This window comes from Oryctolagus cuniculus, chromosome 17, assembly GCF_051225735.1.
Source record: "Oryctolagus cuniculus isolate XC-2025 breed Fujian yellow rabbit chromosome 17, ASM5122573v1, whole genome shotgun sequence".
Classification (NCBI taxonomy): Eukaryota; Metazoa; Chordata; class Mammalia; order Lagomorpha; family Leporidae; genus Oryctolagus; species Oryctolagus cuniculus.
The window spans coordinates 60455177-60572684 of NC_142883.1; the positions used below are offsets into that span (position 1 = coordinate 60455177).

The 117508-nt window shown below is 42.6% G+C and overlaps 1 protein-coding gene and 1 non-coding gene across 3 annotated transcripts; both read left to right on the forward strand.

Annotated features, from left to right (window-relative positions):
- Positions 1-7617: 7617 nt before the first annotated feature.
- Positions 7618-93183, forward strand: AKAP10 (A-kinase anchoring protein 10). 2 transcript variants are annotated; one of them, XM_008270671.5, is made up of 15 exons: positions 7618-7921; positions 14896-14943; positions 24804-24986; positions 27433-27990; positions 46361-46459; positions 52820-52904; positions 53649-53772; positions 54804-54940; positions 57425-57569; positions 60770-60943; positions 67801-67910; positions 72242-72324; positions 79422-79474; positions 80111-80206; positions 86103-93183. In XM_008270671.5, exons 1-15 carry the CDS (start codon positions 7834-7836, stop codon positions 86106-86108), a joined length of 1989 nt encoding a protein of 662 aa, XP_008268893.3. In that variant the 5' UTR covers positions 7618-7833; the 3' UTR covers positions 86109-93183. The 2 variants fall into 2 exon arrangements, with proteins under 2 accessions (XP_008268893.3, XP_089174615.1); XM_089318489.1 differs by lacking the exon at positions 53649-53772 and having other exon boundaries at positions 7672-7921.
- A 2420-nt stretch (positions 93184-95603) lies between these two features.
- LOC127484554 (U1 spliceosomal RNA) lies at positions 95604-95767 on the forward strand. The gene has a single exon (XR_007911617.1). It is a non-coding gene; the product is annotated as a U1 spliceosomal RNA (small nuclear RNA).
- The last annotated feature ends 21741 nt before the right edge of the window (positions 95768-117508 follow it).

Below are 117508 nucleotides of genomic sequence, written 5' to 3' on the forward strand. Positions count from 1 at the left end.
TTCCCAACTTGACTCTCACTGGGATTAAACATGACAATAGGTCTGATCTGATTTCATCATCATTTAAAAAAATCATCTATTATTTTTCACTTTATGTTTCTGTGTGGGAGCAAACTGTTGAAATCCTTACTTAATGTATACTAAGCTGATCTTCTGTATATGAAGATAATTGAAAATGAATCTTGATGTGAATGGAAGGGGAGAGGGAGTGGGAAAGGGGAGGGTTGTGGGTGGGAGGGACGGTATGGGGGGGAAGCCATTGTAATCCATAAGTCGTACTTTGGAAATTTATATTCATTAAATAAAAGTTAAAAAAAAATATGTATAGGAAACATAGATTTTTTTTTTCTAGTTAGACTGGGTACCATCCCCAAGACATCTCATTGTATATAGAAATATAATCCAACATTCAAAGAAGTCAAATCTGAAAGTCTTTGGTCCCAAATTTCTTATCCTAAGGAACAAGGATGTTCAGCTTCTATTGGGAAGCAGAGTGGGACCAGCCTTTAGAGTTCCTTGACCCACAGGGATCTGGAGAGACAGCTGATGGATCCAGGTGTTCCCAGTAGGAGAAAGACAGATAACCAATTGGGGCACTCTCGATATTACATATTAAAAATAAAATAAAATAAAATAAAATAAAATAAAATAAAATAAGGCAATGGTCCATGAGCAGAAGGCTAATGTCAGCTGTCACAGTGGAAAATCACATTCCCTTCCAAGTTCCCAGATGTAAGACAATTCACAGGCTCAGAGTTCGTTGTTTGAAAAGGAAGCCAGATCCTCTTAAGTATACACAGTAAATATTTCCCCAGTCAATCCTGGGGAAGAGCTGAGGTCAGTTTTCAGGGTAACTGAGCACCAGAGAAAAGAGAATGCCCAGCATTCCCAAGGACTGTGTGATACAGGATCTGAGCTAAGACTGACGGAAACCAGAGCACCCAGCGGAACATATTTTACACTTACAACACATCTTCACTTGACTAGCCACATTTCAAGGACTGAATATTCAGACAGGATAGGTCTGAAGAATGCTTGATTGTTTGGACATTCCGTATAGCATCATCCTGGGGCTCTGTGTTGATGATGTCATGCTATTTGTACCTAGCGAGCAAGCAATGGCATGTATTCCAGATACATTGACAAGACACATACATGCCAGAAGGTGGGAAATAAGCCCTCCCAAGATTCAGGAACTTGCTACACTGGTGATGTTTTTATACTTGTTAAGTATTTGTATAGAAAACAACTTAGCCCTATGCCCAAAGAGATATCTGACTTCTACTGTTGACCACTTGGAAGTGATCTCTAGCCCTTGAAGTATCACTCCTAAAATGAGTGTTTCTGTTTTGACTATGGGTCTTGGGCCAACCAAATAGCAACAACGTGATTTGGGTTGGGGACTTTGGGTCAGGCTGCATCAGTGGAAATCCCTGGAGGGGCTGGAATCCCTGATCAGTCCCATGGGCAGTCAGCCATGCTTGCATGATGGAATCTCAATAAAGACTTTGGACTCCAAGGTTTGGGTAAGCTTCCCTGGTTGGCAATACTCCACACTGGGTACCAACCCTGTCCTGGCTCCACGGACAATTGGAAGGTCCCCATTTGCAACTCCCCTGGACTCTGCCCTGTGCATGTCTTCCTGTGGCTGATTATAATCCATATCCTTTATCTGTAACAAATCATAAGTGTGAGTGTAACATCTTTCAGTGAGTTTTGTGAGCCCTTCTAGCAAATTATGGTATGAAGAGTAGTCGGGGGGATTCCTGAAGTGAGGCTCTCTTGCGTGGACTGTGCTCCCACTAACTTCATAGTTATCGTTCACAACATTGTTATTGCTCTTTGTGATCAATGTGTATTTCTATTAATTCACATATGTATCACTTTCTTCATTCTTTAAATTTTTAAAAAATGCAAACAGGATCCTCTTGTTTTTTGAATATTTTTACTTACTTGCAAGGCAGAATTACAGACAGAGGAGGAGAGAACACAGAGAGCAAGAGAGATCGTCCATCCTCTGGTTCACTCCCCAAATGGGTGCAATGGCCAGAGCTGGGCCAGGCCAAAGCCAGGAGCCCAGAGCTTCTTCTGGGTATCCCAGATGGCTTCAGAGGCGTAAGCTTCTTCTGCCACTTTTGCAGGTGCATTTGTAGGGAGCTGTATCAGAAGTGGAGCTGCTGGAGCTTGAACTAGCTCCTATATGGGATGCCAGCAGTATGCTGCAATGCCAGCTCCCATTCTTTAAATAAAAAAAAAATTATTAGAAAGGCAGAGAGACAGAAACACAGAGAGATCTTTCATCTGCTGGTTCACTCCCCAAATACCCTAATAGCCAGATCAAAGCCAGGAGCCTGGGACTCAGTTCAAATCTTCTAGGTCTCCCATTTGGGTGACAGGGACCCAAGTATTTGGGTCATCACCTGCTGCCTCCCAGGGTGCACATTAGCAGGAATTTGGAACAGGAAGTAGAGCTAGGACTTGAACACAGGCACTCTGATACTAGATGCAGGTGTCCCAAGCAGTAGCTTATCCACGTCACCAAATGCCTCTCCCATGTTCTTTGTTCTTTATGTACCTTTCATTACTTTCCATCTTATATTGCCTTACTTCTGCCTGAAGTAAATCCTTTAGAGTACCCTTTAGTGAAATCTGCTGCTGAGAATTTTTCTGTTCATGTCTGAAAATGTCTTATTTTGTGACATCCTTGAAATATAGGCTTTGTGGGTATAGGATTTCAGGTTGATAGTTACTTTTTATAGCACATTCAAGGTCTATTTTTAGTCTTCTGGTTTTTATAGCTGTTGTTATAAAAAACAGCTGCTTAAGCATTATTTCTTTGAAAATAATGTTTCCCTAGCAGTTTTTAATAATTTGTTTTATTTCATGAAGTCTTGTTATTAATAATTTATGTACATATTTCTTTTGATTTATTTTGCTTGCAATTTATAGTGATTCTTGAGTTGATCTGGTTTCATTTATAACCTCAAGAAAATTTTCAGCCATTAGTTTTTCAAATATTTCCTTTACTACACTCTATTCTTTCCTTCCAGTACTCTGATCAAACACATGATAAACCTTACACCCTGCAAGTTTCATTTGAATATTTTCTTTTGGCCTGTCTTCCATTTCGTACATTCTCTCATCAGCTGTAGCTCTTCTTAACATATTATATAGTTTTGATTTCAGCAATCTTTCATTTCTTGAATTTCTAATTGCTTCCTGTCAGTTTTAATAGTTTCCAGTTCTTTGCCCAAATTTTCAATCTTGTCTCCTTGAATATAGTAGGAAGAGTTATACTGAAAGCTATGCCTGGTAATTCTGCTATGTAGGGATCCAGTATGACTGCCTCTATTGTCTGCTGTTTCTCTTGGCTTTTGTTCCTTTTGTCTGTGACTAAGTGCTAGACATATGAGAAAAAATGTTGAAAAATTGGATTGCTTGGATGATGTTATCCTATTCCAAGAGGATTTGCTTCCAGCAGGGACCCTGGGAAACCAGAGTATAGCTTTTCTTAATTTATTCTTAGGGATTAAGATTTCAGTCACCCAGATGACTGAAGCTGGGTCGCAACCATTTAAACAGTTGGTCTACTTAGGGTATAGTTTTCTCAGAATCACAGCCAAAAGCACACCTTGGACCTCAACTTTTTTCTTCTAGTTTGTGACACTATCAACAGCATCACTCAACTTTTCAATGTTTTTTTCATGAACAGCAAAATTTCCCAATGCAAAAGGTCCTAAAGAAGGGACTTGATTTGATTATCTGGATTTTGTTTTTCTTCTCTTTCTTCCCCCAGCAATTGATTCTTCTTTACCTTCTTATTGCCACAATGTCAATTTTTTTTTTCAAATTTTGGAAGCAGGGACAGAGTCCCCATGTGCTGATCCACTCCCCAGATGCCCACGACGGTTAGGTCTGGGTCAGATCGAACCTGGAAGCAGGGAACTCAATCCAGGTCTCCTATGTGAATGGTAAGGAAGGACCCAACTTCCTGAGCCAATACCTCATGTTCTGCACTAGCAAGAATCTGTAATCAGGGGTCCTGAACCCAGGTCTTTCAATGTGGGACATGGACGTCTTAACTGCCATGTACACATGCCTGCACCAACTCCCAAAGTCTTTCAATGTTTTATTCACCTTGTTATTTATTTATTCACCTTTTTAAAAGCATTCCTTAGCATGTGGTTACTCCAAAATTCCTACTCCACTGATAGGAATAGTGGAAATGTCTATTGTCCAAATTTAGGAGATTATAATCTCCTGGCATCTTGTTTTGAGGTTTTTTTTTTTTTTTTTTTTTTTTTTGGACAGGCAGAGTGGACAGTGAGAGAGAGAGAGACAGAGAGAAAGGTCCTCCTTTGCCGTTGGTTCACCCTCCAATGGCCGCCGCGGCCGGCGCCGGCGCACCACGCTGATCTGATGGCAGGAGCCAGGTGCTTCTCCTGGTCTCCCATGGGGTGCAGGGCCCAAGCACTTGGGCCATCCTCCACTGCACTCCCTGGCCACAGCAGAGAGCTGGCCTGGAAGAGGGGCAACCGGGACAGAATCCGGCGCCCCGACCGGGACTAGAACCCGGTGTGCCGGTGCTGCAAGGCGGAGGATTAGCCTAGTGAGCCGCGGCACCGGCCTTGAGTTCTTTTGAAAAATGTGCAGTAAACTCCCACTTATCGAGCACGATTACAGAAACTCTAGAAGTAACTAATTTGATTAAGGTAAAAAAAATCAGAAGCCACTTTTATTTTATTTTATTTATTTCTTTGAAAAGTAGAGGGGGAGAGAGAGAGATCTTCCATTTGCTAGTTCACTTGCCCAAATGCCTACAACAGCCAGGGGCAGGGGCAGGGGCAGGGGCAGGGGCAGGCCGAAGCCAGGCGTAAGGAACTCCACCTCAGTGTCCCATACAGGTGGCAGGAGCCCAAGTACTTGTGTTTTCACCTGCTGCCTGTTAGGCACATCAGCAGGCAGCTGATTGGAAGCAGCAGTGGGGCTTGACCTCAGGCACTCTGATATGGGCTGTGGGCATTCTAAGCAGAGTATTAATGTGCCACACCACAGCACCAACCTCCCAAAGCCATAACTTTTTAGAGACAAATTTCACAAAGTTATTGATGCCAATGCTTTTGACAGTGTAAACAATGAGTTAAGAATTAATCTTTCCTTAGACAGTGATGAAAATTTTGTAAAGATCAATATGTTTTTGAGGTAAATGTGACCTTATAGCTGCTTATTAAAAGGTAACAAGGAGGGCCGGCGCCGTGGCTCACTAGGCTAATCCTCCGCCTTGCGGCACCGGCACACCGGGTTCTAGTCCCAGTTGGGGCGCCGGATTCTGTCCTGGTTGCCCTCTTCCAGGCCAGCTCTCTGCTGTGGCCAGGGAGTGCAGTGGAGGACGGCCCAAGTGCTTGGGCCCTGCACCCCATGGGAGACCAGGAGAAGCACCTGGCTCCTGCCTTCAGATCAGTGTGGTGCGCTGGCCACAGCGTGCCAGCCGCAGCGGCCATTGGAGGGTGAACCAACAGCAAAGGAAGACCTTTCTCTCTGTCTCTCTCTATCTCTCTCACTGTCCATTCTGCCTGTCAAAAAAAAAAAAAAAAGGTAACAAGGAGGGACAGGCACTGTGGTACAGTAGATTAAGTCTCAGCTCATATAAGAGAGCCTGGATGGAGTTCCAGCTCTGCTTTTATTCAGCTTCCTGCAAATGTGACTGGGAGGCAGCACATGGCTGCCTAAGTATTTAGGGTCTTGTTGGGGGGGAGGGGTACCAGCAGGGAGTTGTTGACTCCTGCCATTGGCCTGGCCTAGCTCCAGCTGGGTGGGCATTTGTGGAATAAACTAATGGATAGATCTCTCCCTCTCCTTCTGTTTCAGTCACTCTGCCTTTCAAAAAAAGAAGGAACTTTCTTTTCCTATATAATAAATATAATTTTTTGCAATAGTTTCCTTTGGATTATGAATGATTGAGCTAGAAAGCTATTTTTATAGAATGTTTATTGTAGAATACTGTTCATTACTTTGTAAATGGTATTTGTCATGGGAGATTAATTTTACTCACAGACTTTGCTAATTAACAGATTTTACCTCACTGATTTGTTGTAATTAATACAACTGGTATTAAGAAAAACCTGCGAGGATTCCCTTAAAGATTAGGAACGTAATTAAAGGAACTCCTGGTAAAAAAAATTTAATTTTACATATAAAGTGACTCTTACAGATTAATTTGAAAAATCCAACGCAGAGTATCAGTTTGCCACAACTGGTTATTCAGGCCGGTGGAATACTCTTGTTTTTAAAACTCTTGTTTATTTTTAACTTTATTTATATGTGAATCATCAAATTTCAAGAGATTAAAACGACCTACTCTTAACAGGGAGCTTCCCTGAGCAAACACTTTAATGGATGATGATTCAGAAAGAACCAGAACCTCAGGCTTGCTGGTCCTTGGGAGGGAGAGGGGGCAGGACCCGCGGAATCAGTGGCCACAGCGGGGTGCGGTGCCCCGGGGCGCAGACTGGTTTTCAGACGCATTTCCCACCCCGCATTTCCCACCCCGGGGCCCGGGGAGATGGGTGGTTGCTCAGGCGCCCAGCAGCGCACACCCGACTCGGGCATCCAAACTCACCCCCAGTCCGTCTGGCTCCTGCCCAGCCAGCGTTCCTGCAGGCACTCTCTCTACCCAGAGGAAAATCAGGTCTGGAAAGCCAGGCTTCAAACCTAATTAGTCTGTGATCTGATGGGGGCAGGCGGCTTTTATTTTTCTGTGCCGTTTTTCCTTTCACCCAGACCGACCGGCTCCAAGGGCTATCACTAAATCCGCAGGGTTCAGCAAAGTACTTGCGCAGGGCACGTTTCCAAAGAAACGTCAGCTCTGCTCATCTTTCAGGCACCTGGAAACAGCCCCCAACACGAATGAACCCTGCCATAGACGTGATAAAACACACAGCAACCTGCGAACATCGGTTGCGTTGTTACTATCTTGGCGCTGCTCCAGGTTCAAGCCATAGCATCAGCACCCAGGCGCTGAGCGCACCGCGGGGTCCCCAGGGGCACCCAAGGGGCGGCGGGGAGGCTTGCTTCATTCAGCTTTCGAGGTGGAGAGAGAGTATTACGTGGCTTTCCCTTTCAAATTTAAAATTCGCACTTTCCCCTTTTCATTCCCGGGTTCTCCTCAGGGTTCGGGTTCGTTTCGAACTTACACGCCGGGGGCCACCTGCTCCTTCGGGGACAGCAAGGGCTGGGTAGGGGAGTGGGGGTTTCAGGGTGAAGCTTCTCAGGCTGGCCCAGCATCTCAGAGCAAACTCGAACCGAGGGGCCAAGCTAGAGCGTGGAGGAGTTGACACCCCGACTTTTTTGGAAGCGCACGCTCTGCAAGGCGCCTATCCGCCGAGGGCTCAGGACCCGAGGCGCCACATTATATAAACTGCTGGGGAGGGGGGAGGGTCTCCCGCTCCAGTCTGCAGCGCTCCACGAGGAGCCTGCTCCGGTAGCTACAAAACTGCAGCGGGAATCGCGGCCATGTGCAGGTTACCAGGGTCACGGGACCCGGCGCAGGCCGCACACGCCCAGGGTCACGTGGGAGGCGGCGGCGCGCACTCTTCCACCCACGGGAGGAGGCGGAGAGGGAGAGAGGCAGGGGGCGGGGCCGGAGGCTGGGCCTCCCGTGAAGCCTCGCGCGGGGAAGGACCGGAACTCCGGGCGGGCGGCTTGTTGATAATATGGCGGCAGGAGCTGCCTGGGCATCTCGAGGAAGCGGTGGGGCCCACACCCGGAAGAAGGGTCCTATTTCAGGCTAGTGCAGCGGCCCCTGCGGGCCCGGAAGTCCGGGCCGGTTGCTGAATGAGGGGAGCCGGGCCCTCCCCGCGACAGTCCCCCCGCGCCCTCCGCCCCGACCCGGGCCCCGCCATGTCCTTCTTCCGGCGGAAAGGTAGCTGAGGGGGTGCCGGCGGGGGAGCCAGGCCGGGCCTCAGGGGTTGGCGGTGGGGCAGGTGGGCCTGCAAGGGCTTCCTCCCGGGCGGCGACGGGGCCCTCCGTGAGCCTCCCGGCCTCCGCGCTGACGTCCCCGAATGCCTCCCACTGCTCCGGGTCTCTGCAGGGAGGGAGTAGGTGGCCTCCTCGCGCGAGGTCGCGGCGGAATTGTCGCGCTGGTCCCAAAGTGGTTGCTGGAACTCTTGGAAGTGAATGCTTGTTTGCTTAAGAATACCTCTTTGGGTGTTTTTGGTTTCTTTTTCTTTTTCTTTTTTCTTGTGTGTGTGGTTTGCTGGGGGGGGGGCGGGGGGAGGCTGTGGCTCAAGCTCAGGGACATCCCTTTAGTACCTTATTACGGAAGCCTCGGATTTTTCCAAATATTGAGGATTTTATGTCTAAAAGCAACACATGGAAAAACTGCTTTCTTCAACTAGTGCTGTTTTCCAGTTTCCTCTGTAGGGGGAAGGGAAATTGCAGTCTTTAAAAATAAAATGACTTACTGCTGAAGTTCCCCTACGGAGCAAGGTTGCTTGTTTTGATGACTTAGCACATTCACTAACTGCTGAAACCCTAACTTCAGATAGAAAGGAACTACTTCTGTGTCGGGTTTTCGGTGGTGGTAACTGCCCAGTTTTTTAGTAGAGGGCAAGGCTGTGGATTTCATGAAGAGTACCTATCCGAAGTGAACGAGTGTGAGTCTGTCGTGGATGACAGTGGTTTTGTCCCTATTACTAAAAAGAAACCGGACCGGACAGAAACAGGTTTTCTGAAAAAGCACTAAGCCACATCAGAGCCTGGGGTTCACATGCCATCTGAGCTCCCAGCCGTGTAACCTGCAGCAGGCCAGTTAACCCGTTTCTCTTTCTTTGCTCTACTGAGAATTAGATTATTCCAAAAGGCCCCATTCAACTCCAGACGACTAAAGAATTCCTCTCAATAGGTGCAGGATTTTAGTAACTGATAGTAGGTGGTGAATGAATGAAGGCTGGCAAAATGGTAGTAGGAAGCTTTGTTAGTAAAGGATGTAAGTATAGTTAATAGCTCTCTAATGTGTCTGACAGGGTTAAAATGTTTAGCTTGCCTTTTTTTTTTTTTAAGGTAAAAAAGTTTTCTTAGTAAAGCTAGTTACACAAGACATGACCATTCACCATGTACTTCTGAGTGCCTACAGTTTGCCAGGTACTGTGCTGAGTCCTTACCATCCAGCAGTACAAGACAGAGTCCCTGCATCCATGGAGCTTATTGCCTGCTGGGATAGACAATAAATAAGCACACAAATGTCTCTGTGTGTGTGTGTGTGTATTTGGTGTGTATTCACAAACTGAGTAAAGTGTAATGAAGGGGAAAAAAGACCTTGGTTGAATGTTAGAGGAAGGTCTCTGCAGATGACCTTGAAACTTAGATCAGCAGGTGGTATCTTGACAGAAACCAGGTTAGAGCACTACAGGTATGGGGAATGCCACGTTCAGAGGACGTGAGTTGATGACTGTCTAGAAGGGAAAGAAGGCTACTGTGGATGTGGCAGAGAGGTTGGCCAGTATCAGATGATTGAAAGGTTTTAGACTATTGGTGGGTTTTGTTCCAAGTTGAGAGAGACTATTTAAAAAAATATTTAAAGTGGAATGATCTTAGCCGGCACCGCGGCTCAATAGGCCCAAACTCTGCCTGTGGCGCCGGCACACCGGGTTCTAGTCCCGGTCGGGGCACCAGATTCTGTCCCGGTTGCTCTTTTTCCAGTCCAGCTCTCTGCTGTGGCCCGGGAGTGCAGTGGAGGATGGCCCAAGTACTTGGGCCCTGCACCCGCATGGGAGACCAGGAGAAGCACCTGGCTCTTGGCTTCAGATCAGTGCGGTGCGCTGGCTGCAGTGGCCATTGAGGGGTGAACCAACGGAAAAGGAAGACTTTTCTCTCTGTCTCTCTCACTGTCCACTCTGCCTGTCAAAAAGAAAAAAAAGTGGAATGATCTCATTTTTATGTTTCTTTTTTAAAGATTTATTTATTTATTTGAAAGTCAGAGTTACACAGAGGAGAGGCAGAGAAAGAGGTCCTTCATCCCTTGGTTCTAGATGCTTTTTGGAGGTTTAGGTGTGTCAGAGGTGGAAGTTTATTTTTATTTATTTAAAAAAAAATTTTTTTTTTGACAGGCAGAGTGGACAGCGAGAGAGAGAGAGAGAAAGGTCTTCCTTTGCCGTTGGTTCACCCTCCAATGGCCGCCACGGCCGGCGCGCTGCAGCCGGCGCACCGTGCTGATCCGATGGCAGGAGCCGGGTAGTTACCCTGGTCTCCCAAGGGGTGCAGGGCCCAAGCACTTGGGCCATCCTCCACTGCACTCCCTGGCCACAGCAGAGAGCTGGCCTGGAAGAGGGGCAACCTGGACAGAATCCAGCGCCCCGACCAGGACTAGAACCTGGTGTGCCGGCGCCGCAAGGCGTAGGATTAGCCTAGTGAGCCGTGGCGCCGGCCCAAGGGTGGAAGTTTTAAATATGACCTGTATGTTGATGATACCCAAATTTATATCTCCAGCTTGCATCCTATCCCTTGAATTTAGATTGGTCTATCCAGCTGTTAGTCCAATTTATTAACTCCAACTTATTAACTCTGAAACCTGTTCATCAGATTTTTGGCCTTTTAGTTAATTGCTCAGGCTACAGTTTTAGTATATCCTTGAAGTTCTCTTTCTTTCTACTCTGTATCTGATCCTTCAGCAAATGTGTAAGGCCTACACCAGAATATGTCCACTTCTACCCACTTCTTACCACCCCCTTACCAAGTTAACACTTTGGATTAGGCAGTTACCTCTGTTTAGATTGAGTGGTTAAGGACATCCTCCAAGGAGATGTCACAGAAGTCAAGAAGTCACAGAAGTCAAGAGGGAGCTGGTTTTATGAAGATTGAGGAAACAATGTAATTTTGCTATAGCCTTCCATTTGGTTTCCCTCTATTCTTGATCCCTGTGATATGTTTTCAAAATGAATGCATAGAAACAGACCTAGGTATATACGGAAACTTTATAAAAAAAAGTTTCTAGTCCTTTGAGAAAGGATGAACTAGTTGGTAAAGGATGTTGATTATCCATCTGGCAAAGGAAAAAAATTAAATTTCCTATCTCCTGTCATACACATTAAGAAGTCAGAAAGGTTTTTCTTGAATGGACCAGATGTTTTTTGTCACACTCTCCTCTACCTTTGTAACTGTGAAAAGTATGTAAGAAAATGGGCATGGCTATATTACAATAAAACTTTATTTATAGAAAACTGATATTAGATTGAATTTGGCCCATGGGGTATAGTTTTCAATCCCTGATAAACAGAAATAATTTCCAGTTACATAAGAACCCACAACATGAAAAAAAAACCCTTAAAATTATATAGAAAATGCAGGGGCAGGGTGAGATTCTGATCTTGGGGCAGTGAGGAATTTTTTGAAAAAGTAGACTGGCATTGTGGTGCAGTAGGTTAAGCTGCTGCTTACGATGCTGGCATCCCATATTGGAGTGCCAGTTTGAGTCCTGACTGCCCTTCTTCCTGCTAATGTGCCTGGGAAGGCAGTGGGAAATAACCCAAATACTTGGGCCCTTAACCCAAGACAGTTTCTGGCTCCATGCTTCAACTTGGCCCAGCCCTGGCTGTTGTGGCCATTTGGGAATTGAACCAGTGCATAGAAGGTCTTTTGTCTCTCTCTTCCCCACTTCCCTCTCCCGTCTTTGTGTCTGTCTGTCCCTGTCTCTGATGCTCTGCCATTCAAATAAATAAACCTTTAAAACACAGGAAAGTAGAACCCATGTAATCTTAATTTGACTACATTAAAATAAAAATGCAATAAAATATACCTAAGATATTTGTAACACAATGAAATATTAGTTTCTAGATTATAGTGTGTGTGTGTGTGTGTGTATATATATAAAGTTTCTGCAAGTAGCAAGTAAAACACAAAGAATGTGAAAAAGGGCTTCATGAAAGAGGAAACCTAAATGTTTTCTAAATATGAAAGAATGTTTAGGGGCTGGTGCTGTGGCACAGTGGGTTAAAACCCTGGCCAGAAGCGCCGACATCCCATATGGTCGCCTGTTCTAGTCCCGGCTGCTCCTCTTCTGATCCAGCTCTCTGCTATGGCTTGGGATAGCAGTAGAAGATGGCCCAAGTCCTTGGGCCCCTGCACCCACATGGGAGACCCAGAAGAAGCTCTTGGCTCCTGGCTTTGGATCAGCGCAGCTCCAGCCATTGCGGCCATCTAGGGAGTGAATCAGTGGATGGAAGACCTCTGTCTCTACCTCTCTCTGTCACTCTTTCAAAATAAACAAAATAAATCTTAAAAGTTTAACCTCAAAAAAAAAAAAAAAGTTTAACCTCAAAGGAAACAAGGTGATGAATCTGAAACTTCAAATAGCATTTTTTTCAAAGATTTATTTATTTACTTGAAAGGCAGAGTTATAGAGAGGAGAGGTAGAAACAGAGAGAGATCTTCCATCTGCTGGTTCACTCTCCACTTGGCCGCAATGGGTGGAGCTGGGCCAATCTGGAGCCTGGAGCCAGGAGCCAGGAGTTTCTTCCACTGCTTTCCCAGGCCATAGCAGAGAGCTGGTTTGGAAGTGAAGCAGCTGGGACTGGAAGTGGTGCCCATATGGGATGCTGGCACTGTAGGCAGTGGCTTTACCTGATATGCCATGGCACTGGCCCCTCAAATAGCATTTTAAAACTACTAAACTGGCAAAAATTAAACATTCCAGAGATGAGATTATACAGCTTATCTATAGGAGCGTAAATTGACACAGTCACTTCCATTAAGAAGGTACACAATTTGTTACCTAGTGATTCCATTTCCAGGGACTTATGCATATATGTATAGGAAGACTGAACTAGAATCAGATGAATGTTTGTAAGTGAAAATTGGGGAAGAAAGTAAATGTTCATTAATAGGAAGATGGATTAATAAAGGCATATTTAAAAAGGAATTAAGTAGCTAAAGTGAATAGAGCTAATTGAATAAACCAGAAGTGCGTCAGTATAGACACTGAATTACTGAATGGAAGTCACGAGTATGTATAAAGTATCATTTGTGTAATTTTAAAGATGTGCAGATACCATGTTTTCATTTTTTATACATTTATAGTTGTTTATGGTAAAAACAAAAACTAGTATACCAAGAAGACATGTTATTTAGGGTTAGTATTTACCTGGCAAGGGAAGAAGAGCCAGTGGAGTCAGGTAGAGATTCATAGGGACCTTGACTATATATTATAAAATAGGGGACAAAAAAATGCTATCATTTGATAGGCTGTTGTACATTTTTATGCTTGAAGTATTACATAGGAGTCCTGATTAGTAGGACAATGGTTTAAGGCTAACAGAAGTGAAACTGGGGAGGTAGAATCAGTTGGTCTTAAGTGGTTTGTGTTGGAGGCAAAATATTAAGGATGACTCCCAGACGTTGGCCGGAGTAACTGATGATAGAATCGCAGGAAGATGAAGACTGAGGTAGGGACAGGATTGGGAAAAGATACATTCTGTTTTGGAGAAATGGAATTGAAGATGGGTATGGGTGACTGTATGAATTTGAGATTTAAAAAATTTAGAGTGGAGATACATGAGTAAATGTAGGAGACACAGCATACGTATGAAAGCTTTAAGAATGGGTCAGGTCAGCCAGGAAATATGTATAGTGAACAATAAAAGAGGGGCCTGCCATTTTCCTGTGAAACCCAGCAAACCAGAGGTCAGGGAGGTGGGGGGTTACCAGAGGAGGGCTAGGGACCAGGAGAGGGAAGCGCTGTGGTAGCTGAGACTGGGTAATGTTTTCAGCTGCAGTTGTTTGGCAGGTGCTGCTGACGTGGCCGCAGGTGCTGTCAGCCTGCCACATTTTCATATTTTATCTTCACGATGCAGTGATCGGCTCCTGAGATGTTATTTCTTCATTGGTTCCCATTTGGCCTCCACGTAGTCGAATGTAGACTTGAAGGGAAGATGCTGTCTTCTGAAAAGCCTGGAGAGTGGCACATAATTGTGCTTTCAAATAGCTGTTGATGAATGGACTTCAGGGAGCTACTCTGACACCTAGTTATTTCCTGTTTCTAGCCTTTCAACTTCTAATATTGAAAAGGGTTAAGTAGACAGATGCGCATGCTGGGAGATAGCTTATTTTGAGGAATCGGAGATTAAAGGAAGTTTAATATTGAAAGAAACCAGAAAAGTAGAGGGTTAAAAATCGTCTTAGGTCAGCTCCCATAACAGTGTTCACGCTTGACTTAAGCTGGCTTGCACCTTCCTTCCTTGGATGTTATATTTTAGCTTATCTGCAGTAGAATCTTCGCTGTTTTGTATAATAGAGGAGGGTGTATGGTTATTTTAGAGACAAATTGTTAAGGCTTGAGTGTTAGGAGTTTACAGTGTTCGTCTTTGATGCCACTGGGGACAGGGCTAAAGAAGAAATCAAGTGATACACAACTAAAAACTCTTTCTTCATTCTTTCTTTGTATCTAATAGTAATAGCCAGTGTAGTGGGTAGCACATGGTAATAATATTAATGTTGATCCTAAATTTATTCCAAATCTATGCTAGTTACTGTTCTGTGCCCTATACAGATGTTTGGTTTTAGCTTTTTTTTTTTTTTTTAACCAGTAACCCTCTAAAGTAGACCTAATTGTATAAGGCAAGGAAATTAAGACCCGGAGCAGTAAATTATCTTTTCCAAGATTGCTTGGCTAATAAATGAGAAAGCCAGAATTTGAACCCTTGTATTATGACTACATTGTCTGCATTCCTTATGTTTTTGAATGCCATTCAGAGGTTACTTCCTTAGAGAAACCTTTTTTAGCTGACCTGCCTTGCCCCGCTCTGATCTTTGAATACTCATCTGTTAGAATAAAACTTGTCTCGTTTTTACAATCTATAAAATGTGTCTTTCAAAAGTTGGTCATAATGCTCCTTTGTCTTCTAGTGAAAGGCAAAGAACAAGAGAAGACCTCAGATGTCAAGTCCATTAAAGGTGAGTTCAGTGGCATTCATGGCACTAAAAAATTTTGTGTTGTGCATTTATGAGCTCTTTAATCCTGTTACCTTGTTCTTTCTTTCAGCATTAATCTTTTCTGCCTTATTTTGTAACTATGATCGTGACTTATTTCCCTCTTTAACCTGTATGGTCTTAAACACTTAGCACACCATGAGCTTTAATTTCCTTTTCCAAAATTTATTTATTTGACAGGCAGAGTGACAAGGAGGGAGGCGAGGAGGGAGAGAGAAATTTTCTGTTCATTGATTAACTTCCCAAACACCTGCAAGAGCCAAGGTTGGGCAGGCTGAACCGGGAACTCCCATCTTTGTCTCCTGTGAGAGTGGCTGGAACCCAGCTATTTGGGTGATCATCTGCTGCCGGCCAGGCGCCTCAGCAGGAAATCTGGGTCTTCTAGAAGCATGCAGTAGTTCAGACTCAAACCAGGCACTCCAATATGGGATACAGGTGTCCCAAGCAGTGGCTTGACCCACCGCACCATGCTGTCCCTGGATAATGAGATTTCTGCTGGGCTTTTGTTGGCTGTACTGTCGATAACAGGGAGCTAAGTCCCTCCCTAGCGATCCCACATTTGATTGTTTACTAAAAGTAATTAGTTGACTCTTTTTAATAAAAGACCAAGAATACCTGTAACTGAGCAGTCTGGTAATGGACTGCCATTTATCCAGAAGTGTGGATGCTCGTGGTTTTCACTGCTTTATTACTTTGCATGGCCTTAATGTAAGATTAGTCAGGGTACTTTGTTGGGCCCAATACATTGTCCTTATTTACAGGTTGGAACATTATTTTTTTAGATAGTAATCTCTGCTGTGTTTTTGAATGATTTAGTTATGTCCACTGTACAGAGATTGGAATGGAAAAGTTATAATGGAAATTTTTTCTATGGTCATTATGTATACATATACGTGTTTATATACATGTATGTGTTATAAATGTAATTTATTATATCAAATCTACAGATAGCTGCTTACTAGATTTTTCTAATATTTTTATATTGTATAGCTAACACTTAGTATTTACTGTATATGCCCAGTTTCCCAGAGACTAATTATAACTTATTTATTTCTGATAATTTACAGCCAGCTGGGTTCCACATTAGTTCAGATTGCCTCCTTTAAGCAAAATTTGCTTGACAGAGAAGGCTTAAAACCCTTAGCGAGTAGAGTCTTGTAAAGTCTAGATCTGATTGTAGTGGAAGGAAGGAACTTTGTCTCAGGCAGTCAGAATACCAGCTTCCACTCTGAACCTTGGCTACTGACAGTATGACCTAGGTAAGTCAGGGAGCTTCCTTCAGCTTCTTCATTTGTAGAATAGGGACATTGGCCTAGCTAATCTAAATCTCTACCATGCTTACACTCTATGATGGTACATGATCTGTGCCTATTACTCACTGACTTAACCTTAGGCTGGTATAGAAGCAGTTACAGGAAACAGTGCCTCAGAAAGATTACAGTTTGATTAGAAAGACAAACTTAGGCACAGAATAGTAGCCACTAATAATGGCTACCATTTACAGAACGCCTCTTGTTCTAGGCATTAGACAAAAATTATGGCTATAACAGTGAACAAAAAAAGACTTGAATCCTGCCCTCATTGAACTTACAGATTGATAGGGGAAAGGAACAATAATCAAATAATTCCACAGAAGACCTGGATTAGTTATTAATTATGCAAAAAATTAGGAGGCAAAGTGTATAGAACTCTGTGACTGATTTAAATACAAGGTGTGAAGGAGGAGATAAAGTTTGATACCTACCTTTGTGGCTTGCCTAACAGAACCAGATAGGAAATTAGATGTTCAGTTTTGGTATGTTGGGTAGAAGGTACTTTTCAAAAACATTTTTAATAACAGTAATTATGCATATTTATGGGCTACAGTGTGATATTTCAATATATGTATACAGTGTATTTTGATCAAAACAGGATAATCAGAATTTCCCCTTCTTTGATATTATTTTATGGTTGGAGGATTAGAGCTTCTGTTTGTTCGTACAGTATATACTAGCTTATTGTGAACTATAGTCACCCCACTATGTTGTGACTTTGACTCTGATTTGGTACCTATGTCCAGCTCCCTCTGTCACCCCTCCCAGTCTCTAGTAATCACCATTCTCTGTTCAGATTGAAGGTTTTTTTTGTTGTTGTTGTTTTTTAGCTCCTATATTTGAGGGTATTTTTCTGGGTCTGGTTTATTTCATTAGCAAGATAACATCCAGTTCCAAGCATTTTGCTGCAAAGACAAGATTTCATTCTTGGTAAAGGCTTTTTAATGACTGAGTAGTATTCCCATTATATACTTACATAATTTTTTTATTCATTCATCTGATGATGGACACTTTGGTTGATTCCATATCTTAGCTGTTGGGAACAGTGCTGTGGTAACCATGGTAGAGCTGGTATCTCTTTGATATAATGATTGAGATATTCTGAATATTAAACCTTTGCTTATAGATAAGTAGCTTACAGATATTTTCTCCTATTCTGTTGGATGTATCTTCACTCTATTGATTATTTCGTTTGTTGTGCAGAAGCTTCTGAGTTTGATATAATCTCATTTATCTAATTTTGCTTTTGTTGCCTGAACTTTGGGGTGTTGTTCAAGAAATAATTGCTGGGGCCAGTGCTGTGGCTCACTAGGTTAACCCTCCGCCTGTGGCACTGGCACCCCAGGTTCTAGTCCTGGTTGCTCCTCTTCCAGTCCAGCTCTCTGCTGTGGTCTGGGAGGGCAGTGGAGGATGGCCCAAGTGCTTGGGTCCTGCACCTGCATGGGAGACCAGGAAGAAGCACCTGGCTCCTGGCTTTGGATCGGTGCAGCTCCCGCCATTGCAGCCATTTGGGGGGTGAGCCAACGGAAAGAAGACCTTTCTTTCTGTCTCTTTCTCTCACTGTCTATAACTCTACTTGTCAAATAAAATTAAAAAAAAAAAAATCATTGCCTATACCAGTGTCTTTTTTTTTTTTTTTTTGAAAGATTTATTTTATTTATTTGAAAGAGTTACAGAGAGAAGTAGAGACAGAGAGAGCGGTCTTCCTTCTGCTGGTTCACTCCCCAGATGGCCGCAATGACTAGAGCTGCACCGATCCAAAGCCAGGAGCCAGGAGCTTCTTCTAGGTCTCCCACATGGGTGCCAAGGACTTGGGCCATCTTCCACTGCTTTCCCAGGCCATAGCAGAGAGCCGAATCAGAAGAGGAGCAGCCGGGACTAGAACCGGTGCCCATATGGGATGCCAGGGCTTTAACCCACTATGCCACAGCACCGTCCCCTATACCAGTGTCTTGAAATATTTTCCCCATGTTTCCTTCTAGCAGTTTTCATAGTTTCAGGTCTTCCATGTAGATCATTGATCCATCTCAAGTTTATTTTTGCATATGGTAAGAGATAAGGATCTAATTTCATTGTTCTACATATGTAAATCTAGTTTTGCCAGCACCATTTATTGGAAAGACTCCTTTCTTTGTGTTCATGGTACCTTTGACCAAAATCTGTTAGCTGTATATACATGGATTAACTTCTGGGTTCCCTATTCTGTTCCATTAATCTGTGTGTTGGTTTTTATGCCAGTAATACCCTGCTGTTTTAATTGTCCTAGTTTTGTGGTATGGTTTGAAATCAGGTATTATGATTCCTCTAGCTTTATCTTTTTGATTAGGATAGCTTCGCTGTTCTGTGTCTTTTGTGGTTCCATATGAGTTTGGAATTTTTTTTTCTATTTTTATGAAGAATGTCCTTGGTATTTTTATACTGAACCTATATTGCTTTCAGTAGTATGGATATTTTAATGGTGTTAATATGTTGTCTTCTTTGTATGTGTGTCCTTGATGATTTCTTTTATCAGCACTATATAATTTTCATTATAGATATCCTTAATGTCTTTGGTTGAATTATTCCTAAATATTTAACTTTTTAGTAGCTATTATGAATGAGTTTTCTTTCTTTTTTGAAAAAAGATTTATTTGTTTGAAAGGCAGACTGTGAGACAGAGGAAGAGAGCGAGATCTTCATTTGCTATTCACTCCCCAAATGTCTGCAACATCCAGAACTGGGCCAGACCAAAACTGGGAGCCTAGAACTTCATCTGGGTCTCCCACATGGGTGGCAAGGGCCCAAGCACCTCCATCTTCTGTCGCTTTAATAGGTGCATAAGCAGGGAGCTGGATTGGAAGTGGAGCAGCCTGGACTTGAACATGTGCCCATATGAGTTGCCAGCATTGCAGGTGGCTGCTTAACATACCGCAACACTGGCTATATACTGAATTGTCTTATTGGTTCTAACAGCTTTTTGGCAAAATGTTTATAGATATTTCTGTGTATAAAATCATGTTACCTACAAACATGGGTGTTTTGACTTCCATCTTTCCATTTTCAATGCTTGCTTTGTTTCTGTTCCCTGGTTGTTCTTGCTAATATTTCCAATATATGTTCAAAAAGAGTGGTGAAAGTAGACATTCTTGTTTTGTTCCGGGTCTGATGAGAAATGCTTTCAATTTTTCTTCATTCTGTAAGATATTCACTGTGGGTTTATAATATATAGTCTTTATAGTTTTAAGATATTTTCCTTCTAAACTCAATTTGTTGATAATTTTTATCATGGGAGGGTGTGGAATCTTATCAAATGCCTTTTCTGCTTCTATTAAGATGATCATAGTTGTTTTGTTGATGTGATTTACTATGTTTATTGATCTGTAAATGTGGAATCACTTTTACATCCTTAGAATGTGTCCCACTTGATCATGATGTATGATCTTTTTGATGTAGTGTTGGATTCAGTTTGCTGATATTTCATTGAGCTTTTTTGCATCTTTGTTCCTCAAGCATATTGGTCTATGGTTTTCTTTTGGTGTTGTATCTTTGGTTTTGGTGTCAGAGTAATATTGGCCTCAGAAATTTTGTCAGAATTCCATCCTTTTCAGTATTTTGGAATACCCTGACAAGTAGTCGAGTTAGTCCCTCTTGAAATGTTTTGTAGAATTCAATTGTAAAGCTGTCAAGTCCTAGACTTTTCTTTGATAGAATATATTCAATCACTGCTTCAGTCTCATTATTTATTGGTCTGTTGAAAATTTCTATACTTATTGATTAATCTTGGTAGATTTTATGTATCTAGGAATTTATCCATTTTTCCAGGGTTTTCCAGTTTATTACCATGTAGTCATTCATAGTAATTTTTTATCCTTTTGTATTTCCATGTAATGTCTCCATGTTCATCTCTAATTTTATTTATTTCAATTTTTGCTCTTTTTCTCTTTGGCTAAAGATTAGTCTATTTTGTTTATCTTTCTTTAAAAACAACTCTTTGTTCTTTTGATCTTTTGCTATTTTTTAGTTTCAATTTCATTTATTTCTGTTCTGATCCTTATTAGTTTTTGTCTCCTGCTAATTTTGGGTTGGTTGGTTATTTTCTAGTTCCTTTAGCTGCATTGTTAGATTGTTTTTTTGAATTCTATTTTTTTAGAAGTATGCACTTAATAGCTATAAACTTCCCTCATAATAATGCTTTTGCTGTATCGTATCCCTGAAATTTTGATGTCGTATTTTTATTTCTTTCAAGAAATGTTTGATTTCTTTTTTTTTTTTTTTAAAGATTTATTTATTTATTTGAAAGGCAGGGTTAGAGACAGAGAAGAAGAGACAGAAGAGGTGCCAAAGTCAGGAGCTTCTTCTGAGTTTGGCACGTGGGTAAAGTGTGCCAAGGACTTGGGCCATCTTCCACTGCTTTCCCTGGCCACATTAGCAGGGAGTTGGATTGAAAGTGAAGCAGCTGGGGCTTGAAACAGCACCAATATAGAATGCCAGCATTGCAGGCGGTGGTTTGACCTGTACCACAGTGCCAACCCTGCTTTTTAATTTGTCTTCAGTGATTCATTGGTCATTCAGGAACATGTTCAATTTCCATGTATTTATAATTTTCTGTTCTTGTTGTTGATTTCTAGTTTTAGTCCTTTGTGGTCTGAAAACATACATGATGTTCTTTCACTTTTTAAAAGTTTACTGAGACTTGATTTGTGGCCTAATTTTCTAGAAAATGTTCTTTGTGCTGATGAGAATATATATTCTGCAACTGTTGGATAAAATGTTCTCTAAATATCCATTACATCTATTTGGCCTATAATACATTCCAACTTTGATGTACCTTTGTTGATTTTCTGTCTAGATAATCTGTCCATTGATGACAGTGCATTGTTAAGTTCTCCAGTCTTACTGAATGAGTCTGTTTATCCCTTTATATCTAATTATATTGTTTAATATATTTGAGTGGTGTTGTATTAAGGTCATGTATATTTATGATTATTATATCTTCTTGCTGAATTGATCCTCTTATGAATATATAATGTCCTTCTTTGTCTTTTTTATAGTTTTTGATTTAAAAATCTTTTTTCTGACATGAATATGGCTACTCTAGCTTGGTTTTGGTTTTCATTTATGTGGTGTATCGTTTTGATAGATAAGAACTAACTTTGGTCATTTTGTTAGTTGCTTTCTGCCTCTTAATTTTCTTGTGTTTTGGTAGATTTCTGTCATCAAGTTAGATTTTCTTCTCTTTGTGTTTTACATTCTGTTAGTGAATTTTGTACTGTCTTGTGTTTCATGATGGTTGTTGTGATTCTTTTACTTCTAATTTATGACTCCAACATTCCTGTAGGGTTGGTTTGGTGGTGGTGAATTTTCTGTTTTTGTTTGATAAATTCTTTTTTTTTCTCTTTTAAAATTTATTTATTTGAAAGGTAGTGTTACAGAGAGATCAGTCTTCCGTCTTTCCCCAAATGGCTACAGTGGCCAGGATGGGGCCAGTCCAAAACCAGGAGTCTGGAACTCTCTTAAACTGAGGAAAATACCAGTCTTGCAGTATCGGTGTAGAGGTCAATGAAATAATGTCCAAACAACAGTGCATAGAGCAGCCAGCACAGTGTGCTCTCCTGTAGCTGTTTTTATCTAGTTTTAACAAAGCCTCCCCCTCAGTATTTGAATTACTCATATTAAGTGAAGTATTACAAGGAAGTCAGAGGAATTTGAAATCAGTAAATGTTTTCTGAAGTTTAGGAAAGACTTCCTGGAAATGAAGAAGGATCAAATGGAATCCACACCGGCTCAGCTTAATTCTTTGCATATATATTTGACAGATCTTTAGACAAGTAAAGCAAATTTTTACAGAAAAATTGAAATGAGGTTGGGGTTGGTCACAAGACCAGAACAGTGAATTGAGACAGAGAAAACAGGAAGCCATTGTAGGTTTTTGGCAAGATACCATGTCGTAAGTATGGTGTGTTTGTGCAGGTTTAGCCTGGAAGAGTTGTGTAGATTAGAGATCTCATCAGTTTTCTGTAATGTAGCAAGACCTGTGCTGGAGATGTGGTGTTGAAAATAAATACAGGGGCCAGTGCTGTGGCAAAGCAGTTAAAGCTGTTGCTTGCAGTGCTGGCATCCCATTTGGGTGCCGATTCGAGTCCTGACTGCTCCACTTCTGATCCAGCTCTCTGCTATGGTCTGGGAAAGCAGTGGAGGATGGCCCAAGTGCTTGGGCCCCTGAACCTGCATGGGAGACCCAGAAGAGGCTCCTGGCCCCTGGCTTCAACTCCGACCATTGCAGCCAATTGGGGAGTGAACCAGCGGATGGAAGACCTCCCCTTCCCCCTCCCCTCCCCCTCCCCCTCTCCCCCCTCTCTCCGCCTCTGCCTCTCTGTAATTCTGCCTTTCAAATAAATAAATCTTGAAAATACATACATACGTACATAAGAAGATATTTAAATATCGTGGCCTAGCTAATATATTTTTTAAATATTTATTTATTTATTTGAAAAAGTTACAGAGAGGCAAAGACAGAGAGGTCCTCCATCCACTGGTTCACTCCCCAGATGGCCACAATGGCCGAACTAGCTAATATTTTTTAATATCTTGAAGGAAGAATCAAGTAAAGAGATAAAAATGAATAGCAGCAAGTAAAGCGATAACAATGAAAAAGAATGGGACCAAGATTTTGAGCTTTGGAAACTGGTGGATTGAGCAGAGAGAGAAGTTGAGAAGGAAAGTTAGTTTAGGAGAAGATATGATTAAGTTGATATTTGGGCACATTAGGTTGAGACTGTAAAGTTAAACTGAAAATGCCTAGTAGTAAATAGTGATACCAGATCAAAGAACAGGTGTGAGATAGTGTTCGGGAGTTTTCCAGTGGTGTCCTCTAGAAGCTGTTGCCAAGAGGGTCCACACTGGGGGCATGACTGAAACTCTCTTTGAATCAACCAGAGTTACCATGATTTTCTGTTTTACAGGCATAATAAGGTCTGTGTTTTATTAAATTTATTTTAGGAGAGAAGTAAAGGAACTTATACCTTTTAAAAAGAATGTTCAGATACTATTGCTGTAGTCATAATCGAAGGTTTGAGAATAAGTATGATTTCTAGCAGAAAGAGTCCAAGAGATAGCCTTGGAAAACAGAGGGCCAAGGAGGGAGGCCATGTCTTCACAGAGGGAATGAACAGCTAGGAGAGTGTAGAACCGTGGAGACCAAAGATAGACCGTCAGGAAGGAGCAGGTATTCATGAGTTACTCCTTCTTACAGAGCAGTTAAAAGAGGGGGAAAAAGACTTGCACAACTTAGTTCATCACATTTGGTATTACACATACATCTAATTAAGAAACAGTCTCATTATTCCTATAGAACCTTATTTGTAACTTACAGCCTATATAAGAAAATCAATTATTAATAAACTTGCTGAAATGATTTTGTTCCCTTCAATCTATCATGACAGTACAAATAAATCAAAGCTGTCTTCTAAAGTTGAACAAATTGTTTGAAGGCATTCACTCTCCATTCCATAATTCCCACAATTCCTGTTTGATTTATCAGTTTAGATACCTGGGAAACAGGTACGAATATTCACATTCTTATTTGCTTTATCCTGCAGCCACTTCTCAAAGAGCCAGAAATCAAATTACAGTATTTTTTGTTTCTTTATAAGAAAGATTACTAAGTATTAACTTGTATTTTACATCTGGAAACTGCTGAGATAGGGAGCACTTACTAGTAGATAGAAGTCTGGTTACCTAAGAATATTTATGTTGAGTGCTGGTAGACAGACGTTTAGACACCTGACAATATTTATCTTGTGTGGTAGAATGTTGAGTGACCTATATAATTTCTGTACTTCTTGCTATAGCAATGTATTGAGCCAAAAAATTTTTTAAATCTTTAATAAGTTATTGATATTAGTGTAAAATAAATAGGATAAGTAGAATTTTAACTCAGCTGTAACAACAAGTTCATAGGATAACTTTGATAGTATTGTAATATTGAGTTATCTCCAACACATTGGTAGTTAACTTTATTCTGAAGCCTGAAGGACAATATTACTTCTTCAGACTACAAAAGAAAATATTTATTGTGAGAGTACATTACCTTAAGTGGCTTGAACTTTAACCATTAATGTATTTTGTTAGAATAATTTTATTACTCATTTAAAAAATAATTATTGTGAAAATATTTTTTTAGTCCTACCAAGCCAGCCTTTATTCTGCATTTTTAGTTTTGCTTCTGAAACAAGCAAGGACCAAGGCATTAGAAGAAGTCTGTTTCAGAACACTTCCTAGCTTTGGTGCTTTCATTCTCAGTAACAATTCTCAAAGTTCTGTTTAATTTTCATTTCTGACACAATATTTTTAGAGTTATAAATAATACTGAAATGTTTCTTAGCTATTTTCTGTTGTGTAAGTTACCTTTTTTTAATTTTTGTTGGGTGTACCAACTTGAAGTATTACAAAATATAGTTTTTAAAGTTCTCTTATAAGAGTTTTGAACCATTAATTGTGTTTAATTTTTAACAATTTTTTGAAAAATTATAGCTTCAATATCCGTACATTCCCCACAAAAAAGCACTAAGAATCATGCCTTGCTGGAGGCTGCAGGACCAAGTCATGTTGCCATCAATGCCATTTCTGCCAACATGGACTCCTTTTCCAGTAGCAGGACAGCAACACTCAAGAAGCAGCCAAGCCACATGGAGGCTGCTCATTTTGGAGATCTGGGTAAGTAACTTTTTGCTAACTTCCTTTTTAAAAAAACAAAATATTTATTCATTTGAAAAGCAGTGTTGCAGTGAGAGGGGGAAAAACAGAGAAAGAGAGATGTCTTCTATCTGCTGGTTTATTCTCCAAAGGGCTGCAGTAGCCAGGGCTGGGCCAGACCAGAGCCAGGAGCTAAGAACTGCATCCAGGTCTCCCATGTGGGTGCAGGGACCCAGGCACTTGGGCCATCTCCTGCTGCTTTCCCAGACACATTAGCAGGAAGCCAGTTCTGAAATGCGGTAGCCAGGACTCAGACCAGCACTCCGATGTGAGATGCAGGCATCACAAGTGGCAGCTTAACCTTGTCCCTCAAGGCTGCCTGCCACCTGTGTTAATTTCTAATAGGAGGGAGATCTTGAGTACAGTACATGAAACTGCTGTCATAGGAGAGTGAGCTATATAATTGGAAGGGGCTTTGAAAAAATGGGTTTAAACTAAAATCACAGCACCAAGTATAATGGATGGCCCTATGTTCTCCTGTATATACATAAAACATGTCCAGTAGCAAAATGAACAGTTTCTAAATAAATATATTTAACTGTTTAATATAAATATATGAAAATGATATTTCATTTGGCTAGTGTTCAGGGAAATGCAATTTAAAATAATGAGTTACTCCTTGACACATTAACATATTTAAAGTTTGCCAAGGCTTTGCTGTTTCTTCCTAAGTGCTTCTCCAAAAAGATTTTGCCAGTATGTTGTCATCAGTGTGTAGGAGTGTTGCTATTTCCCTTGTTAGTATTTGTTATTAACTAAATTTTTTTCCATGGGGTGGGCATTTGGTCTAGCAGTTAAGATGCTGGTTATGTTGTCTAGATCCCACATCGGGGTCCCTGGGTTCGATTCCCAGCTCTAGCTCCTGATTCTAGCTTCCTGCTAATGCAGATCCTGGGAGAAAGAGGTGATGGCTCCATTAGTTGGGTTCCTGCCACCTGCATTGAGTTCCTGGCTCCTAGCTTCAACCCCTTGGCTGTTACAGACACTTTTTTTTTTTTTTTGACAGGCAGAGTTAGTGAGAGAGAGACGAGAAACAGAGAGAAAGGTCTTCTTCCGTTGGTTCACCCACCAAATGGCCGCTATGGCCGGTGTGCTGTGCCGATCCGAGGCCGGGAGCCAGGTGCTTCCTCCTGGTCTCCCATGCAGGTGCAGGGCCCAAGCACATGCCTTCCCGGGCCACAGCAGAGAGCTGGACTGGAAGAGGAGCAACCAGGACAGAATCCGGTGCCCCAACCAGTACTAGAACCCGGTGTGCCGGCACCCCGGGCGGAGGATTAGCCAAGTGAGCCGCGGCGCTGGCCTGTTACAGACACTTTTGAAGAGTAAACCAGCAGATGGGTGTCCTCTCTCCACCTCTCTAATAAATAAATATTTTTCCCTTTCTATAAGCAAAAAATGTCAGCTTTTTTAAATTTGCTTCCCTGGGATTTTTAATGGGGTTGAATATTTTTTCATATTTTTATTGGCCCTTTTTCTTTCTTTGGAACTAGTATCATTTCTTTCTGAAGAATTTACATAATCTGAATGGCCTTAAAAGAGATACTAGGATTAATTGAGTGATAGAACTTTTCAATAATTTAAATAAGTTTTGGACAGTTGTTTCTTTACTTTGTTTAGAAACTAAAACTGATTTTTTTTAGTTCTTTACTCATTTTAATTGTTAGGAAGTAGACTTTTTTAAGATTTGTTTATTTAGTCATTCACTCATTCATTCATTTGAAAGAGTGACACAACATGGGGAGAGGTGGAGATCTGGTTCACTCCTTAACTCCATTTGGTTCCCACATGTGTGAGAGGAACCCAGGTATGTGGGCCATCTTCCACCGCTTCCCAGGCATATTATCAGGGTGTTGGATTAGAAATGGAGCAGCTGGGACTAGATCTGGTGCTCTGATATTAGATGCCAGCATCACAACTGGTGGCTTAATAATGCCAGCCATTTTTTTCTTCTAATTTTTTTAATTTATATATTTGAAAGGCAGAGTGACAGAGAGAGGGAGACACACACATACACACACACACACTCACTCACTCTGTCTTTGCAGTAGTTCACTCCCTAAATGCCTGCAACAGCTGGGTTTGTGACAAGTGCAAGCCAGGAACCAGGAATTCCATCCAGGTCTCCTACCTGGGTACAGGGGCCCAGGCACTTGGGCCATCTCCCACTGGCTTCCCAGGCCATTACCAGGGAGCTGCACTGGGAGCAGAGCAGCCAGGACTTGAACTGGTGCTCCAAGATGATGCTGGCATCACAAGCAGTGGCTTAACCTGTTGTGCCACAGTGCTGGCCCCAGGAAGTAAATTTTATTCAAGACCTCTGGTACCACTGTTGCTAAAAGTGATAGATTCATCTGTTGCCTAAAATTGTTTGTACTGAACTGCTAATTCCTTTGTTTCTGACTTTTAGGCAGATCTTGTCTGGACTACCAGACTCAGGAGACCAAATCAAGTCTTTCAAAGACCCTTGAACAAGTCTTGCACGATTCTGTTGTCCTCCCATATTTCATTCAGTTCATGGAACTTCGGAGAATGGAGCATCTGGTTAAATTTTGGTTGGAGGCCGAAAGTTTCCACTCAACGACTTGGTCCCGAATAAGAGCACACAGTCTGAACACAGTAAAACAGAGCTCACTGGCTGAGCCTGTCTCTCCATCTAAAAAGCACGAAACTACAGCATCTTTTGTGACTGAGTCTCTTGATAGGAGATTGGAGGATTCTAGCTCAGCCCAATTGCTTATGACTCAGTCAGAAGAAATTGACCTGAATGGTAGAACTAACATCACTCAGAATCACTTGCTGCTCTCCCAGGAATGTGACAGTATGCATTCTCTTCATCTTGAAATGGCCAGAGCAGGAACTCATCACGCTTCTGTAGAAACCCAAGAATCCTCCTCTAGACTTACAGTAGCCAGTAGAAATAGCCCCTCTTCTCCATTGAAAGAATTATCAGGAAAACTAATGAAAAGTAAGTATGTAATTTTCTGTTTCCATTTATTTTTAAATTTACAATGCAGGATTTAAGATGAAGAGTAAAGAATTGAGATTGTTTTGTTTTTTCTTCTCTAACAACTTGCAAATTTGGAAAGATTTGCAGAGTAGAGTGGAGTTAGATCAGTGCATGAAAAAGAAGCGAGAGAGAGGGGGGACATCCACAGATCCTCTAAGAAATGTGTTAGCAGAGTTGACAAATGAAGTATCCTACTTCTCTCTTCCACAGATGTGGAAATTAAGCCATTGTACCAATAGGTTTATTTTCTGTCTCAATCTTAATTTTTATTACTTTATTGCACTTTTCAGAGTTTTTATAAAATTACCAATACATGACACTTACTGAGTTCTGTGCTAAGCATACATTTGGATTTCCTTTAATAGTCACAACACCTCTATGAGGTGGGCATTATCGCATGTTACACATGAGAAAACCATGTCCTAGAAATGTTAATTTGCCCTAAGATGGTACAGTGAGATTTTTCTTCTTGTTGTTCATCTTATTTGTTCTTTGTTTATCTAAGGGGTTGGTTGATTTCTTTAGACCTGTTGGTTTTTTGATTCTTTCTAAAGGTAGGTTTAATCTGCTGTTGAACCAGTTTTTAGCATGTTGTTTTCATCTTAAAGGTAATGTGTTTTCATCTCTAGAAATTTTTTTCTTTTCTTCAGATTTACCTTTTTAAAAATAGTTTTTGTTCCTGTTACCCTTCTCCTCTGGGTAGTCTTTTATTCCTCCTTTCTCTCTCTCTTTCTCTCTTTTTCTTTCTCTCCATCTTTCACTTCTTTAAATTAATTAGTCTTCTATCTACAGTTTGTGTGGATATAATTTTTTCTTTTTTTTAAGTTTCACACTCTTGGTGTGATTTTAGTGATTTTTGGCTGTGAACACATTTTGTGAACTTTCATCTGTGAGTTCTTTAGATAATCTGTTCAAATTGGGTTACTCATATTCGATTTGCTTTTGCCATGCATTTGGGGCCTGCTTCACTGTTCTCCTTTGAACAGCAGAGCAACAGAAAGAGAGAGGGGGAGACAGAGAGACATACAAACACCATTGTCTCTTCTGGGTAGTCTTCTATTCCTCTTTAGTTAACTCATCCAAGATGTCGCCCTTCGGATTTCCAGGTGAATGCCCCGTCTTGTGCTTTTACTCATCTGGATTTGCACTGACTCCTTTTAAATCCAGAGATTTTGACTGCCAAAAGTTATTTTAAAAGTGAACAAATTTTGGTGTGAACTGCTATGAACTTACTGCAGAAATATGAATGTGTTTAATTTTGGAGTATTATCTCAGATACTGCTGGGGTGTTAATATTCTATGTGTTAAACATAGTGTATTATCTTTATAAAATCCTCCAAAATTGACCCCAGAGATTTCAGGTAAGAGAACTGCCTTTACTTGCTTCTGCTTTTGCACAAGCTCTGATACACTTTTTTTAAGGCATTTTGAGCCAATTCAGTATTGGGAAGAGTTTTTCTGAACATCTAGTCTGGATGCCTTCTGGAAATGGAAATCTGAGGCCTATTTCTTTAATATTAATATACTTTATTATTTTTGAAAACTTTTGATGGTAATTTATTTCAATGAACAATAGAAATAGCAGTGGAATCACTTAAAGAGGACTAGATTTTTTTTCCTTTTTCATTTTTAAAATTTATAGTGAATTTGGCCTTTTTGAAAGGTACACTTATATGAATTTTACCATATTCATAGATTTCTGTGACTGTCACCACAGTCATAACGAAGAAAAATCCTGTCACTTTTGCAGTCAAACCCGTCTGTCCTAACACTTGGCAACCTGTGATCTGTTTTCCAGATGTATAGTTCTGCCTTTTTTGGAGTGCCATAAATGTGGATTTATACTGTATGTAACCTTTGAAAATGGCTTTTTTTACTCAGCACTGTAACTTTGAAGTTCATTCATGTTGTTGATTATATTAATATTTCACTCCTTGTTACTACACAATAGTACTCCTTTGTGTGGCTGTGCTGCCATTCTGTTGGAGGACATTTACTTTGCGGTTATTGGTGATTATAAATATAAGTGCTGTGGACATTTACGGACAGGTCTTTCTCTTTCTCTCTTTCTTTCTCTTTCTCTTTCTTCCTCTCTTTCTTCCTCTTTTTCTCTTTTTCTTTCTCTCTCTTTGTTTCTTCTTATTCTTCTTCTTTTTTTTTTTTTCTAAGATTTATTTATTGGGGCCAGCACTGTGGTGTAGGAACTTAAGCCTCCACCTAGAGTATCGGCATCCCAATTGGGTGCTGGTTCAAATCCTAGATGCTCCACTTCCAGCCCAGTTCCCTGCTAATGCTCCTGGGATAGCAGCGGAAGATGGCTCAAGTCCTTGGGCTCCTGTACCCATGGGAGACGCAGAAGAAGCTTCTGGTTCTTGGCTTCAGCTTGGCCCAGCCCCAGCCATTGTGGCTGTCTGGAGAATGAACCAGCGGATGGAAGACCTTTGTCTGTCTCTATCTCTCCTCTCTATATCTCTAAATCTTAAAAAAAGAAAAAAAATTTTTTAAAAGATTTGTTTAGGCCGGCGCCGCGGCTCACTAGGCTAATCCTCCGCCTAGCGGCGCCGGCACACCGGGTCTGGTCCCGGTTGGGGCGCCGGATTCTGTCCCGGTTGCCCCTCTTCCAGGCCAGCTCTCTGCTGTGGCCAGGGAGTGCAGTGGAGGATGGCCCAGGTGCTTGGGCCCTGCACCCCATGGGAGACCAGGAAAAGCACCTGGCTCCTGGCTCCTGCCATCGGATCAGCGCGGTGCGCCGGCTGCAGCGCGCCGGCCGCGGCGGCCATTGGAGGGTGAACCAACGGCAAAGGAAGACCTTTCCCTCTGTCTCTCTCACTGTCCACTCTGCCTGTCAAAAAAAAAAAAAAAGATTTGTTTATTTATTTGAAAGGTAGATACTGAGAGAGAGGGAGAGACAGATCTTCGATCTGCTTCTTCACTCCCCAAATGGCTACAACAACCAGTGCTGGGCCAGGCTGAAGTCAGGAGCTTCTTCTAGTTCTCCCATGGGGGTGGCAGGGTCCCAGATACTTGGGCCATCTTCTGCTACTTTCCTAAGTGCATTACCAGGGAGCTGGATCTGAAATAGAGCAGCCAGGACATGAACCAGCACCTATATGAGATGCTGGCATCACAGGCAGTGGCTTAACCTGCTATGCTACAATGCCAGCCCCTGGACATGTATTTCTGTGGATATAAAATTTCTCCAGAGTGAAGACCAAGAAGTGTGTTTGCTGGATTATATGTTAAGTGTATATTTAATTATGTAAGACTCTGCCAGACTGGTTTGTTGAATGTTGCATTTTGCATTCTTACTAACAATATATGAGAGTTATAGTCACTTCAGTTTCTTAGCAGCACTTGATACAGTCAGTTTTTTCTTTATTTGCTTTTTGTTTTAGTACTTCTAATTGATAAATAGTGGCATCAACTGTGGTGTTACTTTGCATTTCTCTAATAGCTAATGATGTTAAGTATTTTTTCATATGTGTTTTTGACATATGAATATGTTCTTTCGTGAATTACTCAAATCTTTGCTCATAGTTTCTTGAGTTTTTTGTTTTGTTGAATCTTGAGAATTCTTTGTATATTCTGAATGTAAGAGCTTTGTTAACTATGTGATTTGCAAATGTTTAATTCCAGGTTATAACTTTTCATTTTAATGAAAGTGTTTTTCACGGAACAAAAGGACTTTTCCTCACTTCTTAAAATTAGATTACTGTTTTGAGATCTTGCTTTTCAAAAATAAACATTTAATGCTATAAATTTCCTTCCAACCACTACTGTAGCTACACTGCACATATGGAAATTTCAAATTGAGCGAAAATGAAATGTAATTTCCCTTACATCTTGCTGTTTTATCTGTAGAATATTTGAAAACACGTTTAATTTCTAAGTGGAGGGCTTTTTTCCTTATTTACAGTTGATTTCTCATTTAACTGCAGTATGGTCAGAAGGTGATTGAGGATTGAATGTTGACTTTTTTATTTCTTTTAAATTTGTCAATTTTCAGAATGGTGACTATTCCATGTACAATGAAAAGAATGTATATTCTGTTGGCCAGTTTGCTATAAATGTAGTTGTACTGTTGGTTGATGATAGTATTCAGTTTTTCTATACTCTTAACTGATATTTTGTAAGCAGTCATAATACTCTGTTACCCAGAGAAGTATATTGAAGACTAAACATACTTGTGTTTTTTTCACTTCTGTATGGTTTTGCTTCATGTATTTTGAGGTCCCATTGTTAGATGTAAACACATTTATTATCGTGTCTTCTTAGTGAATTGCTTCTTTTAATTATTATGTGATCTATGTTAATTTTTCTAGTTATAAAGTCAGGGATATCTGTTGCTTGGTTTATGTATGCACTCCAGCATTCATTTGATCAGTGTTTACATGGTATATCTTTTTCATTCCTTTACTTTTGGACTACCTTTATAATTTTATTTATACTGGGTTTCTTATTGGTAGTATACAGTTGGATCGTGTTGCAGTAACCATTTTGACAGTCTTTGTTGATAAATTCAGTTATTTCAATATAAATTTTAGTGTCATTCTTTGCATTAAATGTAATTATTGCTGTATGACTATTTAGAATAGGGGTATGGAACATACTGCATATGTAGAATCATTTGATCTTGCCCTGCCAAGGCAGCCACAGGTGGGACTCGAAATTCAGTAAATCTGTAATAGGCTAATTTTTAACTTCATAATTTTGTTTTGCCTGGCACTGAAGTTATAAGTATCCAAATAGTCCTTTGCAAGAAAAATATTTCCTACCCCTGATTTAGAAGCTAATATTCAAATACAGTTATATGAAGTGCAATTATGTGTGGTGTTAGGTCTACTAGTTACTGTTTTTTGTTTTCTACTCCTTGATTTCCTCTTTTCTGCTTTCTTCTAGATTGAATTTGGTTTTAGAGTTATCTACTGGGTTATTGTTTGTCTCTCTTTGTATAGGTTTTTTAGTGACTCTTGGAATTACAATGTACATAACTTTTCATATTGTACTTAATAGTATCACTTCAAGTGGAATGTAGAAACCTTACCATCACATAGATTCCTTTACTTTCCCACTTAGAGTTGTCATCTGCATACTTTGAAAACCTTGTCAGGCCGGCGCCGCAGCTCAATAGGCTAATTCTCCACCTTGTGGCACCGGCACACCGGGTTCTAGTCCCGGTTGGGGTGCAGGATTCTGTCCCGGTTGCCCCTCTTCCAGGCCAGCTCTCTGCTGTGGCCAGGGAGTGCAGTGGAGGATGGCCCAAGTCCTTGGGCCCTGCACCCCTTGGGAGACCAGGATAAGTACCTGGCTCCTGCCATCGGATCAGCACGGTGGGCTAGCTGCAGCAGCCATTGGAGGGTGAACCAACGGCAAAGGAAGACCTTTCTCTCTGTCTCTCTCTCTCACTGTCCACTCTGCCTGTCAAAAAAAAAACAAAACAAAACAAAAAAACAAAAAACACCTTGTCAGGAAGTGTTAGAAAAATTGTCTGTTTTATTTGTTCATATATTTGCTATCTGTGTTGCTGTTGAGTCTTTTTTTTTTTTTTAAAGATTATTTATTTATTTGAAAGGCAGAGTTACAGAGATAGAGATATCTTCTGTCTGCTGGTTCATTGCCCAGATGGCTGCAACAGCTGGGCATGGGCCAGGCCAGAGCCAGGAGCCAGGAGCTTCTGGATCTCCCATGTGGTTCAGGGGCCCAAGGACTTGGGCCATCTTCTGCTACTTTCCCAGGCCATAGCAGAGAGCTGGATGGGAAGAGAAGCAACTGGTACTAGAACCAGTGCCCATATGGGATGCCGGCACTACAGATGGAGGATTAACCTGCTGCGCCACAGTGCTGGCCCCTTTTTCTAGTCTTTTTTAAAAAAGATTTATTTATTTGTTTGAAAAGCAGAGATAGAGAAGGAGATAAGAGAGACCTTCCATCTGCTGGTTCACTCCCCAAATGGCTGCAGTGGCCAAGACTTGGCCAGGCTAAAGCCAGGAGCCTGAAGTTTCTTTTGGGTCTCCCATGTGGGTGCTGGGGCCCAAGCACTTGGGCCCAACCGCTGCTTTCCCAGGTGTATTAGCAGGGCGCTGTATCATAAGTGGAGCAGCTGAGACTTGAACCAGTGTCATATGGGGTGCTGGCACTGCAGGCAGAGGTTTAACCTTCTATGCCACAGCACTAACCACTTTTATAGCCTTTTTTTTAAATCCTATTGTTCAGCTTTAAAATTTCTTCCTTTTTTTTTTTTTTTTTTTTAAGATTTGTTTATTTTGTTATTGGAAAGGCAGTTACAGAGAGAAGGAGAGGTTCACTCCTCAAACGGCCACAATGGGCAGCTGAGTCAGACCAAGGCCAGGAGCCAGGACCTTCATCCAGGTCTCCCATGTGGGTGGCAGGGTCCCAAACACTTGGCCATCTTCTGTTGCTTTCCCAAGCACACCAGTAGGGAGCTGGATTGGAAATAGAGCAACTAGGAATCAAACTGGAGCCCATATGGGATGCAGGTGCCACATTCGGTGGCTTAACCCGTTGTGCCGCAGCACCAGCCCCAACTGTGAAATTTCTTTGCATCTGTCTTCAGATTCATTGATGCTTTCCTCTTTTGCTTCCATTCTGTTGTTAAGTCTTTGCAGTGAATTTTAAATTTTGATTTTTTTTTTAGTTCTAAAATTTCCTTTTTTGCTATCTTCTATTTTTCTGCTAAGAGTGTCTTTCCGTTTGTTTCAAGAGTGTTTGACCTTAGTTCTCAGAACATTATATCAATAGCTTTTTTTTTTTTTTTTTGACAGGCAGAGTGGACAGAGAGAGAGATAGAGAAAGGTCTTCCTTTTGCCATTGGTTCACCCTCCAATGGCCACCGCGGCCGGCGATCGCGCTGATCCGAAGCCAGGAGCCAGGTGCTTCTCCTGGTCTCCCATGGGTGCAGGGCCCAAGGACTTGGGCCATCCTCCACTGCACTCCCAGGCCATAGCAGAGAGCTGGCCTGGAAGAGGGGCAACCGGGACAGAATCCCGCACCCCGACCAGGACTAGAACCCGGTGTGCCGGTGCCGCAAGGCAGGGATTAGCCTATTGAGCCACGGCGCCTGCCCAATAGCTTCTTTAAAACAAAACAAAAAGATCATTGTTATAACTCTAAAGTTTTGTCTTCTTGATTATCTTTTCTCTTGTGAAATAGTGGAATTTTCTGGTTTGTTTTTTAACAGTTAATTTTAGGATTATATCCTGGAATGTTAGTGTTATTCTGGTGAAGTTGCATGATGCTGGGTCTTGTTTAAATCCTATAGAAAATGTTTACGTAAAAGCTATAGCAATGATCGACCTAGTTAGGGGCTGGGTTCAGGCCACAAGTGTCCACTCAGCATTCTGTCAGCTGTGGTTCCATCATCAGTTCAGTTTTGGATAATACCTGTGGATCTGCCTCCCAGGGTCCAGTCTGGGAGCTGGTCGGTGGTCAGATCTTAGTTCTCATTGCCTTTTATTAAATCTTAAAGTCAGATTCTTGGCATATCTCACTCAGGGATCACTCCAGGAATACATATACAACTTTCTTTTTTTATTTTATTTTTTTTTGTGAGGAAGAGTTAGACAGTGAGAGAGAGTTATAGACAGTGAGAGAGACAGAGAGAAAGGTCTTCCTTCTGTTGGTTCACTCCCCAAATGGCTGCTATGGCCGGTGTGCTGCAGGGATCCAAAGGCAGGAGCCAGTTGCTTCCTCCTGGTCTGCCATGTGGGTGCAGGGCCCAAGCACTTGGGCCATCCTCCACTGCCTTCCTGGGCCACAGAAGAGAGCTGGACTGGAAGAGGAGCAACCGGGACAGAATCCGGTGCCCCAGATTTTAAAAATTGGAGCAAACTATCTTACTCTAGTAGTATTTGTTGAGTTAAAATTTTTAACTTATTTATATTATTTATTAAAATGTTTAAGAGTCTGTTAGCACACTTCTTAAGAGGCTGCTTGGGATCCCATATCAGAGTGCACAGTTCAAGTTCTAGCTGTTCTTTCTGTTCCCACTTCCTGCTAATGTGCACCCTGGAGACAGCAGGTAAAGGATTAATTAGTTGGGTCCTGTCATCCCATGTGAGAGACCTAGATGGAGTTCCAGGCTTTTTGTGCTATCCTGGCCCAGCCCTGGCTATTAAGGGCATTTGGGGTGTGAATCAGCAGTTGGAAGAAGATAGCTTTGGCTCTTGATCTTTGGCTCTCTTTCCCTTTCTTTCTCTATTTTCTGTCCCTCCCTTGTATCTCTGTATCTTTTAAATAAACAAGGAAAAAAAGTGTTAATGTCCTTGTGAAATATGTGAAAATTGAGATTTCCAGTTACAAAAGAAGTTCTGTTTCTGAAATGAAATGTAAAGGTGTCAAAACTTCATTCAGTAAGTTTAATCCCCTAGGAAATAAATACACATTAATATCTACACAATTGATTATTTCAGTTTTGTCTGGGATTGGCAGCTGTTTTTGGTTAATTGGGGGAACAAATATTTAGAAACAGCCCAAAGCTTTTGACAAATGTTTTCAATGTAACAAATGTCTTTGCTGTACTTAGTACTTTGTTTCTAGTAGCTATACCATAACTGTGTTCTAAAATAATGGAATTAATTTGGGTTATTTTAGACCTGCTAAAAGGGAGAAACAGTCCCTGAAAATCTCAACAAATTTTATTTTTCATGAAAGCCTGTTATAGAAAGGTGTAATTTATAAATATGGATAATTCCCCTTCCAAAAACATTTCTTTAAACAACTTTTTATCTTAGAGACAACATTGTTTGTAAATTCAGACCTTAGTTTTAGTCCTGACATTATTGGTACTTTTTTCTTTTTCCCTATGAATTTTTGAAAATACTAATTTTTCAAAATGGCAATAAAAGTTATAAATATTTATGATGTACAACATGATGTGTTGACATATGTGCACGTTATAGAATGCTTATCGATTCCTCACAGACTTAACTTTTCTTTATGGGAGAACTTTTGTTTTTTAAAGATTTATTTATTTGAAAGGCAGAATTGACCAAGAGAGATCTTCCATCTGCTGGTTCACTCCCCAAGTGGCCAGGAGCCAGGAGCTTCCTCTGGATTTCCATGTGGACGTGGGCCATCTTAAACTGCTTTCCCAGGCACATTAGCAGGGGGCTGGATTAGAAATGGATTCACACTGGTGCCTATATGGGATGCCCACACTGCAGGTGCAGCTTTACCCTCTACACCACAATACTGACCCCTCTGGGAGAACATTTAAAATCTATTAGCAATTCCCAAATATACAATACATTGTTTTGTTTTGTTTTGTTTTTTTGACAGGCAGAACTAGACAGTGAGAGAGAGACAGAGAGAAAGGTCTTCCTTCCATTGATTCACCCCCCAAATGGCCGCTATGGCCAGCACGCCGGCACGCTGCGCCGATCCGAAGCCAGGAGCCAGGTGCTTCCTCCTGGTCTCCCATGCAGGTGCAGGGGCCCAAGCACTTGGGCCATCCTCCACTGCCTTCCTGGGCCACAGCAGAGAGCTGGACTGGAAGAAGAGCAACTGGGACAGAATCTGGTGCCCCAACCGGGACTAGAACCTGGGGTGCCAGTGCTGCAAGCGAAGGATTAGCCAAGTGAGCCGTGGCACCAGCCACAATACATTGTTATTAACTACAGTCACAAGTTGTACAGGTCTCTAAAATTGATTGTTTGGTCTAGTCAAAATTTTTTATCCTTTGACCAATGTTTTCCCTCTCCCCTTCTTGAATTCTTACCAACTAGTAAATTAATCAGTTGTGGGGCTGTGGGGCTGGTGTAATGACACAGTGGCCTTTGATGCCACTTTGATTTAGCCTTTGATGCCAGTGTCCCATGTGAGCACTGGTTCTAATCCTAGCCACTCCAGTTCTGATCTGGCTCCCTGCTATGCATCTGGGAAAACAGCAGAAAATGACCCAAGTTCTTGGGCCCCTACCACTCACATGGGAAACCTGGATGGAGTTCCAGGCTCTTGGCTTTGGCTTCTCCCAAGCCTAACCGTTGCAACCATTTGGGGAGTGAACCAAGGACAGAAGATCTCTGCTTCACTCGCCTTCGCCCTCTCTGTCTCCTTCTCTCGCCCCTTCTTCCTCTCAGTAATTTTGCCTTTCAAATAAATAAGTAGATCTTTTAAAAAATTATTATGGTAAGAACAGATGCATGAAATCTACAGTCTTAACAAATTTTTAAGTGTGTACTACAGTATTGTTAACTACAAGCACAGTATTGTAGATCGCTAGAACTTACATTACATCACTTAAATTTTATACTTCTTAATAATACTTCCCCATTTTCTTTTCCCCATCTCCTGACAACCACCATTGTGTTTTCCGCTTATGAGTTTGGCTGTTTTAATTTTTAATTCATTTATTCATTTTATCTGAAAGGCAAACAGGGAGACAAAGTTCATTCCCCAAATGCCTGCAACTGCTGGGGCTGGGCTAAGCCAGAGCCAGGAGCCAGAAACTCAGTCTGGGTCTGCCATGTATGTAGCAGGAACTCAACTACTTGAGCCATCACCTGCTGCCTCCCTAGGTGCACAACAGCAGGAAGCCAGAATTGTGAGTGGAGCTGGGAGTCAAACTCAAATACTCCATATGGTGTGCAGGCATCCCGAGCAGCATTTCTAGCTGCTGCACCAGTCAGTCAGTATTGGCTATTTTAGATACTTCATATCACTATATTTGTCCAGTGACTGGCTTGTTTAATTCAGAGTAATATTCTCAAGATTCAGCCATGTCATTGCATATAACAGGATATCCTTTCTTTATGGCAGGATAGTATGCCATTGTAGGCATATACCACATCTTATTTATCCATTCATCCATCAGTCAGTTTTTAAGTTGTGTCTTAGCTATTGTGAGTAATGCAGCAGTGAATGTGGGACTCCAACTGTCTCTTGAGATCCATGTTTCAATTCTTCTGGATAAATACCTTATATGTAAGATTCCTGGGTCATACGTTAGTTCTATTGTTAATTTTTTAAATTTTATTTGTTTTGAAGGACAGAGAGATAGGCAGAAAGAGAGTGCTCATCTACTGGTTCACTCCCCAGATGCCTGCCAAGGACAGGGCTTGGAGCAGGTAACTCACATCCAAGTCCATTAGCCATCAGCAGTGCCTGCCAGGATCTCCACTACAACAAACTGAAATCAGGAGCCAGAGGCAATTACTGAAATCAGGCAGAGTGGTATGACACAAGTGCCTTAACTGCTAGGTTAAATGCATCCCCCTATTTTTAATTTTTTGAGAAATTACTGTATTGTTTTGCATACCAGCTACACCATTTATATTCTTAACAACTGTGTGAAAGTGTTCCAGCTTTCCAGTGTCCTTACTAACACTTGTTTTGCTGATAAGGATCATCATAAAAGGTGTGAAATGTTATCTCATTGTGGTTTAGATGTACATTTCTCTTATATTACTGATTTTGAGCATCTTTTCATACATTTCTTCTCATATGAAATGTCTCTTTCAGTCATCTTTCAAGTCATTTGCTGGATAACTTGTTCTTATTGCTGAGTTGTAGAATTTTCAGTGAGGTACAGGATCGGCAAGTGTTTTCTCCTGTCTGTAGGTTGCCTTTTCATTCTGTTGATTGTTTCCTTTGCTGAGCAGAAACTTTTTAGTTTGGTGTAGTCCCCTGCTTATCCGTTTTTGCTTTTTTTGATGTCATATTCAGGAAATTACTACCTAGACCAGTGCCGTGAATGTTTTCTTCTAGAAGTTTTAGAGTTTCAAGTTTTTATTTTAAGTCTTTATTCCATTAGGAGTTGATTTTTGTGTCTGGAATAAGGTAAAGGTACAGTTTCATTCTTTAGCATGCGGATTTCCTGGTTTCCCAGCGCCATTTGTTGAAGACAGTATCTTTTCTCCATTATGTATTCTTAGTGCTCTTATCAAAGATTAGTGAACTGTATATGCATGGGTTTATTCTGGGCTCTCTGTTTCAGTCCATTGGTTTATTTATCTTTATGTCAGTGCCATACTTTTTTTTTTTTTTTTTTAAGATTTTTTTTTTATTTGAAAGAGTTACACAGAGAGACAGTGAGAGACAGACCTTCCATCCACTGGTTCACTCCCCAGAGGGCTGCAGTGGGCCAGAGCTAAGTCAGGCTGAAGCCAAGAGCAAGGAGCTTCAACGTCTCCCACATGGGCAGCAGGGACCCAAGCCACTTGGGCCACCTTCCATTGCTTTTCCTAGGCCATTAGCAGGGAGCTGGGTAAGAAGTAGAGCAGTTGGTATATGAACTGGCACCCAAATGGGTTGTCACAGGTGGAAGCTTTACCTGCTACACAACACTTGCCCCTATACTTTTTAAATTACTATAGATTTGTGACATATTTTGAAATCGAAGTGTGGTGCTTTCATATTTTTTTAAGATGTATTTATTTATTTGAAAGGCAAAGACAGAGAAAGAGAAAAAACAGAAAAGGATCATGTATCTCCATGGTTCACTCCCCAATTGCCACACCGGCCAGGTCTAAACCAGGCTGAAGCCAGGATTCAGGAACTCGCACTGGCACCATCTTCCGCTGCCTTCCCAGGCTCATCAACAGGAAGCTGTACCAAAAACAGAACAGCTGGGATGTTGGTGTTTAAAGTGGCAGCTTAAACCACTGGCCATAATGCCAGCCCCAGCTTTCTTCTTTCTCAAGATTGCTTTGGTTGTTTGTGGTCCTTTGTGGTTTCTTATGAATTTTAGGATTATTTTTTATGTTTGTGTAAAAAATGCCATTGGAATTGGACAGGGATTGTATCGAATGTGTCTTTGCATATTAGGGACATTAAAAATATTGACTTCTAATCCATGAACACAGATGTCTTTCTATTTATTGCTGTCTTAATTTCTTTTCATTTGTGTTTTATAGTTTTGAGTGTGTAAGTCTTTTACCTCCTTAAGTTTATTCCTAAATATTTTATTCTTTTTTTTTTTTTTTTCTGACAGGCAGAGTGAATAGTGAGAGAGAGAGACAGAGAGGAATAAATATTTTATTCTTTTGGTGCTGTTATAAATGTGATTGTTTTCATAATTTCCTTTATATGGTTCATTTTTTAGGATATAGAAATGTAGTTGATTTTTCTGTGTTGGTTTTGTATCATGCAAGCCTATTGAACTTATTAATTTTAACAGTGTTTTGATAACATCTTTAGGGTTTTCTGCATGTGACATCTCTGCAAATAGATAATTTTACTTTTTCCTTTCCAAGTTGATGCCCCCTCCCTGGCTCCCCTTCTTGTACTGTACTGAATAGAAGTGAGAAAGAGCATCCTTCCCTTGTTCCTGATCTTAGAAGAAAAGCTTTCAGTTTTCACCATCGAGTATGATGTTTGCTATGGGCTTTTTATTTATGGCCTTTGCTACATCGAATAATTTCTTCCTATTCCTAATTTGTCAAGAATTTTTATTATAAAAGAGTGTTGGATTTTGTCTCATGTTTTTTTTCTGAATCCACTGAGATAATTGTGTGATTTTTATCCTTTTGTATTAATGAAATGTGTCACATTGATCAGTTTTGGTATGTTAAACCATTTTGTATCCCAGGGATAAATTCCACTGGATCATGATGTGTCATCCTTTTAATATGCTGCTGAAATTGATTTGCTGGGATTCTGTTGAGTAGTTTTTGCATCTTTGTTTATCAGGGATATTGTCCTGTAGTTTTCTTTTCTTGTATGTCCTTCTCTGGCTTTGGTACAAAGTAGTCCTGTCCTCATAAGTTTGGAAGTGTTTCCTTCTCTACAGTTTTTTGGGAATTTGAGAAAGATTGGCATTAATTCTTTTAATGCTTGATAGAATTCTCCATTTAAGCTATGGGGTCCTGGGTTTTGTTCAGAGGTTTTGATGTATTAGTCAATCTCTTGGTTATTGTTCCAATTTTCGCCTTCTTTATAACTCAATCTTGATAAGTTTTCTAAGAATTTATCCATTTCTCTAGGTTATCCAATTTGTTGAATTACAACTATAATTGTTGATAGTAGTCTCCTATGACCCCTTTTTAGTTCTGTGGCAATAGTTACAGTGTCTTCTTTTTCATTTTGATTTTACTTGAGTCTCCTTTTTTCTATGTCTAGTTAATGGTTTGTCAGTATCATTAATCTTAAAGACCTTTTGTTTTGTAGATTTTTCCATTTTCCCAATTTTTTATTTCTACTTTAAACTTTATTCTTTTCTTCATTTTACTAACCATAAACATAGTTTGTTCTTGCTTTTCTAGTTTCCTGTGGTATAAAGTTAAGTTGTTTATTTGTGATCTTTTTTTTAACATAGGCATTTATCACTACAAACTTCCCATTTAACACTGCTTTTCTTGCCTCTCCCAAGTTTTGGTATGTTGTATTTTTATTTATCTAAAAATATTTTCTTATTTCTCTTCTGATTTATTCTTTAACCCTTTGATTGTTGAAGACTATATTGCTTAATCTCCACATATTTTTAAATTTTCTAGTTTTCCTTCTGCTGTTGTTTCATTGCATTGTAGTTGGAAGAGATATTTGATGTAATTTCAGTCTCCTTAAGTGTATTAAGTCATGTTTTGTGATCTAATGTGATCTGTCCTAGACAATGTTCTGTGGGTGCCTCTGTGCTGCTGTTGGATGAACTGTTTTGTATGAATCTGTTAGGTCTATAATTTTTAAACTCTGTTTCCTTACTTATTTTCTGCCTGGTTGTTTTACCCATTATTCAAAGTGGTGTATTGACGTTTTCAACTGTTATTATATTGCCATCTATTTCTCTCCTCAGCTTTGTCAGTATTGCTTTATATATTTGGTTCTCTGGCATTGAGTTCATGTATATCTACCATTGTTATATCTTCCTGGTGGATAGACCCTTTCATCATTTTTTTTTTTTTTGACAGGCAGAGTGGACAGTGAGAGAGAGAGACAGAGAGAAAGGTCTTCCTTTGCCGTTGGTTCACCCTCCAATGGCCGCCGCGGCCGGCACGCTGCGGCCGGCGCACCGCGCTGATCCGATGGCAGGAGCCAAGTACTTTTCCTGGTCTCCCATGGGGTGCAGGGCCCAAGCACCTGGGCCATCCTCCACTGCACTCCCTGGCCACAGCAGAGAGCTGGCCTGGAAGAGGGGCAACCGGGACTAGAACCCGGTGAGCCCGCGCCGCTAGGCGGAGGATTAGCCTAGTGAGCCGTGGCGCCGGCCCGACCCTTTTATCATTATATAAAATCCTTTTTTGTTTCTTGTGACAGTTTTTGAGTGAAAATCTCTGTACTCTGAATCCTGTATGGCTTTATTTTGGTTACCATTTGTGTGGTTTGCCTTTTTCCATCCCTTCACTTTCAGCCCATGTATGTCCTTTTTTTTTTTTTTTTTAAAGATTTATTTATTTTACTTGAAAGTCAGAGTTGCACAGAGAGAGGAGAGACAGAGAGAGAGAGAGAGAGGTCTTCCATCCACTTGTTTACTCCCTAATTGCCTGCAATGGCCAGAGCTGTGCTGATCTGAAGCCGGGAGCCTCCTCTGGGTCTTCCATGCAGGTGCAGGGGCCCAAGGACTTGGGCCATCTTCTACTGCTTTCCCAGGCCATAGCAGAGAGCTGGATTGAAGTGGAGCAGCCGGGTCTCAAACTGGCACCCATGTGGGATGCCGGCACTGCAGGTGGCGGCTTTACCCACTATGCCACAGCGCCGGCCCCCAATATATGTTCTTAAATCTAAAGAATTTAGGTCTCTTGTATACATCATATAGTTGGTTCTTTTTTATTATTATTATTCATGCTTCTATTCTGTGGCTTTTGATCAATAGTTTAGTCTGTTTACTTTTAAATTAATCATTGATAGGATTTATTATTGCCATTTGCTAATTGCTTTCTGTCTTACAGATCTTTTGTCCTTTTCCTCTCTTGCTGTCTTCCTTTGTATTTGTTTTTTTTTGTAGTGTAATGCTTTGAAGTCTTTCTCATTTTCTTTTGTGTATCTTCTATAGATTTTTTTTCTTTGTGATTGCCATTGGAATTACATAAAATATCTTTTAACAATCTCCCTTTTTAAAATTTTTTTAAAAAATTTATTTGAAAGGCAGAGATAGAGAAGGGAGAGAGAACCTCCATATGCTGGTTTACTTCCCAAATGGTTACAAGGACTGTGGCTGGGCCAGGCTGAAGCCGGGAGCCAGGAGCTTCTTCTGTGTCTCTCACATGGGTGCAGGGGCCCCAAGGACTTGGGCTATCTTCCACTGCTTTTCCAGGCACATAGGCAGAGAGCTGATCTGCAGTGGAGCAGCCAGTACTTGAACTGGCAACCATATGGGATGCCAGCATTGCAGGCGGCAGCAAGGTTGATTGGATGGTTGATTGATTTGAAAGGCAGAGGCAGAGAGAGAGAGAGAGGTCTTCCATCCACTGGTTCACTCCCCAGATGGCCACAACAGCTGGAGCTGAGCTGATATGAAGCCAGGAGCCAGGAGCTTCTTCTGGGTCTCCCAAGCAGGTGCAGGGGCCCAAGGACTTGGGCCATCTTCCACTGCTTTCCCAAGCCATAGCAGAGAGCTAGATCGGAAATGGAGCAGCTGGGACTTGAACCAGCGCCCATATGGGGTGCTAGCACTGCAGTCGGCAGCTTTACCCACTACGCCACAGTGCTGGCCCTGACACATCTTTTTTTTTTTTTTTTTTTTTTTTTTTAAGATTTACTTTATTTGTGGGGCCGGCACTATGATGCAGCAGGTTAATGCCCTGGTCTGAAGCGTCAGTATCCCATATGGGTGCTGCTTCGAGACCCACTTCCAATCCAGCTCTCTGCTATGGCCTGGGAAAGCAGTAGAAGATGGCCCAAGTCCTTGGGCCCCTGCACCCGCGTGGGAAACCCAGAAGAAGCTCCTGACTCCTGGCTTTGGATCAGCCCAGCTCTGGCTATTGCGACCAATTGGGGAGTGAACCATTGGATGGAAGACTCTCTGCCTTGCCTCTCTCTCTGTAACTCTGACTTTCAAGTAAAATAAATAAATCTTTAAAAAAAAAAAGATTTACTTTATTTGAATGACAGAGTGACAGAAAAAGAGAGATCCTCTGTCTACTGGTTCACTCCTCAAATGGTCTCAACAGCTGGGGCTGGGCTAGACTGAAACCAGGAGCCTGAAACTCCATTATGGTTGGTCTCCCATGTGGATGGCAGGGACCCAAGTAGTTGGGCCATTCTTTACTGATTTCCTAAACACATTAGCGGAGAGCTGGATTAGAAGCAGAGCAGGTAGAACTCAGACCAGTGCCTCAGCTGTGGCCCTAACATGTATCTTTTTATTGTAGAGCATGATTTTTATTCAAAAGAATGACTACTAACTGTTATCATTTGTACTTGATTATTTGTCAGAAATTTATTTGGAAATGAATGAAGTGAGCCTGTCACCTCAAGGAAAATAGCTTATAGTATTTGATGTCAGTGATAAAAATTCAAGTTTTTCAAATGAAAATTAGAATTTTGGAAAATTGTTATCTACCACCATGTGCTTTAGCTTTAAAGAATGCTCTAATAAGGTTGTTGGTGGTATTAATGATGGGGTTATTTTTGTTTTTTTATAATTTCTGATGTAGTGGGTCAACATGTGGAAGATCAGTATGAATCAGGGTACCAATATTGTCTAAAATAGTGGAAATATATAAGGTTATAAAATCATTCTGTAATGTAAAAGTCCCATCAAATAGGGAGATAGACAGTGGATTTTAATGTAACAGAATATGAAAAGTTCATTGATACGGTTTTAGATTCTATGTTCTAATTAACCTTTAAGAAATTGCTGCTTGTCGGGGCTGACATTGTGGTGTAGCAGGTAAAGCTGCTGCCCGTGATGCTGGCATCCCTTATGGGTACCAGTTCGGGTCCTGGTTGCAGTCACTTCTGATTCAGCTCCTTGCTGATGTTCTAGGAAAGCAGCAGAAGATGATGGCCCAAGTGTTTGGGCCCCTGCCACCATGTGGGAGATGCAGATAAAGCTTCTGGCTCTTGACTTGGGCCTGTCCCAGTCCTGGCTATTGCAGCCATCTAGGGAGTTAACCAGCAGGTGGAAGGTGTTTCTCTCTCACTATAACTCTGATAAGTATTTTAAAAAAAAAGAAAAAAAAAAAAGAAATTGCTACTTGTTGAGTTTTAGTGAAGTATCAAAGAAGCTTATTTGCACAGTTATCTGAAAAAGATATTCAGATTCTGTTCCCAACTCCATGTCTGTAAGGCCAGATTTTCTTAATACAGACTTCAGCCAAAACAGCATAGCACAAGATTGGATGGCAAAGCAGGTATAGAATCCAACTGTTTGCTATCAAGACAAATGTGTGATTTGCTTTTTGATTTTTGAAGTTGTTGTCCCCTTCCCTTGCAGGTATAGAGCAAGATGCCGTGAATACTTTTACCAAATATATATCTCCAGATGCTGCTAAACCAATACCAATTACAGAAGCAATGAGAAATGACATCATAGGTAAGCAGCACTTGAAGCTATGGGAAAAACAAAACAAAACCTGACTGTACTTGGTAATTGGCTAAGAAATTGTTTATGAATATAGAATATAAGTTCCTTTCCTAGTATGTTTTCAGAGTGCTTTCTTATATCTGACTGTTTCTCTTAAGTATTGGACTCACTCTCTTATATTTGAGCAAGAGTAACAATAGCACACATTTATTGAACACTTGGTATGTCTCTCACAATATTCTGAGCATTTTCCGTGGCTGACTGGTTTAATCTTCTAAAGAACCTTGTGTGATAAATACAGTTGTTGTTTACAAATGAGGAAACTGAAGCACAGAGGAGTCAAGTCCTTTGTCACACAGGTCAGACTGGCACTCAAGATTTGAAATCAGATTTCCACACCTTAACCACTGTGCTGTATCAGCAGTTTTTAATGCTGTATATTAGGACCAACCTTCTCATACATTCTTACTCCTCTGCCCAAAAAAAATAGACTAGATTAGAAACATTAAAGTGTTTCAGAGTAATAAGAGCAAAAATAATTTCAGGAAATTGTTCTGATCACATATACATATCTGTATATGATACTTAATCAGTAAAAACACTTCTCTATAGGTCATAGAAAATAGACAGTTTGAAAGCTTTTTCTATTTTGTCTGGATGGCTTTAGGTAGTTCTGTATTCACAGATGAAACTGGTTCATTTTTTTACATTTAAGAAGTATTCATTATAGTTCCACAAAGCCTAGTAGTACATTTTCTATTTTTATTCATCAAAAATTATTATTGGGGCAGACATTGTAGTGCAGCAGTTTAACCTGCTGCTTGCAATGCTCGTATCTCATATTGGAACACTAGTTAGAGTTCTGGCTATTCCACTTTCAGTCCAGCTTCCTGCTAATGTGCCTAGGAAGACAGTGGATGATGGCCAAAGTACTTGGGTCCCTGCCAACCATGGGAGACCCAGTGGACTCCCAGGCTCCTGGCTTCAGACTGGCCCTGCCTTGACTGTTGCAGCCATTTAGGGGGTGAACCAGCAGATCAAAGATAGCTCTCTGTGTCACTGCTCCTCTCTGTGTCATTCTGCCTTTCAAATAAATAAATAAGCATTTTTTTTTCAAATAGTATCATTTTTGGCCTAGTGTTTACAATGCTGGTTAGGATGCCCACATCCCATATCGGAGTGCCTGGGTTCAATACCTGTCTCCAGCTCCTTGCTCCAGCCTTCTACTAATGTAGGCCTTGTGAGGCAGTGGTGATGGCTAAAGTAAAGTTCCTCCCACCCACATGGAAGATCTGGGTTGGATTCCCAGCTTCCAGTTTTGGCCTGGCCCAGTTCTGGCTGTTGTAGGCATTTAAGGAGTGAACCAGTAGATGGGGAGCTCACTTTCTCTGCCTCTCAGACTTAAAAAAAAAACAAAGTATTTGGGATTACTGAAATAAAGCATGTAATTCCACCCCTAGCAAATTTTTCCCAGTATGAGACTTCTGCAGTCTTCACTGTATGTACTTTGCCCCTTTCTAGTCTCATCTGTGCGCTGTGGTTCTTAAAAATTGACAGTACTGCCGGCGCCGTGGCTCAATAGGCTAATCCTCCACCTTGCGGCGCCGGCACACCGGGTTCTAGTCCCGGTTGGGGCGCCGGATTCTGTCCCGGTTGCCCCTCTTCCAGGCCAGCTCTCTGCTATGGCCAGGGAGTGCAGTGGAGGATGGCCCAGGTGCTTGGGCCCTGCACCCCATGGGAGACCAGGAAAAGCACCTGGCTCCTGGCTCCTGCCAGGATCAGCGCGGTGCGCCGGCTGCAGCGGCGGCCATTGGAGGGTGAACCAGCGGCAAAAGGAAGACCTTTCTCTCTCTGTCTCTCTCACTGTCCACTCTGCCTGTCAAAAAAAAAAAAAAAAAAAAAAAAATTGACAGTACTTTCCAGTGAACACCTATTGACTGCTTTGGGGTTCACCAGACGCTGTCCTCATTTCTTTTTTCTTTTCTCACACTGATATCTGTAACACGTGGGTCTTACAACTATTGATAGGATTTCCATATCTGCTTGTATTTGGGGATTTGTGAAGATACCATTTCACCTAGTTTTGTGACATGTTGCCATGGGATTTTGATTTTTTTGTGTAGTTGCTCTGGTTTTATGTGGGAATTTCCAGAGTTCCTTAGACCAACTTCTTCTAATAATACAACTAAGGTTTTAACTATTAGAGTTTGGCTATTTGAGAAATTGGTTGGCTATTAATTCCTTGAGTCTGTACTGTTGGATAAACTGGGTAGGAAAGAAAAGGAGGAAGACATTTTGAGCCAAAGAAAATAGTTTATTTTATTTTATTAAAGTTTTGTTTATTTGGAAGGCAGAGTTACAGAGAGGCAGAGAGAGGTCTGCTGGTTCCCTCCCCAAATGGCTGCAGTGGCTGGAGCTCGGCCATTCTGAAGCCAGGAGCCTGGAGCTTCTTCCTAGTCTCCCACGTGGATGCAGGAGCCCAAGGATTTGGGCATCTTCTGCTGCTTTCCCAGACCATAGCAGAGAGCTGGATCAGAAGTAGAGTAGCTGGGACTCAAACCAGTGCCCATATGGGATACCAGCACTGCAAGCAGAAGCTTTACCTGCTAGGCCACAGTGCTGGCCCCCCGAAAGAAGACATTTTAAAATGAAAAGTCACTGAAGCTCTATTTTTCTTTTATTTAAACTTTATCAAATTGTGTAGTCCCATGAGATAAAAAAAAAAAAAAAAATCTGAAGGATCAAGTGAGTAACAATGATCAAGGGATCGGAGTTTCCATCCTGGAGTCTATTAGTATGCATTTTAGAATGTTAATTACCTATATGGCTTCAGACAACTTACTTTTCCACTTTGAACATTGTCCTGAATTCTGCCTTTATTTGTCCCCTCTTGCAGTTAGAATTTTTTAAAAGAGCTTTTCTTCAAATGAATTTTGTTCACATGAGCTTCTTTAGCTATTACTGTATATCCAGCCTGCTTCTTTAGTTGTAAATGCTACTAATGGGATTTTGTCTTGCTATCTAATTATTCTGCTTTTACATGGGGATTCAGAAATACAGAAACTCTGCTTCTATTACCACCTCTATCTTCCATAAGTCCTTGAAGTAGTAGTGTTTTTAAATGCTTTGAAGGAGCAGTTGATAGAATTTATGAGTGGGTATGAGAGGTTAGAAAAAGCTGCCAAGCATGACTCCATTAAACACACATACACACAAATGCCTAGAGTAGTGGAGTTGCCATTTATTAGTTAAGGAAGACTATGGGAGTAGTTGTTTATGGGGGAAAATCAGGAGTTTGGTTTGAGATATCCAGATGGTGAATGTGAAGTAGGCGATTGAACATCTACATTAGGAGTTGATGACAGAGGTTCACATTGGTGATAGATACTTGGGAGTCATCAGCATGGAGGTAGATTTAGAGCCATTACCACAGGAATGAGTCTAATGAGGGAAAAGAGGCCCAAGGACAGAGTCCTGCAGCATTTAGAAGTTTGCAGATGAGGAAGAATTGGCAAAGGAGACTTAGCAGTAAGAGCCACTGTGTAGGCCCTCTTACATCAGCTGTATTTCAAGAAAGCAGTTTTTTCTGGAAATCGGGGTGGGGGATTTCTGGGACAGAGTGATCAAAGATGTTAAACGTGGGAGACCCGAAAGAAGCTCCTAGCTCCTGGCTTCGGGTTGGCGCAGCTCTGGCCATACGGCCACCTGGAGAGTGGACCATCAAATGGAAGACCTCTCTCTCTCTCTCTTTGCCTCTCCTTCTCTCTCTGTGTAACTCTGACTTTCAAATAAAATAAATAAATCGTTAAAAAAAAAAAAAGATGTTAAACAGGAATAGATGTTAAGCCTAGTGGTTAAGATGCCTGCAACAAACATTGGAGTGACTAGGTTTGCTACTAGATCCATCTCTTGGCTCCAGGTTCCCACCAGCACAGACCCCGAGAGGCAGCAGTGATGGTTCAAATAGTTGGGTTCCTGCAACCCACATGGGAGACTTGGGTTGCAATTCTGACTCCAGCCCTAGCCACTGTGGGCATTTGGGGAGTGAACCAACATATGAGAACTCTCCCTCCTCCTCCCCCTCCCCCCCTCCCCCTTTCCACTCTCCTGCTTCTCCATAGGATATGAGTTGGGATGTTTTCTAATTGTCCCATTCTAACACCATCTGCCCGAAACAGTGTCAGATCTCATAGACTGAGGGCTCAGGTCTACACTCCACATGGCCAGTCCCAAGCATGGACTATGGCCTGAACTCCTGACTGATTGGCTGTGAATCAGGATTTCCACAATTCCCAGCTTGGGTTCAGTTGATTTGCCCAAGTGGCTATAGAACTCAGGGAAACACTTCTCTGAACATTTATTATAAAGGGTATTATCAAGGATACAAATGAATACAGCGAGATAGAAGAGATGCATAGGGTAACATATAGAAGAAGGGGCATGGAATCTCTAGACACACTGCCCTCCAAGAACTTACCATGTTCAGCTATTTTTTAGGGCTTTTTGAGTCTTTCATTGTTAACACAGTTGATTACATCACTGGCCATTGATGATCAGCTTAGCCTTCGGCCTCTTTTCCCTCTCCAGAGGCTGGAGGATGTGGCTGAGCTTCCCAACCTTCTAATTCTGCCTTGGTCTTCCTGGTGACCAGTCATTTCATTAGTATGCGAAAGATACTCCCATTACTCTAGAGATTGAAAGAATTTTGGGAACTGTATGTTAGGGAACTGGACAGAAGATGAAATACGTATTTCACAGTATCACAGCTATATATTGTTTAGCAGAGTGAGAGAGTAACCAGGCCAGGAAACTATATGTGATCCTTGACTTTTGGTTAGGGTCCCAATAAGGTCACAAGCTCAAAGTGAGACTAGCCATCCTGGTAGTGGGGTTTGTCTTTGTTTTTGCCAGCTGTTCGGCCACTAGCTAAATGGCAACAGCATATTGATTTAGGCAGTTCCTTGCATATGCTACCTAATTGTTCTACCAATAATGTTTTGATAAATTTTTTACATATAAATGTTTTCACAAATCCATAAATCCTTAGGTTGCACACTTAGAGATAGAATTGCTGCCCAGAGGAGTATGTTCATTTTTAGCTTATTCTTTTTTTTTTTTTTTTTTTTTTTTTTTTTTTTTTTTTTTTTTGACAGAGTGGACAGTGAGAGAGAGAGAGAAAGGTCTTCCGTTGCCGTTGGTTCACCCTCCAATGGCCGCCGCGGTCGGCGCGCTTCGGCCGGCACACCGCGCTGATCCGATGGCAGGAGCCAGGAGCCAGGTGCTTTTCCTGGTCTCCCATGGGGTGCAGGGCCCAAGCACCTGGGCCATCCTCCACTGCACTCCCTGGCCACAGCAGAGAGCTGGCCTGGAAGAGGGGCAACCGGGACAGAATCCGGTGCCCCAACCGGGACTTGAACCCGGTGTGCCGGCGCCACTAGGCGGAGGATTAGCCTAGTGAGCCGCGGCGCCGGCCTATTTTTAGCTTATTCTATAAAGAGCCAGATTGCCTCCAGAAAAGGATCTATCAGTTTAAACTCCCACTAATAGTAGTGTCAGTTTTCCCATGCCCATGCTCAAACCTGTATATTATTAAACAATTGAACATGTGTATTGTTAAATCTATGCTGATTTATTAGACAAAAGGTATAGAAACTCCTTACTCTGATAATTTTTTCACATTGTCTATTTTATGTTTGTTCTTTTGTGAGTTGTCTATTATGTTCTTTGTTCATTTTTCTTTAGAGACATGTATTTGTAAGAGCTCTTGATAAATTAATGGTAGTAATATAAATTAATGGTAGTAATTTTTTTTTTAATTTTATGTATTTATTTGAAAGGCTGAGTTAGAGGAAGAGACAGATCTTCCATCTGTTTGTTCGCTCCCCAAATGATCTCAATGGCTGGAGCTCAGCCAGGATGAAGTTCCATCCAACCTGGAACACCATCCAGGTGTCCCATGCGGGTGGCAGGGGCCCAAGTACTTGGACCATTTCTGCTGCTTTCCCAGGCGCATTAACAGGGAGCTGGATCACAAGTGGAGCATCTGCTGGTGTTACTGGTGGCGGCTTAACTGCTGTGCCACAGTGTTGGCAGTGATAGTAATCTTTTGACTGTCACACATACTGCAAGTTTTGTTTGCCTTTTATTTTGTTTTATTGTATAGAAATTAATCTTATACTATTAAAACTTTTTTATTTTTGCATTTGCACATGTGCTTCGAAGAAACTTTTTCTATCTCACATTGTTATCTGTATTTTCTTTTAGTTTTATTTAAAACTTTTATTTATACACTCTTTTGTTATTTCCTAGTTGGATTCACAAATGTGTACCGTTTAAATTTTTAGAAATACATGTATTTTTTTTTAACAGCAAAGATTTGTGGGGAAGATGGACAAGTTGATCCCAACTGTTTCATTTTGGCACAGTCCATAGTCTTCAGTGCAATGGAGCAAGAGTAAGTGAGTTTTGTATTTTCACATTTGCATTCTTGGGAAGTTGGGTTTGGCATTAGAAATGGACTTCACTCAACTAAAAACAAAATATCTTTGACTATTTAAGTATTTTGGATATTTTACAGAATCATAAGCAGGAACATATCAACTAAAACTATCATAGTTAATAGTTTGTTTGAAATGTAAATGATTTTTATTTTTAATGTTGTATTTCCTAAGTTAAAATAATTTGTTTTTAGTTTTGAAGTCATTTCAAGGTGATTGGGACTATCAAATAATGCATGTCTTCAGATGGATAGCTTAATTTGTTAGTTCATGCTTTAAGCTTTAGATTTATTGAAACTGCCTTCAAAGTGTTTTTAGATTGACTGCTGCATGCCCTTGAAAAAAATTGTCTGTATTCATTCTTTCATTTCATATTTATTAAAAGTATGCTTTATGTAAGATATGGTAGATACAGTACTTAAAGGAAGTTGTAGCCTAATAACAGAAATAGGACATGCTCTTTGGTTACTGTAATACAAGGTAGCATGTGTTAAATATCAGGGGGAGCTTACAAAGTCAGTAAGAGGTGGGAGAGATTACTTACAGGTAAAGAAATCAGAAATGACATCATGGAAAGTGAGGTGTAGCCTTGACCTAGGCTTTTAAGATACAATAGGGACAGTATGGAAAGAGTCTGGTTTTCCCAGTGAAGCTCTTTCCTTGGTCATTGCCTCAAATTTTCCCTTTTTGTCCATGTGCAGGCACTTTAGTGAGTTTCTGCGAAGTCACCATTTCTGTAAATACCAGATTGAAGTGCTGACCAGTGGAACTGTTTACCTGGCTGACATCCTGTTCTGTGAGTCAGCCCTCTTTTATTTCTCTGAGGTAAATTCTACATTTCCTTTCACACTGTGTTAGAGCATTCCAGCTGCTAAACCCTAAATGCTGGGGGCCTGTTTATAGAAAATAACATAGAAGAGACAAATTGTTTCCAAAGAGATTTATTATTGTTTTAAGTTGTATCTAATGTAAAGAGTACTTTAATGGCATATTAGTCAGATGAAAAGTTACTATAACTCTGATTTTTGAAACACTCAGTTAAACTTCTTATAAGAGAGTCCACATGTCTTAATTATTTGGAGCTACTTTAAAAACCTCAGAATTTGACACTTTTGATTACAGTACACAAATAATTGCAGACTAGACTTTATAAGACAGACAGAAAGGTAGTACAGTTTTTCCCTACTCTCACGGTTTTCACCTCAGCTGCTCAATAGGATTGCTTCAGTGAAGCGTTTGCTACAACCAGTAAATATGTTCATCTCTTTGAGGCATAGTTTAGTGTAATGTTATGTGTTAGGTTTCAGCAAATGAAATTCTTTTGTTAAACAAACGACTAGTAAGTAGCAGTAACGAGGGTTACTAATCTCTCAAGGCAGTTACTTACACACTTGTATTCTGCCTCTTCACAAGAACACTGTTACTCAGTTGACTTGTCATCTTCACTCCCTTTTCTTTGCCAAATCAGCATTTATTCAGGCGAATGTCCTTATGGCTTGATAGAAACAATCAGGTTTGAAAGACTTGATTTGGTTAGTCTATCCTTTGTATGTTTGCCTGTGAGGAACTGCTGATAATTTTTAGTCCAGTTCACTAAAGTTTGCCTCCAACTGTGTGGTGGTTAATTTTTGCTAATTTGAGGTAGGAGGGAGGGGAGTTGTTTCTTCCTTAAAACAATTTTTTTTAGCTTTTCAGTCTCTAATGCCTGTACGTTGCTAACTAGCATTAACTGAAGAAGTAGATCTTTCTGTTTTTTGCTTATGTACTGCATTTTAATACTTAGGGCTTATAGATTGGAGGTTGTGAGAGAAATCTGTTTCTAACCTTAATTTCCCTTTTATGTTTTTCCTTCCTAGTACATGGAAAAAGAAGATGCAGTGAATATCTTACAGTTTTGGTTGGCAGCAGATAACTTCCAGTCTCAGCTTGCTGCCAAAAAGGGCCAGTATGATGGACAGGAGGCACAGAATGATGCCATGATTTTATATGACAAGTGAGTCTCGTTTTATAGGTAGATGGCTTTAGCATCTAGCAGATGTTTATTGAGCATTTGGTATATGTATGGAAATAAAAGTGAGTAAACTCAGTTTCTGCCATCCAGGAGCTCATGGGGGCAGCATAAAAACTGTGCAGATGGTGCATTTAAAGCTTTTGGAGGCAGGGTGTCCTAGAACAAAAGTTTTTCTTGGGTTTATGTGTGGAAGATAGGCTGATGGTACGTGGTGCCCACGAAAGGTTTTGCAGAAGAAAAGTTTGGTTTGGATCCTCAAGAATGAATGGAATTTTCCTAACCGGAGAAGGCAAGAAACAACATCTTGGCAAAGTCACTGAAACAAGCAGTCACAAATCCTTGGAGAAATGTGGCACTTTGAAGCAGGTTGAGTTTGGATTAACAAAGGGGTAAGGAAGGTGAAACTAATTGGAATTAATTATAAAGACACTTCAACACCTGTGTATGGTATCTCTGTTGCAAATCTGCTCAGCCACCTTACTAAATGAGTAACAGTTTTTCATTAGTTTTAACTGAAAATGAGAGATTGGAAAAATCTCACAGTAAACAGAATTGAAAACATCTGGTTAGACAAGTGAAAAGACTATGGCCAGTTCTCTAACTTCTTCAACTCTGTAAAGAGAAGTAATGTGTTACTTGTAGCTACAAGTGAGTGCTAAGGTGGTAACTTGATGATAGAGAAAAGCCCTTGATTTGTTAGTCTATTAGAAGGGAGATAAGAGCATCTAGGCCAGTGGTTCTTGAGCATGGAGGTGTGCAGGCTCACGTGTGGTCTGCATGAGACTCACCTGCGAGCTGGTTAAAAATAGTCTCCCAGTCTTCCCCTAAGAGATTCTGAGTCAGCAGGCTTGAGATGTGACCCAGGAATCTATTTTTGTAAGACATGCCAGAAAATTCTGATGAATAGCCAGATTAGGTATCTAGTCTGATTTCCCTGTCTTGTAGATAAGGAAAGTAAGGCCCAGGAAGATAGTGATTTTCTCAAAGTCACGGGGCATTAGTGGCAGAACTTAGACTGAAATGCAATTTTTAATGTTTTGTCCAGTGTTTAGTGTAACATATCTGTAGAAGATATTATACAAGAAACATTATGGCTATTAAAATAGCAAGAATTTACATTTATAAATTTAATGTGGGGTGCCTAAAAATTTATGAAGCAGTGTTTTCCAACTTACTTGGAACATGGGAGACTCACTTTTTGTTATCAAAATGCTGATTTTCAAAGAAGAGTTCTGGGGCAGTGCTGTGGTGCAGTGGGTTAAAGCCCTAATCTACAGTGCCAGAATCCCATATGGGTGCCTGTTTGAATCCCGGCTGCTCCACTTCGTATCCAGCTCCCTGCTAATGTGCCTGGGAAAGTGGCAGAGGATGGCCCAAGTTCATATGGGGAGTGAACCAACAGATGGAAGTTCCCCCCAACCCCCCAACACCGCTCTCCTTCCCTCTCTCCCTCCCTCCCTCTTTCTCTTTCCTCTCTGTTTCTCCCTCTGTATCTCTTTCAAATAAATAAATCCTTTTTTTTTTTTTTTAAAAGAATATCCTTTATGCTTGAACAGAATAATAGCACTAGTAAGATCCTGGCTGGAGCTCACTCACCACACAGAGTGTGAGCAAAGACCTTGTTTTCCCACAGAATCTCATTTTCACTTTGAGAGCCATTTGTAGATGAAGATTACTATAGCATATCCGACTAGCACTGGAATTTTTACAAGTTATTGTGCCACATTTGACCTTAAAAATCCCTGCTTGTTTTTATATTTTGTATATGCATCATTACAATCACCCATAAGTTTCTGTCATAGCCAGGAGATGGAAGCATATATTTTTCTTCCTTTAATGTTTCTTTTGTATTCATCAGAAGCTTTCCAAAATACTAGCTATATTATATCCCATCAAGGTAGAAATCTTTGAACAACTGCCATTCATCACTCCTTTTCCTTCCCACACTATATCCTCAGCAGCTCCTTTTCTCTCTGAATATACCACATCTGGGCACTTTTTCCTCAGTGCCATTTCATTTTGAATTTCTTCACATTCATTGCTTGTGCCTCATAGTTATGATGGTATGTTTTTACTGTAGCCTACACATTGATCTTTGTCTTACTTTCTTGTAACTTCATTTCTGTCCTCCAAGTACTGAATAGAGAATAAGTGTCCATTCAATATGTGACTGATTGGTTTCTTTACCTAAGTTGTAACTTGACCCTTCCAGCTCTTAAAAACCAGTAGAGTTGTCTGGGCAAGAGTGAGGATGATTGAAAGAAGAAGGAAACAAGTTGACACAGATATTTTTGGGGAAGTGGGAATGAATAAAGGTGATAGCAGGGCTGTTGTCACCCCGCTCTATGGTTCTGGGTCTGCAGGCTGAATCAAGGTGCCCCATGTTAGATTGTCTGTTTAAATGCCAAACATTGCTTCTACTCAGCTGTGGAATTTGGTTTTACTTTGGTTGTCTGTCTGCCATAGGTACTTCTCCCTCCAAGCCACACATCCTCTTGGCTTTGATGATGTTGTCCGGTTAGAAATTGAATCCAACATCTGCAGAGAAGGTGGACCGCTCCCTAACTGTTTCACAACTCCATTACGTCAGGCCTGGACGACCATGGAGAAGGTAACCAAGAGCTTCGAAAGTATTAAACTGTAGCAGCTTTTACTGATGGAACCTGGAATATACAGCATGGCGAAAACCACACCTGCCAGGGCAGTGGGAAGTTGAAGCAGTGCAGCATGGTGCTTAAAGCAGAACTTTGGGTCTGCATTGCTGTGTATTAATCTTAACCTTGTGGGTTCAGTGACCTCTGGCTACTGAATTCAGTGTTGAATGCAGTTTTTATGGCTACTTACCTCAAAATTATTCATTATTTATTTATCATTTTTATTAAAGAGAGAGATGGATATAAAGAGAATGCCTCCCATCTGCTGGTTCACTTTGCAGAGGCCCACAACAGCTAGGACTGGGCCAAGTCAAAACCATGATCCAGGAATGAAATCCAGATTTCACATGTTGGTGACAGGCACATATGTACTGGAGCCATCACCACCACCTCAGAGGGTCTGCATTACAGGAGCCAGAGCTAGTTATCAAACCCAGTCACTCTTCATTTAGGACATGGGTGTCTTTTTTCTTTTTCTTTTTTTCTTTTCTTTTAAGATTTATAGATTCACAGAGAGAGGTAGAGACAGAGAGAGAGATCTTCCATCTGCTGGTTCGCTCCCCAAATGACCTCAATGACTGGAACTAAGCTGATCCAAAGCCAGGAGCTTCTTCTGGGTCTCCCATGTGGGTGCAGGGGCCCAGGGACTTGGGCCATCCTCTGCTGCTTTCCCAGGCAGGGGGCTGGATCAGAAGCGGAGCAGCCGGGACCCTAACTGGCAGTTATATGGGATGCTGGCACTGCAGGCTGGGGCTTCAACCTGCTGTGCCACAGCGCTGGCCCCAACATGGGCATCTTAACCAGTGTAACTGTTGGGCTAAATGCCCACCCCTCTCAAAAGTTATTTTGAGGGTTTAAATGACTTTATAAATGAAATGCTTCTTAACGTAGCGCCTTACATAATAAATATTAAATAATGTTAGCTGGGGCAGGTATTTGGCCTAGCAGTTAAGATGCCTGCATCCCATATCAAAGTATCTGGGTTTGATAACCAACTCTGACTTTTGACTCCAGCTTCCAGCTAATGTGGACTCTGAGAGTCAGCAGGTGGTGGCTCAAGTAGTTGGATCCCTGCCACCCATATCAGAGACCTGGATTCAGTTCCAGGCTCCCAGCTTTAGACGCCAGCCCATTGCAGGCACATGGGGGAGTGTACCAGTGGATGGGAGCTCCCCATCTCTCTATCTCTGAAAAGAAAAAAATGGGTCTACTACTGCTATTATTATTATTATTATTATTATATCATTTAAAATTATCAGCAATATAAGGGAAAGGTAATTTAGGAATTACCCAAATATTGTTGAAATTTGTGAATAGTTTGTTCTTCTAGTGAATTAGAGTAGATGTAACCAGGAATTTTACAGAGCCAAAACAAACCTTTCAGGTTATGTTGCTTATGTATGTCATGTGGATCCAGGTGGAAAAAGCTTAAGTAAGCATTGTTACATAATACCATACATAGAAATGGAATTTTAGGAATAAAAAGTTCTATATAAAAATCAAACCATTGAAAAGCTAGTAGTAAATAGCATTTCTATCCGCTATTACCTAGGGATAGTATTTTTTATTATTAAAGTTAAAATTTTTTCTAATTTTAGAGGAAAAGTCCAGATCTGCATCCTATAGAGAATATTAATTTTCTGAGTAATAAAACACATCAAAAGAGAAATAGTTCACCGCGATGTTCTTACCACCCATGTAGGAGACTGAGATGGAGTTCTTGGCTCTCAGTATTAGGCTGGCCTGGCCTACGCTTTGTGAGCATTTGGAGAATGAACCAAAAGGAGGAAGTTCTCTGTCATCCTGCCTTTCAGATAAATAAATCTTAAAAAAACAAGACCATGGTAGATACTGGGGAAAAGACATGAATGATTTATTCAACAGATACTTTTAATTATTTCTGTGCTACTTTTGGTTGTTACAGTGATAAATAGGAAAAAAATATAGTTTCTATGTTTCTGGAGTGTAGTCTATAAATGAAGGCACATACTAAATACAGACATAAATACTTCCAATTGTGTGCTAACTGCTGTGATGGGAAAACAGATCGTAATTGGAAATGCATATAATGAACATGGGAATTTATTCAACATCATTAATAATTAAGAGCAAATTGAAACATCTGTGTATCATTAGGCATTTATTTAACAATAATTAAAATACAATCTAATTTTGGAAAGCCTGTGTAGAAATGGATACTTTGATAAGTTGCTTGTGATACAAATTGGTAAAATTATTTTGAGAAGTAAAAGGCCATACATACCAAAGTTAGTCTGACCCAGCTTCCTGCTAATGAAGCTGTCTGAGAGGCAGTGGATGACAGCTGAAGTTCTTGGGCCCCTGCCACTCACATGAGAGACCTGGATGAAGTTCCTGGCTTTGGCCTGGCCAATTCCTGGCTTTTGCAGCCATTTGGGGAGTGAACCAATGGATGGAATCTCTCTCACTCTGCCTGTCAAATAAAATTAATAAATCTTAAAATGGAATTTTTAATATCAGTAATCATAATCCTTTTAATTTATCTTAAATTCAGTTCAAAGATAAAAACCAACATATGCACAAAGAAAGAAAAATCTGTTTACAGATTGTATACACTGTGTAACAATTTCTGCTCACCATTTATTAAATTTTTCTTAATTATTTTCATGTTATTTGAAATTATGACAGAGAGGGAGAAAGAGAGGGAGCTTCCATCTGCTGCTTTATTCCCTACGACAGCCAGGGCTGAGCTAAGCCAAAGTTAGGAGTCTTGAACTCATCTGGGTCTCCCATGTGGGTTGCAGGGATTGTATGCCACCTCTCAGGGTGCACATTAACAGGAAACTGGATTGGAAGCGGAGGAGCCTGGACGTGAACCATCTACTCCAGTATGGGATGCAGGCATCCTAACTCCTGTACCAAACACCTGCCTTTGCTCACTAGTATTATTAGCAAGTCTATATAATAGTTTCATGAGAAGTAATTTTTTAGGGGATAGGGAATGCAACAAAGTGGTACAGAGTAATTTTAGTTACAGTGCAAAACTATGTGCAAAGGGATAATGGAATATAACAAGAAGTAAAACGTTTGTATTAACTAGTGAGGTATAGGTAAAGTTTATTTAAAGTTCAGTTACATTAGATTTCAACTTTAAAACAGTGGTTTTCCTATCTTTCAGGTCTTTTTGCCTGGCTTTTTGTCTAGCAATCTTTATTACAAATATTTGAATGACCTCATTCACTCAGTTCGAGGAGATGAATTTCTGGGAGGGAATGTTCCACCGACTGCTCATGGCCCTGCAGGCCCTTCTGATGAGTCTCACCCAGGTGGTTCTGACAGCTCCGCTTCTCAGGTATTGGTTGATACGCATCTGTTTTTAGAAGAAAGGGATACAGCTCGTCTTCCGAACACCAGTAACAGATGCTGTCTTTTTAAATTATAGAATTAAAAAAGAAAATTACTATACTCGTACATTCCAATCATAGTATTGTGGTGGTTGATGGTATCCTGTTTGTATTGTAAGATGTCCTAGTATTTTTTTTAGGCCATGATTCTGCTTGACACTGTGACTGTTTCTCCTAATAATGAAATAATGTGAAATACATTTATGGCCTCTGGAGAAATTATTTGAGAAATTTTAATGCAAAATTTAGGATGCTGTTTTTTTTTTTTATGGGGTAATTGAGTGGATCTCTTAGGTTTCTTGATATTGTATTTCAAGACCTTTTGGGTTTATTTTGTGGGTTGCTTTTTATTTTTGTTTTTGAGGGAATGCTTTCATATATCAAACCTTACCCAGTTCCACCAAAATCATAGTAGTATATCCCCAAGACAGGAGATCTAAGGATACATTCACAAGTTAGCTGATTTTATTGAAGTCACACAGTAAATGCCACAGCATGAGATATTCCCCATTGAGCATACTTCATGATAAGCTTTATAATAGAGCATAATATTCTGATCACTGTTGACAAATAGCACATTGGGTTTTTTGATACTGGGCTTTGGATAAATTGTCTTGGTTTATCAGATAGTCCTGTTGGCCATCAACAGAGCTCTCCTGAGTACCCTTTCTTCCTGTTAAACTACCATGGGCAGTAGCCTGCTTAGTGTAATTGCCATTTTGTTTTCTGATATAAGCTAGAATGTCTTGTTTTTATTCAGGCAATTAAAATGTCTAGGTGCTAATAAAATATATTTATGTTTTGTTGAAATATACCTACAAAAAACTGCATATATAACTAACTATATATGTACCTTGAAGAACAGAATTAATTCATATTACCTGCATTTAGATCAAGATAGAATATTACCAACGTGGCAGAAGCCCTCTTGGACTCCGTTCTACTCCTCGTCATTCCCCCCGACTAGCATGGCACTCTCCTGACTCTATGGCATACATTAGTGTTACATGTTCTGTTTTTTTTTTTTTTTTTTTTTTTTTTTTTTTTTTTATGATTTATTAATTTAGCTTCCATCTGCTGGTTAACTTCCCAAATGGCTTCAGTAGCTGGGGCTGGGCCAGACCAAAACCAGGAGCCTGGAAGAACTCCATCCAGATCTCCTAATAGGGTAGTAGGGCCCAAGTACTTGGGCCATCTTCCACTGCCTTCCCTGGCACATTAGCAGGGAGCTGGATTGGAATGGGAGCAACTGGGGCAGCCAAGACTGAACACCAGCACTCATGGGATGCCAGCATTGTAGGGCAGTGACTTAACCCACTGCACCACAACACAGGCCTCTTTTGTCTTTTCATAAGTGAAATCATAATTATCTATCCTTTTGTTTCCTTCTTTTGTACATCTTTATTTTGGTAATTCACATTTATAATGTATAATTCAGTAGCTTTACAGGGTATTCACAGAATTGACCTTTTTTTCCACTGCAAAAAGAAACCCCATTTATTTTAACTCCAAATCCCCCACTTCAGCCTTAGGCAACTGCTAATCTACTCTTTGTATATAGAGACAATACATTTGCCTGTTCTGAATGTTTTGTATAAATGGAACCTCATCATATGTGGTCTTTTCTAACTGAGTTCTTTTACTTAGAATCATGTTTTCAGGGTTCATCAATGTTTAGCTTGTTTCTGAACTTTATTCTTCTTTATGGCTGAATAAGATCTCATTGTCAGGATATACTATTTTTTTAATTATCAGTTGGTGGACATATGAGTGGTGTCCCCCTTTCTGCTGTTATCAGTAATAATGCTGTGAATGTGTGTGTACAGGGTTTTTGTGTAGATCCATGTTTTTATTTCATACCCAGGAGTAGAATTGCTGAGTCAAGTGATAACTTTTGTTTAACTTTTTGGGGAATTGCCAGACTCTTTTCCAGTGTAGCTGGATCATTTTACATTCTCACCAGCAGTATATGAAGTTCTACTTGCTCCACATTTCAATCACCAAAGCTTGTCTTGGTGATTATAGCTATCTCAGTAGGTATAAAATACTACGTTGCTGAGGTTTTTTACTTGCATTTCCCTGATACCTAGTGATGGTGACTATGTTTCCATGTGTTTATTGACCTTTTTTCTATTGTTGGAGGAATATTTATTCAAATCCTTTGCCCACTTTTAAATTGGGCTGTGTTTATTATTGAGGTACAGGGTTCTTTATATATTCTGTATGTAAGTCCCTTATCAAATATATGATTTTCAAATATTTCCTTCATTCTTTGAGCTGTCATTTCACTATTAATAGAGTTCTTTGAAGCACACAGTTGTTAGTTTTTTTTTTTCCAGATTTATTTATTTATTTATTTGAAAGTCAGCATTACACAGAGAGAGAAGGAGAGGCAGAGAGAGAGGTCTTCCATCTGCTGGTTCACTCCCCAGATGGCCACAACAGCTGGAGCTGCGCTCATCCAAAGCCAGGAACCAAGAGCTTCTTCCAGGTCTCCCATGTGGGTACAGGGGCCCAAGCACCTGGACCAAATTCTACTGCTTTCCTAGGTCATAGCAGAGAGCTGGATCGGAAGTGGAGCCCATATGGGATGCCAACACTGCAGGCAGCGGCTTTACCCACTATGCCACAGCGCTGGTCCCTCAGGTTGTTTTAGTAAAGTCTAGTTTATCTATTTTTGTTATTTGTGCTTTTGATATTACATCTAAGAAGCCTTTGCCAAGTTCCAGGATATTAAGATATGTCTTTATGTCCTTTCCTGAATGTTTTATAATTTTGTTTTATACTAATGTTTATGATGAACTTTGAGTTAGTATTTATATATATTGTGAGGTGGATAGCCAACTTTTTTTTTTCTCTTAAAAGATTTATTTATTTATTTGAAAGGCAGAGTAACTGAGAGAGAAAGAGAGAGAATCTTCAATCTATTAGTTCACTCCGCAAGTGGCTGCAACAGCCAGGGCTGGGCCAGACCGAATCCAGGAGCCAAGAGCTTCTTCCAGGACTCCCATGTGGGTGCAAGGGCCCAAGCAGTTGGGCCATCTTCTCCTGCCTAACCAGTCATTAGCAGGGAGCTGGATCAGAGTCCTGGAGCAGCCAGAATTTGAACTGACACCCACATGGGATGCCAGCATCCCAGGTAGTGGCTTTATATGCTGCACCACAACACCGGCCCACCGTTTCAGTTATTTCTACAGGTGAATAATACTCTATATCACATTCAGTTTATCCGTCCGTTAATGGGCAGTGTTAATTATGTGAAAAGTGCTGTTATGAATATTCATGTACAAGTTGAGTATGCATCAACATGCATATACCTCAGAATGGAAATGCTGTCATATGTTAATTCCTTGTTTAAATGTTTGGGAATTGCCAGACTGCTTGTTTGTTTATTTGAAAAGCAGAGCGATAGTAAGACAGGGAGAGCTACAAAGACAGGGATTGATTGATTGACTTCTGTGCACTGCTTTACCCCCAAATAGCTACAGTGGCTGGGTTGGGCCAGGCTGAAGCCAGGAACCCCATGCTGGTCTCCAGCATGGATGGCAGGGGCCCACTTGGGCCATCTTCTGCTGCTTTCCCAGGAGCATTAGCAGGGGGCTGGATTGGAAACAGCAGCTGGGACTTGAACTGGTGCTCCAATATGGGTACCCATATGCAGCTCCCCCAGCTGTTTTCTACAGCAGCTGTACCATTTTATATACCCATCATCGGTGTATGAGAGTTCCTGTTTCTGTATGTGTTTTCCAGTGATTGTCATTTTACATTTTTGTGATGATATCCATCCTTCTTGGTGTGAAGTGGCACCTCTTTAAAAGTTTTGATTTTTCCTTTTGGTTTGTATTTCCCTGATGCCTAATGATACTAGTATCATATGCTTGTGGGCTACTTCTATATCTTCACTGAAGAAATGTCTATTCAAACCTTTTGCCCATTTTAAAAATTGAGTCTGCGGACCAGCGCCGTGGCGTAGCGGGTAAAGCCACCGCTGCAACGACCACCGTTGTGCCGATCTGAAGTCAGGAGCCAGGACCTCCTCCGGGTCTCCCATGTGGGTGCAGGGGCCCAAGGACTTGGGCCATCCTCTACTGCTTTCCCAGGCCATAGCAGAGAGCTGGATCGGAAGTGAAGCAGCCAGGACTGGAACCGGCGCCCATATGGGATGCTGGCACTGCAGGCGGTGGCTTTACCCACTACACCACAGCGCTGGCCCCGTTAGTGTCCTTTGAAGCATAAATTTTTTTATTTTCAATGAAATCTAGTTTGTCTATTTTACTGTTTTTGCAGCTACTTTTGGTGTCTTGTCTTAAGAGTCATTACCAAACCTAGGATAATGAAGATTTACAAATTTCTATATTTACTTGAAGAGTTTTAGGTCTTTGGCCCATTTTGAGTTGGTTTTGCATATTGTGTAAGATAGGGATCCAACTTCATTCTTCATCTGAATAAACAGATGTTTCATCACCATTTACTGGAAAAACTTTTTTTTTTTTTTTTTTTTTTTTACCATTGAATGGTGTTGCCATCCTTGCTGAAAATCATTGACTGTAGATGTATGGGTTTATTTCTGGACTATTCCATTGATCTGTGTGTCCTTCCCTACACCGGTACCACATTGTTCTAATTATTAAGCTTTGCCTTTAAGTTTTGAAATCAGAAAGTGTTTGTCCTCTGATTTGTTCTTTTCATTTCCAATATTATTTTGGCTATTCTTGGTTCCTTACAATTCCACATGAACTTTTTGAACATTTTGATCAGGATTGCATTATTGCATTGACTCTGAATTGCCTTTGTGAGTTTTGTCATCTTAGATGTTAAGTTTTCTAGACCATGAATGCAGTATAAGTTTTTCTTTCTGTCCTTAATTTTGTTCAGCAATATTTATAATTTTTGTCATGTAAGTCTTGAATTTTCTTAGGTCAGTCATTCCTAAATTTAAAAAAAATTAAAATTATGTGAGAGAGATAGCAGTTGTTAGGAAGACAGACATGGGCAGGCAGAGCTCCCATCAGCTGGCTGGGTCACTCCCCAAATGCTCACAAAGGCCAGGATTGGGCCAGGCAAAAGCCAGAGCCAAAAACTCAGTCTAGGTCTCCCACATGGGTGGCAGGGACCCAACTACTTGAGCCTCTCAAGATGTGCATTAGCAGGAAACTGGAATTGGGAGTCGAGCAGAGACTTGAACCCAGGGAGTCAATATGGGATATGAACGTCCCAGCCAGTATCATAACTGCTAGATCAAATGCCTGCCCATCTGTGTTTAATTTCTAATGTTTTTATTGAGATGTTTATATCTGATGTTTCTGATGTGTGTATTGATAAAATTTGTTTATTTTCACTTTCAGTGTATTCATTGATAGTGCATAGAAACGGAGTGATTTTTGTTTGTTGATTTTGTACCCTCAACTTTGTTGTTTGATTTGTTAGCTCTAATAGTTTTCTTGTGAATTCTTTAGGATTTTCTATATGAACTCCTCACATCTGCAAATAGTGATAATTTTCTTCCTGTCTACTTCGGATGCCTTGTATTTCTTTTCTTGATTGATTGCTCTGGCTCAAACTTCTAGTATGATGTTGACTATAAGTGGCTTAAGTAGGTATCTTTGTCTTTTTGTTCCTTACCTCACAGGGTGAGCTTTCAGTGTTTTACCATTCAGTATGATGCTAGGTTTGTGTTTTTGTAAATGAACTTTTTTTTTTTTTTTCTCACGAAAGATGTTGGGTTTGGTCAGATGTTCTTTCTGTGTCAATCAAAATGATCTTATAGGTTACAGTTATTAATATGTATTGTATTAATTGATTTTTAAATGTTAAACCAACCTTGCATTCTTGGGTTGATCTCAGGATGTGTGCATTCACTTTACTAGTATTTTGTTGAAGCTGTTGTATAATCATAAGATAGTACTTGTACTTACACTCACTAAGAGATTGTGGTCTGTAGTTTTCTTGTAATTTCTGGTTTGGGTATCTGAGTAGCAATGGCCCAATAGAGTTATCTGGGAAGTATTCCCTTTGCTTTTTTCTAGTGCCTTTCTTTTTGATTTGACTATGTGTCTTGGAGAATGTCCCTTTTTAGCAGATAAAGAGAGCCCCTTTCGCCGTAGAGTGTACTATAATCTGTGTTTAGTTATATTGTTTATTTAAGCTGTGCCTTAGTTATACATGTTAAGCTTATTCCTCTTTTGCTATTTCAAATAATGCTGCAATGAATAATCTTATATAAGTCATTTTTGCATTAGTGGTGATACTATCTATAATCGAATTTCTAGAAGTGGAATTTCTGGGTCAGCCCATAGCTCTGTATTTCATGAAAATTCCAATTCTGACTTGCCTTTTTGTGGGGGTGAGGAGTAGGAGGTAGAATGCTGGAGGGGAACATGCTGTACTCAGCTAGTCATTTTGGAAGGAGTTATTTAGCTTCTTTTTTGCCTCACTGAGAATCAAAAACATTCATGTTTACTCTGCAAAATTGGGCTTTACATTTATTAACCAGGATATATACCCCTGAGTACTTGCACACTGGGGGAAGATATCTGGGAGAACAGCACATTTGTTGGGACATAGGTCATTAAGGAAATGGACATATTTGGCATGCTAATGCTTATTTTATACAGTTTAATACTGTGCTTTCCTCTGGTGGTTAAAATTTGAGAATTATTGTTAAAATTTCAGAATTATTGCCATTAAACATCTCAGTAGTGATGGGGTTAAGGGAAAATTTGTGTGCTTCAAACTCTAAAGAACAAACACAGCACTGTTTTATTTCCTCATTAACAATCTGTTAATTTTATAATTTCTCTTGTAGTCCAGTGTGAAAAAAGCCAGTATTAAAATCCTGAAAAATTTTGATGAAGCAATAATTGTGGATGCTGCAAGTCTGGATCCAGAGTCTTTGTATCAGCGGACATATGCAGGGTAAGCTTAGCTCATGTCTTGGATTTTTACAAGTCTAAAGAATTTTTCATCTTTTAAAAATTTTAATTAAATGCTAATTTTTGTTACTAATTTTTTGCTTAGCACTTCCATATACACTGTAGTGTATGTGGTGGTTGGGAATAAAGTCTCTAGAGTGACTTCTGCATTTCCTCATGGCTGTCACTTCTTCCATCTATAAAACAAGAATACTATTAATGGATTAAATTAGATAATACTTAGATATTTTAATATTTAAAATATTCTCTGATACCTAATAAGCACTCCATAGGTATCATTACCATCATTAGTCCACCACGATGTACAATTTTTGAGTGTCTTGTTTATATAGTATATTTTAGGTTGTTTCTTGGACATTTAATTTGATTTCACATCTTAAGCTATTTTCGTTTCAGTCTTCAAAATAAAAATAAAAGAGTGGTAACATCATTTATTGTGGACTGCATAATTTCAGGCTTGGACAATGGAATAAAAGATTCTTTCATATTTAAGAATTAACTAGGTTGTTCCTTTAATCCTGTAACAAAAAGACAGTGATACATAGGATATGCCACCTAGTAAAATTTACCACAGATCAAAGCACAAAACCACCTCCTCTTTCCCAAAAGTGAGTTGATTAACATGAAGCCTGTGTGAAGAGGTGTTTTTTTTTTTGTTGTTTGTTTGTTTGTTTGTTTTTTAATTTATTTGACAGAGTTAGACAGTGAGAGAGAGAGAAAGGTCTTTGTTCCGTTGGTTCACCCTCCAAATGGCCGCTACGGCTGGAGCTATGCCGATCCAAAGCCAGGAGCCAGGTGCCTCCTCCTGGTCTCCCATGCAGGTGCAGGGGCCCAAGCACATGGGCCATCCTCCGCTGCCTTCCCGGGCCACAGCAGAGAGCTGGACTGGAAGAGGAGCAACCGGGACTAGAACCCAGTGCCCATATGGGATGCTGGTGCCGCAGGCAGAGGATTAATCAAGTGAGCCACGGCGCTGGCCCAGAAGTTCTTGGCACTATTCTATACCCTACCCCAGTCCTAGCAGTATCATGAAAAAGGGATTTCAGTGTGCTCAATTGCATTCTTCAGAAAGTACCTGTGAGTAATTAAGAGATAAGGAGTCTGGAAAGTATTTTGAAGAAAATAAAAGGAAGTTTAGCCTCATTGTCTCTGGCAGGTACACTTCAGTAAGTCAGCTCTGGATTAATCTTTAATCTTCCTCATACTCTTAAAATGGTGAACAGTAGCCCAAACAAATTATTTATTCCAAAAGATAATATTTATTCCTAAGGAATGATTCATTTATTCAAAACCTTACATAAGAAAGACTATCAAAGATATTACTTCTCTAGGTTTTCTGCTTATGTAAACAAATTTTTTTAAAAAATATGAGTCAGAAAAGAGAAATAAAGATATTTCTTTAAGTATGGTTTTCAATTTTTTTTTTAGTTCCACATCTTTAGGATTTTCTTGAAGTCTTTCTCAAGGCAAATAAATTTGTGTTAGTTGAGATATTGGCACTCATAAAAGAAATAAGGATTCTTTAGGAAATCTTTCTCAAAAATAAGATCCACTTTGCCTGAAATAAAATAATGTATAAATTTCACAAAACTTGTTTTATTTCTTTTAATTGCAAATATGTTATTCTTGTTAAAATATGTATAGATAATTTAATGTCCCCCTTTAAAAATTTTTGTATTTATTTGTATCTTCCATCCCATTCGCTGGATCACTCCCTAGTTGCCCTCAACAGCAAGCAGTGGGCCAGGCTGAAACCAGGTGCCAGAAACTCAATTGGGTTCTCGCATTTTGATGGCAGAGGCCCAAGTACTTGAGACATCACTGCTGCTTCCTAGAGTGTATGTTAGGAAGCTGGAATGGAGAGTAGCACCTAGAGTCAAATCCAGACTCTCTGATAGATGTGGACATTCTGACATTCTAAGCAGTGGTGTGACCTCTGCGCCAAACACCTACCTCCAGTGTCGCCTTTGATTGCACATCAGTGCTTGTTTCTTCCCCGTCCTCCATAGAGTGATGGTTGTTATGGTGTGTTTTTGTTTGCCCTCCCTCTCCACCCCCCGCCCCATGTATGCGTGTGTGTGTGTGTGTGTTTTGATTTTTGTTTTGTTTTTTGTTTTTGTTTTGAGGTAGACAGGCAGCTCCCATCTGCTGTTTCACTCCCTAAATGCCCACAACAGCAAAGTCTGGGCTAGGCAAGCAGAGAGCCGAAAGCTCAATCCAGGTCTCCAGTGTGGATGACAAAGACCCAGTTAGTTGAACCGTCACTGCTGCCTCTTTGGGTCTGCATTAGCAAGAAGCTGGAATCAGGAGCCAGAGCCAGAAATCAAACTCAGGCAGTATGATGAGATGCTGTCCTCTAAAAAAAGATTTATGTCCTCCTTCCGCCATCTTGGAGCCTGTGGAGGCCTGCTGTGTCTGTGATACAAGGCCATTCTTGCTGGCTGTAAGTGAGGACTGTAGAACCATAGGGAGCACACAGCAGCACTGCTTAAAATTGAAGGTATTTATGCTCCAGATGAAACTGAATTCTGCTTAGGCAAGACACACTTATGTGTACAAAGAACAACACAATGACCTGGCATCAAACCTAACAAAACCAGAGTAATATGGGAAAAGTAACTTGTGCTCATGGAAACAGTAGTGTGGTTCATGCCAAATTCCAAAGCAGCCTTCCTGGGAAGGCCATTGAACACGGTATTCGTGTGATACTGTGCACTTCAAGAATTTTAAAGCACTGAAAAGTAAGCAAGTGAAAATGAATTGCTTCTCTTGTTAACAAAGATCACTCATTTGAAAGGCAGACGTACAAAGAGGGAGAGACAGAGAAATCTGTCCACTGGCTCACCCCCGAGATGGTCCCGACAGCCTGATCTGGGCCAGACAAAAGCCAGGAGCTCCATCGCTAGTGGATGTCGAAGTTACAAGTACTTGGGTCCTCTCCCGCTGCCTGCCCAGGCGCACTAGCAGGGAGTTGAATCAGAAGTGGAATAGCTGGGACTTGAACTGGAGCTCCTGGCACCGCCGCAAATGACAGCTTCTTTCATTGTTGCTAGTGAGGTTGAGCTCCTTTTGCTAAGTTAGTTGATTATTTAGGTTTTTTTCTTCTATGACTTTTCATCTTTTTGTATTTTTTGGTTGGGTGATTTAATTAGTGACTTGTTAGAATTCTGTGGTTTTGGATATCTTATCATTGGTTGGTAATTTTAAAAGTAAGACCTTTCGCCGGCGCCGCGGCTCACTAGGCTAATCCTCCGCCTAGCGGCGCCGGCACACCGGGTTCTAGTCCCGGTCAGGGCGCCGGATTCTGTCCCGGTTGCCCCTCTTCCAGGCCAGCCCTCTGCTGTGGCCAGGGAGTGCAGTGGAGGATGGCCCAGGTGCTTGGGCCCTGCACCCCATGGGAGACCAGGAAAAGCACCTGGCTCCTGGCTCCTGCCATCGGATCAGCGCGGTGCGCTGGCCGCAACGCGCCGGCCGCGGCGGCCATTGGAGGGTGAACCAACGGCAAAGGAAGACCTTTCTCTCTGTCTCTCTCTCTCACTGTCCACTCTGCCTGTCAAAAAAAAAAAAAAAGTAAGACCTTTCAGGAGCTGGCACTGTGGCACAGGGGGTAAAGCAGCCACCTGCAGTGCCGGCATCCCCTATGGGCTCTGATTCATATCCCAGCTGCTCTACTTCCAATCCAGCTCTCTGCTGTGGCCTGGGAAAGCAGTACAAGATGGCCCAAGTGCTTGGGCCCCTGCATCCACATGGGAGACTCGGAAGAAGCTCCTGGCTCCTGGCTTTGAATCAGCTCAGCTCAGGCCATTGCGGCCATTTGGGGAGTGAACCAGCAGATGGAAGACCTCTCTCTCTGCCTCTCCTTCTCTTTCTGTGCAGCTCTGACTTTCAAATAAATAAATAAATCTTTAAAAAAAAAAGACCTTTCACTGCAATCTTTGCCTTTTTACTGCTTTATATCCCTGTAACTTTGTAATATATTTTAACCGTGTTAGAGTAAGACTTTTTTTGTTTCTTCTTTTACACGATTATCTTGGCTATTGTTTTGCCATTTCTCTTCTGAGAGTTTCAAAATTGTGAATTACTAATTAATGTGTCATGTTTCATAAACCTTATTGGGATTTTGGATGGAATTGAGTCAAAGATTGTTTTTCTTTCTGTGGAACAAAGTTGTTTCAAATAAGTCCCACTTTGAATAACATGAAATAGCATAAATGTGTTTCTGGTTTTTTAGGTTAGATGACATGCTTCAAATTGATACTTTTCTTCTAACTTTAAAACTAGTTGCTAGAAATTATATTCTTTTCTTCGTGTTAGGAAGATGACATTTGGAAGAGTTAGTGACTTGGGACAGTTCATCCGAGAATCTGAGCCTGAACCTGATGTGAAGAAATCAAAAGGTTTGTGATGTTTTCATACTCCATATTAAGCCTTTACTTACATTACTTATTGATTTTTTTTTAAGTGAAGGACACTGTAAGTTTTAATTAGTGATAAAATCAGCAACCTTCACCTTTGTAGGCACAAGTAAGTATAGGATGTGTTATCATGTCTCTCTAAAATCTGTTCCTCCGAATCAAGTTACTGAGCCTGCCTTACCAATACAGAGGCACATCAGTATGAAAAATACTGTTGCCTTTTTATTTAATGGCAAAATACACAAGCTCAGGGTCAACTTGAAGTTTATTTTGAGACCCTTTATTATATTAAATTTCCTCAAAATCTCAGAAAGATGTTTTGAAATATATGTGGAAAGTATTACTTTGTTGGAGTTCAGATTCTTACTTGGTTTAATCGGCAGAAAAGGGTCTTGGAGAAGACTAGACATTAGATGCAGAAATCCTTTTTAGACAGGTGTATTCTTTGTGACTGATTTCAGCTTACAAACCGTTGGTTTACCTAGGAAGTTTGGGAAGATAAAGATAGATCCATTAAAATACTGTCTGTTAGATTTGTCTTTTTTATTTTTATTTTTATTTTTTTAAAGCAGCAATAGTTGGGTAATGAATTGTACCACTTTGTTTCAGTGACTATCAGAGTAAACCAAAACATGCAACAATTATGGAAACAACTTAGACCAAAGTGTGTCTATTACATAGTTGACCTTATTTATTCAGATAATTAATATATTTCCTATTTTGACAAAAAAAGTCTCATATGGGTAGAATGTTGTAAAAACTGGATCAGGAAAGTTCATTCTGGAAATAGTTTTTGAGTTACTGTTCCTCTGTATGTACTGGTTTTCACTGGGCAGGTTAGAAGATAGGAATTGAAGCTGTCATTGTGTCATAGCTGGTAAAGCTGCCCTGTGTGATACTGGCATCCTGTATAGGCACTGGTTTGAGTCCTGCCTGCTCCACTTCTGATCTAGCTCCCTGCTAATCACCTGGGAAAGCAGCAGAAGATGGCCCAAGTGTTTGGGCTCCTGCCCACACGGGAGACCTGGATGAAGCTCCTGGCTTCTGTCTGGCCCAGCCCTGGCTGTTGCAGCCATTTGGGTGGTGAACCAGCAGATGAAAGATCTCTCTATGTCTCTCCCTCTCTCTCTCTAACTGTGCCATTAAAATCAATAAAATAAGTCTTAAGAGGAAGAAGATAGGAATTCTGTTACCAGGAAACTTAGAGTTTAGTAGTTTTGTGTCTTGGATTGGGTGGAAGATGGACTCTGGGAAGCAATCAGTGGTGGCCTTGGAACAGGGGAAGTGTTGGATGATCCCAGTGAGATGTTGGCCAGAATGGACAAATTAATGTCATTAGGTAGCTTTTTTCCTTTTAAGATTTTTTTTTTTTTATTTGAAAGAATGATAGAAAGATCTTCATCTGTTGTTCACTCCCCAAATGACCTCAATAGCTAGAGTTAAGCCAGACCAAAGCCAGGAGCCAAGAACTCCATCTGAGTCTCCCATATGGGTGGCAGGGGGCCCAAGTACTTGAGCCATCTTCTTTAAAAAAAAAAAAAAAAAAAAATTATTTAAAAGGCACAGAAGCAGAGAGAAAGGTCTTCTATCCGCTGATTCATGCCCCAAATGGCCACAGTGGCCGAAGCCAGGAGCCAGGAGCTTCTTCAGGGTCTCCCACATGGGTGCAGGGGCCCAAGCACTTGGGCCATCTTCTACTGCTTTCCCAGGCCATAAGCAGAGCTGGATCAGAAAAGGAGCATCCAGGACAGAAACTGGCACTCATAAGGGATACTGGCGCCACAGGCAGAGGCTTAGCATACTATACCAAAGTGCCAGCCCCAAAGTCTCCAGTATTAACAGAAAATCTCTGAGCTGTTTTTTTTTTTTTTTGAAGTTGGTCGTATACCTCTGACAGCTCATAAAGAAGTACTGCTGCTTCATGTATATAGATGTTGAATATATGCAGCTTGTTCTTGTTTCATATTAATTAAAGTGTTATGAGTAAGGATTTAAAAACAAACTTTTCCCCAAGCTACTGAATCTCTGTTCATTCTGTTCACTGTCTCTTCATATTACTCATTCTAAAGCGTAATTGAGTGCCTACTAAATGTATCCCTTGTTCCAGGCACCAGGAAGAAAACAAATTTCCTATTACCCTAGAACTTACATAGTAGTGGAAGAGAGAGTAGATAGTTAAAGAAATGAATTACTGCATGTTACCTGTGCTTCTATATTTCTGTATAAACATAAAAGGCAGGATAAGACACTAGGAAGGTGATGGGGGCTACTCTTTAGAGATGGTTGTCAGGAAAACCTTACTGAGGAGGCAGCATATTGAGGAAAGACCTGAGCACAACAGGGAAATAAGTCCTGGTAGTATCTGGAAGAAGAGTGTTTTTGGCAGAGGGCAAAGATTAGAAACCAGCAACCAGAGCAGATGACTGGGCATGGGCAGCATGGCTGGAGTGAAGTGACCAACAGGATGAGTGGGAGGAGGTGGGAGAGCTGGGAGGGTTTGCAGAGCCTACGGCAAGGACTTGAAAGTGTTGAGGACATAGTGGAAGTTGGAATAGGGAAGTGATGTGATGTTTTAAAGAGATTGCTGTAGCAGCTTTTGGAAAGTACAGAGTGGTGTTTGAGAAGCAGGGAAACAGAACCTTCTTGGCATGTAGTCTAAGTCATAGTCTGAATAAGGCATGATGGTGAGCGAGGGCTAGGCTGGTGGGGGAATAGCAGTCACACTTGGGTTACATTTCAAGGAAGAGGTCACAGGGTTATTTTCTCTGCCAGGAAGTTCATCCATCAAGCTACTTACATTGTTAATTTGAGGCACACCTACATAAAGTAGTGAATAGGAATTTCTGCAGTTTGCTTAAACACATACATTTATCCTGGTATGTCCTGTAATTGTCCAGGTATCCCTTAAGTCAACTATTTTTTGGTAATGAAGGAGCCAAGAGATTGCATTCATTCACTCCAGACACTTTGGAAAGATTTCTGTGTCTTGAACACTCTGCTTAGATGCCAGGGTTGTAAACTAGAGGGTAAAGAGGGAATGGGTTTCACTCTAGCCTGGTTCCTTCTTCATAACCCTGATCTATTAAGCACACTGGGCTAGTTTTCTTACAGAATGCTCAACGTGGATTTTCCTGGTTGTGTTATTTAGCTTATTCTTCCCTCCCCTTGAGCCCAGTTCTTCTAAACTAGAATTTATATCTGGAGTCTTGATAATTCAAGCTCTACATTCTTGGATAGAGCATGTCATAGGTAATGTATGTGGTGTTTTTAAGTCTGTCTGTTAATGGGTGTATACTTGCATGTTAAAATATTCCCTGAATGGATACACAGAATACTTAACAGTGATTGTGGAAGAGTAATTTACATTTTTTGTTATACCCTTTTCCAATTTTTGAATTTTCTTACCTTATGCAGACTTCACTGCTTAATTATCATCCCCACCACAGCATGGCTTCCTGTTGCACTTGAAATAAAATCTAACCTCTCTGCTGTGACCTGCAAATGTTCCTGCTGCCTCTACAAGTGTAACGTTACCCTGAAGCACTCTCCCTTTTGTGAACTAAGCTCTAATTGAACTATCCTTTATTCTTTTTTTGAGGTTTCTTCCCTTTCAGTCCTCTGCCCTGGCTTGTACATGATGACTGGCTCCTTCTCATCTCAGTATTAACCTCTTCACGGAGGCCTTCCTAGCCACATGGTCTGAAATCACCTGTACCACAAAGTGCCACTTCTGTGTCTTCCTCATTGTCTGCAGTCAGCCTGCTAGTTGTATGGACTTGCCTTTGGTCTATTTGATGACTAAACTATTACCTCTATGAGGGAGCACGGATTTTTTCTGTTTTATTTGGTATTATACTCTTTGTTTGTAAGATTATGCCTGGCATATGGTAGGCACTCATTAAATATTTGTAGATAGAACTAAATAATTTAAAATTTCATGATTATTTGGGTGGTGAGATTATGGGCCGTATCTATTATTTAAGAAAAAGGTCATTTTAAAACTTGGTTGCCCTTTGCATACTGGTATAGATAATAAGTTTTCTTATCTACATAGAGTCCCTTTATCCTTCTCAGACCCTAATTGGTATTTCTTAGCATTTTCCAGCTCATGTAATTATTTTTATTATTTTTATTTATTTGACAGAGTTAGACAGTGAGAGAGAGGCAGAGAGAAAGTTCTTCATTCCATTGATTCACTCCCCAAATGGCCGCCATGGCTGGCACTGCACCGATCCGAAGCCAGGAGCCAAGTGCTTCTTCCTGGTCTCCCATGTGGGTGCAGGGCCCAAGCACTTGGGCCATCCTCCACTGCCTTCCCGGGCCACAGCAGGGAGCTGGACTGGAAGAGGAGAAACTGGGACTAGAACCTGGTGCCCATATGGGATGCCAGCGCCGCAGGCGGAGGATTAACCAAGTGAGCCACGGTGCTGGCCCCTCATGTAATTCTTAGACGATACCTCTGTGAAGACAAGCTCCTCATTTTACAAGTGGTGAAATTGAGGAGTAGGAAGATTGTGGTTTGTTAGGAGTCAAACAGCAGCTTAATAGCAGATACAGAGTATTATTTGGTTCATAGTATTATCTTGACAACAGTTCTAAGCCTCAGGTCCCCTTCCTCTACATTTCTGTTCATCCTTGCTGAGGACAGTTGGAAAGACTTTCCATCTCAATGGTTTTAATTTGGGTTTTGGAAACCTAGTAATAGGGCACAAAGGAAATCAGACTGCGTTTTTCTTCTTTTTTAAAAAAATTATTTATTATTTATTTGAAAGAGTTACATACAGAAGGAGAGGCAGAGAGAGAGAGAGAGAGAGAGAGAGAGAGAAAGAGAAAGGTCTTCCATCCACTGGTTCACTCCCCAATTGACCACAACAGCCAGAGCTGGGCCCATCAGGAGCCAGGAGCTTCTTCTGGGTCTCCCACGCGGGTGCAGAGGCCCAAAGACTTGGGCCATCTTCTACAGCTTTCCCAGGCCACAGCAGAGAGCTGGGTCAGAAGTGGAGCAACAGCCAGGGCTCAAACCAGCACTCATATGGGATGCCAGCACTGCAGGCAACTGCTTTACCTGCTATGCCACAGTGCCGGCCCCAAGACTGAGTTTTTAGAAGGGTGTATCTTAGAAGTTTCATGTAATCAAGGTAATTTACAAAGTGACATTAAAAGCATCTAGAGGAGAGTGTGGCAAGAAGGAATTATGAAGAATGTTGTGAGCCTGTGTCCCTGAGTGGAATTCCCCTCGTGTCTAGTTGGAGTGATGAGGGAGAAAGCAGTACTTGTGTCAGGAAAACCCTGGACTTGTGGTGTTTAGGAGCATGGGCTCCACATGTAGTCATCAGCGGTTTCTAAGCAGAGTTGAGAAGAGACAGAGTGAGGGAGACTCTTAGACAACAGGATTAGTAGTAATGAAGAAGAGGTTTTGGAGTTAGTGATAGCAAAATTTAGAGGGAAAGTCTGACTTAAGAGATTTCCAAGATTGAATTCAAGAGATTGTAGTCCAAGGGGAAACTAGGTGACAGATTCATATGTGAATGAGTAAATAAGGACAGAAGCGTGGTTTTTTTTTTTTTTTTTTTTTAACCCAGGTGAAAATTATGGTCTTAACTGAAACAGGATGTAGAAAAAAGAATAGGTGGTGAGCTCAGTTTGGAACTTGTTAAATTTAACATGCCTTTGGACAACTTGAAAGTATGAATTTGATGCCCAAAGGGAGTTTCTGGGTTATTTGTATATTGAAGAAAATTGAAGCCCCAGCAGAGAAGTGAAGAATGCTAGTAGTAAAACTCTAAAGAAGTGCCCTGTTACAGAGTGAATGCAGAGGGTGAGTCAGAGGTGCAGGTAGAGGGGGAGAGGCAAGAGCGCCAGCAGCGCGGTGCTGCAGATGAGACCGACCAGCAGTGGGGTAGACCTCGGACACAGCTTTCAGTGCTGTGGCCCTGTTGCCTCTGCCTGACTGTAAACTTTGACTAAGCTAGTGCTCATACTTAAATTAATTAAAATTGTTGAGAGAAAAGGATTCAGGCTTGATGTTTTTCATAAAGGCTATGTATCCCATTTACTGAATTAGAAGTTTGCCTAAAGAAATAATCTGACAGTAACTCACGTAGTTTAAGGTACAGTTGGGAAGTTAATGTTTAAACTATTGAATAAAAGTTTAAACTGTGTATTTCATGTATAGAAATAGAGGCTAGGCTACTTCCTTGATAATTCTTCAGCATCTGTGTGCAGATATATGTTTGTGTGTCCTAGAAGTTGAGGTGTGCTGTAGCTTGGATAGAGCCTGGCTGTTTGAAATTCTGCTCTCACTCACCTGATTTATGCAGACAAGACAGCCAGCATATAGCAGCATAGTCTGTACTGTGAGGAGCTGGTCTGGAAAGTTTGAAAATACAAGAAGTGGACCAATGTCTCCTCAGCTATTGCTAGTTTTTACCCAAGAGCAATATCTTGGTTATGGGTTTTTTTTTTAATTTGTTTTTAAGATTTATTTATTTTAAAGGCAGAGAGAGAAAGATCTTCCATCTGCTAGTTTACTCCCCAGATGGCTCCAACAGCCAGAGCTGGGCTGATCTGAAGCCAGGAGCTTCCTCTGGGTCTCCCACACAAGTGCAGGGGCCCAAGGACTTGGGTCATCTTCTGCTGCTTTCCCAGGCCATAGCACAGAGCTGGATTGGAAGAGGAGCAGCTGGGACTAGAAATGGTGCCCATATGGGATGCCGGCACTACAGACAGCCGCTTTACCTGCTACACTACAGCACTGACCCCTATGGTTTTGTTTTGTTTTTCATGTTTGCTGTGTATTTAACAACAGATAATAGTTTATTTCACTAAATGAAGAAAGGAGAAGAAAAATCCAGAATTCTGAACAACTTTTAAAATGTATTTCAAGCCATGATATTTGCAAGTTAAATATTTGCTACGAAAACAGTATAGCTGGTGATTATTGATGATAATATTCCTTAAAGAATATCCATGTCCAGAAGGGAGCAGCTTTTAAAATAACAGTATTTTTCAATGTAAATTTATGCATGAAATCTAAATTGTGCATGAAATCTACATTCAATTTTGGCTTTGTCTATTAGGATCCATGTTCTCACAAGCTATGAAGAAATGGGTGCAAGGAAATACCGATGAGGTAAATGCAACTTTAATGTGAAGATTCCTGTTTGTGAGTACCACTTGTGTCCAAGAAGAGTTTGAGGTTTTCTTTCTTTAGTTCCCATACTTTAGCAACATGGCCCATCTGTGTTCCCTTATCCAAGAAGTAACAAGAAAGGGTAAAGAGGGCTTCTTCGCATTTCACAATTGCCTGAAGCTAGAAGTGATCTTCAGCCCACAGACCATGGCCACTGAAGGATATCCATGCATTCAAGTTTTCATCGACCAGCGGGCATCAGTAGTCAATGCAAAAAGCTTCTGCATTTCTGCACTCAGTTTGACTGTTTAAGAGTGGAGGCTTGCTTTTTGAAGAGTTTTGTACATGAGAGATGGCAGCAGAAAAAGGGAAGAGTGTTATTTTGACCATCTAACATGAAAGTGGTCATGGTTCTTGATGCCTGTTGATTGATCCTGGAAGCCAGCAAGTGGCGTGTGCATACTCATGTATCATAGCCAGAGCATATTCCAGATTTCTTTCATACATGGGAATGTACTTCTTATCCAGATAAATAGAAATGATATGCATATACAGTTGTGTTTAAAGCACTGATTATTTGCATCTTGATTCTTCTAATGAGTAACCATTATCAACAGTTTGAATTACTTCCTTTAGGCCCAAGAAGAGTTGGCTTGGAAGATTGCTAAAATGATAGTCAGTGACGTCATGCAGCAGGCACAGTATGATCAACCACTAGAGAAATCTACAAAGGTAAGGATGACTTGTGTTCTGACCTAGCTTAAGTAAATTATATTCCGGGTATATAAAGATTAAGAGGACATAGGGGACTTCTGTATGCACCTCTGGATTGCTGTGGGAATTGCCTTTTCATTATAAACAAGTAGAAAATTGATAAACTAAGTGAGAAAACTGTTTCCAGATATTAGACAATGGGAGTATAGGGCTGAAGAGTAACATTGAAGTAATCTTGTTTCACCACCAGAAGCAGCCTAGGAAGGGCGGAGAGAGGACAGAGTCCAGTAGTCTTGTTGAATTTGAGGAGTCAGAAATAAAAATCCAGAGACCCTGATGTGTCTAGAAATTATAGAACAGGGGACAAGAGGGAGTTGCAGAGATTCAGAGAGGCTGTTGGCTGAATACATATCTGTGGATTGAAAATGCACATCTTCAGGGAAAGAACCACCAGAAATCATGAAGAAAGAACTATGAGTAGTACTTGTCCCTCCTGGTCAGAATGGTATACACAGAACTCTGGGTAGTGTCCACACAAAGGTTACACCTTACTACTGGGGCTGAGTTAGCCCCAGAGGAAAGCACTTCAACCTAGAGGGACAGGCATGTGGTATAGCAATTAGATGCCGCTTGAGATACCTGTACTTCATAATGGAGTGCCTGGGTTTGAGTTCTGTCTCCCAACTCCAGCTCTGTGTTAGTGCATACCCTGGGAGAAAGCAGGTGACACAGCACAAGTAGTTTGGTTCCTGCCCCCATGTAGGTGACACAGACTGAGTTCCTGGCTCCTGGCTTTAGCCTGACCCAACCTCAGCTGTTGGGGACATTTGGGGAATAAACCAGTGGATAGAAGATCTTTTGCTCTCTGTTGCTGTGCATTTCAAATAAATAAGTCTTTAAAGAAAACAAAAAGAAATGAAAGAAGAAAGAACCAGTGGGACAAATAGCAAAGTAGATTTAAACTGAATGATATTAATAATTATATTAATTATTAATATTAATTATATTATAATTTATATATTTAATAATTATATTAATTATTAATATTTTCATCAATTATTATTAATCATGATGTTAATGATTATATTAGATGTAAATGGTCTAAGTAGTCTAGTTAAAAACTAGATTGTAGGATTGGAAAATAAAGCAGAAAAAGTAAAAAGGAAAAAGAATGAAAAAGATAAGCATGCAGACGCTGTCAGAACCAAGCTAGAATGGCCATTAATGCAAATCAGAGTAAAATTCAGAATAAGGAGGATTACGAGGTGCAGCTTCATCTAGAAAAGATGAAGAATCCTAATTATGTATGCAATTACTAAGAAGTTCAAGTTCAAGGGGGACAGCATTGCGGTGCAGAGGGTTGCAGTGCTGGTTCGAGTCCTGGCTACTCTGCTTCTGAATCAGCTTCCTGTTAATGCACCTGAGAAGGCAGCCTGGGGGAGACCTGGATAGAGTTCCTGGCTCCTGGCTTTGGGCTGACTCAGCCCAGCCCTGACTGTTATGGCCATTTGGGGGCAGTGACTCGGCAAACTGATGTCTGTCTGTCTCTGTCTCTCTGCCTTTCAAATAAATAAGTATTTTCTTAAAAATGCTCCAAGTACATGAAGCAGAAATGGATAGAACTGCACAGAGAGGTAAAGAAATCAGTAATTGTCGCTCCCCCTCTTCGTGGAGGAACGACACAGGACCCTGCGCTGTTCTTTCGTCTGCTCGGCCCTCCCCGGGTTTGCTGCTGGTTCTTCCCGAGTTGGCTACCGTCCCTTCCACCTCCGTGGAAGGGCGGTTCCCCCTGCCACATTCCCTACTTCCGCGGGGGAACGGCACACCGCCGGCCGGCTCTCTCGGGGGCTGCACAGGTGTTCCTTCAGATGTTCCCCTTAGATGTTCCTGGTGCATGCCGTCTCTCTCCTCCTTTATAGTCCTCCTCCGCCAATCCCAACTCTGCTACCCACACGCCGAGTACGCTGCTCTCCTCCAATCAGGAGCAGGATCAGTTCCTGGAGGTCATCACTCAAGTTGGCAAGAGGCAGCTGTGTAGAAGCTGTTTTCTCCTCTCCCAGCGCCATATTGTGGGAGAGCAGATGCATAGAATAAGTCTTAATTCCAGTAACTCAGTCCAGTCCGGGTTGCTCCCCACAGTAATAACATAGATTCCAGCAGTCTGCTCTTGGTAATAGAAAGGGCATTGCTCTTGAAGAATTGGTATACCCCTGTCAACCAGTCAGACCTGAATGACACAGCAACACAGCAACAGCAGAATGCACATTCTTTTTTTTTTTTTTTTTTTTGGACAGATAGGGTTAGGGAGAGAGACAGATTGGTTCACCCCCCAAATGGCCACTACAGCCAGAGCTACACCAATCTGAAGCCAGTGGCCAGCTGCCTCCTCCTGGTCTCCCATGCGGGTGTAGGGGCCCAAGCACTTGGTCCATCCTCCACTGCCTTCCCAGGCCACAGCAGAGAGTGGACTAGAAGAGGAGCAACTGGGACTAGAACCCGGCGCCCATATGGGATGCCGGTGCCGCAGGCGGAGGATTAACCAAGTGAGCCACAGCGCCGGTCCCTGAATGCACATTCTTTTGATGTTCACATGAAACATTTACAAAGATGTGTTGTATTCTCAGCCATAAAACAAATTTCAGTAAAGTTTAAATGATAGAAATCATCCAGAATATGTGAAGAACTCTTAAATTAAGGAAGACTGACCATCTGATTTTTTTAATGACCAAAAGCTATGAAAAGACTCTACATCTGAGAAAACACATGAATGGCAAATCCTTATGTACATTGATAGTCATTATGGAAATGCAAATTAAAGTGATTCTGAAATTTCACGTAAACGTAGAAGAATGGCTAAAATTAATAAAATTTATAGTACCATGTGTTTACAATATTGTGGAGTAGCTTAACGTGTGATATTTTACTGCTGGGAATGCAAAATGATAGAGCCGCTTTCCAAAACAGTTTGACAGTATCTCATAAAGTTAAACATAAACTAGCCAGGCATTTCCTTGGGGAATCTAGTGTCAGAATTGTTAAGTTCTTGGACTGGTATGTTCTCCAGAGACCAGATTCCTACCTAGAAGATTCTTGCCAAGCTGCCCGTTTCTTATTAGCCAAGAAAGGACAAAGCTTAGAGGGGCTCTGTATTATTACACATATATTATAGCCAATCCCTCCTTAATCCCCTCCACCCCATTTTCAGTGCAGCTTCCTTATCCGCAGGCGTAGCTAGCATATTTTAGGCCAGAGACACTGTTTTATTCTACTCAGAGGTAGATGTCAGATTTTTGTGCTGAGGTTGAGTTTTGGGCAGAAGCAATCACACAATATGGCTAATGAGAGCTTCAGAACCATCACTGCCAGATCTGCCTGCTTCTGCCTTGGGCTTTTGACAAGTCTTCATGTTTGCATGCACCCTCATTCACCTCACCGAGGTATGTTGCCGCCAGTTTTTGACAGTGTGAACCAGGTTACTGCTCAGCTCCTCTACTTCAGTGTTGGGTTGCGTATCTGGGTCCGCTACATGATTTAACACTTGTCCATTCACTTCCAGCTTCCAGAATGTTGCCACTTCCACCCTTTTGTCCACTCATGTGAGTTTGTGTTTACAGAGAAAAACGTGGTGCCAGTGTAAGAAGGAGTGAACTGAATGAGTGTGATCAGTCCACCAGTTCTCCCTGGAGGGCAGATAGCTCTGATTCAGAAATTAGGAAATCCAGACTTGCCTTCTCTGTAGATTCGCCACTAGTTCTCATCTTGCCCATGAAACTACACAAATAGCTTTCAGAAAATTGAAGACAATCATCTAGTCCCCCTTCCGTCTTTTCTTCAAATGAGACATTCTCAGTTCCTTCAGCACTTTTACTTTGTTACCTGAGGACTTAATGTGACAGAATTTCTGCTCATGTTCTTCATGCAGACATGAAACTACTCCTCTGTCACTTACATTAACCAAAAATCAGGAATTGGAGGAAAGTATGATCAGATGACATGGAACTAGCAGTACTTTTGAGGGCTTTAGTTTGGTTTGGATTCATCATCACCCATTGCTTTCCAACTTTCCAGACAACGTTTTACTGTAAGAGCTGACATTATCACAGTGTGGTGTAACTTTTCATTGTGCTGATTCATTCCAAAGCCCTGTTCACTTTTGCAGACTCTATCCTCTTTTCTGTGAAAGGGTGATACTTTTATCTATATATATCTTCTGGCTCAAACTAAAATAGCAAGGAGCAAGCTAAAGGTGTTTAAAAAAAAAACACAGGGTGGTTATTTTTGTGATTCTCCATAATCATGGTGGTGATCAAATGTTTGACAATAAGATTATGTTCTTTAGAAACCATTTTGGAAAGCAGATGTTTAAAATTCAGACTTCTCGTTTGAGTTACATATTCAGATTTTATTACCATGTGCTTTTCATTTTGGAGATAGGCAGATGTGTTTTGCTATATTTTGGTTCTTGAGCTTGCCAGGCCTTCTCTCTGATTTGTCAGGATGTCTGTGATGCCTGTCCCTCGGGCATTAAAACCAGAACTAGCTGGGTCCATTTTTCGGCAATGTGTGCAACTTCTGCAAATGGCTTTCCTTCTCCAGTCCCTCATTTCCTCCTCAGTGAGTAAGAGAAATTGGACCAGAAAACCTCAGAAGGACCCCTTCTAATTCTCATTCTATGGTTTTAAGGTTGTAAGCGCCTGTAGGCCCTTGCAGGAATACTCAGTCTTTCTAGCCTGTGTTGATGACTCTCTGCCTGGAACCATTAACTCTATGTTGCCTCTAGAGTGTGCTTGGACATTCAGCATGAGCTGTCTCATGCACTTCCTGAGTTGTTTCATGAGCCTAGTCTCATTTTACAAACAGTGGGCCATGTCCTCTGTGATGTTTATTTTCTCTTCAGTCCTCTTGAGCTTGGTCTGGGGAGCCTTGGTGATGAGAGTTCTTGGGGATATTCTGTGTTATGACATTATTATTATGATGATGATTATTAAGACTGTTTCAGGTTTCCCCTGTTACAAGCAATATTTATTTTCATTTTATTTTAAAGGTACAAAATGGAGAGAGAGTTCAGGTCTTCAATCCACTGATTGACTCCTCAAATGCCAAACAGCTGAGTCTGGGCCAGGCCAAGCCTGTAACCTAGAACTCCAGCCAGCTGCCTCCCAGGGCAGGAAGCTAGAATTGGAAGTGGGGCTAGTACCTGAACCCTGGCACTCTGATAATGGGATGCAGATATCCCCAGCAGTGTCTTAATTGCCATGCCAAACACTCCACAAACAATATTTTTATGAATGTCTATATTTAGATAAGTGGGAATATTTTTCATTGCGAAATCTGTTGCCAGAATGTAATGGTGAAACAGTCTGGATGCTGGTCTTTGTTGTGTGATGCAGAGTGAGTTATTTAACCTCTTTCAGCTTCCATTTACTCATTTGTAAATAATGCCCCCTCCCCCTAGCTGTGGCCCAGTAGGTTAATCCTCCACCTGTGGTGCTGCTGGTCTCCCATGTGAGTGCTGGTTCTAGTCCTGGCTGCTTCTCTTCCAACCCAGCTCTCTGCTGTGGCCCGGGAAGGCAGCGGAGGATGGCCCATGTGCTTGGGCCCCTGCACCCACATGGGAGACCAGAAAGAAGCACTTGGCCCCTGGCTTCGGATTGGTGCAGCTCTGGCCATTGCGGCCATTTGGGGAGTGAACGAACAGACGGAAGATTGTCTCCCTCTCACTGTCTGTAATTATACCTCTCAAATAAATAAATAAAATCTTTTTTTAAAAAAATTAAGATAATAATTGTATTTTACCTCGAAAGATGGTTGTCAGTTCTAGCTGTCATAAGCTGTGGTATATAGTAACACCTGCTAATGATAATGGGTCACTTGTAGCAATGTGCCTTACCTTTTTTTTTTTTTTTTTTTACAGCTATGACTCAAGCCTGAGATAAAGGAAATCTACTTTTGAGAAAACAGAAAACTTTTTTCCTTTGGTTGGAATCTTCAACACAGCCAGTGAAAACAGAGCACTATGTTTCCTTTCACTGATCTATCACTGTTGTTTCCAAGAAAGAATGGGAGACAATCCTAGACTTCTACCATAACGCAGAGTAACATGTAGACTTGATGCACACGATGTTCACACAGTGAGAGTCATAAAGATACAAAGTGGCATTGTTTACATTACTAGAAAATTCTTAGTTTTCCATGGCAATAACCCATTTATGAGAGAGTTTTAGCCCCCTGGAATAGACAAAGGACCACATGCCTTGGGAGGCAGATCAGCCTGGGGTTGCTGTCAAACTGATCCATCTCTGGCAGCATCACAGAGCAGGTGTCAGAGGTGCCGTGTGTAGTCCTCCTAAAACAGACAGGCGTGAGCCCACCGAGAGCCAGGAGGGGCGGCAGTGCGGTGCTAACAGAGAGGGGACTCAGCTGTGCTGTCTTCCTTCACAGAGGCGTTACTTGAGAAGGAAACTGACAGGCCATGGGTCAGGTCTCAGTGACATCATCATTCCCGTTGGTGGCAGTATACAATTTACACACCTTAATTGCTCCTGAGCTGCAGCGTCCTTACAGTTGTCTCTGCTGCTAACAAAGCGTGATGCTAGTTCACTGTGAGCATCCAGACTTGCTCCTTTGAATTCTGCGCTCCAGTGACTTAACTTTCCTTTCAGCATATGTGTGAAAAGAATGAGTAATGATCACTCCAGTTTTCCCTCTGTAGTGTCTTGAACAAAATGGTTATTCCCAGATTGTACTTTTTTTTTTTTTAAGTAAGATGGACAGGTTGGGCTGGAGGGAGGGAGGAACTCGCCTAGGTTTGCCTCCCCTGTTCTTTGCTCTGAGCTGGGAAGTGTACAGTTGGCGGCCTTTTTTCTTTCTGTCTTCAGGACAGAAGTAGACTCACTGCTCTTGCGCTCAGTCAGCTCTTTCGTGGGGACCCCACAGCCGTCAGCAGGGCTGCCCAGTTGGCAAGCACACTCCACCGGCCCTGTGGTGCCAGTGCCTCCTCGATGTGCGTAATTGTTTGAAGGCTAAGTTTGTTCTCTTAGGTGTTACTGCTTTTGCAAAAAAGAAAAAATACTATATATATATATGTACTATATATATATAAATATATAACTATCAATCACTTCTGTCCTTGAGAAAGTCTTGAATGAACAAAGAATTTATTCCATTGCATTAGTTGATTGTATAGAGGCGCCCTGTTTCATCAGCAGAAGAGGCGAAAAGGCCGTGTGTAAGTTTTTGGTACTGTGTACCACCTGTTGTTGTTCTAAAGCGAAGTATTCATGTACGTAAACCATATTCTATTTAATTGTGTTTGATTTTAAAATATATATATATGAATTATATTTAAAATCGTGTCAGCTTTCTGCTTTCAGGGCATTTATGGCTCTTCTGTTGAATATCTTAATCCTTCCAAATAATTCCATTTGCTTTACAAAACCCCTGAACTTGAGCCACTACTGGACTTAGCCTTGTGTTTGCACTGTATGGCATAGACCTGAGGTTTTTATTAAGGATATATGCTGTGATTAACTTATTTTGTTCTTTTTAACAAGAATATTTTCATCTATCTCACCTTGTTTCAATCTATGATGGAAAAGCAATACAAAGGTCATAGAATAAACTGGTTTGGGGTAACTCTGGCTGCCTCTGCATGTTGTGGAGTAACAATTTCTGGAAGATTCTAGGCTCTTTAAGCTGATGCTTTCAGTGAGATAATTTCTGATGGTTTCTTGGTATACGTTTTGTGCTTCTGAGCGGGAGATCCCAGTAGCTGTAAGCCTGTGGTGGAGGGAAGAGCAAGTTGGAGGTTTCGTTACCTTTTTTCTGCTCCACCCGCCAACCCACCTCCGTGGTGAGATGCAGAAGTTGGAATTGGGTTCGCCTGACATTGAGCACCCTTTGTGTCCCAGGCTCTGTTCAGGGCATCTGGAGAATATGATTCCCTGGCAGGGTTTTTATAGGTTCAAGGAATAAGCTTCACCTTTATCATGTCATTGACATCAAACACAAATTGTTTAAAAAGAAAAGATGCCAGTGAGAAAGTGATACCTCTGATAACTTTGTGTCTAAATAACTTCTGTAAGATTGGGTGAAAGTAAAAAGCAAATGTCAAACCAAATCCAGTGAAGAGCAATAAAACAGGGAGCAACTTTTTGTAACTTTATCTACGTGAGTTTTAGTATTGTGTAGAACTTTCTGAATTGTAAGCATTTTACAGTACTGGCGCTTTAACTGGTTGGGTAGGAATCTGGAGGGGACGGTCACTCTGAGTTTACAAAGTTACAGACTTTTTTGTTTTATGTAAGTGTTGAGAGCTAAGACCCTGATGGACGCAGCAGCTGACCTCTAGTGGTGCTGTCTGGGGACCTGACTGTCTCACAGTAACCCCTCCTGGCCCCCACCTACACTGGCACAGGAGTAGGGGCCACAATTCTGGAGGAAGACTTTGCTCTCCCACCGTTTCCTCCTTGTCACCACATACCAGCTGACTCAGGGTTGAACTCTGACCCAAACGAGCCTAATTCTTTATTTTGGGAGTTTCGCTTGGATAAGGAGAGATAGCAGTTGCCCTCTGGGGTGGTGGCTTGGAGGGTCACTTACCCAGGCAGGAGCCTGCATGTGCAGACAGGCCTGCGAGAGCAGCTGCCTTGGCAACCCTGAGGACTGCATGTGGCCCTGCACCCTTCCTTGGACTCCATTAATCCCTCAGGTGTGCTTAGAATGAATTTTGAGTTTTTTCAGAATCAGTCTGAATTGAGTTTCTACTGCATGCAGCCAAGAGGCCGTAATAAAAGGACCATGGCTCTGATTCCTGATGACCCTGTGTACTCAGCATGTCTGCAAAGCACTGCTGAATTCTGGAGCATTTCCCTTTTGTAAACTTTCCCTGATCATCTTGTGTTTTTTTCTCAAAACGGAATCCTAATCTAATGTAAATGAAAGACACTCACTCTTCCTTACAGTGAGGAGTGAGGAAGGGACAGGGTAGGTGCCAACATCCTGTGGGGCAGTGACCATTAGGACTCAGGACAGGGGTCGTCTTCCTGTCTCCCGACTTCCTTCTCCACTCTCAGCAACTCTGCTAAACCTGGAAACACAGGGTGTTCCAGGTAATGAGTGCCCGACACAAGCTTAACATAGAGGAAGGGGGTAATGATTACAAAGCTTGTAAATGCTGACCACTTCTGTGGATGCGGCAAGGTCTCTGGCATTCGGCTGGAGGCACAAAGGGAAAGTAGGCACCAGTGAACCCTGTGAGGCGACAGCATCAGCGGCCGCAGTAGTAGCTGCCCTCTGATCCCCTTACAGGTGGTCATTGTGAGCCCTGAGGGAGCCGTCCCCTGTGTGGGCAGAATCGGGAGTGGCTTGGAGCAGGGAGGATGGGGCTCTGCCTCCGGGACAGGCCTCGGGGTCATTCGTGACCATGTAGGATTTCTGCCCAGTTTGGCATGCAGGCAAGGTGTTCCTTTGGTACTGCCTACTGTGGCACATTTAGGATGTCACAGACCTCACCTGGAATCCTTAGGCTTCTCGCCTAAGGGTGATAGCGCATCCACCACCTCCTAGCACCCCCTGAGGCACTGCAGGACTGAGCCCTTTGGTGTCCCCTGAGTAGCCCTTGTCAGCACAGGCTGGAACAGTAGGCAAGGAGCCTAGGAAGAGCAGACCTGACTTCACCTCCCAGGGAACCAGGATTTGCCAGGGAGTCCATGAGAGACGAAGGCTGTGACAGCTGTGGCATTTCTCCCAGCCTCAGATTTCCAGTCTCTTGCCTTAAAGGTGCCTTCTTCAGTCTCATCCCTGAGTGATTCCAAGCCAGCCTCTGCCTGAATCATGGGAAGGATCTCACATACCGTACCTGTGGAGGAGGCTCTGACTTGAAGAAGCACCTCGCCAGGACTTAGGGCTTCGGACTAAGGGCAGCTCTTAAGTCTGGACCCCAGCCTCACCAGCTCCCCAGAGCCCAACAAAAGCACCCAGGTGTTAGTTTCCCGTGGCCAACAGCAACCTTTGTTCCTTCTAATTACAGAACAACTGATGTAGTGAATGTTTACTCTGTTATAACAAAGCTGGGCGCTGTTTACAGTGCAAGGGCACAGGAACAAAGTAAACAAACTTGGAAGCCCCACAGAGCTTGCTTTCTACTGAGGAGGCGGTGGAAGTTGCATCTAGAATATATGTTGTTACTTTGGACTCAAGCTGACTTTTTGAGCCCAGGTTTAACTTCCTTTATTCCTCAAAAGAAATCACTGGGTCTCCCCTTGGACCACCCCAAGGAGAGCTACAGCTTAGGGAGGGAAAAGGCGGCGATACCCTCTTAACCCCATGCCCTGTGAGGACCAGATGCTGTATTTTTTTTTAAGCATTTTATTTTATTATTATTTTTTTTTACAGGCAGAGTGGACAGTGAGAGAGAGAGAGACAGAGAGAAAGGTCTTCCTTTTGCCGTTGGTTCACCCTCCAATGGCCGGCGTACCGCGCTGATCCGATGGCAGGAGCCAGGTACTTCTCCTGGTCTCCCATGGGGTGCAGGGCCCAAGCACTTGGGCCATCCTCCACTGCACTTCCTGGCCACAGCAGAGAGCTGGCCTGGAAGAGGGGCAAGCGGAACAGAATCCGGCGCCCCGACCGGGACCAGAACCCGGGGTGCCAGCGCCACAGGCGGAGAGGATTAGCCTAGCGAGCCGCAGCGCCGGCCTCAGATGCTGTATTCTTCCATTCGTTTGCTGCAGACCAGGTGTAGGCACTTAGCCTGGGGTTGGGCACCTGGTTAGCAAAAAGCCTGCTCTCTGAGATGGTCAGGATGAGCTTCTCTGTGAACAGGGTAAGGCTTAGAGGACACCAGAGGATCAGCCCCAACCCCCATGGCTCTCTGAGTTCTACTTAAATGATGGTAAGGACTGGCCAGCGTAATCCAGTATGTGCTGGTTCCAGGCACTATCAGAGCCTTACAAAGGAAGTACTTGTTTTTCCCTTAGAAATGAGGACAGTAGTTGTTTGCTCTTGTCTCGTTTTGCAGCTCATTCGTACTCGCCACAGGCTAGTATGGCAGATGCTGAAGGCTTAAGAAAACTGGTGGCTTTAAAATGAAAAACATTCCATCCGTTACCTTAAAGCAGTAGTTCTTAAACTTGCACCCACATCAGGATCCCCCAGAGACTTCTTAAAACATAGAGTGCTGGGCCTAACCCGAGTTTCTGACTTACTAGGTTTGGGTTAGGGCCCGAGAATTTGCATTTTTCACAGATGGACAGATGATTATGCTGCTTTGGAGTCGACACTTTTGTGGATCACTGCCTTAAAGTCTTTCCAGCAAATCGGGAAATCAACGTTTCCATTTATTGGCTATATAGAAGTATAGTTTGAGGCGCATTACCCATGATTCACTCAACACGAGTCCTTTGTTAGTCAAATGTGTATCAATGCTGAGAGCACCCAAGCCCCACCCCACTGTCTCATCATGAGAACCTGGCCAGCGCTGAGGCCATCAAGGCCATCCTCACTGGGGTGGAGCTTAGCGGAGGCCACCACACAGCAGTCACAGACCCGGTGCCTTTGCTGGGGACGGGGAGCCTGACAGTCCCCTAGGTCTGAGACTTTGCACTGTTGGGAATCACACCTAAGTCCCCATGGACCGTTTTGCACTAATCCTGCCTCGTCCATGTCCTTCCAGCTTACCTCCCAGGTCCTTGCTGCCAGTTACCCTCCAGGATCCTGACCATGACTTTTCCTCATTTCTTCCTTTCTTTCTCATTTGCCGAATCTCCCTCCTGACCATTTGTTCTCCAGCATGTGTTTCCTGATGGCCTGTTAATGTGACTATGCTAGGTGCTGAGGACACAGTCATACCCAGGACAGACAGACTGCCCGCCCTCCCTGTGGTCTAGGAAGCGAGGAATTACAAGTGGAGTGAGCGCTGTGAGGGTAAGGAAGCTTCTGGGGGGGATTTAGGTGGACACCCTCATCCCCTATGACTTACACTCCCTGGTCATCTCAGTCTTTCTGCCTATCCTACATGTCTCCTCTCCCTCAAGGTGCCGCTATTTCACAGTCCTAACTACATATCCAGGCCACTCTTAACCCCCTCCCCAGCTGGAGCAGGACTCCGTGTCCAGGTTGTACACCAGCACCTGCTCCTGGCCGGTGCTGCCACCACAGTTTTGCTCAGACTCCTCACTGAAACCCTTGACCACCTGGGAGCCAGTCCTCCGCCATCTGGCTGCAGGCGGCCGCTGGCTTGCTCTCCAAGTCTGATACACCACTCCTTTCTCCATGCCTTTGTTCCGCTCCAGGAAGCGGCACTGGCCATGGTGACCATCGGCCCAGCAACTGTGGCCTGTGGTTCTTTACCTGTTCTTTTCTCAAGAATGGGAAAATATTGAGGATGGTGTTTTACTCCACCCGTAACCAAACTCGGTCATCTGCCGCAACTGCTCTACCTCTGGTTTCTTCTCACACGTGTTAGCCCACAGCAACCTCAGATGGGGCAAGTCTGAATGGTCAGAGATTCCTCCTGTGGGAGTGGGTTGAAAGAAGGGAGGGAAGGAACTTACTCATTCCAGGAAGATACTCCTTCACCATTACAAGGGTCTAGTTTTGTAAACCAGCTTTTCAGAGAGCAATTTCAAAAGCAGTTAAGTGAGCAGTTCTGGTGCAAGGACTACAGACATCAGCCTATAACTTGGGGGTGGGGGGATGACAGTCCTAAGGGGGTGATTTGCATGAAACTCTCCAATGAGAGTGTCAGATGTGTGTCTTCAAAGTGCTGCAATCAAACACCTTAGACACGAGAGACGAGGTGCACGTCCGAGACACTGGCTATAGGTATCATGAAGACATTGATATCCAAGATTCTTGTAGAGAATTTGAATCAGATTGTTATTTGAAATATGAGAATGGGGAAAAAGCAATATTTTGTATTAATGTATTATTGTATATAATGTTATTTTAAATAAGCATGTGTAACTAAATTAATAAATTAGATACTATAATGACATCTGACTTACTTCATTGACATTCCTGAATGCTTAAGCACTCAGACTGAGACCTTGAATTTTTTTTTTTAATTTCTTCCATAGTGATAAAATATGGATTTGCTGCTTGTCACCTGCCAAACAGATTCCAAATTCAGACCCTGAATTACACATCTCCTGCTCTTTCCTCCACGGGTTTTTAATTCTTAGAGTCAAGGTGAACATACTATAAAATGACCTCTCCAGGGTGGACATTTGTCCTACTGGGTAAGCTGCCAGTTAGGATGCCTGTCCCACATCAGTGTGCCGGAGTTAGAATTCTTCTGGCTTCTGACTCCAGCTCCCACTCATGCAGACTCTGGGAGGCAGGCAATGATGGCTTAAGTAATTGAGTCGCCACCCAGGTGGGAAAATCAGAAGGTGTACCCATTTTCTGGCTTTTCAGAGCCACCCAGCCTCTGCCTTTTTGGGCATTTTTAGTTGAGAGACCAAGAGATAATGGTGGTATCTCTCCCTTTGAAATTAATAAAGCTCTTTACATTGATTAGGGGCCAGCTTTGTATCACAGAGGGTTAAACCACTGCTTGCAATACAGGCATCCCATATTGGAGTGCCATTTTCAGTCCTGGTAGTTCTACTTCTGATCTAGCTCCTGGTTAATGCACCTGGGAAAGCAGCAGAAGATGACCCAAGTCTGTGGGCCCCCGACACCCTTGTAGGAGACCAGGTGGAGTTCTGGCTTTTTGCTTCTGCCTGGCCCAGCGCTGGCTGTTATGGGCATTTGGTGACTGAACCAACAGATGGAAGATGTTTCTCTCCCCTGGTCTCCCCCCTCCTCCGTGGCCATGTGTATCACTCTGCCTTTTGAATATGTCAACAAATCTTTGAAGAAAATTTACAGTGCCCTCGCCCTTCACTGTGTATAAAGAAGTTTTGCTTATCTTTGAAAACTAGCTCACTTCTGCCATCTCCTGCCAAGGTCTCCCCTGACGCCCTCTCTGGCTGACTTTCCCTGGTGACTTCCCCAAACAGTGTCCAGTTTGACCTCATTGGAAGTCTGTTCTGGCCCTGTCTGCCCCATCAGATGGGAATGAGTTTTCTCAGGAACGGCCTGAGTTTGACCTCCAGGGAATATGACCCAGAAAACTGCTAGAATAAACAGAAGTGTGCTTTAAGTGGAGAGTGCTCATCTTTCTGAGTGCATCTGCCCAGCCTCTGAACTAAGCCTGCCTGTAGCTCAGGGCAGAAAGATACTTTTCTGCTCTTAGCAAGAGGCTCATCCTGAGCTGTCCCTGGGCTAGCCCAGTAGTTCACAGGGTATCATTTTCTGGTGCTCAGGGGTCCCCAAGACCTTTTGTAGAGGTCTACAAGATCAAAGTTACCTTCTTAACACTAAGATGTGGGTTGCCATGGTCACCATGTGACTGTTGGCACTGACAGTGCAAAAGCCGGAGTGGGTGAGACTTCCGTCACCTTAGCAGGAATCTGGACAGTGACACTAAACTACCAATCATATTCTTCACCACCACCTACTGGAAAGAGGAAAGCTAGTTTCCCATAGGAATGTCCTTGATGAAGCAGTAACAATCACTCATTCTACATCTCGACCCCATAGTGTGGATTTTTACTGTGTGTGACTCAATGGAAAGTCTACTTCCAAGCCAGCTTCCTGCTCGTGTGCCTTTAGGAGCAGTGAGTGATGACCAGAGGACTTGGGCTCCTGCCACCCGTATAGGAGACCCAGATGGAGTTCCTTGGTCTTGGCTTCAGCCTGGCCATTTGGGGACTGAACCAGCAGATGGAAAATTTGTTCATTCATTCATTCTCCCTCTGTGCCTTTCAAATAAATTAAAAAAAATATTTTTTTAATTTTAGAGAACACTCCTAACTATTGATTACTTCCCAAATTTCTGCAACAACCAGGGCTGGACCAGGCTGAAGCCAGGAGCTGGAAGTACCATCCAGGTCTCCCACATGGGTTGCAGGAACCCAGCTTCCTTGAGCCATCACTGCTACCTCGCAGGAGCTAGCGTGATGTGGATGTAGGCCTCTTAGCCCTAGGCCAAACGTCTGCCCCCACGGAAAGCTCTGCCACATACCCAAGTAGGATCTTTGTCTCCAGGAAAAGCACGTGTGCTGTTGTCAAGTCTTGAGCAGACTTGGCCATCATTTTCATGGACCATCATTTTTCCTTGAAAGAACAGTTGACAAAACTACTTATACTTGATATTTAAAAGACATTTTCTTGAACATGAATTAAGTGAGCCTGTCATATCAAGGAAAAGAATATTGACATAACTTACTGCCAAGGACAAAATTTGAGTCTTCAAGAACTAACTGATTTTGGCAGAGGGGTATTTGCCGCTATGAGCTTGATAATTTCCCAATGCCTATTAGTTCAGGTGAGATGTAGGTAGCAAATGTCATTTAAGATATGTGTAATACTTACCTGGCAGGGGAGATACCATGATCATGAAGGTGGTTTTCCCAGGGCGAGGCTTAGCCATTGCCCTCCAGATGTGCTGACCCCTGCAGTTTCCCCAAATGTGGGAAACTCGACTGCATAATTTGTGGTAGTGGGGAACTGCATTCACACTCTTCCCCTAATTAAAAAAAATTTGTAATACATTTGGAAGATCTGCGTAACTCAGTGAGCCAGTGTTTTCAAATGACCAAAGCATGGTGTACAAAACCGTGCATTGGTAAAAAGGATCCATTGAAAGTGCAAGATGTAATCAATAATTTTGATAGAATATGCAAAGTTCATTGATATGACCTAGATTCTATATTGTAACTAGTCTTTAAGAAACACCCACTTGGGGCCGGTGCTATGGTTTAGCAGGTAAAGCCGCCGCCTGAAGTGCTGGCATCCCATAAGGGTGCCGGTTCGAGTCCCGGCTGCTCCACTTCCCATCCTGCTCTCTGCTATGGCCTGGGAAAGCAGTGGAAGATGGCCCAAGTCCTTGGGCCCCTGGTTCTGCTTGGGAGACCCAGACAAAGCTCCTGGCTCCTGGCTTCAAATCAGCGCAGCTCCTGCTGTTGCAGCCAACTAGGGAATGAGCCAGCGGATGGAAGACACACTCTCTCTCTCTCTCTCTCTCTCTCTCTCTCTCTGCCTCTCCTTCTCTCTCTGTGTAACTCTTTATTTCAAATAAATCAATCTTTTAAAAAAAAAACACCCACTAGTCAAATTCTGATCCAGTATCATGAATATCCATCAATCCTGAAGAATCTATTGAGTTACTCCTCCCCTTTCCAACTACGTTATCAGTTTGGCCAGATTTTCTTCTACTCTAATAGCAAATACCACAGATCGAATGCAAAAAAAGATAAAGAAAATCCAGTTATCCACTTTTCTCAAAATTTGGTTTGGAAAATATCAATTTTTTCATTGTGTGTTTTATGTGCTGATTTATAATGGGCATAGTGTTGCTCATAAATAAAAATAAATATAATTTAAATTCCTTAGTTCTAAATACAGTAAATATGTCAGGAGTCTTCAGACTAAATATTTAAGAACTGCCAGATTAATTAAGGAAATGACAAAAATGCTGAAACACAGGCCAGCGTTGTGGCACAGTGGGTGAAGCTGCCTCTTCAGATGCCAAGACCCCTATCAGAGTGCTGATCTGATTCCCAGCTACTCTGCTGCTGATCCAGCTTCCTGCTAATGCACCCTGGGAGGCAGGAGATGACAGCTCCAAGTATTTTGGCCCCTGCCACCTACGTGGGAGATCTGGATGGAGTTGTAGGCTCCTAGTTTTGGCCTTGCCCAGTCCTGGCTGTTATGAGCATTTGGGGAGAGAACAAGCAGATGGAAACACATACTCACTTGCCCTCTCTCTTTTTCAAGTTGGATGAGAATAAATAAAAACAATCTTTTTTAAAAAGTGAACACAAAACTAAGGAACAGTATGGGAAAGGAATGGACAAAAGAGAAATGAAGTTGGACCAGCGTGGTGGTGCATCCCGTATCTGAGTGCCAATTTGAGTCCCAGCTGCTCGGCTTCTGACCCAGCTTCTTGCTAATGAGCCTAGGAAGCAGTGTCTGATGGCCAAAACTTGAGTTCCTCCCACCCATGTGTAAGGCCTGGATGGGGCCGGTGGTCACTAGCTAATCCTCCGCCTGCGGCACCAGCTCCCCAGGTTCTAGTCCCGGTCGGGGAGCCGGGTTCTGTTCCGGTTGCTCCTCTTCCAGTCCGCTCTGCTGTGGCCCGGGAAGGCAGTGGAGGATGGCCCACGTGCTTGGGCCCTGCACCCCACGGGAGACCAGGAGAAGCACCTGGCTCCTGGCTTCGGATGGGCGCAGCACGCTGGCCACAATGCGCCGGCCGTAGCGGCCACTTAGGGGAAAAACCAACGGAAAAAAGGAAGACCTTTCTCTCTGTCTCTCTCTCACTGTCTAACTCTGCCTGTCAAAAAAATAAAAAATAAAAATAAAAAAAGACCTGGATGGAGTTCCTGTCTCCTGGCTTCATTCAGCCTAGCCGAACCCTAGCTTTTGCAGCCATATGAGGAGTGAACCAGTGGATGAAAGATTTTCTCTCTCTTATTTCAAATATATTTGAAAATATAGTTTCAAATATATGTCAAACTCTCTGAATTTCAAATATAAATCTTTTATAAGAAGCCCTTTCAATCTTTAAAAATAAGAATGAAGAGATATGTTGTGAGAAAAAACAATTCCAAGAGAAAATTTTAAGTTGTCTAATTATATGAAAGTAAGTTTATTTAATGACAAATTGAAAATTATAGTAAGCTTTTTAAATCTTTCCACTTGCAAAATTTTGAGACTTGTCCAAATGATTTAGGAACTCAATGAGTGAAGATGAGCAAAAATTAAGTAAAACACCAATCCCAATAAATTATTTGATAATAAAGATGTTAAATATGTTTTTTAAAGAGTCCTTGACATTATTACAAGGATTCTGGACTCAACACCATGAGCAGTATTGTTAATATTAGGAGACATTCTCTACATAGTATATTCATTTTTTAAGCAGGAATATTACGACTTTATTGTCTCTATAATGAAAGAAGATGAAGCTTCGAACTGGATCTCTTGAGCCCTTGTCTTATCTCCTCCCAGTTGGAAACGTTTGCATCTCTTAATAGCCAGCATTCTGTTAGATCCGGAGGCAGACTCCATGCGTTCACGCCTCAGCACAATCTTCTTTGGAGCTTTAGCCTTTTTCTGGAAAATCCGCTTAGTCTGCCTGCCATAGCCACTCTGCCTCCCCTCATAATGCCACTTTCCCTGGGCATGCGGAGACGCTTTGTCTTTCTCGTACTGTGTCACTTTGGTGCCCACCATGCTTCTTACAGGTCTGGTGAATTTCATTGGCACGGACAGTCAGTAAGTACGTCTTAAGTGACCTTATTACATTAAGTGTAATGAAGAAATGAAAAGAGATTGATATAGTTTCCCTCTCTGTCTCCCTCCCTCCCTTCCTCCCTCCCTCCTTTAAGATTTATTTATTTGAAAGGCAGAGCAATAGAAAGGGAAAAACATCTTCCATCAGCTGGTTCACTCCCCAAATGGCCACAGCAGCCAGAGCTGGGCCAGGCTAAAGCCAGGAGCCAGGAACTCCATTCAGGTCTCCCATGTGGGTGGCAGTGTCCCAAATACGTAGGCCATCTTCCACTGCCTTCCCAGGCACGTTAGCAGAAAACTGGGTCAGAAGCCAAGTAGCCAGGACTCGAATTGGCACTCTGATATGGGACACAGGTGTCCCAAGTAGTAGCTTTCCCCTCTGTGCCACAATACTGGCCCCTGTAATTCCTTGTATTAAAGCAAGGCTGGGGGTAGGGGATGCCAGTGCTCTGGTGAGCTGGATTCACACACCGGGAAACTCTATTTCCTCCTCATGCCCCTAGCCAGTTACTACCCCCAAAGGGAATAGTGTCATGACTTCCTTAACAAACAACAACACCAAAACCAAAAGATTAGATTAAATATTTTAAAAATGGGACAGAGATCTTCCATCTGCTAGTTCACTCCCCAGATGGTCACAATGGCCAGTGCTGAGCCAAGCTGGAGCCAGGACCTTCATCCAGGTCTCCTACATAGGTGGCAGGAGCCCAAACACTTGGGCCATCTTCTGCTGCCTTCCCAGGCGCATTAGCAGGGAGCTGGATCGGAGGTAGAGCAGCTGGGACAGGAACTGGTGCCCATATGGGAAGCCAGCATCACAGATGACATACTTGACATTGACAAGATACTAAGTGCTGTTTTTTTTTTTTTTTTTTAAGTGTTTGTACCAATTTATACCACAACACTGCAGTGTGAGGGTTCTCTGCTCTGCCTTGCATCAACACTTGGTGGGGTCAGTGTCTTTAGCCATTTGGCGGGTGTGACAGTGCAGTCTAAGTCTCTCCTTGGCAGGCTGTAAGCTATATATTATATGGCCCGCCGGCGCCGCAGCTCACTAGGCTAATCCTCTGCCTTGTGGCGCCAGCACACCAGGTTCTAGTCCTGGTCGGGGCGCCAGATTCTGTCCCGCTTGCCCCTCTTCCAGGCCAGCTCTCTGCTGTGGCCAGGGAGTGCAGTGGAGGATGGCCCAAGTTCTTGGGCCCTGCACCCCATGGGAGACCAGGAGAAACACCTGGCTCCTGCCATCGGATCAGTGCAGTGCGCTGGCCGCAGCGTACTGGCCGTGGCGGCCATTGGAGGGTGAACCAACGGCAAAGGAAGACCTTTCTCTCTGTCTCTCTCTCACTGTCCACTCTGCCTGTCAAAAAAAAAATTTATATTATATGGCCCAGAGCTGTCCCGTGTGGCAGGGGTCAGGGACAGAGCAGTCACCTCACCGCTGGAGCCGTGATGAGCAGCCCTTAAGGACTGCAACTTCCTGGCATTTGGTTGGTCAATCAGAAGGTGGTTTGAAAATCAAAGTGCGGCCAGCGTTGGGGTGCAGCAAGTTAAGCCACTGATTGGGATGCCCGCATCCTACACTGGAGTGCCTGGTTCAAGTCCTGGCTACTCTGCACTTCCGATCCAGCTTCCTGCTAATGGACCTGGGAGGCAGCAGATGTTGATGGCCCAAATGCTCAGGTCTCTGCCACCATTCATGTGGGAGAATCAGATGGAGTTCCTAGCTCCTGGCTTTGGCTTGGCCCAGGCCTGGCTGTTACAGGCATTTGGGGAGTCAATCAGTGGGTGGAAGATCCCTCTCCCCACTGCCATCACTTTGCTTTCCAAATAAATAAATAAATCTTACCAAAAAAAAATCAAAGTTACTTGGGAGAGGGAGGTGGTGGATTTGTTGCTTTCATTCCCTGGGATTCTTGTGGCATCACCAGACCCTGGATTTGGAGACAGGGCTCCTCCTCCTAATAACTCCAGTTCCTGGGGCCGGCGCTGGGCGTAGAGGGTAAAGCTACCACCTGCAACACCGGTTCAAGTCCCAGCTGCTCCACTTCTGATCCAGCTCTCTGCTATGGCCTGGAAAAACAGTACAAGATGACCCAAGTGCTTGGGCCCCTGCACCCATGTGGGAGACCAGGAAAAAGCTCCTGGCTCCTGGCTTTGGATCAGCACAGCTCCGGCCATAGTGGCCATTTGGGGAGTGAACCAGCGGATGGAAGCTCTCTCGCTCTCGCTCTCGCTCTCTCTCTCTCTGCCTTGCCTTTCCTTCTGTCTCCGTGTAACTCTGACTTTCAAATCAATAAAAAAAAAAAAAAAAAAACCTCCAGTTCCTTGTTGCTTTGTTTTTCCCTAAGCTGATCTTCACCTGTCTTGAATTGAGAACTGCACATTCTGTGTAATAATCGTTTCCCAAACACACCAGACCCCTTCACTTCACTGAGATTTTACGGAATCTTTCGTAATCCTGCCACCTGCCATGCCATGCTCATTCTCAAAAGCCCAACTTCAGCGTCTTCTCTACAAAGGTGTCCCCGATTGTCCAGCCCTCCCAGTCTCTCCCCACAGTTAATAACTTGTATCTGGTGTTAGGGCGCTTGCCTACACGTGGGGCGTCTCCCTGCAAGCCCCTCCCACGCACGTGGCTCGCTCGCTCACCTCCTTCTCATGATTGTCCCCATGTGTCTGCTCAGCACCTTCTCCTCGGGCTGTAAGGTAAGCTCTATGAAGACAAGGATTTGTGTCTGCTTCATTTATGTATTCCGGTCCCAAGCCTCGGAAAATGCCTGGTTCCAGAGTAAAGGCTGCATTTGTTGAATCAATAAATCTTGTCTCTTGCTTGACCGGATCACTCTGCCCTGTTTCCGCTGCTCTTTCCCTCACTGAACAACAAATTCCTGGTCTCAAGGACGGTGTCTGAAGCAGCTCTGTACTGTCTTAGCAACGGGCGCTTCCCACAAGCCAAGACAACTTGTTCAATGCAGAACAAAAACTGGAAGCAACTGATCAGATCCGTGTGGAATCAAAGGAGATCAAAGAGGGCTCTGGGCAAATGTGGAAAACGAGTCAGGTGGACAGGAGAACAGGAAGAGAGCTTCTACCCAGCGACAGCATCCCGCAGTAACCCGACAAGGCGGGAAGGTCGGGATTGAGCAGAGGGAGGAAGAAGATGAAGCTGAGAAGGTAGCGAGGGGACACATCATTTCTTCATTCAGCGAGCGTTTAGTAGCAGAACAAGAGAGAGGTTTTGGAGTCATCAGTAGGGATAAAGCGACAAGAGGGGTTGAGACCAGAGAGTCCGGAAGAGGGAGTGCTGGGCTTTAGAAGCACCGAACTAGACCTTGTAAAGCCACAGAAGCCCATTGAAGCGTCTCCTGGTAGGATTTTAAGAAACCTTTCCTGGTTTTTGTTTGTTTGTTTGTTTTAATATTATCTGTGCTTACAATAAAAGCAATAACAATTCATCGTAGGAAAATTTGAACACACAGAGAGCCATCCGGTGTTGGCCAAGAAACTCATGGCTCCTAGCCAGATCTGCTCACGGTTTTAGAAAGTAAGAGGGATGCTGAGAGCGGGTCTGAGTGCCTGTTTTTTTTGTGTGTGTGTCACTGTTTTTAAATGTATTTAGCTAAACATTTGTGTGGCTTTTCCAAAAAAAGGTACCAATGCTATTGTAATATACTTGCTGGAATTTCACACTCTTTTTTTTTTTTTTTGGTTTGTTTATTTTTCTTCTATTTTTGCTGACCTCTCCCTTCCTCTTCTCCCAAGAGACTCATGTTAACAACCTAGTATGGATTTTTCCCATGGGAATACAATCACATAGAAACACATGGAGACGGGTGCTTATAAACACGCATGCAGACAGTACCCTTCCCATGTTTGTTAGAGGTATTAAAAGACATGATTCCATGGTACATACTCCACTGCAGTTTGCAGATACTTCAGAAAGGTTCTGGAAAAAGAAATGAAAAGGTAAGTTTACATGAGTGCAAAACATTTTGAAATCCACACATAGTTTTTTCTTTAAAAAAAAAAAAGATTCATTTATTTATTGGAAAGAGTGACACAGAGAGAGAGGAGAGGCAGAGAGAGAGCGAGAGAGAGGTCTTCCATCCGCTGGTGGTTCACTCCCCAGTTTGTTGCAATGGCCAGAGCTGCGCCGATCCAAAGCCAGGAGCCAGGAGCTTCTTCCTGGTCTCCCATGTGGGTGCAGGGGCCCAAGAACTTGGGCCATCCTCCACTGCTTTCCCAGCCCATAGCAGAGAGCTGGATCGGAAGTGGAGCAGCCAGGATTAGAACCGGTACCCATATGGGATGCTGGCGCTTCAGGCCAGGGCGTTAACCTGCTGTGCCATAGTGTCAGCCCCTAATTTGCATAATACCCAGTTGCAACCAACTTTTTGAAGACCCCCGCATATGCTTAGGTTTCAAAAAAATTTTTGCACCAAAATAAGCTTATGTTTCAATTACATTTTTTTATTTGACAGATTGAGTTAGACAATGAGAGAGACAGAAAGGTCTTCCTTCCGTTGGTTCACCCCCCAAATGGCCGCCACGGTTGGTGCTGTGCTGATCCGAAGCCAGGAGCCAGGTGCTCCTTCCTGGTCTCCCACGCGGGTGTAGGTGCCCAAGCACTTGGGCCATCCTCCACTGCCTTCCCGGGCCACAGCAGGGAGCTGGACTGGAAGAGGAGCAACCGGGACTAGAACCCAGCGCCCATATGGGATGCTGGTGCCGCAGGCGGAGGATTAACCAAGTGAGCCATGGCGCCGGCCCTATTACATTTTTTATGAACATCTTGAAGTACCCTCATATTACCGGATGGGATTCCTTCAAGCTGGCTGAAGCAAATCTAATTAACCCTTGTCAATAGTTGCATGCATATTAATGCCAGAGTGAGGGTGCACCAGATTCAGTTACTCCCTGTTGTCAGCCATTTACTATTTTGTGAGTGTTACTATGAAACATGCTACATTACATTTATCCTTTAGGTTTTGGTTCTTTTATTTCTTGGGACAGATTCCCTGGAGTGAAACTGCTAGGTTTGCTAGGATATGGACTTTTTAAAAAGATTTATTTTATTTATTTGAAAGACAGAGTTACAGAGAGAGGTAGAGCCAGAGAGAGAGGTCTTCTATCTTACTGGTTCAACCCCCAAATGACTGCAACAGCCAGAGCTGAGCCGATCCAAAGCCAGCAGCCGGGAGCTTCTTCTGGGTCTCCAATGTGGGTGCAGGGGCCCAAGGACTTGGACCATCTTCTACTGCTTTCCCAGGCCATAGCAGAGAGCTGGATTGGAAGGGGAGCATATGGGACTAGAACTGGTGTCCATATGGGATGCTGGTACTGCAGGCGGGGGCTTTAACCCGCTGTACCACAGCACCAGCCCCAAGGATATGGATTTTTAACTGTGATAGTTTTTCCAGATTACTTTCAGAAAATTCTGCCAGAGTTGCCATTTCTGCCTCTTTAAATTTTGCCAGCCCAAGGGCAGTAAAATGATATTTCAGGGTGAGCATTGTGAATAAGCTGCCATGGGGATGACTGTATCCCATATCAAAGCACCTGGGTTTGGGTCTTGCCTCTACTTCTGATCCAGCTTCCTGCTAATGCATACACTGGGAGGAAACAGGTGATGGCTCAATTACTTGGGTCCCTGCTACCCAAGTGCAAGACCCAGATGGAGTTCTGAGCTCCTGGCATCATCCTGGCACAAATCTACTGCAGGCATTTGGGGAGTGAACCAGCAGATGGAAAGATGGAAGATCTATCTCATTCTCTCTCTCTCTCTCTCTCTCTCTCTCTCTCTCTCTCATGCTCTGCATTTCAAATAAATAAAAATAAACACTTTCAATATTGGAATGCTTTTTAGATGAGATTTTGTTTTCTTTCATGTGCTTTTCCCTATAAACTTCCATAGATCTGTAAATCATTTGAATTTGCTATCCCTGATCAGGCAAATCACATGATGGCGATGCATCAGAGCTCTTGGTAGAAATATATGTTATATATATACACACACACTCACACACACGTCTACAATGTGTCCACACAGAGTCATTTGACTTGAAAATCTTATTATTCCAAACCTATGATTTCCCTCTTGACTTTTTTAATGATATATTCGTGATACATTTTTAGTTTTCACCAAACACACTTTTCTGTTTTGTTTTCCCAGCTCCTTGGTTTCTCATGTTAATCAAGATGATCTTTTTTTTTTTTGCCCTTTTTTTTCTTTTTTATATTTAATTTTGAATACCTCTGAATTTGGGCTTTCCCTAAGGTATAAAAATGAAAACTGGCTCTCAAGTTTTTCTCTTTAGTCCTCTCAAGATCATGTATTAAATGAGGCATCTCTTTTTGACAACGTCTCATTCATTCATTCAACACACAGTGGTTGTGTTGGGTACAAGGGCAGACACTGGGGGCCTTTCACAGGAGGACCACATGGACGAAAGGTCATCTGAGAATCAAAGTTTAAAATCATCACAGAATGGCTCACAACAGAGGTTACAGGAAATCCTATGACTCCTACTCAGCGACATCTTTGAGTTGGGTCTGTTGCACAGCCTGCCATGCTGGCATCCCATATGGGCGCTGGTTCAAGTCCCGGTTGCTCCACTTCCGATCCAACTCCCTGCTAATGGCCTAGGAAAGCTTAGAAGATGGCTGAAGTCCTTGGACCCCTGCATCCATGTGGGAGACCCAGAAAAAACTCCTGGCTCCTGGCTTTGGCTTGGCCCAGCCTGGTCATTGCAGCCATTTGAGGAGTGAACCAGTTGGATGGAAGATCTTTCTCTGTGTCTCTCCTTTTTGGTAACTTTGCCTTTCAAATAAATAAATAAATCTTAGAAAAAAAAAAAAAAGAATGTGTCAGTCAGAACACACCTGAAGAGCCAGCTTTGGAGTATGGGACTTAGGAACACTAGTGGACTGGGCTATCCATTCAAGGTAATTTATCAATATGCATAAGAGCCTTAAAATATTTATGCTCTTTCATCTAGTAATTATGATTCTGGAAATGTATCCTAAGGAAATAAATACGTAGGCAGAGATTTTATTTTCAATACTATAAACTAAATGCTATTTATAATAATGAGAAATTGGAACAGTCTAAATGCTCAGTATTCAAAGAACAGTTATATAAGCTATTGTACAAACTTGAGGCAGCCATTAAAAAGCTTGGGTTTTTTTGAGAAATATGTATTAATATGAGAAATATTTGACAATAAAACATGAAGTGGAAAAAATAGAAAAAAGAGAAAGCCAAGTTCTATGTGACAGTAATTCTGCATAAAAGTATATTTATAAATGTTATGTTTGTCTATCTGACTGTTACACAGATGTATTCAATTTGAGAAAGCTCAGTAAGCTATATGTTTACATTATTCACTATTTTTCTGTATGCATGACATATACCAATAAAATACTTGTTACACTTTGGTTTATAATATTTCATGATTATACCCAATTTTAAAAATGGAAATAAGTACAAAAGAAAAACAGTGTGCAAATCAGAAAGGAAGTAGGAACCTTAGAAGAGTAAAAAGGCAGAGTGAAGAGGACAGTCTGGAGGAGAGGGAGTATTTGTTAACTACTTCACACCCAGCTCCCTGCTGGTGCACCTGGGAAAGCAGCAGAGGATGGGCTAAGGTGCTTGGGCCCCTGCACCCACGTGGGAGACCAGATGAAGCTCCTGGCTCCTGGCTTTGGATTGGTCCAGCTCTGGCCATTGTGGCCATTTGGGGAGTGAGCCAGTGGGTGGTAGATCTTTCTCTCAATCTTTCCCTTTCTCTGTAACTCTGCCTTTCAAGGGATGGAAGACCTCTCTCTGTGTGTTTCTCCCTCACTCTCTGTAACTCTGCCTTTCAAATAAATAAAATAAATCTTTTCTTTTTTTTGACAGGCAGAGTGGACAGTGAGAGAGAGACAGAGAGAAAGGTCTTCCATTGCCATTGGTTCACCCCTCAATGGCCGCCGTGGCTGGCGCCCTGAGGCCGGCGCACCGCGCTGGTCCGAAGGCAGGAGCCAGGTACTTATCCTGGTCTCCCATGGGGTGCAGGGCCCAAGCACCTGGGCCATCCTCCACTGCACTCCCTGGCCACAGCAGAGAGCTGGCCTGGAAGAGGGGCAACCGGGACAGAATCTGGCGCCCCAACCAGGACTAGAACCCGGTGTGCCAGCACCACAAGGCTGAGGATTAGCCTAGTGAGCTGCGGCGCCGGCCCAAAATAAATCTTAAAGAAAAATATTTGAGTTACCATAACCTGGATGATACCTCCAACGACATTATCCAAGACCAGCAGATACCGTTGGCTTTGATTCTACTCACTCCAGACCCCTGAAGCCTCGGAGTCCCATGTAGCTTTGCAGTGCTGTGGGTAAGTAGTGGTCAATCATTACAGGCATTCTAGCCCTCAGGGCAGCTCAACTATTCACTCATCCAACAAGAATTTAGGAGGGGACAAAACTGACAGAGGCCTGTCCTCAAAGAGCTTACTCCCTAGTAGAAGCGGCAGACCATCAGTAGGAAGAATGAATGACAGGCAGGATGGCAGCTAAGGTATTAAGGAGAAAACTAAATGTGGGAAGTGAGGAAGGAAGTATGGAGGGAGGGATCTTTTTAGAGCAGGTGACCCTGAATGGCCTCACTGAGCAGGTGTCATTTGAGTGGAGACAACAAGGAAGGGAGGCTGTGATCCACAGGCGGGAGAGCACTCCAAGTTAACAGAAGAGCAAGCACACAGGCCATGAGTCAGGAGTCTGCGTCACCCAGTGAGACTGGAGCCGAGTCAACCGGGGGAAGGTGATTGTCGGTGACGTCACGGAGGCCAGAGACTGGGAAGCCTCGCAGGTCGTCATAGGAACTTGGGGTGCTGGCCTTGCGGGGTAGCGGGTAAAGCCGCTGCTTATGATGCCAGCATCCCTTACGGGCACCAGTTCATGTCCCAGTTGCTCCACTTCCAATCCTGCTCCCTGCTAATGGCCTGGGAAAAGCAGCAGAAGATGGCCTAAGTGTTTGGGAGCCTATCCCAGAAGGAGCTCTTGGCTCCAGGCTCCTGTCTTCAGCCTGGCCCACTGCTGGCTGTAGTAGCCATCGAGGAGTGAATCAGTGCATAAAAGATTCTCTCTCTCTCTCTCTCTCTTTCTCTTTCTCTCTCTGTGTGTGTGTCTGTTTCTCCTTCTCTCTCTGTAACCCTTTCAAATAAATGAAGAAATAATAAATAAATACATCTTTTAAAAAAGAAAGAACAAATGAACTAGGGCTTTTCCCCTGGGTCAGATGAGATTGTGTCAAGTTTTTGACAAAGAAATAACATGATCTGGGTTATTTTTATAAAAACAAAACAAAAGACTTCATTTTTAAAAGTGGTTTTAAATTCACAGCAAAAGTGAGCAGGAAATACAAAGAATTCCCGTATTTCCCCTGCCCGCCACCCCCAGCCCCACAAATAGCCTCCTCCACTTTTTTTTTTAAAGATTTTATTTATTTATTTGTGAGGTAGAGTTACGGGGGTGGGGGGGGGGAGACAGAGCAAGGTCTTCCATCCACTGGTTCACTCCCCAAATGGTCACAACAGCTGGAGCAGGGTTTGATCCGAAGCCAGGAGCTTCTTCCAGGTCTCCCATGTGGGTGCAGGGGCCCAAGCACTTGGGCCACCTTCTGCTGCTTTCCCAGGCCATACCACAGAGAAAATTGGATCAGAAGAGGAGCTGCCAGACACAAACTGGTACCCATGCGGGATGCCGGTGCTGCAGGCGAAGGCTTAACCTACTGCCACACAGCACCTGCCCCGCCCATGATTAACACCCATCACGTGAGTGGTACATTGGCTATGATCAATGAACCTACATGGACTCTCCTAATCACTATAAGTCCATGGCTTACATTAGGGGCTATGGTGTGATCAAGATTTGACTTCAGGGGCTGGCACTGTGGCGTAGCGGGTAAAGCTGCCGCCTGCAGTGCTGGCATCCCATATGGGTGCCAGTTGGCATCTTGGCTGCTCCACTTCCCATCCAGCTCTCTGCTGTGGCCTGGGAAAGCAGTAGAAGATGGCCCAAGTCCTTGGGCCCCTGCACCCACGTGGGAGACCCATAGGAGGTTCCTGACTTTGGATCGGCTCAGCTCCAGCTATTGCGGCCAATTAGGGAGTGAAACAGCAGATGGAAGACCTCTCTCTCTCTCTCTCTCTCTCTCTCTCTCTGCCTCTCCTCTCTTTGTGTAACTCTGACTTTCAAATAAAAATAAATACATCTTTAAAAAGATAAATAAAATTAAAAAATTTTAAAAAGATTTAACTTTGGACCTCATGCAGATGTTAAATCCCAAAGTCATAAGTTGATGTACTTGAGCTAATTATGAGGTTCAGAGGTGGACCTAGCAGGAGGTCATTAAGATCATTAGGGGCATGACCTTGGGAGGTAGTGCTTTTTTGTAAAGATTTATTTATTTATTTTAGAGGCAGAGTTAGAGAAAAACAGAGAGAAACAGAGAGGAAGGGAGGGAGGGAGGGAGAGAGGGAGAGAGGGAGAGAGAAAAAGAAAGAGAGAGAGAAATCCATTCACTAGTTCACTCCCCAAATGTCCCCTACAGCAGGAGTAGGGTCGATCCAAAGCCAGGAGCCTGGAACTTCTTCTGGTCTCCCATGTGGGCACAGGGCCCAAGCACTTGTGCCATCTTCTACTGTTTTCCCAGGCCATTAGCAGAACTCAAACCAGTGCCCATATTGGATGCTGGTGCTGTAGGCGGCAGTGTTACCCACTATGCCACAGCACTGGCCCCCTGCTGTACATTTTAATAATTGAACTAGTCCTCATAAACCAGCCAGCTGGCCCTCTGGACAATATTTGTGTATTGCAGCCTCTGAAAATGTGATTAACATGAACTTGAAGATGAAATCTCTCCCCTGGAACTCCTGGTGTTCATGAGACCTGCCAGGGTAAGCCAAGTCTGACACCCTGAATTCTTGAGGGAGGACAGTGGTGCCAGCTTCCCCTGATGTCCCTTCACTGTCAGCATGCAGTGCGGTGGCCTGCAGCTTTCCACTGGGTTCTGCTGATCCCACTGCTTATTTCTTCCCCAAGACCACACGCACGGTTTTAGTTCTCGTTGCCAGTGGGTTTTGCTTCTTCCCTCCTTTGAGAAAGGCCCACAGCCTCTAGAAGCTTCCTTCCGGGCAGCCGCAGCGTGTCAGCTGTGGGCTTTGTGGCTGGCCTCAGGCGGGCTCCCAGCCAGGGCCCCAGGACAGAGGAGATGGCTTTGGGCCCTGCGGGTGACACAAGGCATCCACTTCCTCCCAAGTTGGGCAAAGATAGCGGATCAGCACTTCTCACTTAGCACGGTGGGGAGGAAAAAGGGAAATATTGTTTCCCACTGTCAGCAATCACACAACTGTAACTGAATCCTCAGGATTAGGGTCCCCTCCAGTGAGGCTCTAAGGACCACTGTGTCCGCCCTGGGAGAGCAGCCCTCCTTGGGAATGAGATGATTTGAGAGGGTCTCGGTAAGAAACCAGAGAAGACACACGAAGTCTCCAAACAAGTACACGGGAAGATGGAATTAAGAGATGTTTCTTTTGGTGCAAAAGTTTTTGAAATCCAGGCAGGGGCTTTTCATCAGACGCATCTTCCATGAACTTTTTAGAGACCCTCCATACATCCACTGGCCCCCCAGAACCCATCGCCCCCAGACTGCTCTCAAACTTTCTCATCTCAGAGTCCCTTCAAACTCCGGAAATGTTCTGAGGTTCTCCAAAGAGCTTTGGTTCATGTGAGTTTTGTCTATTGACATAAACTGTATCAGAAACTGAAATAGAGAAGTTCAAAGAATATTTATTTTTACTTCATTTTAGAATAATAATAAACTCAGGAATACTAACATAACTGACACATCATGAAGAATAACTATTCTTTTTTTTAAGATTTATTTATTTGCTTAAAGGCAGAGCTAGAAAGAGAAAAAAGCAGAGAGAGGTCTTCCATCCACTGGTTCACTCCCCAAATGGCCGCAACAGTCAGAGCTGCATCAATCTGAAGACAGGAGCCAGGAGCTTCTTCCAGGTCTCCCACGCAGGTACCGGGGCCCAAGGACTTGGACCATCTTCTACTGCTTTCCCAGGCCACATCAGAGAGCTGGATCAGAAGTGGAGCAGCGAGGACTCTAACCAGCACCCAGATGGGACACTGGCACTTCAGGTGTTGGCTTTACCCACTGCACCCCAGCGCCGGCCCCAAACTATACTTTTCAGAACAAAAGATTGGCAGATGTTGTTTTACATGTTGCAGATATTTACAGTGTATGGTTATTAGAAGACAGCTGGATTCTCATACTAGCTTTGCATTTAGTCAGTTTTGAGACATTGTTTTGGTGGAAGTGTATGAAGAAAATCTGGCCTCACAGGTATGCAGCTGGAAGAGCGTTTTACTACTAGCTCTGTGGCTATTCTTCTCTGATAGTCATCAAAATTTGGCAAGTGGTTGTTTTTAAATGTTAGCTAAAATGTAAAATCCAAACCAGGTCCCATATCAATGAAACTTCCAGAATCATATCAAAATCCATTGGTGGGGGCTGGCGTGGTGGCGCACTAGGTTAATCCTCCGCCTGTGGTGCCAGCATCCCATATGGGCGCCGGGTTCTAGTCCTGGCTGCTCCTCTTCCAGTCCAGCTCTCTGCTGTGGCCCAGGAAGGCAGTAGAGGATGCCCCAAGTGTTTGGGCCCCTGCACCCGCGTGGGAGACCAGGAGGGAGCACCTGGCTCCTGGCTTCGGGTTGGTGTAGCTCCATTTGGGGAGTGAACCAACGGAAGGAAGACCTTTCCCTCTGTCTCTTTCTTTCACTGTCTGTAGCTCTACCTGCCACATAAATAAATAAAAATCTTAAAAAAAATCCATTGGTGGGCCTTACACTTTGAATGGAAAAAACCAATGTGTGGTTTTGATTATCATGCATTGGTCATTTGAAAATATTAGTTCAGGCCGGCACCGCGGCTCACTAGGCTAATCCTCTGCCTGTGGTCGGGGTGCCAGATTCTGTCCCGGTTGCCCCTCTTCCAGGCCAGCTCTCTGCTGTGGTCAGGGAGTGCAGTGGAGGATGGCCCAAGTGCTTGGGCCCTGTACCCGCATGGGAGACTGGGAGAAGCACCTGGCTCCTGGCTTTGGATTGGCGCGGTGTGCCAGCCGCAGCGCGCCAGCTGTGGCGGCCATTGGAGGGTGAACCAACAGCAAAGGGGAAGACCTTTCTCTCTGTCTCTCTGTCACTGTCCACTCTGCTTGTCAAAAAAATAAAAATAAAAATAAATAAAAAAAAGAGAAAATATTAGTTCAGGGGCTGGTGTTGTGGTGCAGCAAGTTATCTGTGACAATGGCATCCGCTACAGGTACTGGTTCCTGTCCTAGCTGCTCCACTTCTGATCCAGCTCCCTGCTAACATGCTGGGGAAATCAGAAGATGGCCTAAGTGCTTGAGCCCCTGCACCCATGTGGGAGACCCAGATGGAGTTCCAGGCTCCTGGCTGTGGCCTGGCTCAGCCTCGGCCATTGCAGCCATTTGGGAAGTGCACTAACGGATAGATCTCTCTCTTTCTCTTTGTCTCTCCTTCTCCTCTGTAGCTTTGCCTTTCAAATAAATAAATCGTAAAGAGAAAGAAAAAGGAAGGAAGGAAGGAAGGAAGGAAGGAAGGAAGGAAGGAAAAAGAAAGAAAGAAAGAGAAAGAAAGAAAGAAAGAGGAAGGAAGGAAGGAAGGAAGGAAGAGAGAAAAAGAAAATTAGTTCAGCGGTTAAGATGCCTGTAAAGACACCCACATGCTATATTGCAGTGCCTGGGTTCAATACCCAACCCCGGCTCCCACCTCCAGTCTTCCTGCCAATGTAGACCTTGGGAGGCAGAAGCGATGGCTCCCATAATTGGGTTCCTGCCACCCACATGATAGACCTGGATTGAGTTCCTGCCTCCTACATTGGTTGCCTCTTCTCTGGCCTTCATGGGCATTTGAGGAGTGAAACAGCAGATGGGAGAACACACACAGTCTCTTTTTTTCTCTGTCTTTCAAATAAATAAAATAAACCTTAAAATAAAATCACATTTGAGGCCAGCGCCGCGGCTCAATAGGCTAATCCTCCACCTGCGGCGCCAGCACCCCGGGTTCTAGTCCCAGTCGGGGCGCCGGATTCTGTCCCAGTTGCCCCTCTTCCAGGCCAGCACTCTGCTATGGCCTGGGAGTGCAGTGGAGGATGGCCCAAGTCCTTGGGCCCTGCACCCCATGGGAGACCAGGATAAGTACCTGGCTCCTGCCATCGGATCAGCATGGTGCGCCAGCCGTGGCGGCCATTGGAGGGTGAACCATCGGTAAAGGAAGACCTTTCTCTCTGTCTCTCTCTCTCACTGTCCACTCTGCCTGTCAAAAAAATAATAAATAATAAAAAAAATAAAATCACATTTGTTAGCCAGATCACATCAGAAATGTCTGGGTGTTGTGATGCTATCAGCTCCCAGTGATGAATGCCAGTTGTCCACAATTATAATTTTGACATGAAAACTAACATTTTATCTTTGATGCAACAGACTCACTTCACTCATCTTCAAGAATATGTTTTTTAGATACCCAAGTCAGAATAAGCAGTTTGCCCATTGTTCCTTCAAGTAAAAATGATATTCTATGAAAATGTTGGCTACGTCTTCTCGAGACTTGGATAATTGCACAGTTGCTTTTCCTGGAGACAGGGATCATACTTCAGTACACAGAAGATCTTTATGTGGACTTCCCATTTTGCCTTTTGTCACACATGATATTAAAAATACATACTTGGATGGGGCCAGCGCTGTGGTGCAGTGTGTTAAAGCCCTGGCCTGCAGTGCCAGCATCCCATATGGGCGCCGTTTCTAGTCCTGGCTGCTCCTCTCCTATCTAGCTCTCTGCTATGGCCTGGGAAAGCAGTAGAAGATGGTCCAAGTCCTTGGGCTTCTGCACCACTTGGGAGACCTGGAAGAAGCTCCTGGCTCCTGGCTTCGGATCAGCTCAGCTCTGGCTGTTGCGGCCATCTGGGGAGTGAACCAGAGGATGGAAGACCTCTCTCTCTGTTTCTACCTCTATGTAACTCTGTCTTTCAAATAAATAAAATAAAATCTTTAAAATAAAAAAGTACATACTTGGGGGCCGGCGCTGTGGCAGGTAAAAGCCAGCACCTGCAGTGCCTCAGCAGCCTGCAAAGTGGATTATGAAATTATGAAAACAGTTTTGACCTCACAGGATGTCTTGGAGATTTTCAGGAGTCTTTGAAGTCCGCAGTTTGAGAACCAATGAGTTGATTTATCAACTTCAACAATATTATAATAAAAGTAAAGAATGTAGTGACTTCTTCATTGTACTATCATTTAGTAAACCCAAAATAAGGGGCCAGCGTTGTGGTATAGGTGGTAAAGCTGCCACCTGCAATGCTAGCATCCCAAATAGAAGCCTGTTCATGACCCAGCTGCTCTGCTTCTGATCCAGCTCCCTGCTAATGGCCTGGGAGAATGCAGTGGAAGACGGCCCAAGTGCTTAGGCCGCACCACCCACGTGGGAGACCGGATGAAGCTCCTGGCTCCTGGTTTGGCCTGGCCCAGCCCTGGCTGTTGCAGCCATTCGAGCAGTAAGCCAGAAGATAGAAGATCTCTCTGTTTCTCCCTCACTTTCTGTTAACTCTGACTTTCAAACAAATAAATAGATCTTTTAAATCAATAAATAAACCCAAACAAAATTTTTCACTTTAGTATTGAGCCACCCCTACTTTACAATTCTTATGAAATGCAATAAATTTTTAACTGATGAATTTTTCAAAAAATATTTTAATTTATCTATTTGAAAGGCAGATGGATAGATGGAGAGAGAGATAATCACAGTTCTCCCATCTGCTGGTTCACTACCCAAATACCTACAACAGGCCAGACCTAGGCTAAGCTGAAGCTAGGAGTCTGCAACTCCATCTGGATGCAACTCCATGTGCATGACAAGGATCCAAGTACTTGATCCATCCTCTGCTGCATCCCATGGTGTGTATTAGCAGGAAGCTGGATAGAAAGTCGAGGAACCAGGACTCAAACCCAGGCACTCCAATAGGGGATGCAGGATCCCAATTGGTGGCCTAATCTGTTGTGACATAATGCCCCCCCCCCCAATTTTTTAATGACAAATTTTTCATTTCAGAACAAGGTCCAAGTCTTCATTCATCGGTAACTATTTCAGTTGCAGTTTTCAAGTACTTTATTTCATTCTCCCTTCAGTTTAGTCAATATATGGTAGTAAATACAAAACTTATCTAAGATTGACTAAAAGAGATTTACTCGCTTTACAAATGTATTATATCATCAAGAGGTAACTGAATACAGTGATTAAGTGCCACATTAAAATGTCTGAAAATTCTTTAAATATTTGGCTAAAATACTAGACTTTCTCCCTCTGTCGACCCGGTTTCCACTCCCTTTGTTTCACTGGTGTTAATTCCCGATAATCATCTCACACCCGAACTCTAGGTCAGTGTTCTGTTTCCAGAGAATCCAACCTGGGGCAGGTGTTGTGTCATCTCAGTAGGTCTTTGGTAAGAGGGAGTGAAATCTAGATTGTGATGAACTACAAGAGGCTCATTTTTTCTCCAAGTTCAATAAATCCATTCTGGCTGAAAATGCTCTATTCTTTTTATTTATATATTTTTAAATGTTCATTTTCATTTTGGAAAGCATGGAGAGAGAGAGAGGTAGAGAGAGAGAGAGAGAGAAAGAGAGAGAGAGATCATCTCATCACAAATGCCTGCAACAGTCAGGACTGGGTCAGACTGAAGCCAGGAGCCTAGACACTCCATCCAGGTCTCCCTTGTGGTTGTCAGGGGCCAAGGACTTGATTAAAAAATGCCCCCCGCTGTCCTCATTTTTTGCATTTTATTAGATAATTCCTAGGCTGAAGTTTACTATTTACGTCATTTTAGAAAATTGATGTTTATGAATCAGGTTTTGGAGTATGATGTTTCTAAAAACTTTAATAAAGATATCCAAATCTTGTTGCTTTCTTTTTCTTAATGTTATTTAAGAGCAAGAGAGAGATCAAGACTGAGAGAGAGAGAGAGAGATCACTCTCCAAATGCCCACAACAGCCAGGGCTGGGCCAGGCTGAATCTAAGAGGCTGGCACTTGATCTGTGTGTTCCACATGGGTAGCCTGGGCCCAAGCACTTGAGGCATCATTCGCGTCTTCCTAGGACGCATCAGTAGGAAGCTGGGTCAGAAGCTAAGACACCGGGACTCCAGCCGAGCACTCCGAGATGAGATGGGGATGTCCCAAGAAGCAGTTTGAGCTGCTGTGCCACAGTGCCCGCCCCTGCTGCTTCCTGGCTGAAACCAGGGGCCAGGAGAACTCCATCCGGGTCCCCACCATGGGTGGCAGGGGCTTCAGCACCTACAAGCAGGAGCTGAATGGGATGCAGGCGTCACAGGGGGTGGCTTCCCCTGCTGTGCCACAGTGCTGGCCCCTGGGAACTCTGAGAATCACACCTGTATTTTATCTGCACTTTTTTTTTTTTTTTTTAACATTATCGTATTTGGTATTTGCTGTTTGTCATGGACATAGTCCTAAATAAATATTCTTTTTGCAAAGCTCCCACTACCTCCATCATTTCTTTTCAATAATGAGCCTCAAGGTCAAAACTCCTTATGTGCAAGTGGCCCAGGTCACAATGCACAGCGACATTAAGGGGTCTGTGGGTGGCTTCGTAAAAACATCTTCAGGAGGAGGGGGCCGGGCAGCGTGGCTTAGCAGGTAAAGCTGCCACCTGTGTGACACCGGCATCCCATGTGGGCGGGCGCCGGTTCTTGTCTGCTGCTCTACTTCCAATCCCGCTCTCTGTTAATGAAACTGAGAAAAGCAGTGGAAAATGGCACAAGTGTTTGGGCCCCTGCACCCACGTAGGAGACCTTGAGGAAGCTCCTGGCTCCTGGCTTTGGCCTGGCCCAGCCCTGGCTGTTGAGGCCTTTTGGGGGATTGAAACAATAGAAGGAAGACCTCCCATAACTCTTTCAAATAAATAAATAAATCTTAAAAAATAAAACTTGGGGGGGGGGTGTTTGGCCTAGCTATTAAGATACTTAATTTTCGGATCAGGGTGCTGGGGGTGATACCCAGCTTCTTTTTTTTTTTTTAATTAATTAATTAATTTTTTTTTGACAGGCAGAGTGGACAGAGAGAGAGAGAGACAGAGAGAAAGGTCTTCGTCTTCCTTTGCCGTTGGTTCACCCTCCAATGGCCGCCGCGGCCGGCGCGCTGCGGCCGGTGCACCGCACTGATCCGATGGCAGGAGCCAAGAGCCAGGTGCTTTTCCTGGTCTCCCATGGGGTGCAGGGCCCAAGCACTTGGGCCATCCTCCACTGCACTCCCTGGCCACAGCAGAGAGCTGGCCTGGAAGAGGGGCAACCAGGACAGAATCCGGCGCCCCAACCGGGACTAGAACCCGGTGTGCCAGCGCCGCTAGGCAGAGGATTAGCCTAGTGAGCCGCGGCGCCGGCCTGATACCCAGCTTCTAATTCCAGCTTTCTGCCTTTGACACATGGACCTTTGGGGACACCCGAACGAATATCCAAACAATAGCAAGGGGCTATCAACTGTATCTCACAACAAAAGCGTGGAGATGTGGATGTGTGTAAGATATGTGCTGGCTAAGCTGGACGCTGAGGGGACCACCAGGAGGGTTCCAGTGCTGTTCTCTGAGAGTTCCGAAGCCCAAGGAGGGGCTTTGGCACATAGACCCCCAAGCCAGTGGCATCGGATGCTTCTGGGAAGTGGAGGATGGCTCCCTGAGCTTCCGTGGGAACTGCTGCTGGCCCTACTCTTGGTGTGCTGTTCCCTGCCCTGTTGCTTCCTTGCTATCCAAAAATTTCACGTTCATTGCTCTTGTCAACAAAGCTTACAGGAAGTGAATCCTCCAAACACTTGTTAGATTAACTGTCCTCAGTGGGTC

Bases quoted from the DNA above. Each gene is read 5' to 3' on its own strand.
- AKAP10 (XM_008270671.5), top strand. From the start codon at position 7,834: ATGAGGGGAGCCGGGCCCTCCCCGCGACAGTCCCCCCGCGCCCTCCGC. The intron at 53,773-54,803 runs GTAAATTCTACA...TTTCCTTCCTAG, and splicing joins CCCTCTTTTATTTCTCTGAG to TACATGGAAAAAGAAGATGC. The intron at 72,325-79,421 runs GTTTGTGATGTT...TTTGTCTATTAG, and splicing joins TGATGTGAAGAAATCAAAAG to GATCCATGTTCTCACAAGCT.